This window comes from Lissotriton vulgaris, chromosome 1_1 (assembly GCF_964263255.1).
Source record: "Lissotriton vulgaris chromosome 1_1, aLisVul1.2, whole genome shotgun sequence".
In the NCBI taxonomy this organism is placed as follows: domain Eukaryota; kingdom Metazoa; phylum Chordata; class Amphibia; order Caudata; family Salamandridae; genus Lissotriton; species Lissotriton vulgaris.
The window spans coordinates 881,877,152-882,021,330 of NC_141685.1; the positions used below are offsets into that span (position 1 = coordinate 881,877,152).

The following is a 144,179-nucleotide window of genomic DNA, read 5'->3' on the forward strand; positions in this document are numbered from 1 at the left end:
CATGAAAAGTGTACTACAAAAAGACGGTGGCATAGCATACTTAGGAACGGACTATATGATCCATTCATGGTGGATCTGAAAGAGGACTTGTTAACGGTGGACGCAAATGTATTTGCGTCTTCATGGCTGGCACAGGAGGGAAGTTACCTGTACTTTAAGCTGGTACATGGAGTCGGTGGGGTACGCGTTAGGGAACACATCATGACCAAAATTTAATTTTCCTCAAATGAATCTCCCTAGGCTGGGATTCAACGGAGGTGCGGAGGGGAGCTCCGGAGATGGAAGAGACAGGCGGATGGGGGCTGACGGAAGACAGATGGCGTGGAGCAGCTGCCCTCTGACAAGCGGGGCAGCTGGAGTACCAACGATGTGCCCCGAAGCGGGCACCAAATATGTGCGGGCGGGCCCCACGGGCTCGCACACTAAATGCAGGCTCCCTCTTAACCCCACTCACCCGGGCCTTCGACGCACTAACTCCCTCTCCTCTGCTCTGCTTTGGGGCCGCTCCTGGCCCCCGTAATGCTGAGGGGAGCTCCCCTTCACCAGGGCTCCCCAGGGTCACGACATTGTGGCAGGGGGGAGGGCACCAGCAGTGTGCCTTTGTCAACCCAGCCTTCCTGTCTTCTCTGGTGGGCCGCCGGTTACTCTGGCAGACTCCGAGGCAGCAGGAACCATGCAGGGCTCTCCCTTCACCATGGGTGCCCCACGGATAAATTGAAGCAGCTCTCCTCCAACCAGTGTTATTAGCCAATAAAGTGTAGGCCGAGGGTACATTGGCCAAACTGCACTGCTTCCTACCGCCCGGGGGAAGCGAAAAGGGAGCCCGCGAGGCTCCTCTCTTGTCTCGGCAGGCCCCGCCCACCGTCAGGCTCGGGCTCGTTTTTTTTTTTTCTTCCCTCAATTCTTTTTAAAGATAACCAAAAAATAAAAAGGAAATGGGCCCACTGCAGTGACATCAACTAAATACATTTTGCACACTACAGTTGAGCTCGGACCAGCTCTGAACCACGGTCGGATTTATCAACCGAAAACTCTCTCCAGCTGTATTACACCCACTCTTACGTGCTGAGGCAAAAAATATTGCATTCAATCTCCGGATGAAGCATGAAAGCAGATACTAGGGAAACCACTTGTCCGCCACTTACACGGACCGCCCGTATGTTCTCCCCAATGCTTAACCAATCCGAGCACGCCACAGACAATTCCGACGTGCTTGTTGACTGTGGAGTCCGACAGTGGTTTAGTCCAAGCCGTCCTCCTTTAATTGGGAGGTACTGTTCAGTTTTGAGCACGTCTGGTTCGGTTGGTGGTATTACGGTCAGTTCGCCAAGTACTGGGCAATGACAGCCTCTCTTGGGCCGTACATGTTACGCTGCTGTCGTCTCCCACCACCATGTTTCTCCAAGGTCAAGCAGAAATGCCTCTGAGAAACGCCCAGTCATTTTCCGACTGGGGTGTGTTTTTCTTTCTCTCCTCTTCCCATTGGCTGTAATGTAAAATTCCAGCCAATGGGAAGAGGAGAGAAAGAACCTAAAAAACACACACCTCAATCCTGAAAAGATGGGGCTTAAATGGACAGACACTCCTCTTCTTCAATGGCTGGCCTCCGTTTAGGAAGCCAGCCAATGGAGAAGAGGGGCGGGTTCAAGCCCCACTCTGGAAAACATAAGATCTCGCCAGCGAGACTACGCAAGCGCAGCCTATGCAGGCCGAGAACTAAAAATGCTGCCCCTCTCTTTTACTACCATCACTCTCTCCCCGTCATCACGGTTCAACTTCACTTTTGCTTTTATGCTTTCTGGCTCATCTGAGCTGGAAATCCAGCCAAACGGAGCACAGACTCAGGAGCGCAGGAGACCTAAACATTACCTAATATTGGGAGAGGATGTGGCCTAACTGGCTAGGGCGATCAATCTCAAATCTGGGGAGCCCGGTTCAAGTCTCGGCAATGACGCTCAACATCCTGTGATCGTGGGCAAATCGCTTAATGCCCCCATGCCCACTGTCCCAGTGAGAAATGGAAGTGTCCTTGTATAACTTAACTGATGCTCATGTAAAACGCTCTGATATTGTGCTATATAAATCTCTGGGGAAAAAACGTTGCTATATAATAATTCCATACATGAAAAAACACCACTCGCATGAAAATGAAATATCAGTACAACACAAAACATAGCAGGTATAGAACATTCAACCATCAATTCCTTTGTATGATGCACCTCAGTAATTCATTCCAGCAACACTTTTGCGCGCTGTAAGTCAGGTGCGCTTGCTCGCTCTAGGTCAGGTGCATTTGATTATCGTGACCTCTGGCTCATAAACTGCAGGCTAGCTAAGAGCTTCAATGAATGGCAGGGCGTCTTGTTGCAATTTAAGCCTCACTGTTGCCAATACTGTTCAGAGAACACCATGACTGACAACAAAACCCACTTAACTCCCGCTTTCCTTGCAAGCAAATAAAGCAAACATATGTAATGCTGCAATACCTTCTTCTCCACCAGTTCCAGCACCAGGCGGCTCACTGTGCCGAAGCTGGCCTAATTGGGATGCAGTGTGAAGGATTTCCGGGCAGGGTGGGGTGGTCCTCTCTGTTGCGCAAGCCGCACTGGCCTAGCGCCCACGCCGACTGCCTCCGCTCATACGGGAACGGGAGGAACCGCGGCACTAGCCTAGTCACCCCCTACACAACTGCTCACTTGCCTCGCTTGGTCGCCTTATTCTCCGCACACGCAGCCTCCACTCGTTGAGGCGGGGCTCTCCGACTCCAGGCCTCTAGGTCTTTGGGTCTCCAGGTCTCCGTAGCTTCCGCTGTGGCTCGTCACTTCCGCACTTCCGAAAACTGCCTAGACTCAGAGAGAGACCTGACTGCACATTAAGCTCTTCCAGTTGTTCCCATTTGCAGGGCCCAATGTGATGTAGGTAATGGATGCAGCACCCAGAGAAGAAAATCCCATAAACCAGGTTCCAACTCACTATTTTGACCAACATTTAAATGTGTTTTTTTCTCTTCAAATGCAGAAGAAATGCTACTAGTCTCTGCTGGCTTTATCCGGAATTATTTTTATTTAGTCGCTAGAATTTGCCTTGTTAGTTCCACTGGACATAGGTAGTCTATGTCTGAAACAGCCACACGCCACCTCTGGATCCGTTAGAAGCAATTTAAAACTGGTCACCTGCGATTTCCGATAGGTAACACACAAACAAACAATTCTGATGTGCTTAAAACGAAACTTCCTCAGTGAAAGCATAACACAAAACGAAGATATATTTTGGATCAAAATGAAAAAACTGCCATTAAGGGAAATGTGACAAATGTAAAACTAAAACTTTCAAAAGGCAACATTAATGAGATTGTAAAATCGTAGCTGCCACTCCAGTGTTATTTCACACAACTGGAGCCAAGGGTATTCCCAAACTCGTGTTTTCTGCCACCCTAGGTGGCCGCCTAGTCTTGCCGAATGGTATAAACGGCCCTGGGCGAGCCACATGTGAGAAAAAACTCTGTCAAACGGAGGTTGGTGGAAATTTTGCCAGAACTCCACAGAGTGAATAAAACAATGTCAACCCCCCCGGCGGAGGAGAATTTATCGCCCACCCCTAGTAATAATGCCTTATCATCAGTAAGTACTGCTCTACTACTGTGGCCACAGATATCACAAAGTTTAAGTACCTTATAACTTTAAATATACTTACCATACTTACCTGTAGCACCAAAAAGGACCATCTGCACACCAAAATATATAATCCTGCCAATTTTTTGTCCAAATCTGACTGGCCTTTTGGCCACCATGTCCAATACAAAATATATATGGTAAAATGCATTGGTGGCAAAAAGTATAACTATATATTGAGCTGCGCCATGCACTGCTTATGATGGTGCATCACTTATGACATGTTCTATGACATCATTCATAAATTCACTGATAACATCTCAAATGGCATCAGTGATGACATCACTGATATTATTCAGTGAGTGTGCTCGTTTGTTTTATAGTTTACATAGTAGCGGGTAACTACCATATTACTTTTCTACCTACTTTTGTACAGCTGGGTCCAGCTAATGGGTGTAAGTGTTTATAAAAAACATGTGCCCCTAATGCATCATAGATATGTAGAGGTATTGAAAATGTTATAAATGTTTGCAGTGAAGAGTAACCCTGTGTGCAGTTGACAATTTGTGTCCACTATGTTCCACACAAGTTTTTAGGCTCTGCAGAAAAAGTGTGAACAGGGCAAAGATTCTACATATAACATACTAAGTATTGTAAGCAGTCTTGAGTTATTAGACAGAATCGTCTCAGCATGACAATTCCTACGTGGCGTAGAAGAACTTGTTTTGCTTCAGAAGTTGGGCTATCTGTAAAAATGTCACCATAGTATGAAGGCTACAGGTAGTGTAATCTTTAGCAATTTCAGATGTTCGTTATTTTAGGCAAATTGTGTATTTTTTGTCAAGTGTTGCTTAGAGTGTACACCGTTCTTTTAATACTTTATAGTGTATTTGTCATGAGTTTCACAGTATGCAGTTTCATGAGGGTAAACTCTCTCCATAGAGTACTGTTTACAGTTCCCACTTCTGTCCTCATATCAACTTCAGGTCTCAATGTAGGTTTGGTGACTGTTAAGGGTTTGATACAGATAAAAGAAGTGCTTAGTTTGGAAAATAAAAATAAATGCCAGGGCTCTCGTCAGAAGGTAACTGCAGCTTTCACCACCCATTGTCCCTGCCAGCGCTGCCGGTAATTGTACCAACAAAACTACAAACCATTGCGGTCCTACAAGTGTGACAATTCAGACTATTTTAGACCACGCAAAGCTATGAGAATGGCTTATTCAGAAGGTATTATTTTATATATATATATATATATATATATATTGAATTAATAAACAACTGTGTTTGTGCTTATCTCTAAATTAGTCAAACAGCGCCACCATGTGGCAGACTATAATAAGTGCTGGTGTTAACAATTAAATGCTTGTGCCGAGGACCGGATACCACCTGCTCAAATTAAGTACTCTATAAAAGCTGTCCGCAGTAGGGCATTCATTTTAGAACAGATGTTCAGTATTTTTAGGAACATGGATTTCTCTGAGCAGTTCTATACAGACTGAACATTATATGCAATGAGAGTTTCCTACAAATCTATGGTTGATTGTTAACGTGAACTATGCTACCCGTGAAGTGTATAGTATATGGTCAATGTGGCACATAAAGCTTGCTTTCTACACTTAAGGGAGCTGTTTCTGTGATGTCATTAATGATGCCTCATAGTCTTCGTAGCTATTTTGTACTTACTTTCAGAGCTCTATTGCTAAAACCCATTTATAGAATAATATGAACAAAAGAAGCCTGGATGAAGTCATCACTGATGTCACCAGGGACTTCATCAATGATGACATTTGTAATGTCATCAGTGATGTCATAAATTATGTCTTAGAACATGTTATGGTGTGAGGTCATAAGCAGTGCATGGTGTGGGCGCAAGTTATACTTGGATGTGCTAACTATAACTGGTAATTTCTTTTTTTTTTTTTAGTTCAAAACATTAATTTTGCCACTGACAAATTCCCTGAACTATAACATTATTTTAACATTTGTTTTTTTCAGTGAATTTCTAAGAATTATTTTATATATATATTTTATATCACTCCTAACTAGAAGCCCTGGGGTCCGCATCCCCCAGGGCCTTTTTTCATCAACGGGGAGGGGGACTGCATGGCCCACGCCTTATTAGGCCCTGGGGACTCCATCCCCCAGGGGCTTTCTTATGAACTGGGAGGGGGCTGTGTGGCCCTTTTCCCCAAGCCTTATTGGGCCCAGGGGCTCCCAGCACCATTGTTATAATTAAAGGGGAGAGGGGGCTGCATGGCCCACCTCCCCAAGCCTTATTAGGCCCTGGTGACCCCATTCGTCAGGGCCTTTTTTTTTTTACTAAAAGGGAGGAGGGATGTTTGTCCCCCCTCCCTGAGCCTCATTAGGCCCTGGGGACCCCATCGACCAGGGCCTTTTTTATGATCTGGAGGGGACTGCATGCCCCCCCCCCAAGCCGTATTAGGCCCTGGGGACCTCATCCCCCAGGGCCATTTTTATGACCTGGCAGGGGGGCTGTGTGGCCCCCTCCCCAAGCCTTATTAGGCCCTGGGGACCCCAATCCTCCAAGGCCTTTTTTTGTTAATTAAAGGGAAGGGGGGCTGCGTTGTCCCCCTCCCCAAGCTTTCTTAGGCCCTGGGGACCCCATCCCGCAGTGCCATTAGAAAAGGGGGAGGGGGCTGGGGACCCCACTCCCCGAGCTTTGTTAGGCCCGGGGGACCTGTAGGGAAGTGGGTTTCTGTTGCAGTAACCCCCCCCCCACTTTTTGCCTGACACCTGATGCACTTTTCCTTGGTGTGCCCGGGGCCCTGCCAATTAGGTACCTAGGACCGGTGTTCCTTCCCTAAAAACTACCCTAAATCCTAAACCTAATTGGCATCTCTGGCCACAGGTCAGCCCCTGGTAAATGGTACCCAGGGCACTGTGACCAGGGAAGACCCCTGAGGGCTGCAGGGCTTATTGTGCCACCCTTAGGGGCCTTGTACCCTGACACCCATACACTGCCTTGGCAGGCTGAGTGTCTTGGCACAGAACTAAACAGAGAGTCGACATGGCACACATCCCTATGTGCCATGCCCACAAACACACTTCCCTGGCATACATCAGTAACCCCTCTAGCTGGGTGCCCTATGCTAGTGGTGTGGGCACAGGGGCATGATCCCTGTGCCCCTACAGTACCCAGGGCCATTCCTGGGCACTGTAAGTGCAATGATGCCATTAAGAGTATGTTTTGCTAGGACGTTGTCATTACGAACTCCACAGAACCATAATGGCTACACTGAAGACTGAGAAGTTTGGTATCAAACTTCTCAGCACATTATACCCACACTGATGCCAGTGTGGGATTTAATGTAAAATGCACTACAGAGGGCATTTTAGAGATGCTAGGTCTCTTCTCCCAGGATGGGCAGGGGGAAGCTTCAAAGGCATGCCACCTTTGTGAGCTTCTCCAGGCCACTTGCTGTACTCAACAACTGGCCCCCACCAGTTCTGACCCCCACTCTGGCGTGAAGAGGGGCGGGAAACCCTACGTCAGGTAAGGCGGTGTGCCAGCCTGTGCCAACTCCATCCCTCAGCTGGGAGAGGTGAGGTGAAACACAACTCCGGGCTACTGCCATCTTGAGTAAGGGGAGCCCTACCCACTCACAGCTAGGCTCCTGCCCCCCTCCCACAGGAGAGGAGCAGGTTAGGGGGTGTACCCACCCCAGGACAGGGACCTATTGGTCCCTGCTCTCACCCTACTTGTAACGCCCCTAAATTTAGTATTTCGGGGCACCCTGAACCTTCCTTCCTGAGATCCAGATTCCGAAACTAGAAGAGCAAAGAACAAGAAGACCTGCCATGCAGCTGCTAAAAAGAGGAAGACACCAACTGATTTGGCCTCAGCCCTACCGGCCTGTCGACCCTCAAATCTACTCCTGCTAAACCCCAGCGTCTCCAGTGGTCAGCAACATCAAAAACCCAGGAGGACCTGACTGCCTTGTGACTCTGATTACCTGGGTCTCCCAAGAGCAGTGGTACTGCTCAAAGCAAGTAACAAGCCCTGGCATCAGCCCGAAACCGCGAACTCTGAACACTCAGCACCCACCACGCCTGGCCTGTGCTGGAGTGAATCAAGACCACGAGAACGTCCCCCCGGCGATTGGGACCCGAAGTCCAGTGCCCAAAGACCCCCCTTGACGAACTGGACGACGTCTGCAGACTAAGAATCAGGGACCTTCCTACCTCGACCAGCTGAGGGTAAGGTTTTCCGACGCCAAAAGACACCCCTGCACCCGGCGCCCCACGACCTCCTGTGCCCAACTCCTGGGTGTTCACCCCTCCTCCAGCTTCCCAACTTACCTTGCGAAGTGGTGGTCGCACCTGAAGACTCTCCCGCCCCGAGCCTGCAGCCTTTGTTCACTTTCCAAGATCTCCATTGAGCGCCCGACGGCTCAAAAGCACCCTGCACCCAGCCGCACAAGTGTCCCTGGGAGTGCAACCTCTATCCTATCTCACTTCCCCCCTTGTCCTGAGTAAGTGACCAGGAGCCCAGCTCCCATAGCCTCGTGGCCTGCTAGCCAGCAGTCACCAATCTAGGGCCTTCTGCCTTCCATAGGATAACATTGGGCCTAACTCACTCTGCACCCGGCTGCCCATGGGCCGCTGAGGGTGTAACAACTGTACTTACCTGACCCTGGAAGACACCCGAGTTTTTGCCCAGAACCTTAACTCTGTCAGTCGAGTACTTACTCAAAAGCAGATAACTCACTTTTCTTCCATAGGTGTTGGAAAACGAGGCAGCATCTGTGAGGCCTGCACAAATAACATGACACATGTGTCCTTCACTGGGAACCAAACACCCTAGGGCAGCGCCTGACTCTCAGAGGGTAGCGTTGCAGAGCAGTCTGAGACTTACTCACGGGAGGTGGTGTGAACTAGTAATCTCCATTTGCAGGAGCGCAAAAATAACACTCAATAATTGACTGTCTAGTCTGTACTTTGCTTTATAAGAGTAAGAGTACATTTATTAAACACATACACTACTCAATACTATGCACCAATTTACAAATATGCATAAGCTGTTGGAATTACTTTGTGACATTGCGTAACATCTCCACCCCTCCCGCAGGGGGGTGGGGTCTAGCACCACCACTCCCATGTATGCACATCTTCTTGCCCCCCTCAATGCAATTGGTTGAACATAACCTGGAGCGAGGGCCCTGCGCACTGGCACCATCCCAGTGGCGTCCACCACCATTACCTCAACAAGCATTAAACAGGGGTACTCCTGCCTTGGTGACACATGACCCTGACTGAGCATCTCCTACTGACCATGAAGTATGCACCTCTACATCTTAAGGGCTAACAGTCTGGGTTCTTCACCTAAGTGCAGCAGCAAGAATACATGTTTATTCACACTTTAGAATGACAGTACTCTTCACATTTGGATATCACCTTACACCTGTACTTCACATTACACGTGACCTTCAGTCCCTTTAAAGGAAATAACCATTAGTAAAAGAATTTCTGTGGCAATTACACCTCTTCACCTGCAGGGGATGCCTTCTTCCAGACACCCCCACTCAGTCCTTCACTCCTTGAGGCAATTATGCAAACACCCTCAGCTGAAGAACAAAAGTTCCAGCCCAGAAGGTGATAATTGTGGGCTGAGCCCTTGAGGGGTTATTCCTTTGAAATACTTAGGGTAACGTTTCTCTTTGTGCAGGGGGGAGACTGCGCTTCTCAAGCAGCTCCCCCAGCACCTTTTCACCAATGAGTGTAACACCCCCTCTGGGGGGCCACCAAGCACCAAAACGGCAGGCTTCCAAATGCCTGACAAGGCATTATGGGGCGATTGTGCTCCTCCTTGTGAATATTGTATGAGTGGCTCTTCCGCTGCGCCGGGGAGAGCCGCGCTGATGCCGCCGCGGGAGCCGGCTCCGGTCTTCAGGTCTGCTCGCTCGGCCGGCAGACGGCACTCCCCTCCACCTGCTCCTGCACATCGGGGCACAGGGATGGGGTCCCGGGCACCCAGGGCCATCTTCACGGGGGCGCGACAACGCCTCCCAGCTTGGACCGCCTTCCTTCAGCGGGGGCTAGGGTGGGCTCCTGGTAACCCGTGGCCACCATTCCACACTTGGGGCCCGGGGATGGGATCCCGGGCCCCCAAACATCTTCGGAAGTGGACACACCGGCGCTCCCCCTCACTCATCCACTTCGGGCCCGGGGATAGGGTCTCGGGCCCCTCCTCCTCTGGATGGGGGCGCGCGACGGCACACCCCCATCACATTTGTTTTGGGGGCCAGGGTGGGCTCCTGGCACCTCATGGGGGCATTTTCATGGGGAGAGCGGCAGCGCTCCCCGGCCTCCGTCTTTGGTGGGGGCCAGGGTGGGCTCCTGGCCCCCCTGCAGGGCTTTACTTCTCCTTGGGGGCAGCCCCAGGGACCTGACCACTTGGAGCACTTTCCTTCATCCTCTAGGTCTCCAAGAGGGTGCATTCTGCTGGGCGCGATCTTCACTGGCTCCCTGCGCCCCTCTTCTCCCTGCGCAAAGGCCCCTGCTTCTGCGCACCGGTCCTGGGCTCTACTTCTGGTGCTGTTAGGGGCCTGGGGGGGCAGTCAGGGGTGTCCTCCTTCCAACTGCCCATTGCCAGTCTCCTGCACCTTCCGCTTCAGTAGACTACACCCCAGAGAGAGCTTCTCTTCCTGTGCAAGTACTTTTTAAAAGTTGAGTAGGAGGCTGGCAGGAAGTCTCTGTGTGTCCTATCAAACAGCGACACATCACTTACCTGCCCATGCTCCCTCCTTCTTGTCCAGTCTCTGGGTTTGTTCAAAATGGCGTTGTCCAGTGTCTCTGGCCACATGGCCTCTGAAACCCAACTCCTTCCCCCCTTACTGCCTCCACTGTGGTTCAGCTTGGTGCTTGGCACCCAGCGACAGCAGTTGATGGATTGGTTTGTAGCTCCACCTATCTTTTCTCTTTGGAGGGAAGATCTTTGCTCTGGGAAGAAAGGTCGTTAATCTAACCTGCCAGGGCCAGACCCCAGCCAGGGACTAAGAAAATATGACATTTCTGGACGACCCAAAAGCAGTACAAATATGACTTTGGACTCTGCAGAATACTTATTTTCACGTCCGCTACACAGGACTTTAGTGCGTGTCTGGAATCTGTAGGCCTTGTGGAAGTTACTCTAGCCATGGGTTCTACCTCCCCATAAGGGAATAATGAAGTGAAAGACACAGTAAAACACACTGACTTTCCCTAGCATGTTTCCTTCCAGTGTATAAAGCCTATTCCATATCACCACCCAACTCTGCATATGTCCTGCCACACCAATCACTTTGTAGATGTTCCTGGACTGCGCACGCTAGGAATCTCCCCTGCGCAGCCGCTACCCGTGTGCACACGCATGTACACATGTGTCTGCATGTAACCAGCCCGGTGCCCCATACTCCCGCTGCTGCGCAGCGGCCTAGTCAAGCCAGGTGGACACCAGTAAAATCTCCATGCAGTCTCCTTCATTAGGAGTTCACTGTGGGTGAGACCCAGATTATGAGGCTCCAAAAACTCAACAATTAGGTGCTCAAAAAGCGAAAAATCCAGGCAGCCCCTAGTGTCATAACCACCTTCTACCAATAGGGTAACATGGACTGGTTTCCCTTGAAAACTCTTTTAAGTGTGGAGTTTGGAAACTTTAAAATATTTGTCTAAAATCAGCCGAACCACAAATTCCGATTTACTCACCTGTTATCAGGAGAGATCCCAGTGCTGGATGTTGGTGCCCAGCACTAACCCTGAAAAGTAATTACAACTGTACTTACCGCTAACTCAATTTTCTTCAATAGGAAATCATTGACTGTTTTTCTGTGAAATTTTTTCGAAGTGTCGATTTTTGCAAATTACAAATATTCCTTAAAAATCGTACAAACTACGAAAACTTAATTAAACCAGTTTAAGGTAGATGTCCCAGTGCTGAACCTAGGAGCCCAGTACTGGATTACAAAAGTAACGCAAACATACTTTACCTCCAATCTGAATTTCCTTCTATAGGATAACAATGCCTGTTTTTTGTTGAAAAAGTTTCTAAGTGTTGATTTTGCAAACTTACAAATATTCGTTAAAAATCGCCTGTATAAAAAAAACCACAATTCTTCGACTGTTTACAGGTGGTGACCAGTGATGGATCTAGGATCCATCCCTGAGTTAGAAAGAGTAACCATAACCCCACTTACCTGCTAAGTGAATTTGTTCCATAGGAAATCATTGACTATTTTTCTGTGAAAGCGTCAACTTTTAAAATGCCAAAATATTACTTAAAAATCACTACTGTGACTTAACTGATTTTGCTCAACTGTTTACAGTACCGGGCTCAGAACTGAATCTAGGATCCAGTCCTGCAGTTAGAAAAGTAATCCTGGAAGTAATCTATTACCTTCTTTTAGAAATTCCCATTGAGCTCAATGTGTTATTGGGTTTGAAATTGTGTGGTCTATTGCAACAAACTGTAACTATTGTATTCCAAAAGCCTATTGCCTATTTGCAAAGTATTTAACTAAAGTAACTCATTCTTAGAAAGTATATTTTCATACCTTGTTGGTTCTAAAATAAAACGACTATATCTTTTGATACAAACCAATTGGCCTAGAGTTCAGTTCTTGAGTGTGTGAGACCATTTGCTGACTGAGAGTGTACAACAAATGCTTTACACTGTCCTCTGATACTGCCTTACTGCTCGACCAAGCTACCACTTTAGAGGGTAAGGTTATATCTAAATTTAGCCTCTGCCAAACCTCTGGGGTCTGTGGACTCTGTGCACACTGTACCTATTTGGGAACAGTATATACAGAGCCACTTTCCTACAGGACAACATCCCCCAGGGCTGCTACTATAATTAGAGGGGAGGCGGGGCTGCACAGTTCCCCTCCCCGAGGCTGGTTAGGCCTTGGGGACCCCATCTCCTAGGATCATTACTAAAAACAAGCATTAGAAATGCAATAGGTCTCGCAGCATTAGAGTTAGTGCTTTTAGAATTGTTTATGGGTTTTTTTGTAAATCTTTAGCATGAGGTTGAGGGTGAGTGAGGGTGAGGGGTTGAGGGTGAGGCTGAGGTGTTGAGGGTGAGTGAGGGGTTGAGGGTGAGGGGTTGAGGGTGAGTAAGGGTGAGGGGTTGAGGGTGAGTGAGAGTGAGGGTGAGTGAGGGGTTGAGGGTGAGTGAGGGGTTGAGGGTGAGTGAGGGTGAGGGTGAGGGATTGAGGGTGAGTGAGGGTGAGGGGTTGAGGGTGAGTGAGGGTGAGGGTGAGTGAGGGTGAGGGTGAGTGAGGGTGAGTGAGGGTGATGGGTTGAGGGTGAGTGAGGGTGAGTGAGGGTGAGGGTGAGTGAGGGTGAGTGAGGGTGAGGGTGAGTGAGGGTGAGTGGTTGAGGGTGAGTGAGGGTGAGGGTGAGTGAGGGTGAGTGAGGGTGAGGGGTTGAGGGTGAGTGAGGGGTTGAGGGTGAGTGAGGGTGATAATTCTTAAACTTAATAAAGAATTGGTCAAGCTTGCTATACATTTGCACCTTTATCATGTGCCTTGAAATAAAGCATAATATGAAATGATTAACCAAATAACTTTAGACGTATTACAATGTTACAATTAACATTTAAAACAAAATACATCTCAAAAGAGCTATAAATTTAGAAACAAGTAAACAGCAAAACGTAATAACAGGTACAGTATTTTTGGTAGAGTGTGGATGACAAACCTTAACGCTACAAATAAAGAAAGCTACTCCGTACATTTGTATCAACCAGTAAATAATGAAGCCCTTCGTGAACCTTTGACTTTCGTATTGAACTCCGATCCCTGAAGTGGTGCATAACGCCCCTATCTATTTTGTAGGCAACAAATCAAGTTGTAAACAACTGTAAAGTTTGCTTAGTAAACTTTACACATAAGATCGGATTGCTTGGGGCTAGTAAAGACACCAGAAAAGTCAGTCTAATAAAAATTGGAGTTATGATTAAAACTCATAACGAGAATGTTGACACTTCAAACTAAATGTTTTCAAATTATATTTTTGTATACACAATATTTTCTTACATGTAAACAAAATGCGTTTTGCAATATATAATGTCTTTAAAAAAAAGTTCTTTTGATAAAAATCACAAAGATTTTTCATATTTATTACAGTGTCTAAAATGGTGTACACGATGCTTTCAACACGTAAACACGGCTCTGTTAACCACACCACACATCAAAAGCCCAGACTGTAACAGTTTCGTCTAAACTTTGTGGCGTCGTAACAAACGTGCTATATTTACAATCGCTCCTCGCCTTGCTGGTGAAATAAGTACAATGTATTAATAACAACTGAAAGACTGGGATATCATTCTGTTTCAAATTCACACCGGGACGGACATATACCCTCTATGCACACGACTTCGTTACACAATGCGCACATACGTTTTTTTGGATCGAACACTGCTTCTGCAAATTCCCCGTGCAATGCACAGTTCCCTCTAAACTAGGATTAGCAAATACGTTCCTAAACAGACGAGGCTCAACGGTTTTCGTCACTCAAGACTTGTTTTTTTTCTAATGCAATTCATTAATATGAAAACTATAAAGCACAATATAACAAAACTTTGCGCTTATTCGTTTCTGTCGCGCGGTCACATATATTTTTATTCAGAATTCTTAATTTCCACCGATTAATTCAGAATTTGTTTCTCATTATATATATCTGAAAATGGTTCATGCAAGTGGTATTTATTCACTTAACGCTTACTTTAAAATTATTCTCAACATTGATACGAATTTCGTAAAGAGTAAATAAATTACAATCTTCAAATCTAAAACAAAACTCAATGACATTCAGCAGCCACCTCTAATAAGATTTTTTTTACGGGGGGGGGGGCGACACAAGTATTCCTTGCCAGTATTAACAAACAAAATAAATTTAAATGCAGGTTCGCCAAACAGGGGCGTTTAGAGTTGGCTGAAAGTATGAGGCAAACAAAAATCTTTAATGTGCTTTAGTTCGTATGCGGGTGGGCACGGGGTGCGGGGGCAGGAGTGGCATGATCTGATGGGCAGCTGGCTTAGAAGGGTCATCAAAATCAGAGGGTGGCTGATAGATCAAACGGGCTGCAGTTTCAAAGCCAGGGGTGGGGGTCAGGGCATTTCAAAAGTGCAAAGAGGTCAGGCGGAGGAAGCAACTCGGAAAGCAGCAGCTGGATTGCAGTGACCAGCAGGATGCGGCTATCGCACGGTTCCTTACACACTTGCACTTACACAGCGACTCTGTGGACATGTTTGGGAACTCGCGGCAGGGGCTGCGGAGGGTGGAGCGCGGTGCGTGGCTGGATTCCCTTCGCCATTCTTCACCGCCGCTGTCCGGCAGCGCTGCCTGGCCTCTGCCGGAGCTGAGAGCCCATGGGGATCTGACCGCAGGCAGGCTCTGGCAGCTGCTCCGTAATCTTGCAGAAGTTTCCTACTTGTTGCTGCGACTGCGATAGCTCCTTTACTCGTTTACTATTACGTTGTTTTTAAGGAGGGAAGAGAGGGGAGGGGGGAGGAGAAATGCGAGACGGCGGGAAGGGGGCAGACATGGCGGGGAGGGGGTGGAGCGGGGGAGAGGGTGTGTGTGTGTTGTTAGGAGACGGACGTGCACGCGCACGCGCTTTTAAGGTCAATGCGCATGCGCATAAGCTCAATGCGCATGCGCATTGACCTTAAAAGTCACGGGCACTGCAAGGAATCGCCACGATTCCTTGCAGTGTGGATAAAGAGTGGATAACTCGCAATAGTCTCGCTTGCTCGATGCGCATGCGCATCGACAGGCGAGACCTAATAAAGGGGAGGGGGCCACTTGGTACCCCTCCCTGAGCTTTATTAGGCCCTGGGACCCCATCCCCGAGGGCCTTTTTTATGAATGGGGAGGGGGGTTGTGCGGCCCCCCCTTCCCAACCTTTAATATGTCCAGGGAACCCCATCCTCAGGGCTTTTTTGTTACATTAAAGGAGAGGCAGGCTGCGTAGCTCCCCTCCCGAAGCCTTGCTAGGCCCTGGGGAGTCCTTTCCCCTGGCCATTACAACATTAAAGGAGATTGGTGCTGCATGCCCTCCCTCCCTGAGCCTTCCAAGGCCCTGCCCCATCCCCCAGGGCTTTTTTTATGGGAGGGGGTTGCCTGGCCCCTCTCCCCAAGCGTTGTAAGGCCACAGCAACCCCATCACCCAGAGCCACTGCTTTATATAAAGGGGAGGGGGCAACGTGACCCCCCTCCCAAGCCCTTATCAAACCCGGGAGCCCCATCCCTCAGGACCCTTATCACTTACATGTGGGTGGCCTGGTACCCACCATACTCTCGTTGGGGGCCCACGGTTGGTACCCAAGGCCCCTGTGGTACTAGCCTGCTCCACACATACAGCACCACAGGCAGTACCATGGGGCCTCCACAAGCGCAAGAGATGGACTTGACATTGCCCGACTAACAGATGTCTGGAGGTAGTGTGGTCTCAGACAGGAGACTTTAGTGGTTTGCAATCTGTCTTTCCAGTCACAAGACTGTTCTCAGTTAGTCAAGCCACAACACCATTCAAGCTTCGAGAAGGACTCCACAATACTCTTTATGCACCTATATTGAACTGTTGACATAAACCATGAATGATTTAGAGCATCAGCAGAGTGGACCAACCGCAGACAATGGACATGAATCCACCTGGCATGCGGCTAGAAGGTTTTGGACCCTCTCACACAGGTTAAATTATAAAGGCAAGCAATGATGTCGTTTTTCAGCCAGTGTCATGAGACCAGTGCGTAATTTGTAAAAAATTAAGTGCCAGGGTTCACTGCAGCCTACACCCCCATTGCACCTGATAGTGCAGCCAATGACAGTACCAAAACAGCTACAAACCATTACACTCCTACAAGTGTGACAGTTCAGGCTATTCCATGCCCCCAAAGATAAAGGATTAGAAAGGGTGACATGTATTAGTCATTTTTAACGTAGATTGAATTAGTAAAGAACTGTTGTGCTCACTCTAAATCAAGCACATAGTCCACCATGTGACATACTGCAGAAGTGCCTGTGCTGCCAATTAAGTGCCAGTGCTGAGCACCAGAAACTAACGGCTCAAATTAAGCAATGCATGAGTCCATACTGTAGTGTAGTGTGAGTTTACAATGACTGAACCATTGCGGCTCCTGATGAACTCCATAGAACTGTGACGTAAGCTTTAGAGCGGAGTGAAGTGAAAGCAGGTTTAGAATGCTGAGTTTGTGGTTAACCCGCAGAAGAATAAAGATGTATTCAACTAAGCTCTGTGTGTGGCATACTCATTGGCGAGTACCCAGGCTGGGGAGGATGGTACAACTGATGACGAGATAGGAGATAAGTAACCTGAAGATCAACGGTGTTCTCCCAGAGAGTTTGACGTGGTCCAGCAAACTGCTGTGCGTGCCTATGTCAAAGTGCTGAATCGACGTTTGGAGTATGTGGAGTCAAAGCGCAGGCCCAGTCATTGTAAAGCATTTGACGGTAACGAAAACTTTGCTAAGAAGTCTCCATATAGGTGGCCGAATACCGGCTGGGAAGGCCGCAAAGAGGGGTACTGTGGTACTACACAACTCAAAGCCATACAGCATATGGAGTGATAATGCTACAAGTGGATTCAGACAGGTTTTGAAAGAGCAGCAATTGCAAGATCACGCTGCAAAGAGAAGAACTGCAAGGCAGAGATCAACCAGGTGCCAGGCAGTACAAAGAGACGCTTACAAGCAAAGCAGTACAGATACAAGAAACAGTCATCTGCTTACCAGAGCTGAGTAAAGAGAGTCATCATGCCACAGCACTGGAGTGAGTGACTCCGGGGGAAGACCCCAGGGTTGTTCTTGAGGAGCCATCAATGCTCGAAGTGGCAAGCCACCAAAGCTGCTGCATGGGGCTCAGAACAACTCCAGAGGTCTACAAGGTTCAGAAAGCCAACAGCAGCTATAGCAATCATGAACGTTTTCTTTTCCATTGGAGACCAAGAAAGAGGTCACGTCTCCTGTTGTTATCAAATATGACCCAGAGGCCAGAATGCTGCATGGCCTCAGAGATGGTGTGCATAAACAAGATCGCCAAGCAGCATTGGAAAGAACACTACTCTCCACATCAGTAAGTTTCACCAATGATTATAATGCTGCCGCCTTCTTGCAACCATAATCGCCATTTGATACCGCCAAAACCCTGAATATTGGCGACAGATGGGTTGCTTGGATAGAGACATTTTGTAACCTCATTATTGCGATAGAAGATGCAGATAACAATAAGATCACCAAGTACCTTAAGAATCTTGCAGGAGAAGGTGTAAAATAAATCATAAAGAAAATGCCGCAAGCTGATGAAATGACATACTGTCACATCAAAGCAGCCTTGAATATCAAGTTCAATCTAATGCCGAATGTATATTATGAAAGGTACATCTTCAGTCAAGAATGACAGAAAGCTAGTGGGACTATCGTCCAACTTGTTGAGAGACTGGATACGCTCAAACACTGTAAATTTGATGAGTTTAATGATGAGGAAGATATATGCCTCAGAGTGATTGACGGATGCTTGTCAGGTTCGTTCAGACGACGAATGCTGAGAGAAACTCTTAGTCTATAGTTGTTATGGTTGCCAAAGCAGAAGAACGTGCAGATCAACAAACTGCTGACATGGAGGCTGGAGATGCCCAGAGTGAGTCAGTCATGAACTTGAGAAGTAAGTCAAAGCACAAGGTAGAGGGACCAAAAGGGATTTTTCTTCAGATAAAGAAGTTGTGCTTGAGATGTGGATTTTCTTTGCCACCCAACGATAAATGTCCCACCATTGGGCAGATCTGCAAAGGCAGTGGAAAAGTTGAACCATTTTGTAACGGTCTGCAGGGAGAAGGAAAAAGCGAGTGTGTCACGGTGCAAAGACTAAATGGCCGTCCAAACGTTCCAGAAGCGATGTTGGACACATGGCCACAAGGCCAAGCGACTCCAGCAGACGAGGCAAATCAAAACCAAAGTCGATCTGCATCTAAATCTTCCTCAAACTGTTCTTCAGTATTAATATCAAGTGAAAGTGAAGAAGATAGTTGTGCCATGTCGAAGTTTATCTCAGAGAAACGTATGCATGTTGGACGGGCTGCATGTGAGGAAAAATGTCAGTCCAAGAAAAGTCGACAAGATAAAACACTAAAGCCATTCAAACATTGTCTAAAAATCACACTAAAAGTCAACGGTTGTTCAATACCTTTCATTATCGGCAGTGGTGCATCGATAAACATGATGTCCGATTTAGATCCTGGCCGACGGGCTACTCCGTCACAACTGTGACAGATATCCCGTCCACCAAAATATAAATCTCATTATATCCTATGGGATTTATATTTCGGCTGACATGATATCCATCAGCGCTGTGAGCGAGTAACCCATCCATCAGGATCTAAATCTGGCCCCAAGTTTCTGTATGTCATCAGCTGCTGAGCTGCTTCAAGATGTCATTCGACATATCATACAGCCAGTCATGAATGCTTTTAACTATAGTGATGACATATTGGTTTTTGGGGCTACACAGCAGAATAACGATAAAGCTGTAACGCAAGTGTCTCATTTGCTCGCTAAGCAGGTTTAACTTTGAATGCTGAGTAATGTGAGTTACTTAAGACAAAGTTAAAGTTCTTTGGCCATATCTTTTCTGATGGGGGCATGACACCCGATCCAGCTCAAGTGCAAGCACTATCAATTGCCAGTCCCCCACAAGATGTTTCCATGTTACGTTTATTCCTTGGCATGGACAGCTTTTGTTCTGGATACATACAAGACTTTGTCACTGCCAGTGTGCCATGAACAGATTTGGAAAAAAAGAATGTTTCTTTTCATTGGTCACCTGACTGCAAGCAAAGTTTTCAGAAAATCAAAAAAGCTATTGAGAACGCTACTGAAATGGCATACTTTGATCCAAAGTTTCATACCGAGGTTACCATTAACGCTAGTCCAGTCGGGTTGGTCGCCATACTAGTACTGCCCAGCAAACACCCAAATACTTGAAGACGTATTGTGGCATATGCAAGCAGAAGATTGTCCCAAACCGCATATGCTTATTCACAACTTGAGAAAGAAAGCGTAGCAGTGGTGTGGGCTTGTGAACATTTCCCCGTATTGTTGTATGGGAAGCACTTCACACGTGTGATAGATCATCCAGCATTTTTTACCATCTTTGGCAATCCAGAGGCAAAAATGCCTCCACGCATTGAACGTTGGGGTCTGCAATTGAAAGAATACAACTACACCATTGTGCATTGTCTAGGGAAAGTTAAAAAACCTGCAGACTACTTCTCATTAGTGCCTCTACAATGCCCTGGCAATCATTTCAAGACGGCTGGGCATATGTAAATTTCATTGTGAAACCAAGCACCCCAGCTGTCATTTCGTTGGAACAAATTGTCACTGCCACAAGTGAAGATAGTGACATGCTAAAACTGAAAGACATTATTCTTCATGGTACCAGCACTCTTGACCTCTTGCCAGAAGTTTTAAAATGTCAAAGATGAACTGTCCATTACTTAAGAAGGCATTATTCTAAGAAATTCTAGAGCTGTCATTCCAGAGAGTGTGCGACAACAGATAATTGGAGTGGCCATTGAAGGATATTGTGGGACTGTTACCACCAAACGAGCTCTCTGAGACAGAGTCTGGTTTCCACATCTCAACGAGAGCTGAAAAAGAATTAAAGGCCTGTCATCTATGCAACTCCCTGTCATAGAAAACCACTCAACACCCCTTAAACATGACAGAGTTGTCAACACATGCATGGGAAAGAATTGCTATTTACTTTTTTAGTCCTTTTGACAACTGACATCCCCTAATGGTGATCGTTGATAAATAATCCAGTGTTTCATTGATAGAAGATCTCTCATCTATCACTCAAGAAAGAGTCATCAGGAGATTAGACAACATCTTCGAGACATGGGGTGTGACTGCGATCTTAAAACCTGACAATGGGCCACCTTTCAACATAGAGAGATCAGAGACTTTTTGAGTCATCTAAATGTGATGCATCAGAAGAATATACCTCTTTGGCCACAGGCCAATGGCCTTGTTGAGCGTTTAATGAACACCTTTAAGAAAGCTATTCAGTGTTGTTCCGCTGTTCAGAGATGTAGTCTCTTGTGAGTTTACAATGAGGGATCTCTTGTGGCTCCTGATGGACTCTGTAGAACTGTAACGTAAGCGTTAAAACAGAGTGAAGTGAATGCAGATTTAGAATGTTGAGTTAGCGGTTACACGCAGAAGAATAAAGACATGTTATACTAAGCTCCGTGTGTGAGTAGTCATTGGTGAGTACCCAGGCTGGGGAGAACGCTACACATACATCTTGTGCTGTTCTGCTGATCGACTCTAGAGTCCTATAGGCTCCATTAGTTGCTGCTACCAGGGAGTAGTGGTGAGGCGGGGAGGGGTGTTAAAAAAAAGAAAGAAAAGGGGGAGAAAAAAAAGAACAATAATTAAAACACACTTACCTTCCCTGCAGACAGCTCTCCTCCGTTCTCCTTGTCCACGAGTCGTGCAGGAACAGGAAGCACCCAGGCACCCCTTAGCCAATCACAACGCTGCATTGCAGCGTTGTGATTGGTCATGGCACTCAGATGGGAACTGGGGGCCTGGGCATGTTCCCCATCAGGCTGCGTAATTCAGCCTGGTGGGGAACATGCAAAGTGCGTACGACTGCTTGGCTGGGCCAAGAAGGCTGGCCAAGCAAGCATGCCCGCTTTATAGTGAAAAATAAAATGATAACATTATTCTAGTTTTATTTTTGTAGTGGGGTGAAACTCCTCCGCCTTAGCGGAGGAGCTGCCCCAGATAGGCTCAGTGATATTTTATTTCCACAGGTTGGACTTGTCTTTTTGTTAGGATTTTGGGAGGAATGCAGGGTCCTGCTGGACACTTAGTGATGCAGCCTCACCTTGCAGGCTGCCTTAACACCCACCCCACCCATCATAGGCATCACCAGTCAGGTGACCATCGAATAAAATGGGCCACTTAAGTATCCATACAAGCAGTGTCAGTGTCATAATTTATTTCAGCATGTGGACCTACAGCCCATGACTTTACAGCCATGTGGCAGCCCTAATCACACATTTGGAAGTATAATGTCACTCATACTCTCACTGACACTATAAAAATATCACATTCAAGCAATCTAAAAAGTTGATAGCTATGAAATGCACATAGTAAAGGTCAGAGCTGCTGACTTTGGAACTGGGGGTAGTCAGCTCAACATCCTGTAATTCTGGGAAAATCACAAAATCTCCCTGTGCCCAACAAAAAATCTATGTGTCCTTGTGTAACGTAACTGGTGTTAATGTAAAGCGTTCCAATGCATTGCCTTCGGGTCGAATTCACGCTATATAAAACTGCACACACAAAAACATCCTAGCCTACCCAATCGCCCACTGATATAACAGGTTCCACGTGCCTGCTATGGCTTTGTAAATAAACTGCGCAAAACATGTCTAAAAAACAGAATACCAGCTAAAATACTATGGTTTAGGGGGAAAGTGTGATGAATTCAAAATTTGCAAACATTTGTGACAAGAATTTTCAATTCTATTAAGGACAAGGAGGCGAGGATTATGCTATCTCATTTCTTTAATGAAATGCCCAGCAGCCATAGAAACAAATAAACTACAATACCCAGAAACACATGGGTAACAACCATAGAGTCTGTGGTATATAAAGCCATATAGAGAGTCACACTTCCTCTTTCTTTCGTGAAAGCATATCCAGTAAAGCAGAACAAAGCCAATCCGGAAAGTCAAATAAGGAAAACAGCATCACTAATCCAGGAAGGCCAAGGAACATCCAAAACGCAACAGATTGAAGAAGACTGAAGCCAGAAATCTGCGAAGGAGCAGGTAGGCAGAAACCAGGCAGGCTTGAAAAGTCTTCATTTGGGATCAGATCCTGAAAAGGAACACAAAGCCGTAATACACAAGCTATGCAAAATATTGAGCATGAAAGCAAGGGAGGGTAGAATAAACAAGGTGAATACAAAGAAAATATCATAAGCATAAATGCAGTATATGTATATTCAGAAATGCATACAACAATGGGTGGGATAATCCTCGCCTCCTTGTCCTTAATAGAATTGAAAATTCTTGTCACGAATGTTTGGAAATTTTGAATTCTTTTGCAGGACAGGAGGTTCCGATTATGCTTGTTTAAAGCTGATCCACCACCCCAGAAACAACATTAGCAATAGGTTTAAAGTAAAACATTTTGAAAACAGAGTCAGAAGACCAATCAGCGGCCTTCATAATGTCAAACAAAGTGACCCCCATAGAGAAAGCTTTAGAAACCATAGCTCCTCGAGCTGAATGTGCCCCAAACACAGAAACATCAATTCCAGCCTCCGCCATGAGCCAACGTACCCATCTAGCCAAAGTAGCCGGGGTAACAGGGCGGAAGGGCTTTTGCAAAGCAATCAACAACTGCCCCTGCATATCTGAACGTAAAGAAGCAGTACTTACTTCGTAATCTTTGAGACATTGGACGACACACAGATTGGGACGAGCAGGGAATGCAGGATAAGAAATAACCGCAGTGTTTGTCTTAGTACGCCTAGTGAGTTTAAAGGTGACGCCTTCCGGCGTGAAATGGCGGCCGGCTAAATCCAATGCACGGACATCAGACACCCGCTTGCAAGAGATCAGACACAATAACATGGTTAATTTGGCCGACAGTTGTTTTCGTGACAGCAAAGAATTGATAGGCCAGGCCTCCAGAAAACGGAGCACAACTGACACGTCCCATAACAAGACGTATTTAGGACGCGGGGGATTCGCAAGGCGAATACCCTTGAGCAGTTTAGAAACTAGAGGGTGTTCACCCGCAGGCTTACCGTCCACCGGGAGGTGGCCCGCGGAAATGGCAGAACGAAAATTGTTCACTGTGCGATATACCAAACCAGAAGAAGCCAGGGAAGCCAAAAAATTCCCTATGACAGAGACATCCGCTGAAGCAGGATCACCTTGCCGTTGAACACACCAGTCACACCAACGCTTCCAGGATCCCCTGTAGCGTTTGTGGGTGTTGGAAGACCAGGCATCACTAATGAATTTGGAAGTGTCCGAAGAAAGGCCTGGGACCGACCAGCGTTCCCCGAAATCCGCCACACTAGCAGGAGGAGAGAGCCTGAGAGAATCAGGGGATACGGATTCTGAAGAGGATCTAATAGGAGATTCCACTTCTGGGGAAGAAGGAGCAGCACTGCACAACTCATCTCCAGGAGATCCGGGAACCACGGCTGAGCCCGCCACAGAGGAGCAATCAAGACGATCTCCGAATGGTACCGCTTCGTGTAAGCAAGAACCCTGGGTATCATCATGAAAGGGGGAAAGGCATAACACAGAGTGGATGGCCACTGCTGAAGAAAGGCATCCGTGGAGAGGGCCTCCGGATCGGGTCTCCAACTGAAGAACAGTGGGAGTTGAGAATTGAGACGAGAGGCGAACAGATCTATGTGACATGGGCCCCAAATCCGAAGAAGAGCGCGAAAGGCGCGGGGATGTAACCTCCAATCGCTGAAGTCTTTCAGGTGTCTGAAGTGCCAATCCGCAACCTGATTGTTGCGGCCGGGAAGACATTCTGCAATAACTGTGATCTTTTGTTGCAGACAAAAGTGCCAAAAATCCTTGGCAATCTCCGCCAGAAGCTTCGAGCGAGTACCGCCCAGCTTGTTGACGTAACGGACTGCTGACACGTTGTCCATGCGGAGAAGAATACAGCACTGGGACTGAAGGGGAGAGAAGCATTTGATCGCAAAGGACCCTGCCAGTAGTTCCAGGCAGTTGATGTGCAGGGAAAGCTCCTGGGGAGACCACCGACCCCCCGTCGAGACGGAGCCGCACCGGGCTCCCCAACCCCATTGACTGGCATCCGATTCGATCACCAACTCTGGCGATGTGCCGAACAGGGCTCGACCATTCCAAGCCTCCATGTGGTCCAACCACCACTGCATCTCCCATTTCGCCTCCTATCATAAAGGAATCTGGTCCGAATATCGAAGACCTCTCTGGAGATGACGGATTTTCAGGCGTTGTAACGCCCTGTAATGCAGAGGCGCCGGGAAGATTGCTTGAATGGAAGAGGCCAACAGACCGACGACTCGTGCTAACGACCTCAACGACACAGTTGGTTTGGAAATAACAGAAGTCAGCTCCCTCTTGATATAACGCACCTTTTGAGCGGGTAACAGAAGTTGACAGGTAAGAGAATTGACCTGGAAACCCAAGAAGTCCAACACTTGTGTCGGGACTAAAATAGACTCCTGGACGTTCACAAGGAACCCCAGAGATTGCAAGAGATCGATGGCCCAGTCCAGATGGATCAACAACCGAAATGGGGAGTCCGCTAGAATGAGGATGTCATCCAGATAAATAATCAGTCGAACACCCTGAGCACGTAAAGATTCCACGACTGGCCTCAGAAGTTTCATGAAGCACCAAGGTGCTGATGGCAGGCCGAACGGGAGAACCTTGTACTCGTACCACTTCCCCAGCCATTGAAACTGAAGGAAGCGCCAATGAGGCGGAAATATTGGGACCGACAAGTAAGCGTCCTTTAGGTCTTTCTCGCGCAGAAGATCTCTCAACAGATGGATGCCCTCCATCTTGAAGTGCCTGTAAACTACTCCCCCGTTGAAATCCCTTAGGTTGAGAACCAAGCGGGATCCTCCCCCTTTCTTTTCCACCAGGAAAACCGTGCTGGCGAACCCCTGTGGATGGCGCACGGCATTGATAGAATTCTATTCTGTACCCCTTAACAGTCTCCAACACCCAAGCATCGCTGGAGATTAATCGCCAATTGTCTAGGAAAAACTGTATCCTGCCACCAAGAATCACACTGCATGCAGGAATTAGGCTCACCTGATGTATTGGGATCCTGGTATCCACCATAGGATCCTCCAGAACGACCTTTCTGGTACTGTCCATGCCCTTTTTTGGAAGGATAGAATTTTGATCTCTTGGAGTACCCGGAATCTTGTTGATTTCCTCTGTGGGGCTGGTTTTCCCTTTGGGTGGGTTGACCACGGCCGGACGAACGTCCCCTATTTCGTCCGGCCCTGCCGAAAACCGGATGAAAGGCTCGACGTAATGAGGCTTGAGCCTTGTCCAAACCACTGAACGTGTTCACAAACTTGGTCAGTTCTTTCAAGAACGGCTGGCCGAAGAGTAAACCTTGAGCCTCTGGACCCGCTTCCGAGGTGCAAAGCTCAGCAAGCTTCGGATCAAGCTTCAGAAGAAACGAGCGACGGCGCTCGCTGGAAAGGGCACAATTTGCATTGCCGAGTTGGCAAATGGCCCTCTGAGCCCATTCAATCAATTAATCAGGGTCTACCATCGCTGAGGACTCTTTGGCCACAAATCCAAGGTCCAGGATCTTAGTGAGCGGACCCATGAGATCCAGAACCTTATCCTGGCAAGAGCGCCAAGAGCGGTCCAGACCCTTCTTAGGGTCTTTCGCATACTTGCGAAGGTAGGTGAGCATTGTGGGATCTACCTCAGGGGTGTCTGCGAGGTGATCCGCTAGGTCCGGGCGCGGACATTCGGATCGAAGACGAGCTCGTACATCTTTGTCAAAAGGCTGGCGTATGTGAGTCTGCACATATTCCGCCACAGCTGGGGACGGGAGCCAGGCCAAGGAGTTGGGATGGACAATGTCCGAGGGCTCAAAAGTAAGGACAGGAGGATGCGTGGGTGCATCCACAAAATGTTCTTTGCATACCTTCTTCTTGGGAGGAGGACCCGCATGATCAGAGGAGGAGGAGGAATTCTGGTTGTCCGTATCCGCAGGGGACACAGTAGATGGCGCGCCCACATTGGGTATAGACGTGACAGAATGTAATGATTTAGCCAATCTTTGGAAATCTGAAGAATGCAGATTCTTTGGGGAGGCAGGAGACTTGCGCGAAGCAGGCACCCATCCCTGCTGCTGCGCATTTTGGGTCAAATGCCGCTTCAGAGGCGTAATGGCTCTTACCAAAGCTTTATTGACTGAATGCTGTACCCCTTGATCAAGAGCCTCCACCAGATCATATTCAAAGGACTCAGGGACGTCCTCCTCATCATAATAGTCATCCCTATAATAAGAAGCACTCATGGTTCTCACAGCGTGAGAAAAGTAAAGCCCACTGGATGACAAGAAATCCGATTTGCCAATGGAAAAATTCAGGGGGAGTGTAAAAACCCCGACAGCAAGCCAAATATGCAGAAAAAGCTGCCAAATGTCAATAGAATGTGGAGAGAGGGCTTGTTGTGCACCAAAACACACACTAGGAAGAGCCTATGCAATAATTATACAGCCCAAAGCCTTTCTACAAGCAATGGGCGTCAGAAGGGGTTAACGCGCTGGCCGTGGGCGTTGACGCTGTGAAGAGACGTCTGTCGGCAACCTCTGTGTCTCTGAGGGGAGCTGGAATGAGGAAACGGCATCCGCGCATGCACGGAATACCAGAAGCCAGACGCGTGAGATATGAGCTCGTGCTGCAGCGCGCGAGTCTCAAAAACCCTGTCTCCCGCTCCACCAGGAAATGAAACTGCGCCCGGGCAAAGGAGAGGCAGATCACGCGCTCCCAAGAAACCGAAGGCTCGGCAAAAGCCCGAGCAACACACCGCAGCACCAAAGCAGCGAACGCGGAAAAAACAAAAAGCGGAAAGCGCGTGCAGTACACCAAACACAACAGCGCTGATAGCGCGAAGATAAAGCACGCGACAATAATAATGCAATCAGAAATTCAATATAAGCAGTACATGCAAGGTAAGACAAAAGTACTTAACTGGCTGCGGAGCAGCAAAGAAAGAGGAAATGTGACTCTCTATATGGCTTTATATACCACAGACTCTATGGTTGTTACCCATGTGTTTCTGGGTATTGTAGTTTATTTGTTTCTATGGCTGCTGGGCATTTCATTAAAGAAATGAGATAGCATAATCGGAGCCTCCTGTCCTGCAATAGAATTAGCTCATCCTGGAATTCCTCAACACCTCTTTCTCACCTGCCCCTTCTGTAGGTGCTGACAACAACTTTAATTGTTAGAGATAGGAAGCGCCATGCCGTGACGCAATCCACGTTCTGCCCTGGGCTGCCCCTACCTTTGACTTCGAGCCACCATGTCCATTAAAGAGGCTGAGAAGAGTTGTTAAGATGACTCGGAGGCTTGGTTCCATGCAGCGCAGCAGAGATGCCTTTATTACCATTTTAAAAAGTCGCCAGGCACATAGGCACTCACCTCCCAATGCCTCACAGTTCTTGCAGCTGAAATTAATAACGTCGCTCCACTCAAAAGCAAAAGGATAAGGCCCTCAGCACCTTGGTTCAATAAACCCCTCTATGAGGAAAGGAAGCGCTAAGATTCCTGGAGAAACAATGGAGGCTAGTGCCCTCCACCGACAATTTGGCCATGCTTCGCTCAGCAAGATCCAAGTACCACAAGCACATCTTCCTTGAAAAAGCGGCGCACTTCAAAACACTCCTTGACTCCGCCAAAAATAGACCCAAAAAACTATTCGATCTCATCAAGATTCCCAGCGGCTCTCCCCCAACCTCCAAGGTGGAGGATTCTTCAAAGAGAGCAGAGGATTTCGCTATTTTCTTCAATGAAAAAGTGAAATCACTTGTTGATCAGGTCGCTCATCCTACCCCTCCAGAGGAGCGCAAATCCCTAGCTATTTGGCAGAGCTTTGACCCCATATCTGAAGATGCCCTTCTCAAGTGCATACGCGAAACAAAGCCTTCCAACCATTCTCTTGACCCTATCACCAGTGCCATTGCCATTGACTTCTATACTCATTCCCTTTCCTATTGGACCACTCTGATCAACCTCTCCCTCTGGCAAGGCTCCCTTCCTATCTCCTTCAAAACTGGGCAGGTCACTCCTCTGCTCAAAAAACCCACTGCTGATGCCAATGACCTCAACAACTTCCGCCCCATCACTAACCTTCCCTTTCTTGCGAAGATCCCAGAAAGATGTGTAGCTAAACAACTCTCTTGTCATATCAAGGACAATGATCTTCTTGACAATTGTCAGTCCGGCTTCATCCAAAACTGCAGTTCAACATGAATTGGTTCTGTCGGGTGCGAACAACAATTACTTTGCTAGAAATATATCTTCTTCTATGATTTACAAACCAAAAACAAAATACAAAATTCAGACCCCCTCTGAAAAGAAAACAAATAAGTAGCTCCTTACAATCAATGACAAGAAAGCTTGTGTGTGACTCAATGTTCTCTTTATATATTCATGTCGGTCAAACTTTTGCAAAACAATTTTTCATTTGTATAAACGTGACTGTCAATATCTACAATATAGTGCAAAACACGGTGAAGACAGTGAATGGTGATCATGTGACGAAGACGGTATGTACAAGATTAATAAATTCACAAACAGTCTGTACATATATACATAAAACTAGAAATTCTTGTCCTGCAAAGGCCAAATCACTAACATAAACTTCCTGAACCCTTCTAAATTTCTTTTGAATCGATGGAGTTCTGGAGTTATGGGGCCAATATTGTTTTGCACTATATTGTAGATATTGACAGTCACGTTTATACAAATGAAATTTTTTTTTGCAAAAGTGTGACCGACATGAATATATAAAGAGAACATTGAGTCACACACAAGCTTTCTTGTCATTGATTGTAAGGAGCTACTTATTTGTTTTCTTTTCAGAGGGGGTCTGAATTTTGTATTTTGTTTTTGGTTTGTAAATCATAGAAGAAGATATATTTCTAGCGAAGTAATTGTTGTCCGCACCCGACAGAACCAATTCATGTTGAACTACCACTTACCCAGGTTCTGAGGGGCACAGGGTCAACCCCGTTGTTAATATAAAAAAGTCATCCAAAACTGCAGCACTGAAACAGCCCTACTGCAAGTGGTCGATGATACGCTGAGGATCCTCGATTCAGGGGCGTCCTGTCTTCTAATTCCTCCTGTTCTCCTCCTCACTCTCTCCTCCCCCGGTTCAATCATGGATGGATCAGATGAATCTACTAAACAATAAACCCATCATTGTCGACAGCGCAAAATCCCTCGGTGTCATACTAGACAAAAAACTCAATCTAATTCTCCACATCAATTCCATTGCAAAATCTGCTCGTTTCCAACTGCGCCTTCTTTGGGGAATCCGTCGCTTCTTCCCGGAGCAGGACCTTATAACCCTGGTGCAATCGCTGGTCCTCTCCAGACTTTACTACTGCAATTCTCTACTTACGGGCCTCCCCAAATCCCACTTGTCCCCACTGAAGTCTGTTTTCCATTCAGCAGCTCGTTTCATCTATGGGGCCAAAAGAAGCGATCACATCACACCGATGTTATCCACCCTCCACTGGCTTCCCTTCGAGGCTAGAGCTATCTACAAGACCGCTTGTATCACCCACAAAGCCTTGCACTCTTCCTCTCCTCGCTATCTGGCGAATAAACTGAAACTCTCTGGAGGCTCTAGACCTTCAAGCAATGCGGAGAATCTATTGCTTGAACCTCCCACTTTCAAGAAGGAAAGAACGATGGCCCAATCCTTTTCAGGGAACGCAGTGAGAATCTGGAACTCCTTTCCGCCTCAGCTCCGCACCGCCTCCTCCCAGGCCTTCAAAAGGGACCTCAAGGTTCTCCTCCTCCAGAGACACCTCCAAAAATAACTCACGTCGTCTTTGTTATTTGAAAGAAGACCTACCACTACTGAAAAGTCTACCTTCCATGATCATGGAAGTGCCTTCCTAGTGTGTTCTTGTGGTTGGAGCGTTCGCCTTTTTTACAGTACTATCCATGTACTTGTATTGGGTACCCATTTGTAACATGCACACACCACTTTGACCGTGTGTTACTGCTACCTCTCACGTTTTTACCTTTGATACTTGCACAAGTGCCACCTTTGCCTACGTAACGTTTGTTCTTGTGCCTGAGTGTCTAGCACATTTTGCAGTATTATACCTTAAATTATACTTTGTTTCTCTTGTAACCTGCACACTTGTCACTTTTTCTTTTTTCCTCTTGTGCACTTTTTACTACCTCATGTATTTTTGGTTGCTCACAATTTTTTACTACCTCGTGATTTTTGTTTGCTCACAAGTGTCACTTTTACCCTATGGAACTTAACGTCTGATTTTGTAATCTGTTCTCGTGTAATGTTCTCATCTTGTATCATCTCTTACAATTAAAAATTTGCAAACATTCGTGACAAGAATTTTCAATTCTATTAAGGACACGGAGGCGAGGATTATGCTTTCTCTATTTCTTTACTACTAACAGCAGCCAATAGAAACACAGTAAAGAAACGAAAAAAACTACCACTCCCATGAGCCCTTAGACCAACCATAGAGAGTGCATGCTATATAAGGAACCATAGAGGACAACACTTCCTCTTTCTTTGTCCAGGAACCATAAAAGTCTAAAGTCATTTGAAGAAAAGTACCGCCAACCATCCAGAAAGGAAAAGTCCGAAGGCTGAAGCGCAAGAAATCCAACAGGAAAACAGGCAACCATTCCAAAAGCGCCGAAGGTGCATCAGGAAACACAGCAACTCCAGGATCCAAGGCGTGGAAAACGGTGCCGGCAAGACCAAGAGGACAAATCACTTCTGGTCCGAACCTGAAAGCAAAAACAGAGCCGTAATACACATCCCCAAAAACCTTTGAAGGTCGCATCACATAGAGTGGGGAAAAAATATCAATGCAAAACAACGCATATCATAGTAAAGCCAAGATGCACATGAACAATGCAGTAGAATACCAATGGGTGGGATAATCCTCGCCTCCGTGTCCTTAATAGAATTGAAAATTCTTGTCACAAATGTTTGCAAATTTTTAATTCTATGGCAGGACAGGAGGCTTCAGATTATGCTTGTTCAAAGCTGCTCCACCACAACAGATGCAATATCGACAATGGGTTTGAAATAAAAGGTTTTAAACACTGTATCAGAAGACCAATCAGCTGTTTTCACAATGTCATGTAAACTTACACCAACACGAAAAGCCTTGGAGGCCATGGCACCCCTCGCGGAGTGAGCTCCAAAGATGGAGGTATCAATGCCTGCCTCAGACATAAGCCAGCGTACCCAACGAGCAAGAGTAGCTGACGCCACAGGCTTAAAAGGTTTCAACAAAGCAATCAATAACTGTCCAGACATATCTTGACGAAAAGGAGCAGTACTCACCTCATAATCCTTTAAGCAGCGAACTACACACAATTGTGGGTGATGAGGAAATGCAGGATAAGTGACAGTAGACAGATTAGTCTTGGTACGCCTGGAGACCGTAAAAGTAACCCCTTCCGGAGAAAAAGAACGACCAGCGAGGTCCAACGCACGGACATCTGAAACACGCTTACAAGACACTAAGCACAAAAGCATTGTCAATTTTGCAGACAATTGCTTACGGGACAGAGAAGCGTTGGGAGGCCAAGCCTCCAGAAAACGCAGTACAACAGAGACGTCCCAAAGAGCCACATATTTCGGACATGGCGGTTTAGCCATTCGCACACCACGCAACAATGCAGAGATGAGAGGATGTTCCCCAACAGGCTTACCGTCGACCAAAGCATGGCCCGCAGAGAGAGCGGAACGGAAAGAATTGACGGTCCTGTAAGCAGAACCAGCAGAAGCGACAGAAGCAAGAAAATTAACCACTAGAGAGATATCTGCAGAAGTGGGATCCAGATTCCGTTCAGAACACCAATCACACCACCTACGCCAAGCTGACGCATAACGTTTGCGCGTGTTGGGGGCCCAAGCTTCACTGATGAATCTCTCAGCGTCTCCAGATAAGCCAGGGACTTTCCAGCGTTCCCCGAGAGACGCCACGCTACAAGACGGAGCTGGCCCGACAAGACTAGGGGATGCGGGTGGAGCAGAGGATCCAACAGCAAGTTCCACCTCGCTGGAAGCAGAAATGGTGTCGAGCAACTCATTTCCAGAAGGTCCGGAAACCAAGCTTGAGCTCTCCAAAGAGGAGTGATCAGAACAATCTCCGACAGAAACTGTTTCGTCCTGGCCAAGACTCGCGGGATCATTGCGAACGGGGGAAAGGCATAGCAAAGCTGTGGAGGCCAAGTCTGGAGAAAGGCATCCGTGGCTATGGCCTCCGGATCCGGACGCCAGCTGTAAAACCTGGGTAGCTGAGCATTGAGGCGAGAGGCGAAGAGATCGATCCAGGGACGACCCCACAGGCGAGACAGGGAGCGAAAGACTCGAGGGTGAAGACGCCAGTCGCTGAAGTCCAGGAGATGGCGAGAGTTCCAGTCGGCCACCTGATTTTGGCGACCCGGAAGATACTCTGCAATAAGAGTGATCTTTCTCTGTAGGCAGAAATGCCAGAAGTCCTTCGCAATCTCCGCTAACAACTTCGACCGAGTCCCCCCCAATTTGTTCACATATCGCACCGCCGAGATGTTGTCCATGCGAAGCAAAATGCAACAGCTGGTGGCTTGTGGAGCCAAACTGCGGATCGCAAACGACCCCGCCAGAAGCTCCAGGCAGTTGAAATGAAGGGCTAATTCGTCCTGAGACCAACGGCCGCCCGTCGTCAAGTCCCCGCAACGGGCTCCCCAGCCCCAAAGACTCGCATCCGATTCCAAAACCAGATCCGGAGTCGAGCCGAAAAGGGCTTTCCCGTTCCAAGCCTCCATGTGTTGAAGCCACCACATCATTTCCGACTTCGCATCCTGGGACAGAGGAACCAGATCGGAATACCGAAGACCCTTCTGCAGATGTCTGATTTTGAGGCGCTGCAAGGCCCGATAATGCAGAGGACCCGGAAATATCGCCTGGATGGAAGAAGCCAACAGCCCGACAATCCGAGCGATCGATCGCAACGATACGTTCGGTGCAGACAACAGTGACTTCAACTCCCTCTTGATAGACCTGACCTTCTGAGCAGGTAAAAGAAGTTGGCAAGAGACCGAATCCACAAGGAAACCCAGAAACTCTATCGATTGAGTTGGAAGTAAATGAGATTTCTGCGGATTCACTAGAAAGCCGAGAGACTGAAGCAGATCGACTGTCCAAGACAAATGGGAGCGCAGTTGTAGAGGACACTGAGCCATCAAAAGAATGTCGTCCAGATACACTATAAGTCTCACCCCCCGCGCACGCAAGAACTCCATGACTGGCCGTAGGAGCTTCGTGAAGCACCATGGGGCGGACGAGAGACCGAACGGGAGTACCGTGTATTCGAACCAGTTCCCCAGCCATTGGAACTGCAGAAAACGGCGATGAGGCGGATAGATGGGAATGGACAAGTAGGCGTCCTTCAAATCCAGGCGAACCATCCAGTCGCCTTTGCGTAGAAGATCCCTGAGAAGGTGGATGCCCTCCATCTTGAAGTGACGATAAATCACCCCGTTGTTGAATTCCTTGAGGTTGAGTACAAGGCGAGACCCGCCCCCCTTCTTCTCCACCAGAAACACATTGCTGACGAACCCCTGTGGATGGCGGTTCGTTCGCACTATGGCCCCTTTGAGAAGAAGGGAATCGATTTCTTTGGAGATCACCTCGCGATCTCGTTGGGAAAAAACAAGGGGAGAAGGGACGGGACCCTGAAGAGGAGGATGGTAAAACTCGATGTGGTACCCCTGCACTGTTTGCAATATCCATGCATCGCTGGAGATCGAGCGCCAATTCTCTAGAAAACACTGAATCCTGCCCCCCAAAACAACACTGTCGAAAGGAATCAGGCTCACCTGCAGAGGAGTAATCCTGTCGTCCTCCCTGGTTACCACCGTAGCCTCCTTTGTTGCCCTGGCCTCGACCTTTCCGGGAGGGATAGAAGGTGGACTTGGATCCGGAATAGGACTGCTGCTGCTGCTGGCGCTGTCCGCCTCCACCCTGATGGGACTGCTGGCCACGTTGTTGACCAGAACCTCGGCCGAACGAACGTCCCCCTGAACGTCCGGCCTTGGCAAAAACCGGGCAGAACGCCCTACGCAAAGAAGATTGCGCCTTGTCCAGGCCACTAAAAGTCGCTACAAACTTAGTCAGCTCTTTCAAAAACGGCTGACCAAACAATAGACCCTGAGCCAGAGCACCGGACTCGGAAGTAGCCAGCTCTGACAAACGCGGATCCATTTTGATTAAGATGGAACGGCGACGTTCCGTTGAAAGGGCACAGTTTGCGTTCCCCAAGAGACAGATAGCCCTTTGGGCCCAGCCAAGTAGGACATCGGGATCAATGCCAGACGCCTCCCCTTGGGCTTGGTATGCCAGATCCAGGATTTTTGTCAAAGGACCAAGGACATCCAGTAACTTGTCCTGGCACAGTCGCCAAGAGCGGTCGATACCCTTCTTGGGATCCTTATTAAATTTTTTAAGGTAGGTCAAAATCTGGGATCGACCTCCGGAGTATCCGCTAATTTGTCCGCCAACTCCGGACGAGGGCACTCAGAGCGTAACCGAGCACGCACCTCCTGGTCAAAAGAGTCGCGGATATGCTCTTGAATATAGTCCGCGACCTCTGGGGCTGGGCACCAAACCTTGGAGTTAGGATGGACGATATCAGAGGGCTCAAAGGTCAAGATTGGTGGATGCGGAGAAGCGTCCACAAAATGTTCCTTTCGGGATTTCTTCGCCGGAGAGGGACCAGAGGGACCAGAAGATGATGATGAAGAGGTATCTTCAGTGTCCGGAGCAGGAGCAGACAAGGACCTGGCCAAACGAGCAAAGTCAGACCTATGAGGATTACCAGGAGACTTAGATGAATGCGCAGAGGCAGAGGATGGAATCCAACCCTGTTGCTGAGCATAGTCAGCCAAATGACGCTTCAGAGGCCCAATGGCACGGACCAACGCAGTATTAACAGACTGCTGAACGCCCTGGTCAAGGGCCTCGACCAAATCAAATTCAAAGGATTCCTCCTGCTCCTCCTCATAAAAATACTCCTCAGCATCGACATAGTCTGCCATGATGATGGAATGCAAAGAGGAATGAGGTAGAAACCCAGAAATAACAAAATCTAGAAATACCAAAGTATAACTAGAGGCCCACAGCAAATGTAAATGCAATGAAAAGGTCACAATCAAGTGACTCCGACAGGGGGGGTGACAGCCCCACGCAAGCTATGCAGGCAGAGTCACAACTCGACCCAAGAAACAGAATAAAGTGTGGAGGGACCAGCTTGCGCAAAGAATAACACCCTAGGCACTGCCTCTACAAATTATGCAGCCCAAAACCTTCTGAGAGGTAGAGGGCGTCAGAGGAGCTCTCCGGCAGGCAAAGTGGGCCGAGGCAAAGTTGAAAAACGCGCCGCCTCACAGCGTTCAGCAGCTCCTGTCAAACGGAGCGTCACAAGTGCCACCAATGCGCATGCGCGGTGACGTGCCGTATTGCCGGAAGAGGAGCGGCGCGCGACACGCGCGCGCGACTCCCCGAGCTCCGATCCCGCTCCACCAAGGCAGCAACGCGGGCACAATGCGCCCGCAAATACCAGAGAGGCGAACACGCGCTCTCAAAAGCACAAAAGCGGCGAAAGCACAAACGAGTAAACCTGCACAATAAACGCCGGTGACAGCGCGACGCACAACGCGGCTGTGAAACAAACGCTAGAGCGAAACCGGCATACAGGTAAACAAGCAAGTAAACAGTGCCATGCAATATACAACAAGTAATGAAAAGTCAAAAGCACTTAACTGGCTGCGAAGCAGCAAAGAAAGAGGAAGTGTTGTCCTCTATGGTTCCTTATATAGCATGCACTCTCTATGGTTGGTCTAAGGGCTCATGGGAGTGGTAGTTTTTTTCGTTTCTTTACTGTGTTTCTATTGGCTGCTGTTAGTAGTAAAGAAATAGAGAAAGCATAATCTGAAGCCTCCTGTCCTGCCATAGAATTTTTACTACCTCATGTATTGTTGTTTGCTCACAATTGTCACTTTTAACTTGTGTAACTTAACTTCTGCTTTTGTAATATGTTCTCGTGTAATACTCTCATCATGTAATATTTTTGTTCCTATTGTGAAGCGCTCTGATGCCTTCGGGTAAAGTCCGCGCTATATAAAAATGCATAAATAAAAATAAAATAAATAAATAGATGTGTTCGTGGTCGTGCCCGTAGGGCAGCGATTACTGTTTGTGATCATTTCAACCAATCACAGCGAGACTCTCAGACGGATGCTTGTCTGAGGTTCAGCCAATAGAAGAAGAATAAAAGTGGGCCAATCAGCCTGCGCTGGACCGAAGACGATGGCAAAAAATCTAGGAATACCGGAAAAAACCTCTGTTGTGCTTATTGATGACAGCGAGAACATAGATTAAACTAAAAGGTTCGCCTTAAATTAGGTCAAAATAACGATTATGTGCTAATAAAAAATAAGCACTAAGTAAACAGGCTTATGCAATTAAAAAGAAAATATATTTATTTGAGTCGGGTCTAAAAATTGGTAAATAATAATACTTTACAAACACAATTATGCAATCGTTCCACGAAAAATTAGTGTTGAATAAACGATTTACTTTATTTGTGTGCAGTCCTGGTTGGAATGAAAACCCAGCACCACAGCTAAAAATGTCCGACATGTTTACATGTTTCCCGACAGGTTTTTTATCATGACGTTCTGATCAATTTTGTGATTCTGGGCTGGCTGCTTGCGGTAGCTGGAAAAGCGAAGAGGGGCTGTCAGTCCCTCTGTTGTGCTTTCGGTTTGACAGGAATGTAGAAGGCATGAAGAGAGGTAAGGGATAAGTAACCGAGGTGTGTTCACGCACAAGGAGCGCCCCATAAAATGACTGAAACCTCTCGAGCCAATCCTTTATTTAAATGAGCATGCGAAGTATGTTGATTAAAACGCTGTTCCTGGGTGAAGGTGTCACACATGAGATGGGGGGCACTAAGTTGCTGTGCGCAGCGCCGGTTCGGGCCTCTTCAGTGTGGGACCACAAAGGCTGTAGTGTGAGAGCTCAGCATGGTGTCAGTGAGCATGGAGCTCTGAAGCTATAGTAGTGGAAGCGTACTGCCTTATGTCAGTGAGTGTGAAGTCCCATCGGGTGTAGTAGTTGAAAAGCTTGGTGTCAAAGAATGTGTGACCGTGAGACTGTATTGCCAGGAGAGCTTCATGTGTTGTCTATTTAGTAAATTAAGCATGTTAAAGTTTAAAGAGCCAGTAACATTGGTAAAGACTAGGAGCACTGCAGTTCTGAAAACCGAATACTTACTTGCAGTCTTAACACCCTGCACAATGTCGTTAGATACTCTTTCCCAACCAGCTATGTCCTTGACTCTAATCACATAAATCAGAAATCCACAACATTAGAAAACCAGACCTGAGTTCTATTCATGAGCACCAATTATAGTACTCAAGATCCGATTTTTTATTTAAGGGCCTGGGTGATGAAGTGATCTGCCCAAAATCACAGGGTGTTGAGCAGATGCTGGTACTCAAACATGATTCCCCATCTTTGCAACTCTGGCATCAGGCCATATATGTCTATGCACACACAAGGAATGTAAGTGTGAGGATCAATGTTCCCTCTAATTTTTTTCCTCTCTGTGCGGCAGTGAAGGGTCTCTGTGCGCTGCAGCCATAGCTATGTGCGCCAGGAACCAGACCGCGCGTGTGTGCAGCGCCAGATATCTCTACCAACGTTTGTTTAAAAAACTGAAAAGACAGTGCAATTCCACACATACAGCGCCACGTTAAGGGTCTTAAGGCAGATTTGCAATTTGGATACACACGCCATGACATGAATTGGTTACACAGGCAAGTGCACTTCAGGTTTACAAAAGCACAAGACTCCATTGGTGGTACGATATTAAGATTTTACTAAAGATTCTTAACTGGAGCACTGTTTATTGGTTGGGGACAATTTGAGAGCCTATACAAGACTACATATATCCAATAAGTTGTGGAATTGAATCTTCTTGATGTAGTCTGCAGCATTCATCTTCATTCGGCAACTTCAACTATTACCAAATACTGCAAAATAGTGCTTAATTTGTAAAACAATAAATGCCGGGGCTCAAAGCTTAGCTCAGAAGATGTACGTTGTTTTCTGTCTGTGGCCCTGAAATGAAATGAAAACATAATTTGTAAACTGCGTGGTTACCCGGAGGCATCCCAGCGCTGCGAACATTATCAGGCAGCAGTGACGTTATTCGGAGAAGAGCCCTGGTTTTATTTAGTGAATAGCCAGGTTTTAAGCATCCTACGGAATGTCATGCAATTTGGTTCCTTTCTTAATTGAAGCTTGGCGGCATCTGCATTGCAGTGCGGGTGAGTTGGGCTTCACCTTCGAAGGGTCACCAGTAGGAAAGCGGCTTAGCTGTGGAGGTGCTTCAGGGCGGGAGTGGATTGTGCACCTTACAGGTATTCTGTGTGTGCCTTCAACGCTAGCATACTTGTTAGCACCAGTCCGCTCTGAATGAGGCGCATAGTCCTCGCCAGGAGGTGCAGTGACCGAGTTACATTTGGGTTCAGGATCTATGAAATGAAATGAAATGATTATGCACTTGTATATCGCACGACTACCCGTAGGCATCTCGGCGCTTGTACGAATACCACAGAGGAACCCTTCCTGGCCTTTCCCTGTGAGGAGCCCACGCCTGGGCACCCCCAAGGTGAAGTCAGGCATCCTCAGCGTTGTTGGGGCTGTTGTAGAGATTAAGCAAGCTATTGCCCAGAGGTGCAGAGTGGGACTCGTGATTAGAATAGGCACCAAGGCGAGAATTATCAGGTCCGAGAAAATTGAGCCCGAGACCCGCCGAGGCGGGAATTGAACCCTGGTCCCGGCAAGACTACTGCATCAGGGTCTGCCGCTCTAACCATTGAGCCACACTTCTCTACTCTATCTCGATCTATGCATCCGGCATTACGATCACAGAAGAGCTGGCATATGATCATGAGAAAGAGGTCATAGTAATGTGCTTTAAGGAGCCTTCTTGCAGTTTTCCTCTAGCCATGTTTGGTGCTGTGACCGTCCAGACACTTCCCAGGGGAGTTCCTAGGGTTTTACATTGGGGCCATCTAACTGGTCTTGCGATGCGGGTTCTACTGCCTATTTAGTGCCCACTGCGAGGGGTGATGCATATTTTAGCATAGTTAATAGCCAGGGTGTGTGGATTTGATAACCATCGCATGGAGCGTCTGGAGATTGATTCTAGCGCGTGCGCGGTGGCAAACAGCCTGGGGTAGAAGGTCGCAATCATTGTGTGAAATAAGGTCCATGTGGCAGTCGAGCCCGGCGGGCTGCGGGCACAGTGTTGTATGTTAATAAGTCGCATCCAGGGTGGCGCCAACGGGCTCGAGGGGAGCATGGAGTGATGTTTTATCTTCCCACTTAATGCATTTTAAAGCCTTGTGCTAACACTGTGAGTTCTGCTTTCCTACACTGTTCGAAAACAGGATAAGATTTTTGCAAAACAAAGACGGGCTGCTTGGAAAATAGATACAAGGCATGTGCAATAAAAAAAAGGAGCTGCAAAAGGTATGAATATGGAAAGGTTTCTGGGAAATCTGATGCAAATAACTTATAGCTGTGAAAGTCCTCTTCTTTTTCGTTTGATAACCATTACCAATGTTATGTCCAAATTGTAATTGTAAGGATGAATGTTAAAATGAATGCAACTTGTATGTTTAATTGGCATGCCCTACTAAGACTTTCCTTTCAATCCATGTGTACCAGCTTCCTGGTGTGTGTGTTCTTGCACGACGTGTAATCTCAAATCTGCAATCTATGCAGTGCCAATGCATTGACATAGTCTGAGCCAACACAACGGCAAGATGCACCTCTCTACAGCAGTTCCAGGCACTGCTAAAGAATGCGTGAGCTCTGTGGGCTCACAAAAGCATGCGGACTTGGGAATCTTGTCACTTAAATGCCTCGAAGGAGTAAGCCCTTTCGAAGTAGCATCCATGGTGCCGTATTAGAGGTTCTTGTAAATTGTTCCTCTGCACATCCTGCAATAAATCACTTAGTGTGTGCCGTTTTAACAAAAGGGCACGAGAGGGAGGGTGGGAGGAAAAAAAGCAACAGGACAGCAGTGTATGTATGGCCATGTACTGCTACGGTCTTCAAAACCTTTGGTAACAATGAATTTCACAAAGCAGATGGAGGTCAAAACTGCTAAAATTAAGTTTATGTGGGATGAAACGCATAACTTGCTTAAAAATTGAAAAAGTATCTGCAAAAAATAGTGAAGAAAAACTCAACTATGAAAACAATTTTTAGTAGGAAGTCCTACGTGGAATCCGACCCCATCCCTCAACATGAGCAGAATACAACCATCGCACTTTGTAACGTAAAATGGCTGTGTGCTTCTTACCAGGCACTCAACACCGATTGGGGCTCACCGGGCTTTAGCCCCCCCCCCCCCCCCCCTCGTTTGTGTCAGCCCGGGTTGAGACAGCTTCGCGGGCTGGCGACGTCTAATTGCAGCCGCACCCGAGTACTTAACAGGTCTTTAAAAGACCGTGTACTTGTAAATGAGGCTTTTGTTGTGTTTTCATCCCTTTTTACAGCCGCTCTGGTTACGGCTGGAAGAATGAACCCCCCACCAAATTTTTTTCAACCCATCCCCTAAATTTGGCTCTAGTAGCCCACCTGCGTCTCACACAACTATGCCAGCAATTATACATTTTCGCTTTTCCCACCTGACATCTGGACTTGTGTTTGTGGGCCTGCATGAAACCATCTCTTCAGAAAGCAGCCGGAAACGTCACCTCAAGCCAGCATTTAAGATGACATTCAAGAATTTAAAGGTCTGCCACCCGTCGACCTGGCCCTGCCCAAATCTGATACTGTTTAAAGCTACGACGTATTAGTCCAGTTTCAGTGCCTCTGGCTTACAATGCGCTTACCGTGCCTGAAGCGCATGTTAGCACTACTTACAATTTAAGGCGGCTCGTCGGCGCTAGATAATACCAAATGTATACATAATGCACCGGCTTGTTTAAAACATGACGGAAGCCGAGGTTCAGTGTCAGCCTCTAGCCTGGGGCCGGATGCACTCCACGCCTGACCTCTGACAGCTAAAATGCGGTTTCTGATGCTGGTGCTTTAGGAAAGGCGGCTGCAACGTGCCCGTGCACTTGCTTCATAATACATTTAGCAAAGAAAAGCGATTCCCAAAACCAAGAGCCTTATGGGAGACATTTATCTGCCGCTGCTCCATCATGTTCTTGTCGTCTCCTGCAACCACGAAATTACTGTTTTTCGCGCCGCTCGCGTTTTAAAAGCGGCGGCGCGAACGGTCTCAGGATGTGCGCGCTAAATAATGCACACTGCACGCTTACGGTGACTTATGTGCGCGCGCGTACACGCGCGCAGGTTATTGGGAACAGTGGTGAGGATACTGTTCATGTGGAGAAGTGTGGCTCAGGGGTTAGAGGCGGCAGACCTGGAGCTTGAGTTCGGCCCGGGACCAGGGTTCAATTCCCCGCCTCGGCGGGTCTTGAGCTCAAAATTCCATGGACTCGTTAATTCTCGCTCCGGTGCCTTCTCGACTCACGGGTTCACACTCTGCGACTCTGGGCAATAGCTTGCTTAATCTCCACAACGGCCCCTCGCGGTGGGATGCCTGGCTTTCACCTTGTGGATACCCTGCCAGGGTTATCTCACAGGGGAATACCAGGACGGGTTCCCTAAGCAAGCGCTGAGATGCCCCAGGGTAAGTCATGCGCTATATAAGTTTCATTCATTTCATTTCATTCTTGTGAAGGACACAGGGCCAAGGTGACAATGGCCTAAAAGCTGAGCAACTAATAAAACAGCCAGTCCCTTTTCTATTGCAAAATTATTCTGGCCCTCCAGCGCAGGAGCACCTGAACAGCAGCGAGGGCCCTGCTATTAGTAAATTACTCAGCCCTCCCCAGCCTTCCAGGGTCTCAGTGCTCAACTTCTGTGAGGGGCTACGTGCGGTGGCCAATTGGATGAACCAAAACTGTCTCCAATTGAACACAAAAAAGACAGAGGTGATGGTGGTCGGTAAGCAACCTGGATGGTGGAATGACAACTGGTGGCCCCCCGAGCTAGGAATGATCCCTTCTCCTGCTATGGAGATAAAAAATCTCGGGGTCTGGCTGGACCCTGCACTCAGTTTTACCTGCCAGACTAAGAGGGTGGCTGCCTCCTGTTTTGGCATAATCAGGGGTATCAGACCGGTGCTTAAATTCTTCGATGCCCCTACTAGACAGCTTGTGGTACAGGCCTCTGTACTATCTAGGATAGATTATGCCAGTGCTCTGTTAGCAGGTACGAACAAGGCAGAACATATGCGGCTGCAACGAGTGCAGAATGCCGCCGCAAGAGCGGTATTAGGGCTGCCCAGACGTTGTTCAGTGTCCAGAGCACTGCAAACGCTCCATTGGTTGCCTGTTGCTCGGCAGATCGAGTTCAAGGTGCTCTGCCTGGCTTTTAAAATTCTGAAAGGCACGGCCCCACCTATTCTGATGAACTTACTGACCCCATATGTTCCCTCTCGATCCTTGAGATCGATGGGCCAGAATTTCTCTATTGTCCCACGCTTTCGGCTGAGTAGGATTGGAGGCCGCTCCTTTCGAGTAGTAGCCGCCAAATTATGGAACTCTCTTCCTAGTGAAATTCGAGCTCTGGAAGATTTATTCCAGTTCAGGCGTGTCATCAAAACCCTTCTTTTTAATAAAAATCCCTGATTCTGTTGCATTTTGTGATGTTATGTATACTTTCCTTGGCGCCAGGACCCCCCTTTGCTGGGGCAGCTGTGCGCGGTACAAAAACCATTAACATAACATAACATGTCCTAGCAGGGTAACACAAAAAAGCTGCTATCGCCTTGGTCATGCTACGACAAGACAGTCCACAGATGGTGGTCACAAATGCTTAACTTCTCGGCCTCTGCTGCACAATCTCCTTTAAGGCCTGTAGGAAAGTGGTTAATCATGCAGTAAGGCTATTAAAGCAGTAAAGCTGCTGGGTCATCCATGGTAGCCAGGGGGAGGCTGAGGTGAAGATGTACTCATTCCAAACATCAACTGGCCCCCACAGGGAGACCCATTCTTCCTCTCTTCCTCGCCCACTATGCCCTGAATGAGAAGGGCTGTGGGTGAGGTGTTAAAACAAACACTGTTTCTGGGCTGCGTTGGCCCCAGGGGGCTGAGGTGAAAATGGGTCAAAGGACTGAGCAACACCTGGCCCCTGGGAGGCCGATTCTGGCCACACAATCACCCCTCCCCAGCCCCCCCTCTGCGTGATTGCTGTGCAAGGCAGGGGGTGAAGGAGGCCACAGCTGATAATCGCTGTACTGCCGACCAGCGAGGCTGCTTTCCTTTCTGTCTTTGTCCCAGTGCCCTCTGTGGGCTGTATTTTTATCTCCCCTTTCCCAGTCCACAGAGAGCACTGGAAAGGGTAGAAAAAAACGGCCCACAGAGGGCACTGGGACACCGGCCCTTCGGCCCATGCCCGAGTGCCCGCAGTGCCAATCCGCCCCTGGACCGCAGATAGAGCATAGTTGGGTGTCAGTGAGTGCTGGTCCTAGTTTTTGGAGAACCGAGCTTGGTATACATGAGTTTGCTGCACCCATGAGCCTTTAGTAATGGATAGCTTAGTTTGGTGTTTGTTAGAGCGGAACCATGAGGCTGTAATCCTGGGAGAGCTGAGCTCAGTTAGTGTGCCTAACTTCAAAGAAGCGTAACAGTGAGTTACAGGTTTTTTTTCACAGAGAGGTTCTGAGTTATATCGAATAAACAGCTAGAACGAAGCTCGAGTTGTCTATAATGTCACTCAGAATCCAGAGGTGAAAAACATCCCCATAGTTAATTTCTTACCAATCTATAATTTTATGTTATGTATGGCCCCCAAAATCATCTGTCCCTGCTTTCAACTGCTCTGCAGGGGCAGAGGAGTAATGGGTGGGCCATATATAACATGGCCTCTGTTATGTATCCCTGTCCAAAAGGTAAAACATATAAAAACCTACCTACCATTCTTGACCAACCCCCACCACCTTCACTGCTTTCCTTCCTACTGCTGCAGCTGTGCTTTCTGCTTTCATTCAAAGCAGACAATCACTGGCAGGCTCTCAAAGAGCCATGTCAGCATGGCCTGGATGGATGGCCTTTGTGACATAACAACAGTGAGTAAAAAGTTTTGTTACCAACAGTTGTACATCATAATAGTGAGTTATGACATTTGGAAACTGAAATAAACGATAGTGGCTCTCTATGGGAGCCATACTTAACAAAGAGCACATGCACCTAAAACAAGTCATATGCATTGGTGTTACAAATGTGCTTTTTAGCATTAATTTGTATTAAGTATGAAATAAATGATCCCTCTTTGCTATAGTCACTTACACCCTTTTTCTCCACACACCCTTCAGAAGTCTGTCCATCTTCCCGTTTGACACTTCATCTTCTGCTTCTTTGTTGCTGTCTTTTCACTCTTTCTTAGTGTTCTTTTGTCTCTTCAAATTCACACATACAAACACACATGCTGCATTTTCTTTTTCTTTGGGGCTGTTTATATTGTGACAACTGGGTACCTTCTGCACAAGCTTTTCCGTAGAATCCTAATTTCATTTGGCTCACATTGGACCATCCCTTTGTGCGCTCAGCAAAGTGGCTATAAATTGATGAGCATGTATTGAAGACACCTTAATGACAAAGCATAAGGCCCTGTCTGATAGAGACTTCTAGCAGCAGATTTTTTACCTTAGAATTATCCCCGGGCATCAGACTGGATCTGAAAATTTCTTTCCGCGCCAGTCTGCACAGATCTGGAGAGAGCTATCCCCATTAATTTTTTACCTGACTCTTTTTTGACTGTTGAAGTTTTTTCAGAAGCCTTCTCCTGTTGTGACAGGGATGTCCACAAGTAAAGCTGGCTAGAAGCCCTGCATCGCCTGTCACTGACGGACGTCAGTGATGGACCTGTATCTTGTTTACCTCTGGTACCTCAAGCGCAACCATGACCCGAAGACGTGCATTGACTGCCACGTCATGCACCCCAAGGCTTTGAGAGAGTCCCACATGCTCCTTGCCTCTCAACATGTGACTGTCTCTAGCCTGGTTGAGAGGAAGATTCTGGGATCGGTCACAGAGCCATCGATCTTGGTAAGCACCACAAGAAGAAGAAAAGTAAGAAGTCAAAGAGGTCTTCAACATCACCTCATCCATCAAAGTCATATGATGCTTGGTACCACAGTTGAGCCTGCACATTGGCCAGCTGTGCAACTCCCTGAGTTTCTTGGCCAGCTGTGCAACTCTGAGTTTCTGGGAGTCGGAACGACCCCCGCCCAACTCCGTTAATTTTACGAGTTCATGCACCTCATATTTAATTGACCCATTCCTGCTGGCGTGCCTTCGGGCCCCATGGGTTTGAGAGGGGCCCCTACTGGTTGGCCGCCAGCGGTTCTGCCCGCGGCACCAGTCGGTTCCTTTGGATCCATAGATGGATTAGAACAGGCTCTGGTCATACCACCTCTACCTTACCCAACGCTGGCCCCAATGCTGCCGGCTTTATCCCCATTCTCATCCCCAACTCCAACATGAAGCCAAAGGGGCAAAACCCCACTCTGGTGCCGACCGGAACCTTGCCCTCAGAAGGGAGCCTGAGGCCTATTCCTATGGGCTAGGACTTTGGGAAGATTGAGAGGGGACCCGGGACCCTGAGGAATACCAGCCCCTAAGCCCCAACATAGACTGGTGAGCGGAATTGGCGGAACCCAGTGGACTGGACTCTTGCCCAGATACTGGTATGCGATCTCCTCGTATCATGGCTATGGAGGAGGGAACTTCTTTTTCTATGGTGGTGAGAAGGGCGGCCGAGGTCTTGGACCTTGGCCTGCCCTTGGTGGCAGTTAAGAATAACGTCTTGACAGAGGTGCTTAAGCTGGGAATGACCCCCTCAGAACCGCCTCTCCCATTTAATGGAACCTTTGAAGATGTCCTGCTTGGGATTTGGTCCAGCCTGTGTACAGGGGCTTCTGTGAACAGGACAATTTTCAATCCCCACCAACCCCATGCCCCCCCCCCCCCCCCCCCCCCCAGGAGACCCAAGTTTCTTCACACAACACCCTGGTCCAAGCCTGGACCTCCCTACCACCCCACCAGATAGGGAATCCAAGAGGCTGGACACCTTAGGCAAGAAAATGTTTTCTTCCACCAGCCTGGCAGGACAGTCCGTGAACACAGCGTGACTTTTTGGCCATTGCTCCCAGGCACTGTGGGATTCGGTAGCACAGCTCCTGCCCATGTTCCTGGACAAGGCCCAAGCCATACTCTCCCAAGCTATGGCAGCCAGGAGAGATGGGGCCAAGTTCACGGTCAGATGTGAGCTGGACACAACAGACTCGCTAGGCAGAGCGGTTTCGTTGTCTGTGGCCTTATGGCGTCACACCTGACTGAGCACAACTGCCTTTTCTGGGGCTGTCCAAGCTTTGCGTATAGACATGCCCTTTGATGGCTCCTGTCTGTTCGGAGACAAGGTGGACTCAGCGCTCAAGCTCTTCAAGGATAACAGAGCTACGGCCAGGTTCGGCAGCCATTTCATGTCTCCCTGCCAACCCCAGTCCACCTTTTGCAGCCGTGGAAGGGACTTCAAGCCATGTTCTTACCCTTCCAGCCACCGCAGCACACCAGCTCCCCAGACTCTGCATGGCCAAGGACGCAGTACTCCCAGACCCTGTGGTTTGGGCAGCCAGATATTGGGCCAGTCCAAACCCTCCCTCCCCCACCACATTCAATGAGAGGCAGGATACGCATCACCTGCCTCACTGGAGGTTGATAATGTCAGACCGCTGGGCTCTTCAAATTGTCCAAAGGGGCTACTCCCTCACTTTCGTGACTACCCCTCCACCAATGCCATCCACTTGCGACAGGCTAACGGAAGACAGTCTTTCCTTACTCTGCCAGGAAGTATCAGCTCTCAGCCAAGGGAGCCATAGATAGGGTGCAGATGCCATAAGTTGGTGGTGGTTGTTATTCCTGCTACTTTCTGATACCCAAAATGAACAGAGGGCTTCATCCTATCCTAGACCTGTGCCATCTCAATTTCTTCCTGAAAATGGAGAATTTCAAAATCCTCACACTTGTTTAAGTCCTGTCTGCCCTCCATCTGGGAGACTGGATGGTAGCGCTGGATTTGCCAGAGACGTATTTCTACATTCCCACCCTGCCTGCCCACACGTGTTACCTGTGGTTCAGGGTGGACCTTCGGCACTTCCAGTTTGCCATGCTCCCTTTTGGCCTTACCAGCGTCACTCTGTAGCTCACCAAGATGGTGGCGGTGGTTGCAGCTCCTCTGCGGAGATCAGGGGTGCCAGTTGTCTTCTATCTCAACGACTGGCTGTTGAAGGCGTGCAGACATCTGGTATTTGTCTCTCACCTCCAAACTACGGTGAACTTCCTGGACTCGCTGGGGTTCTCTATCAATGTGCATAAGTCACACCTGATTCCCTCTCAGAGGCTCCCTTTTATCTGAGCTGTTCTGGACACTGTGAGGTTTCAGACTTATCCTCCCAAAAGACGAGTCCAGGATATTCAGGCTATGATACTATGTGTTTCAGCCTCTACGATGGGTTTTTGTGAAACTGACTCTGAGGTTGCTGTGTCTCATGGCCTCCTGCATATTGCTTGTGACACATGCCCATTGGCATATGCAGTCTCTGCTTTGGGACCTGAAGTTCCAGTGAGCGTGGCATCAAGAGAATCTCTCATACATGGTACAGATCTCCGAGGGCACTCCAAATGATCTGCAGTGGTGGTTTATGAACTGCCATTGGGTCAGCGGTAGACCCCTCTCCCTTCCCCAACCAGATCTGAAAACCTGTCTACCCTCTATCAAGGAAAGGCTATTGCCGGTGTTCAGGGACAAAACCACCGCCATGTCGTACTGCAACAAGCAGGGTGGGGTTGGGGGTCGTATACCCTTTTCAAGAGACCCTACGCCTCTGAACAAGGCTTGAACACCGGAGCATATCCCTGGTGGTACAACACCTGGCGGGCTCTCCGTATGCCTGGGTGGACAAACTCAGTCGCAGTTGCCTAGTGGATCACAAATGGGTTCTCCATCTAGAGGTGGCACAAGGTCTCTTTCAAGAGTGGAGTGAACCTTGGTTAGATCTGCCGAAAGCGCGCAATGTCAGCAGTTTTGCGCGCTGAAGTTTCCAAGGCAGCTCTTGCTTGGAGATGCTTTTCATCTCAAGTAGAGCTCTGGCCTCCTGTATGCCTTTCTGCTAGTACCACTCCTGCCAAGAGTTCTCAAGAAGATCAGGAATGATGGGGCCAAAGTAATCCTGGTGGCTCCTGAGTGGGCTTGGAAAGTGAGATATCCCAAGCTGTAGAGCATGACCACTGTTCTTCCGATCTGGCCGCCCGTTCTGGAATATCTTCTGTCACAGCAGCAGGGGAGAGTTCCCAACCCGAACTTGTCAATGCTCTGCCTTCATGCATGGAGATTGAGCGTTGACAGCTTTTGACATTTCCGCTCCAAAATCTGCAATGTTTTCTTGGCAGCCAGACATTCCTCTAACAAGACAGTGTATGCCTTCCGTTGGGCCAAGTTTGTGGCATGGTGTACAGAGAAACAAATTGACCCTCTTACTGAACCCTTTCTCAGGTCCTTCTATTTCTCCTTTCTATTGTTTAACAGGGCTCTGCTTTGGGCACCTTAAAGGGCTATCTTTCTGCCATGTCGGCCTTGCTGCAGTTGACAGATCAGCCTTCCCTGTTCGAATCCCTGTTGTAATCAGGTTTTTGAAAGATCTGCAACTCATGTTTCTGCCTTCACCCATCATCATGCCTCTTCGGGATCTAGTACTCACCTTTCTGATAAGCACTCCCTTTGAGCCACTGCACAACTGTCCTCTCAGGCTCCTTACCATCAAGATGGCCTTTCTAGTGATGAAGAAATCTGGCCGGAATGTGATGGAGCTTTAGACTTTGTCATCCAAGGCTCCATACCTGAACATCTTCCCAGGCAAGTTGGCCCTTCACACTAGAGCTTCTTTCCTGCTGAATATTGTCACTCCATTGGTGCATAGGTCAGTCTATCACCCTGTCTACCTTTTACGCTCCGCCACATCCTTCTAAGGAAGAGGAGCGACTCCACTGACTGGACTGATAAAGAGTGTTGTTCTACTTTGACTAGACAGAAAGATTCCAGGTGGACAACCAACTTTTCGTGGGGTGTTTCGGAATGAAGAAGGGAACCACCATGCAGAAACAGACCATCTCCTGATGGACCGTGCTCTGCATTAAAATCTGCTACATATGGCCAAGAAGAAACTCCCTGAGGGCTTACGTGCTCATTGTACCAGTGTCAAGGTTGTGACCACAGTCCTGGACATCTGCCAGGCAACATTGTGGGCTTCTCTGCCTATGTTCACCAAGCATTACTGCTGCCTGGACAGTCAGGTCTGTCAAGACTGGCATTTTGCTCGCTCAGGCCTGCTGGACATTTTAGTGTGAAATGGTTTCACACACCCACCACCAGGGAAGCATTGCTTCGGTATCTCTTCTAAGATAAGGTATCTGCAGCTAGAAGTCTCTATCTGATGAACAAGTTACTTACCTTTGGTAATACCTTTTCTGGTAGAGATTCTATCTAGCCTCCCAGATGTGCAAATACATTTCTAGCAACACTGCTGTTCCCCTTTCATGGTCCTAGTTTTTCACATCAGTGGTCCGTGTTCTTTGTGGCTTCTCACTTCCGGGATGGAAAGTCGCAAAACGAAACCGACGTCAGTGCGCTGGGGTAGCTCCTATATAGGCACTGTGCACATCCCTTTCTGGCGTGCCCATGTGATACAGAACAACGTCACCTACCTGCTTGCAGTGGTACAGCTTACAAAAAAATTCTGGATCCAGTCTTCCCCTGGGGATAATTCTAAGGTAAGGAATCTGTGGCTTAAAAAGCCTCTCTACCAGATAGGGTTTTACCAAAGGTAATTCGCTTTTTAGCTAGAAACCTTCATTGCGTTTAGCCTCAACACCAGAACTCTTAATGATGCCCTGTCCCAAACACTCATCAACAACCTGACTTCACCTAGACTCGACTCAGTTTGCAGCCTGTGCTACACAAGATTAACGTTGCATGAAAAACAAAACTACAAAAACACATCTGGGAGATGGAAATGCTCCTAGGAAATAGAGAAACATCTACCATACCTTGTGAAGTAGAACATGTGAAATAGACCAGGTTCTCCATCACGGACTTAGATTACTTGCAGGGCTCTTGTGCACATACTTGAGAAAGAAATCAGTGTTTTGCTTGTAAAGTTAAGAACATGAATATAAGGCCCGGTAGGCACCAATTTCAATGTCTGGTTTTAAATTATTATCAGTGCTGGGCCCCACCTCAAGCCCTGGTAGTAAGGGTCGGAGCTCAGTGAGTACTGGACCTGAAGCTATGATACTGGAAGAACTCAACTCAGTGAATGCAGCACCCGTAAGGATGTACTAGTGGTCGGAGCCCAGCTTGGTGTCAGTTAGAGTGGGACTCCGGGCCGGTGCTAGGCATGGCCAGTGTGGGCCGCTGCCCAGGGCCTCGCGCTCAGCAGAGAATCAGGGGGCCTGCTTCACTGTGAAAGACCACTTTTCACAATTAGCCCAAGCGTGGTGTCATTCCGCGGAGTGTAGGGGTGGGGGGAAGGAGCAAACAGAATGGGGCTGGTACAGCTGCTGGGCCACCAATTATGTTGGCTCAGTTTCAGGTGCGAGGCAGCGCCTCTGTTAAATACCTGTTAAGTACCGGCCATTCTAGGTGCCCTTTTTGCCTTTTGTTGCTAGGTGACAGAAGGTTCCTTGTGTTTCCAGGACCAGCCTGACACAGGTAAGGAGAGGTGGGTGAGGGGTGGAGGGAACAGCCAGATCAACTGGCTTTTGTAATCTGTACATCGCACATCGCAAAGATTTCTTTGATGTGAATGCGCATTTAAAATGTATGTAGTACTGCCAGTGCTAGGGCAGTGTGCAAAATGCCTCGTACTGCTTCCAGGCCCAGGGGAGGGGCCCCCCTTTCCTGGGCCTAGAAGTGCTAGAGCCTGCTGTAAGGTCTAGGTGTGGGGGGCTCCCTTCCCCTGGCCTTGTAGCCATTATTCCCTCTTCACTTTCCTTTCATTTATTTGTTCCTCTGTGAAATTGACCAAAAAAGAAAAACACTTAGCTGGAAATGTCTTTTTGGGAAATGTTTCTATTGCAGCAACCTCAAGAATGAGAGAAATAAAAGTTTAAAAATGTGAAAAATAACTAAATAAAACAAGACAGAGTGGGTCGCAAAGTGGCCAGATTGATTTTATTCACACCCAAAACACATTAGCGCCACTTTACAGAGTTTGCCAGAAGCGCTACTTTTATTTTCTCTTCATTCTTTGAACAACATTGTTTTCCCAGGGAACGGAAGTGCACCATTTCTGGAGGTACTGCAATACCTGGTTGATTGGAAAATAAAATATGTACCACTGCTTTGTGTTTACGGATATGGTCTTTTTAAACCATACTGCTTATGCTTTGTAAGGATATAAGTAATGGACATAGAACTGGGTCCCTTCTGGGCCCTGTAGTCATGTCCTTAACTTTTCTGGCAAAAGCATTCACTGATTTCTGAATATTAAGCGCAAAAACATTAAGGTAACCATGTTGTTCCTTCCCACATTTCACATGTTACTTAATCTTGCATTCCCTATGAATGTTTGCTTTTTCCACAATGTTTTTACTTTTTAGGCAGCATATTCCTCTTAATTAATCGTAATTTTGAATTGTGTCACATCAAGGTGTTTATAGTGAGGCATGATTGGGTTGTAGTTGAAGGCAGTGCGAGTTTCTCTCAGTGGGGCAGTATGGTGTTCGGGGGGGGGGTGTGGCACTATCATCAGAGATGACGAATATGGGACTGGGGAACCAGGTTCAGCCATCATGACCAGTCTCCCAGAACACTCTCCTGAGGGAGCACATTCTCTGCTGGACCTTAGAAGGCCAGCTAGACCGTAGAAGCCCTGGTGTCTTAGCACCAGCAGGTAAACCACAGAGGTGGCAAGTATGGGTTAACCTTGATGTCTGTCCACCACAATCCATACTGAAGTTCACCTCCAGTCTTGCAGGCAGGCCTATGAAGCAGCACTCCTAGAGCGTCAGTGACTATGTCACTGAGGTCACAGGACCATTGAGAAGGGCTGGCTCTAGGGCAATGCGAACGGTGCGATCACTCTGGTCACTGACTTCGGGTGGAGACATCATGTTTGCAAGTATATGATGTTTTTAAAAGCACTTGCTGCCTCCTTCCTGGCCTCCAGCAATTTTGGGCAACAATAAAAATGTCATAACTCCAATGATTAATGTTCTTAGTAGAGAGAGATGGATTTTTGTCAAGTGGAAATTTTTACTCCTGAAAAGTAAGCACAGAGGGTTAATGTGCTTGCTGCATAGAACATGTACCATGCCGATAACAAAGTGCACATAATGTAAATAGGCCAGTGGGTTGCTGCTTTTGTCAGTGAGATCCTTTTGCCACTTGCAGTTTATAAGTCAACATTTTTAACAGAACAGTGAGCGATTAACTGTCATAGAGCTGCATGCTAACTGCAAGTTAGAAATTAGAGCATTATGGTTATTTCTCCAGTCTTTGATTATCCTAATGTTCTAAAAAGGTTTAATTTGGATAGAAATCAATTCTGGTTATTAAAGTGAACCCCCAATCATGATATTAAGTTCTAAATTCATGGTTTGTGTTTCTCCAGACCAATCACTATTAAACAATATTGCCTAAATGTATGATTGTCAAGTGACTCCTACACCTTGTAGTACTTTGTCTTATCTAACATTTCCAATACAGTATTTTATATACGTATGATTGATTGTCTCTGTGTAATGTGTGTGATGTAAAGTGGTCTGAGACCCTACACTGGTATCAGTGGAGCTGTAGATCAAATTAAATGCATCTGAGTGAGAGTGTGGTTGCGGAGGCTTGTTGGGCACTGTTGAGGGAATCCGTGGCAGAGGGAGTCATTGTGGGGCACCAACAAACATTGCCGCACAGGGCTTCAACAGCACTATAGCTGGCCTCTACCACTTCCTACTGTTCCAACACTAAATCAAAAACATTGATTTGAAAACCCCTTGAATCTGCAGCATACATCCAAGTCAATGTATGATTTAGTAGTGGTCTCGTGGTTCTAAATATTTTTTTAATTTATGTACAATCTTTATTTGTTTGTAATGGTGTCTTGTATTTTTGTAATATATGTGTTGTGTTTTTGCACTTAACATCATTCTGGTGAGTAAAGAGCCCACACACAAAAAAAGACTGTCCTACGACTCTTAGCATGTGCATATGGGATACTGGTGAGAGGATTTAGGTTAAAATAACTTACTAATTATTAATGTCATACTAAGGTGGCACAATAATGGCACGGAAAGATAACGAAGCCTTTTGAAATTTGCGATTATATCCATGGTGTGAGGGCTTTTGTCTTGTTTAATTTTATATTTTGAATGATCCCACCCCTCATTACCTCAAAAGGATCTCTCCCCTTTATGAGACAGAACTGGAATTTTTATCATGCACTCGTCTGGAAACAATCATGGAATCTGGAAACATTGAGTAAAAAATATCCATCTTTTTGAAACCTGCACCTAGCTTCTCCATCCAATGTGACAAATGGAATCCATTTAGTACAGTGCTCCAATATATGGATTTATTTCACTTGTATATTTACCTTTTTGCCCATGTAACTGATGTCCATGTTAGGTCTCTTCAGTGATGCCAAATAAGATCAATAGTCCTGCGATGTCACTTTCTGTGATGTCACTTCTTGTGATGTTACATGCAAATTAGAGGGCCTCACATCTTCCCTCTCGCTCGGGGCCCCAGAAGTTCTAGGACCAGCCTTGGTGGGACTTATGGCACTATAATACTGGAGAGAGCTCGGATTCATGTCTTTGAGTAAAAGATTCTGAGACATGTCTTTGAGTGTAAGATTCTGCGACTGTAGTACTGGGGAAAGCTCAGGATGGTGTCCAGGGTGCATAAAAATGTAGAAGGGCGATGAGTGCAGCTTGGAATCAGAGAGTGTGAAGCCCATAAGTCTGTAGTACTGAAGTGAGCTCAGGTTGGAGTCTGTGAGTTTGAGGGCTTTGGCTGTTTGTCAGTTAAATCTCCATTCTTTTCACAGCAGATCCTTTACAACTCCATCATGCCTTTCTGTCGAGGCCTTGTGATGTTATTGGTGCCTTTTGCGCTGGCCCCTGTGCGTGCTGACACTTCTCACCGTGATTATTGCATCATTGGGGCAGGTCCATCCGGTCTGCAGGCTGCCTACTTCTTACAGCAATCCCAAAGAGACTACATAGTCTTTGAGCGTGCCAATGTATCCGGAAGCTTCTTCCTACACTACCCACGCCACCGCAAACTCATTAGCATCAACAAACGGCACACAGGCCGCCACAACAGCGAGTTCAACCTGCGCCATGATTGGAACTCTTTGTTGAGCCACGATGAACGGCTACTCTTCACGCGCTACTCCCAGGACTACTTCCCGCACGCTGATGAGATGGTACGCTACCTGCAGGACTTCAGCGCAGGGCTGCGGGTGCGCCACAACACTCATATTACACGTGTGCGTCTACACAAGGACCCAACAGCCTGGAACGGCCATTATTTTGACTTAACAGACCAAGATGAGCAGTACTACAGGTGCAGGTGAGCATGCTGCAGGGGCAGCTTTGTGGTTCCCAGTTGTAAGTGTCTGTCCAGATTTCAGTGTGCTACTGACTATCTCTTTCTGAAGGACTTTCTCCTTGTTCCTTTCTCCGTAGTGTCCTGTTAGTGGCCACAGGCCTTGGAGTTCCCCACCAGGTGCCTTTTCCAGGCTCGGAGTATGCAGAAGGTTACGAGTCCATCTCTGTGGACCCTAAAGACTTTGCTGGGCAGACAGTGCTTATCCTTGGACGTGGGAACGCAGCCTTCGAGACGGCTGACAACATCTTGGGCGCCACCAATTTCTTGCACATGTTGGGGCGCTCAAGGGTGCGACTGTCCTGGGCCACCCACTATGTGGGCGATTTGAGGTAAGCCTAACCTCATCCTGTGCTCCTTTTGCTCTCTCCTCCGAAAATCAATTTTCTCTGTTGTCCGCAGTTCTTTGTACTCTTCTGTTAGGTGTTCTTGCTTCTCTTCCCTGATCATCTGTCTTTTCTGCTCTTCTTTTTTATTCAGCAGTGTATGTTTTTCTCCTAACAAGCCTCTACACAACACTTCTTTCACATCCTTCCTTTTTCCATTCTGCACTCTTTCTTCTGTAGTTTCTGCTTTCTTCATTCACCTACCTCCTCTCTTTTTAGGTCGCGTGACCTATCAATGCGCATGCGCATTGAGAGAAGCGAGACTATAGCGACTTAAACAGACTTTACCCAACTAGTATCCCAACTGGCGATTTGGTGCTGTGCCCGTGCGCTTTTAGGTCAATGTGCAAGCGCATTGACCTAAAATGCACCTGCACATCATCAAATCGCCATCTGTTCCCCAGCAGCACTCCTCCCACACCTTTGAAGTGAAGCTTAGCTTCACTTCAAAGGCCCCTGCTGCTTCACACCCCGCTCGGCCCCCTCCCCTGCCCGCCGTGTCGCATTTCTCCTCCCCCCTCCCCTTCTCTCTCTTCCTTCCGTCTTTTTAAAAAAAAAATTTACCCGCTCCGCCCCCTCCCCTGCCCGCCGTGTCGCATCGTGATGGCAGTTTTGAAAGTAGGGGCAGAAGAGCGCCACAGCTCAAATGTCTGCGGCTTCATGGCACACATACCTGCAAAAGAAGTTTCAAAATACCTTTTCTTAAAATAAATGCTTCTTTTCTGCTTTGGTTCCCGGGTTTAATTATAGACATGATTAAATAAATAACATAATCAATACATAAGTACATTTACGTGGTTCAATATGCCATTTATGGTCCATAATTTATGTGTGATGGGGAGCGGGCGGACAGAGGCTACTGCGTACTGCATTCCTCTATAAATCCTTCTTTATTAGTAATGAGACCAGATGACGTCATGCACGCACAAAAGTCTGTGTGCATTTTAGTGCACGGATACATACCTCGTCATGGACAGCAAGTGCTTAATTAATGGAATTACAATGCAGTACTTATATTTTCTGTTCTGCAAATCAGCGCTTCTGCTAAACGCATTTGCATATCTAAGACGCACATATAATAACAGTAATAAAAGGAACCTACAGACTGTAAAATCTCGGTCTGATGACCTATATTGCTATTAAAAAAATCCGCATGAATTGAATAGACATTCCACACGTTTGGAATGCCCCTGTTTGTGCACCGACGTGCTCATATTTCCGTACGGCTTGCGGCAAGTACTTTAGAAATAATGTGAATTATACGGTGCCCGTAAAACATCTGGACAGATTTTTAAGACGCTTCGATACATATTGATTATATTATAATCACAGCTACTTGTGTGATTCATGGCACGGCCTCCCACCTGCCCGCGCTCTGCCCCCGCCTCACGCCCCCCCCACCCCCACCCCCCCCCGCCGCCTCTTCTTTCACACACCACCAGCCAGCTTTCTTCTGTACCTCCCCTCCACCTTCACTGCATACCTCCAGCGTAGCCGAGCACACTCTGCCCATCTCCCACCGCATTCCCTGTCCCCCTCACAAAGCGCTCATTGTTGTAGCACCGCCCTCTGGGATTGCAAGACCCCCCAAGGGCGCTCCTTGATTGCACCCTTTATCATACGAGCTCAGTGGGGCCGATGTGTCGATGCTAATTATTGGAGCTTTCCAGAATCTTCAGTGTAACAAAACTATAACAGAAAACGCAACCAACATCCAGCTGTAAATATCAGGTAATCAACCCAACAGTACAACTAAAACATTGCCGAAAACCATAACAATACCTTAAATTGCATACCATACAACATAACATAACATAGCTTAGCATAGCATAACATAACGTAACATAACATAGTACAGCATAACAGCATAGCATAACATAACATATTACATAATATTACATAACATAACAGCATAACGTATGATAACATAGCATGGCATAACAGCACCCTCACACATACTACACCCTCACACACACTGCACCCTCACACACACTGCACCCTCACACACTCAGTGCCACATAATTATATGCTACATAATTACACTGCACTGAATGCAACATACACTCCAAACAATACCACTCAGAGCCATATAATTACATGCCACACAATTACACTCTACTGAATACAACATACACTCAACACAATACCACTCAGTGCCGCATTATTAAATGCTACATAATTACACTGCGCTCAACGCAACATACACTCCGAATACCACTCAGTGCCACATAATTACACACCATATAATTACACTCTATTAAATGCAACACACACTCCACACAATACCACATAATTATATGCCACATAATTACAATGCAACATACACTCCAAACAATAACACTCAGTGCCACATAGTTAGACGCCCCACAATTACACTCTACTGAATACAGCATACACTCCTCATAATACCACTCAGTGCCACATAATTAAATGCTACATAATTACACTGTGCTCAACGCAAAATACCCTCCAAATAGCACTCAGTGCCATATAATTACACTGCACTCAATGCAACATACACTACAACACCCACTCAGTACAACATTTTATGCTACGTATTTACACTGCGCTCAACGTAACAAACACTCAAAATACCACTCACTACCACATAATTACACACCACATAATTACACTGCACTCAATGCAACATACACTCCAAATACCAGTCAGTGTCACATAATTACATGCCACATAATTACCCTACACTCAATGCAACATACACTCCAAATACCACTCTGTGCCACATATTTATATGCTATATATTTACACTGCGCTCAACACAACATACACTCCTAATACCACTCAGTGCCTCATAACTACACACCACATAATTACACTATCTATCTATCACCCTCACTCTATCTATCTATTGCCATCACTCTATCTACCGCCCTCACTATACCACTCAACCACCCTCACTCTACCACCCTTACACCCTCACTATACCCAGTTCTCAGCAAAAATGCAATGTATCAATGTTTAAAGCTTTATTACAAAAGTACAAAAAAAATTAATTACACTTTTAATCTTGATTTTTAAAAAATATAACATACGCAACACATAATCTTCTCACAATTTGCTCAACGCAACATACACTCAAAATACCACTCACTACCACATAATTACACACCACATAATTACACTGCACTCAATGCAACATATTTATTTATATTTATTTATTTATTATAAAGTTTTGTATAGCGCGAACAAGACCCGTGGGTATCAGAGCGCTTAACATCGAGGTAGGTTACACATTGACGTTCAAATATCAATTCTCAAAACAAACAGATATACGGTAAAAGACGTTATGGCTAGGTGCCTAAATAAATATATTCCAAACACATGTGCAATTAGTAATAAAAGGTGAGAAAGCCTGGTTTATAACACGGTCCCTATCAGTAGATAAGGTGGGCCTTGCGAGACCCCAATTGCATTAGGACAAGGTGTTGAGATTGCTTCGTTAACCCGGACTCGTTAAGTTCTGCTGCTCAGGAACGGATTGAACCATCTCCCATCTCAGCACATTGCATCACAATACTTCGAAGTAGATTACACGTTAACAGTCAAATATCAGTTCTAACAACCAACATATATAAGGTAAACGAAGCTGTGGCTATGAGGGTGCCTAAATAAGTCTGTTCCAAACACATGTGCAAATAGTAATAAAAGGTGAGAAGGCCTATCTTATGACATGATCCATCAGTAGATAAGGTGAGGTAGAGGTTATATAGTTTGGCTAAGGGAACAGCTATTGAGATTGCTTGATTAACCTGGACTCGTTGCGATCTGTTGCTTAGGAACGAGTTGAACCATCTCCGCACATTATATAACATAACATCAAGGTAGGTTACACATTGTCAGTCAGATATCATTTCAAAACCAGCAATAGAAGGTTAAAGAAGCTGTGGCTATAAGGGGTGCATAAATAAGTATATTCCAAACCCATGTGCAATTAGTAAATAAAAGGTGAGAAAGGCCTAGCTTATAACACGATCCATATCATTAGATAAGGTGAGGTAGAGGTTATATAGTTTGGTTATGAAAACAGCAGTTGGTTCATCCAAGACTGTGGTATCGATCAGAGTACAGCCGAGGCTTGTGAGTGGAGTTAGTCTCTTGACAATGTTTGTTTCCATGGAGAGGGACCACTCTTCAGCAGGGGTAGGGGTCCATACCAGCGCTCCGTCAGCTTCCCTATGCAAGGTATTTACTCATCATATGGCTTTTCAATTCCCGTTTGAAAGTTGCAGTGTTTTGAATCGTCCTAATGCTTGGAGGGAGTGAGTTCCAAACTCTGGGGGCAGTGAATGCTCGATCATAGGTCTTTTTCTTACGAAAAAAGGCCGGCCTCAACAGCATCTCCTTGGCGCTTCTCGTTGATGTGTTTCCTCCTGATAGCTTTATTTTCTTGCTTAGGTATCCTGGCGTGTTATAGTGAACCGCTTTGTGAGTGATACATGCTGTCCTCATTTGAATTCTGGCCTCATAAGGTAGCCAGTTTAGTGCTTTCAGGTGAGGAGATACACTCCAAATACCAGTCAGTGTCACATAATTACATGCCACATAATGACCCTACACTCAATGCAACATACACCCCAAATACCACTCTGTGCCACATATTTATATGCTACATATTTACACTGCGCTCAACCCAACATACACTCCTAATACCACTCAGTGCCTCATAACTACACACCACATAATTACACTATCTATCACCCTCACTCTATCTATCTATTGCCATCACTCTATCTACCGCCCTCACTATACCACTCTACCACCCTCACTCTACCCCCCTCACACCCTCACTATACCCAGTTCTCAGCAAAAATGCAATGTATCAATGTGTAAAGCTTTATTACAAAAGTACAAAAAAAAATAATATTACACTTTTAATCTTGATTTTTAAAAAATATAACATACGCAACACATAATCTTCTCACAATTTTTTTTAATGTAGTGCCATTATACATTACAAAAATTATTATGTAATTAATAATTACATATAAAATGTATAAGCCATTAAGATTTGTCATATCAATACATGTAAGACAGGGGAATACTAAACATCTAGCTTTAATAATGCTATAGGTGTCACATTTGCAAATTCTATAAATATTGGCATTTACAATAACAAAATTAATACATTTGCTATTATAAAAACATAAACATAACTTAAAAAATTATTACATTTACAAGACCAATAGCTCCAACTTTTCTAATGCGAGACCTATTGCATTTCCAATGCTTGTTAACATTTCAGGCCAACTGCTTTTTACTCCTGTCTTCCACTTCCTGCATCCACCCAGTGGTTCTGCTCCAACTAACTATTCCTTCTCTCTGTAACTCATTAACCTATCCAGCTGCTCTGCTCGCTTTTCCCTGTAATTTGTGGGTTTTCTGTGGCCATAATTCCTCAGACTTGTCTGTCCCAGAGGACCTCCCATTAACATATTGGGAGAGAACACACAGCTGAGCTATCGATATCTCTATGCACATACAGATATTTGCAACCTGTGACATCTTACTGTCTCAAGTCAAAATAAGGTAATCATTTTGCTAAGAATGAGGCTGATGTTGCATCTTGAGGTGGGAGAGGATGTGGCCATACGGCTAGAGCGGTCAACCTTGAAGCTGAGGAACTGGTTTCGAGTCTCGGCAATGACTCAACATCCTGTATTTCTGGGCAAATCACTTAATTTCCCTGTGCCTAACAAAAAATGTACTGTGTCCTTGTGTAACGAAATTGGTGCTATGTAAAGCGCTCTGATACCCAATATCTTAGGGTCTAGTTTGCGCTATATATAACTCTAAAAAACAACATTAAAATAAAAATGTCTGGTTTGCAAAGTGCAGGACTCTATTAACACCCTTATCGATATTAAACATGCAATCATTGCAGCAGCCAGAGAAATATACAGGTAGAACTATTTGTTACTAAGTTTGTTCTTTAACCTAGTAAATGACCCCAATAAGCATTGCCTTGTTGCTATACCATCTGGGTCGTCAACTTCTAGTCCTATTAATTTGGCTATTTTTCCCCAGTAGCTCTGTACCACTTTATAGTTCCAGACCAAATCTACAAAACCCGCCTCTGGTTCAGCACAGCACAGGCAGCATGACAGGACTATGAGGTAGATCCTATGTAACCTTTTCAAGGCAGTAAGTCTCAAATTTTTTAGAAGCATGACCCACTTTTTAGAACAACAAACTTTCGCCACCCTAAAATGGGCATGAGGAGGAGTGATTTTTAAATGTAACTAAAGCATCATGTGGTTGTCATTTACAGACAGTAAATTTTCAATTGAAATGGCCACTAGCTGTGCAGAGACATACATTTTTACTGATGAAACTATATAGAATACTTACAATATTATGTGGAAAGCGGGTTTCTGTTCATATTAATCATTTGTGCTTTGCCAAGTAAAGTGTCTTGATTTGTTTTGATCGTATTGAAAACAGTTTCCAGCACACTTTAGATTTTTTTTCAATTGCTCCATTTTTGCTTTCCTAACTGCTAAATGCATACAGTTCATTTACAGGAAATTACATTTTGTGTGTTGCAAAAAAAATGACATCATGCAGCCTTTCCTTTCACATGTCCTGTACTGCAGCAAGATTGTTTCATAATTCAATTTAAAACTCCTCTCTTTGCAGTCAGAGAAAGAAAAGTAAATGCAAATCCCATGTTAAAAGAACAAGCAGCAATTTGTCTGAAGATATAGCCTGACATTTGACCTCTGTGTTTGAAGCATCTGGACATGTGACAAAATAAACACAGAATTTAAAGGCATCTTTATTTATTGCTAGGACTTTCCCGACCTACCAAAAATCAGCTTGTGACCCACAGTTTGGTAAACACTGGTCTAAGTTATAACCTATGCAGGAAGTCAAGTTATAGCAGCTTTAGCCTTGCATTGCAAGATACTTTCATTATGTACTTCAGTATTTTATCCTTGGCCTTTTGGCTGATTTCAGTCCCAATATTGATTGACCGCTTCTGACTCAATTGATCATGGTTCCCTTTGGTTTCATACAATAACTTCACTACTTTTCTACCCTTCCACAGGTGTGGATGATTTGCAATACTGGGCTTGCCTCAGACCCCCATCTTTCTGCTTGCCCCCTTGATATCATCTATGTGCCCCCAACAGCTTACTGTAGCACAGGAAATGGGCACATGGGATCCTGTATGATTAAGTGAGATCCGGATTAGGTGCAGTTTTCCTGCTTAATATACATTTCTAATTGTCTCTATTCAAACCTGTGCCCAGCCTTTGATGCCATTATCAATGATTTTCTATATAATCCTCTGCTGTATTTTGGGAGCATAGGCGACTCCAGATCCACTCCTTTTCAGGTCTTGTCTAAGCAGCACATGCAATGTATGTTCGAGACATGCTTCAACTGCTCTGCGGGCTTTCAGCCCGCCCATCACTTTTCATTCTTTATTTACGTGTCCCTCCGAAAAACTTGGTTATATGTGGATAATGTGTATTTTTTTGTCCCTCCTTTTGGTATCTTGCTCCCTTCCATGGAGCAGGGACCTATTACCTATTACCCTTTCACTTTGCTCCATGTCTGATTGTTTATGTGCACTACTGTTTTTGGTTGGTTAGGTCTCGCCTAACGATGCAGCGCATGCGCTGCTCGCCTTGGCGAGACCTATTGTTGTCAGTTTGGGGGGCGAAGGGGGACAGGAGATGTGCACGTGTACGGCGTCTCTTTTGCTGAGGAGATGTGCACGCGTACCGACAGGTGATGTGCACCTGTACGGCGTCTCTTTTGCTGTGCGGTCCGCGCGCCCCTCGTTCCCTTCCTTCCCTCCCTCCCTATGCGTGCAATAACGTGGTGGTAGAGCTTGGCTTCATGCGCATAGGTTTGTTTACAGGAACCCAAGATGCGGCAGAGGAAGAAAATTCAACACAATAACTGTTCCTCTACGGCAGGCCCTTTACTTCCAGGAACAGTTTGCGCGCATTTTGAGCTGCAAAAGTAAAGTAATTCCTTTTCAGCTTCATTTACCTAATCCCCTGACACTTTAACAACCAGAAAACGGAAGCCCCACAGGGAAACTGAGCACCTTTTATACTAATTACCCATACAGTCGGGGAGACAGGCACCAGCTAGTTACGTCTGACGGTGCGCTATATGGCATTAATGCAAACAAAATAACAAATGATTCCTCGATCGCTTCCTGATTTTCACCCACGGGAGAGGCCATATAACACGTTCCTCCGCCCTGTTTTTTCCTCTGTCGGCGGAGCCAACCGCACACTCCACTGCCTACCGAGGACCCACCCCATCTATTGGACAGCACTGCGACCCGCACTGCGCCCTCCCTGTGTGCCCCCATTTCTACTGGCACATCAGCATATCCCGCCGGCTTCCCCCACATCTCTCTCTCCCCTTAAGCCAGCTGAACGGCACCTCATCCCTCTCAAGACACACCGCCCCCTCCAACGCAACCAACTCCCCTCCCTCACCTCACACAGTGCAGCAGCACTACGCTTGCGTTTTCTCATAAATTTTAACGAAGCTTCCCCTGAGTACCCCACCCTCACGCAGACCATAACTACAGGCACAGGGGAGCAAAGCACCCTCACCGACCCACTCCATTGTTCTCGGAAAAACTCCCTCCTCCTATGCCACCTTGTTTCCCCGCCTTACCCTTGTAATTAGACCCTGCCCCTCCCCAAGCCACAGAAACAAGGGCCCCCATGCCTCTCCACTCTCACCACTCCCAACCCCGCTCCAAAGTCGGCCGCCCCGATACCACAACCCCCCCCTGCCTCCTGCCACCCCTTGCCGTAGTGCCACCCAAAAACCTGGCTCCAGCTGCGCTTCTGCTGCAGCACCCAGGAGAGCACCAGCCCCCACTAGGACCAAGCAAGTCGTGCATACAGTACAGCAGGTGCCCGCCCGCTCAAATACATTGAATGGGAGAGTACAGCATCCACCGAGACCAAACCAATAATTCAAACATTCAAATGCGTGCACTTATCCACATATAACTTCCATGGGAGGACATCAGGACCAAACTAGTCCTGCAAACATTCCGCTCCTGCCCCTCCGAAACATTTCCGTGACCGCGCCATGGATCCTAGCCAGTCCCCTGTTCACCTTATCGAAACATTCATTTTTTCAGAAGACCTCGTTTCCCCCCCCCCCTTCCCCCCCCACCAACCCTGTCACAAGACCAGTTACACACCAGTGGGCAGAGCCTGGCAAAACATACCCTCCTCCCTGAATGGCGCCCAAATCGCCGCCCTGCCATTCTCCGGCACCTGCGCACACCTTGCCACATCGATGACAGCCACCCCACCCACCCCTCCGCCACCCGATCGAGCCCACCCCGTGCAACCCCTTCCCCACCAAAACATTCTTGCACGCTCCTCCACTCCCGCTACCAGATGCCCCACAAGGGTGCGGGGTGAGGACTAGTAGCACTGCGGGACAGGTCTCTGTGCTGCTTGTCCTGTGTGGCCAGCAAGTACATATGTGTTGGCAGTTCCCCCTCGGGGCAGAACACCCTCAAGAGCAGCTGCCCTTGCTCCTTGCGCCCGTCCTCCATGCCTGCATCACCACAGAAAGGGCTCGGGCAGGTCCGTGGCCCATGTGGGGGTGAGCTCACTGATGCAAAGCACAGAGTGCAGTACTCGCCAACTGAGACAGTGGATGGTTGCTTATCAGGTTCACTGTTTACTCTTTGGCACTATAACTTGGCTCATAATCCGCAATTGCTGTGCATAATGTTCGATCGCCTGCCAGCAGCAAAGTGCATCGTGCACAAACACATGGCGGGGGGGCTACTCCTTTAAAGACCGACATTGTGTTTATTTTTTTCTTCTAGTGTCTTCGGTGCCCCTGCTTTCACTACCGTGGTATGCCCCCCGTAACCCCCCCCACCAGCTGTTTTAAAAAACACTCTTGAGAAGGACTTTTTGGGATGTATGCTGTTTCTGTATATATTGACCCAGGTTCTGTCAAGTTACCCAATCTGGTAGAAGTGAATTTATTTTAGAAGCTGTTGTCATTTTTTTAAGTTTTTAGAATGTTTAGTTGTTTGGCATGTGTTTTTTTTCCATCTGGCTTTGTCGATTCCACCCTTTTAAATAACAAACACGTCCTGCTTCCTTGTTTTCTAAGCACACTGCAGGCTCATCTTGTTAGTGCTATATAGAAATGCAAGAACAATTACAGTGCACCACATCCAGCCACAACACTCAAAACAAATACACATGGGTAAAAGACATTGCCATTTACAACGCTAATAGCTCTAACTCTTGCAAATGCGAGACCTATTGCATTGCAAATGTTTGTTTCTGCCTGTCTTGTTGGCAGCATTAATTTTTTTTAATGTATATTTTATAACCGGCTGTATTTTATATATGTGAGGCTTGTAAATAGGTTGCAGCTGCACAGCACTAAATCCGCCGTAACTTTTGGCGCTTGTAAATATGTTTCGGCTGCACAGTGCTAAAACAGTCCGTTACGTTTGCCGCTTGTAAATAGCTTTCAGCTGCATAGTGCCGTAACATTTCCCATTGTATTTTTTTATATCTGTTACTTCTAAATAAGATTTGGCTGCACAGCACGAAAACACGCCCTAACGTTTGCAGCTGTATTTTATATATGTTCACACCGTAATGTTTGCCGCTGTATTTTATATATGTGTTGCTTGTAAATAAGTTTTGGCTGCACAGCGCAAAACACACCATAACATTTGCTGTGGCAGCATCCATTCTGTTTACTTAGTTGAATATTTTACAAACATGCTGTAACGTTTGCTGTGGCAACATCCATTTTGTTAACTTTTTTTCTATATTTTATATTTGGCTGTATTTTTAAATGTGTGGCTTGTTTTGTGTGCCCTCATCGCATCCTGAGGGCTGTGGGGAGTTTGCAGGGGCAACACCTTAGTTTCTAGGAGGTGCGGGGGCCCTCCTGTTGAATTCTTATTCCAAGGCAGGAGTGATCTATGTATTATCTGTCAGGAGCGTGTTTTGTTGAAATGAGATACTCTTCTTTTGTTACCTCAGATGGCTTCTGGTGTGGTGTGCCATGGCTGCTCTAGCGCCGCTATCATCCGCGGCTGCACAGGTGCCCTTTCTTCTCTTCTAACTGTGGCTGCATTGGCGCTGCTTGTTTTCTTCTAACTGAACCTGTTTGGGTGCCACTTGGTCCTAATTCTGCAACTAGACTGCTCAGGGGCCGCTTAGTCCTTATTACTGTAACTCGGGTGCCCCTTGTTAGGTCTCGAGCCTAGCGTTGCAGTGCGCAGCATTGCTCGCGCAGCGAGAGACCTCATGTAGGGGGTTTAAAAAGTGACCTAGGAATCACACACGCTTTCCGTTTCCCCCCGGCCATTGGGCTTTGCGTGCGTCTTTTTAACAAAGACAGCACACAATTGGGCAAAGGCGGGCGCATGTCCCGCCTTTGCTCCGCCCACATCCTATTGGTGTCTGTTACGCGCAGCAGCTGCATCTGGTTGTAATTATAAACGTGTTTATAATTATCGCGCGTTCGCTTTTCTGCTGCACTCGTCCCCGCTCCTATGTGGTGCGCGCGCAGCACTGGTTTTGATTCTGTGCTTGTTAGAGCAGCGATAGCACAGGCATTCGTCAAGACCTACAGGAATATCCAGCAGGTGTCGGAAAGGCTGCAGCTGGTTTTGTCCACCCTTGATGCCAAGGGGCAGCTGGTGTCTTGCGAACTGAAGGGGGCACCAGAGACCGCGAGGGCCTTCATGCTCATGTGCAGAGATGGCAGTCGGGTGAAGGCGGCAGCAGTCACCCAGTACCCAGGGTTGGTGCGTGCAGGAGACACCGAGGGCCAAGGGTGGCAGGGTTCAACGGGCACTCAGGATCCAGGCTTTGAGGGGTTTGCCGGAGCCAGGCTGGCCTGCCAGATCTTCCTCAAGGACAGGGGTACAGGCACCCCCAGAGACCAGCCTCATGACGAGGGAGGGGTGCAGCAGTCCAGGAGGGGCTTCACCTACCCCGGGACCCTCTGGTGCAGGGCTGGGAACAGCACCGAGAAGGACGAGCAACTCGTTAAGAATCCGTATCTGACGGCCTTACAGTGCCTAGAAGTAGGGTAAAGCGCCCACTGCCCAGGATGCTAACCATTCACCCCAGCCCTCTCCAGTCTGTCACTCTCCCCCGCTCTCTCTAAGACCCAGAATCTCTTTTGGCAGAAACCGAGTCTGCGCTGCTTGTAATTTACAGCTGTTTCGTGAGAACGAGATGGGTGTCGCTCATAACTGAAACTGACAAGAATATGAATGACTGACGGGGTTTCATGAGTGACTGGAAACCCTTTAACCCTTCATTGATATGCGGCGTGCTTTTAATGTTACGGTTTGTAAGTTTGCGACTTTTCTTCAACGTATTCTTCTATTATTATTGCCAATAATAACTTTAATATTAAAAATAATTAAATATAAAATGTCTTAACTTAAAACAGTATTTGTCTCTGAGAAGTCCGCTTCCCCTTCTCCCTCTCCTCATCAATTGCCTACTTTTTCCTACCAGAGTCCGTCTCTTTCGGTCTTCCAGAAACAAATGTCTCCCACTCTCTCGGAATCCGGTGCCTCACCCGAGAATGATGTGTCGCGCCCTCACCTCCACTCAAATTGCAGTCTCTCTCCCTCTCTATCTCGCGGTCTCTCTGCACTCTCCGCCCCATCTTAGACCGCGTGTTCATAAACTCCTTATTTCTTTATCGTTCCCGCCCCCACCTCCCCCCAACACGCTCTCTCAGAATCAAGCGTCCCCCTCTTCACTAGATCCCAGAGACTGCACTTCTCTCACAAGCCAATATTCCCCCCTGCCTTCATCCAAAACACAGCCTTCCCTTATCATTTCAGAAACAGTGCCCCTCTCCTCTCATAAAACAGTGACTCACCCTCTTCTTCCCAGATTGCAGCCTCTCCCTCCTCCCCATCACAGTCCAATGTCTTCCACCTCCTTTGATGAACCAATATCACTCGCTCTCCCCTCAAACAGGCCAGGGTCCTCCACTGGACACATTATCCAAGGCCACTCCTCTGAGAGTCCAGTGTCTTTCCCTCTTTCCACAACCCAAGTATCTCCCTCTCCTCTCTGAATTCAGTGTCTCTCGGTCTTCCTTTCAGAAATCAGCGCCCGTGTTTTCACGTAATCTAGTGTCTCTGCCTCTATCTTTCAGAAATCAGTGCCCTGTGTTCTCACGTAATCTAGTGTCTCTGCCTCTATCTTTCAGAAATCAGCGCCCCGTGTTCTTACGTAATCTAGTGTCTGCCTCTATCTTTCAGAAATCAGCGCCCCGTGTTCTCACGTAATCTAGTGTCTCTGCCTCTAACTTTCAGAAATCAGTGCTCTCATAAAAGTTTACTTTCCATTCCGTCTGTAATGCAACTGGTGCAATGCAATAGGTCTCGCATTACTGAATGTTTCAGCTATTGGTGTTGCATTATTATTAGCAATGCCAATAGCTCAAACTTTAATAATGCGAGACCTATTGCATTGCAAATGTTTGTTTTTTCTGCCACTGCTCAGGTGCCACTCACTACCTGGCTGCTCTAATGCCACTTTATACTGGGGCATGGGTTTCTAGCACAGCGGCTGTACTGGCACTGCTTCCGTATTATTACTGTGTCTGCACAGGTCCAGCTAACTCCCGTTCTGCACAAGAGCCACTTGTTTATTATTACTGTGGTTGCACTTTTTTTTATCCATGAACAGTGTTCAAGTCCTGTGAATAATATACTTCTATGGCTGCACATGTGCTTTTTTTTTCATTTTTTACCGTAGCTGCCAAATGTTTTTAATTTTATTTTTTATTGCAGCTTTATCCCCTTCGCTGCTCTGCACATTCCCCTGCTGTGCTGGGGGGAGGGGGGCGCGCGCAGCGCTCCCATGCTCATGACGAGCTCAGCTCGTCATGAGCTACAGTGCTCCTGTGCTCACTACGAGCTGAGCTCGTCACGGCCGCACCCGTTTCTTTAGAACTCTCAGCACAGCAGGGGAATCGAAATTTGCCTAGCTTACGTAACGGTAAGTTTCAATTCTATTAAGGACACGGAGGCGAGGATTATGCTATATCTTCCTTCGCTTTATTAACATAAAGACTCCACAGCAGCTTAGGAAAAGATATAATAAGAACAAAAATGCTTTAAACATAAAGCATTGACGTAATGTTCAACAAAAAATAAACAACAACTCCCAAGAGTCTCTTTGCGTAACAATAGTCCATAGTCCTTTTACGCTGTCCATCATCACTATATAACCGGACTTCTCATCATCTTCCTCCTCTTTCTTCGCGCAGATCACGCTTGAGCCTCATTGGTCCTGCTTAGCACCGTCGTTGCCTGTCAAAAAAGGAACAGCATCAGCGAGGTGGCCCAGGAATGCGACAACAAGGCGAGGAGCAGTCAGTGATTAACACATTATTGACCATGTAAAGGAAAACGCTTTACTTACTGCCATACGGGTGGGTAGAGACACCACTGTGGCCTGGGTGGGATAATCCTCGCCTCCGTGTCCTTAATAGAATTGAAACTTACCGTTACGTAAGCTAGGCAAATTTCGATTCTATGTCAGGACCGGAGGCTTCAGATTATGCTAGTTTAAAGCTTACTTACCACCAACTGAGCCAAATCCACCAACGGCTTAAAATAAAACCTCTTGAAGGTGGAATCCGAGGACCAATCCGCCGCGCGCATTAGGTCCTCCAGAGGAGCACCCACCGAGAATGCCTTAGAGGCCATGGCCCCCCTGGCGGAGTGTGCTCCAAAGAGAGAAGTATTGATGCCTGCTTCTTGCATGACCCATCGCACCCACCGAGCAATAGTAGGGGAGGAGACAGCTTTGTGTGGCTTCCGCAGGGCAATCAACAACTGACGCTCGCCCGGAGGGCGCAGATCCAAGGTCAGGTCCTCATATGCTTTGAGGCATTGCACGACACACAACTTAGGAGTGTCAGTAAAGGCTGGATAAGAAATGGAACGCGACGACGTCTTAGTACGCCGGCCCACGGTAAAAGTAACCCCATCCGGGGAAAAAATGCATGCAGAGACATCCAGCGCGCGCACGTCCGAGACGCGCCTACAAGAAACCAGACATAACAACATGGCTAACTTCGCCGACAGCTCCTTAAGAGACAGATAAGAATTGGCTGGCCACGACAGGAACAAATTCAGAACCAAATTGACGTCCCAAAGGACGGAGTACCTGGGTTCTGGCGGCAGTGCGAGGCGAACAGCCCGCAGAAGCCGGCACACAAAAGGATGTTCCCCTACCGGGTGGCCATCGATGTTATCATGGCCCGCAGAAATCGCCGACCGGATAGCATTGATCGTCCTATACGCTAGACCCTTGTCGGCCAAATGCGCCAGGAAATTCAGCACGGGAACAAGGCCTGCGACCAAGGGATCCAGATCCCTTCGTAAACACCAACGCATCCACTTAAGCCAAGCGGATCTGTAACGCTTCGTCGTACTATCGGCCCATGTTTTGGAGAGCAAGTGCTCAGCCGACCCCGAAAGGCCCGTGAGCGCCCAGCGTCTCCTGAGAGCCTCCATGCCACGAGGCGGAGAGTGTTCTGCACGACGAGAGGGTGAGGTTCCTGATCCGGGTTCGTCAGGAGCAGAGGAAACAGGGGGAGTAGGATTGGAAAATCCCAAGAAAGTTCCAGAAGAACCGGAAACCATACTTGAGACCTCCACAGCGGTGTAACCAACACCAGTTCCGCACCCTGGCGGCGTATTTGAGCCGCCGTTCGCATGATCATGGAGAACGGGGGAAACGCGAACGGCTGTTCCCGACTCCAATCCTGCAAGAACGCGTCCGTGGCCTCCGCTAGAGGGTCCGGCCTCCAGCTGTAAAACCGCAGCAGCTGGTGGTCGAGACGGGACGCAAAGAGGTCCACCGAGAAGGGGCCCCAAAGGGAGTGTAGCCACCGGAAGACTTCCGGATCCAGTTTCCACTGGCTGGCGTCCCTGAGATGTCGAGAGTGCCAATCCGCTACCTGATTGCACTGGCCTGGCAGATACTCCGCCGTCACCGCAATGTGACGAGACAGGCAATAATCCCAGAAGTCCTTCGCTAAATCCGCCAAGGCGCGGGAACGAGGACCTCCTAGGTGGTTCACATACCGAACCGCCGAAATATTGTCCATCCGTAACAGGACACAAGCCTTGACCGAGTCTTTGGTCCAACAGCGAACTGCGAAGGAGCCCGCAAGGAGCTCCAAACAATTGATATGCAATTGTTGTTCTTCTGACGACCAGGCGCCGCCGGTGGAAAATCCCCGCACCGGGCGCCCCAGCCCGACCTGCTGGCGTCGGACTCTATGATCAGGTCCGGAGCCGAACCGAAGATCGCTCGCCCATTCCATGCCTCCATGTGAGACAGCCACCATGACATTTCCTCCTTCACTTCGTCCGTGAGGGGAACCCACTGGTCGTAACACATCCCACGGCGCAGATGCTGCGCCTTCAAGCGTTGCAGAGCCCTGTAGTGCAGCGGGCCCGGGAAAATCGCCTGGATGGAGGACGAGAGAAGGCCCACCACCTTGGCGATATGACGCAGTGACGTACGTTCCCTTGCGATCGTCTGCCGCAGCAGGTGTCGAATCTTCGCGACCTTCCGACCCGGCAGGCTCAAGACCGCCTGTACCGAGTCCACCACGAAACCCAAAAAGGTGATCTGCTGAGTGGGAACCAAAACCGACTTGGAGCCGTTGATGACGAACCCTAGTCTCTGAAGCAGGCCGACAGCTTGACGCAGCTGGCCCGCCAACACCTCCGGGCACTGCCCCATGAGGAGGATGTCGTCTAAGTATACAAGCATCCGGACCCCCTGACTTCTGAGAAACTCCACCACCGGGTGGAGGACCTTCGTGAAGCACCACGGGGCCGAAGAAAGACCGAACGGCAGGGCGGTGAATTCGAACACCTTGTCGTCCCACAGGAATTGTAGGAAGCGACGATGAGGGGGATGGATGGGAACGACCAAGTAGGCATCCTTGAGATCCAGTCGTACCATCCAATCCCGAGGGAGGAGCACGTCTCGAAGGAGGTGGATCCCCTCCATCTTGAAGTGACGGTAGACCAACCACCCATTGAACTCTTTGAGATTGATCACCGGCCTCTTGCCCCCATCCGTCTTGTCCACTAGGAAGACGTTGCTGAGGAACCCATGTGGGTGGCGCGTTGATAGACGGATGGCTCCCTTGCGCAGCAAGTCTGAGACCTCTTCGTCTATCAATCGCGCGTCGGATTCTGAAAAAACCATCGGGCGCGGGGGCCTCGCCTGAGTTGGCTGGTCGTAAAACTCGATATGGAAACCTCTTACAGTTTGCAAAACCCAAGCGTCGGCAGTGAGCAATTCCCACTCCCCGTAAAAGCTTGCCAGCCGCCCCCCAATCGGAACTTGATCCAAGCAAAGTACACTTACCGGGGGCATTTCCTTGTCCGGAGTTCTTCTTGAACCCTCTGCCACCATAGCGCTGTCCCCTCGTGGGGTAGAAGTTGGTGTAGTTGGCTGAGGTCTGGTACTGACCTCTTCCGGAGCCTTGTCCTCGGTTGTTGGTCTGCTGACCACGGCCGATCGCGCGGCCCCTGCCGCGACCGGCCCCTCCAGAAAAACGCTGGTGGAAGACCTTCTTGATGCTGGACTGAGCCTTGTCCAGCGACGTGAACGTATTCACGAACTTTCCCAGCTCGCGGATGAAAGGCTCACCGAAGAGGCCACCCTGAGCCACGGCACCTGCCTGCGACGAGGCCATGTCCCCCAGCTTCGGATCCAGCTTGATAAGGAGCGAACGCCGCCTCTCCGTGGACAGGGCACAGTTGGCGTTGCCCAAAAATACGATCACCCTCTGGGCCCAGTTGGAGAGCACCTCCGGTGAAATGGCGGTGCCATTCGCTCGAGCCTCCTCCGCCATATCGAGGATCTTCGTGGCGGGCCCGACCGCATCCAACAACTTGTCCTGGCAAGCCCGCCAGGACCGGTCGATCCCCTTCCTGGGGTCCTTCATGAATTTCGCCAGGAAGGTGGCCATCTTGGGGTCCAATTCTGGTGTCATGGCCACTTTCCCTTCCAGAGTAGGCCGAGGACATTCCCCACGCAGGCAACCCCTCGCCTCCTTTTCTAGGGGCTTGCGCAGCCTACCCGCGACAAACTTCGCCACCGTCTCCCCCGGGGCCCAGGCCGCGGATCGGGGGTGGACGATCTCGTCCGGGTCCAGCATGCCCGACTCGTCTCGGGGCATCTCCTTCGCTGAAGGTGTCGGAAGCCAAGAACGGGTCGACTCCCCGTCGTCATCCGTGTCCGGAGAGTCGTAGATCGGGGAGGCGGGCGCCGTAGACACGTCGCCCGAAGTGCCAGGGTCCACCAAGGGTGCAGGGGGCACCGCCGTCGCCTTGGCCAGGAAGGCGTCACGAAGCCGCTCGAAAGCGCCCCTGTCCACGCCTTGGGCCTCTGATGAAGGTCCCTCCCCACAAGGTCTCTTCGGAGCGGGTGGCAACCCGCCGGACGTCCCCGGGAGTTCGGGGGACGGAGGCACCTGCGCCGCTGCCAGCTTCGCGCACTCCTCCACGATGCGGGCGGAAGGCGGTCCTCCATGGGCCCTACCACCTCCGTCACGCAACGATAGATGGAGTTGTCCACCGCCTGATAGAACTCATCATCCTGCAGATAGGGGCAGGCTTCCTCATCGTATTCCCCTTCCATCTCGGAACCAAGGGCAAATGCGGGGCACCCAAGAGGGCGGCAACCGAGAAAGTTCTCGAATGTGGGCAGGCCAAGCGGCTGCGATCACGTTTTGGGCCAGCTGACGTGGCAGGTGGGCTGCACCAACCCCCAAGCGCGCAGACCCTCCTCGCCGGGACCGGGTCTACGTACCCCTCAAGCGCGCTAGGCCACACACGGGTAAAGAGGTGCACAGATCTCGCCCGAAGGCGATTCACGCGGTCAGAACCGCTATACAGACCCCAGAGGGCGTCAAAAGTGGGCAAAAGTACAGACCCGGATCACCAGGTGTCAGAGGGGTACGCGAGGATCGGCCCCTGCGCAAGCAGACTCCACGGCGCGGCTCCTCGCACTGCGGAGGCGCGCCGGAGGGTCGGCGAGACGACAGGCCGCCCCCTTGCGGTCTATGTACACACCGCACACAAGTGGGAATAAAGTCGCGTAGGAACGAAGAACGTTCCCGCAACTGGGGACTCTGTAAGGGAATAAACCATGCAAGGAGTCCCCCAAAGATCGTACACAAGACAATCAATCACAATGAAAAGGAAACAAATAGAAAAGCACTTATCTGGCTGCGGGAGCAGCGAAGAAAGAGGAGGAAGATGATGAGAAGTCCGGTTATATAGTGATGATGGACAGCGTAAAAGGACTATGGACTATTGTTACGCAAAGAGACTCTTGGGAGTTGTTGTTTATTTTTTGTTGAACATTACGTCAATGCTTTATGTTTAAAGCATTTTTGTTCTTATTATATCTTTTCCTAAGCTGCTGTGGGGTCTTTATGTTAATAAAGCGAAGGAAGATATAGCATAATCTGAAGCCTCCGGTCCTGACATAGAATTAGCCCAGCGTGCGAGCGTTCTAAAGGCCATGACGAGCTGAGCTCGTCATGAGCACCGGAGCACTGTAGCTCATGACGAGCTCAGCTCGTCATGAGCATGCAAGGTGTTAAATAGTGCAAACACGGCCCAATAGTACTGGAGCGCTTTACATGAGCACAAGTTGCATTACACAAGGACACATTATTTTTTTGTAGGCACAGGGAAAGTAAGTGATTTGCCCAAAATCACAGGATATTGAGCCGACACCGTCATTTAAAAAACACCACAATTAGAAGGGCTTTAGGTTTAGCCACTTTACATGTAATTAATTGTGGAAAACCTTTTAAAATGCAAAATAAACACCTGCGTGATTGTTGCTGCTCCCTCATTGACTCATTGGAAGCAAGAACACTACATTTCCCAGCGTGCATTGGGCTGTCCTTCAGAGCTTGGGGCTTGTTTTATATGCAACCTCAGATGTCCAATATGACTCGCATGATCTCTTATGGGAGTAAATGAGTGATCAACAAATTGTACGTTCTTTCAATTGTTAAAAGTTTTTAATCGCCCTCAGATGATTTTATTTTCATTAATTTGTAATTACTGCCTTAAAGACTAGGAGACCATTTCACCCACCCCTGTTCTAAGCTCAGAAGTAAAATTCAGACACTTTTCCACAGATTATGACTTATACCTGTACTTTGCAATTCCTGCCCCAAGGTTAACTTCACTGAACCACACGAGGCTGCTCTAGCTTCGTGCAAGTTATGTAATATTTCAGATCTAAAGATAGTTGGCATAATTAAACTTCCAGGCGGCTTTGGGCCTGTGAACCAAAGTTCAAAGATTAAATTGCTTCCTGAATAGTTATCCAAGAACAGATCACAATTGGTCTGGTTCTTCGGAGACATCCTGAACTGGAATTTGCCTTTTGTAAATTCAGAGCATAGATTACAGCAGGAGGTGTGTTTAATCTGTCATTTTATTGTGTTAAGCATAACTTTCCCCTTATACTAATTCTTCAGACTGTTTAATACTCTAGTGATGCAGTAGCACACAGAGGGTTATAGTGCTTTTGACTTGCATTGAGGCACTTTTCTTTCTGTCTGTGCTCTAAAAAGCATTGGAATGTGTCCAAAAATATTTCCTAAGGCAAGCATTTATTCCTGAATCGGACTGCATGACCCAGTGTGTAGTAATTGTACAGTTCTTCAATCCCTGGCGGCACAGCACCCAGGATAATATGCTGCATGGATAAACACTTACAAGGTCCAAACGTGAGACCTATTGGCTATGCCAATGCTTGTTGTATACAGCTTCCAACAGTGCTTCACTGTTCTCACCCAACTAGTGTGTGTGTGCCCTGATTGCCAGAGTGGTATAGACATTATTTCCCTCTTCAGTGGACCAGCTGTGATCTATTTTGCTTTAAAAATCAGTGTCTTAGATAACCATATGTCAAACTGCCAAGTAATACCGCTCCAGGCCAGGTCATACAGTTTCAGGTCAGGGACCCTTCAGACCGCCCTTCGCTCTTGGCAACTGTTCGCCCCCACCCATATCAGCCTACCCAATTGGGAGTCTATTTCTCAGGAGATCCTTCTCTCCGTCCTCCCCTCTACATATATCAATCTACCCCCCCTTGCACCTCTCTCTCCTCATCTCTCTTTCCCCCCGATTTCTGTCCCTCTCCCTGCTTTTGATCCTTTCCATGATGAGGGATCCATACATTTCCTCCTCCCATTGATGTATGTGGCTAAAATAGATAAGGACTGCAGTTGTTTCCTCCACAAAATGACGTCTTGCCAGCTGAAGATGTAGGTAATAATCACTGTATCTTCAGGAGCATCTCACTTTCTCATCACTAGGGCGATCAACAATGGCTTGTTGGACACCTACCAGCTGAAGTCTCTCGATGGGCTACTTGAAGGTGACCTTGAGAATCTAGCCCTTGTCAAGGACGCTACAGGTCGCCTGCACGTCAGCCATAAGCGCTACCTGGAGCGGGACCCACAGGCCTTTCCACAGGACGAGCTGGACAACTTTGCTGCCCGTGAGGCCTATGATCGTGTCATCCGCTGCCTGGGCTGGGACTTCGACTTCTCCATTTTTGACAAGTATGTGCCACAGCTGGCCAAGAGTGAAATAAATGCAAGGCTAAAGTCAACACCCATTCTATCTCTGTTATCAAATAATGATTAAAAAATTGTAACTTGAGCCACAGGCCCCAGTAGTTGAAATGATTGAAATGATTTCAGGATTCCTACAATTCACCTAGATAGCTCCCCAAGATTGTTCTTAGTAATTGGGGTCTTAGTACTTTCAAGATAGACTCTAAGCATGGCCTTTCCAGTGTAGGTCTTGGAGGGCCTATTCCATGCAAGGTTGTTAGACTAAATACTCATTGTGTCAATACGTTTCATTCAATATACTTTACTTAGAATTATCTTACAAGGGTAGCCTCAGAATCGGTCAGATAACTGGCCTATGTTGTTTACCCTTGCTCTTATCTGTAGCCAGGTTACATCATCGGTTACCCAAAATACATCAGAAGTTCGACAAAACAACACAGGACGGACATTGTAACTACTCCACGGGCAGACACATAAATTCTTGTTAGGGTGACACCATAAATGACACATTATGTGCAATGACTTTAGCAAGATGACAACTATAGCCACGGAGAAACCGCAGATTTTAGATAAGGTGACATACTTTATTATCCAATCTGCACAGGGAGTGCCTCAGAAGGTCACAGAGAAAATCTGCTGTTCCCAACACGTCTATGCAAGATGACATCGCAAAATGGCCACCATTTACTTTAATCTTCTATTCAGTTAATGTTAACAAGGAAAATACATATTTGTTGAAGGGTTTTCAGGTTATCGCATTCTTACTTTCACATACAAATATCAGCCCAGCTCCCTAACTGTTTCTGTTTCTTTTCTCTCAAAGATACAGCCCAAAAATTAATAATGGATAGTTTTGCAAATTTTTATCAATTATTTTCTGTTTTTTAAAACACTGACTGCTTGGGAAAAGATGTTGGCTTAGTAGTAATGTAAGAGTTTATTAACAAGACAAGCCTCGCCATCACTTTTCAGCACTATACTTCTTCCAGGCGAGCCAGATTCATTTTCGTCTATCCTTATTTCAGAACCATAAGACTGGCATCGGGCACTGGGCGCCGCAAGAAGTACCCCCTGCTCAAGCCCAGCTATGAGGCCCGATCTACAGCTGGTCTCTTCGTACTAGGCACAGCCAGCCACTCTATCGACTTCCGACGATCGGCCGGCGGCTTCATCCATGGCTTCCGCTACACAGGTGAGTACCTTCTGGTACCCAGTAAATGGCAAATGTGTACATAGTAGCTCTTAGAGGGAAACATCCTTTACACCGTAACTGGTACAACGCGGTACCGTTATGACGCAGCTTTAACAACGAAAGTCATTACAACGACTTTCGCTGGAGGGCGCTCTAGGATAGGGGATAGTTTAATTTACTATCCAACACCTTCCCTACTATCCACGGGGACTGGTGTTGGAATAGTAAATTAAACTATTCACTATCAGCGCCCCCCCCCACGCAAGTCGTTGTAACGACTTGCGTTGTTAAAACTGCGTCATAATGGGACGCGTTGTAACGGTACGCGTTGTACCGTAATACATCCGCTCTTAGAAGAGCGACTTGCATCTGCTGGCAGTATAGCAGACTTTGGCCTTTTATAAGTCTAAGTTGACTGCACATCTTTTTCGGGACCTATTGCTTACAACATATATAGAGTGAGCTTTGGGTCAGCCCACTTAAGCCATTAGCTTTTTCATATCAGCCTTGTTCAGCCATTTGCTTTAGGTATTTTCAATCACATCTTAGATCAGCCCCAAGGAGTTTCTTGTTGTCCGTCTAGTTATCATACTGCCTCCTAAGGAGAGCTTGCATTACAAAGAATAGGAGATGTTTTTACATCTTTAAAAAAAACACAGCCATCAGATTTTTTAGTCTCATTCACGTTTTTGTCACCTATACACAGTGTGTACAGAAAGCAACACTTTTCTGTTTTTAGGTCTTGCCTAGATAGGGCTTGGGCTGTCTCTTCAAGACATGCTGTATTCAGTATATTGGCTTTAAGCTCCTCCCATGTGCCAACTATGTTTTTAACAGGCTCCTTTGACTGTCTTTTGTAAATGCTTCTTATTCATTGGTTAGTTTCTTTTGTAGTCCTTCCTTAGTCCCTCCTTTTCTACTATTGTTAACTCCCATAAGTACTACCCCTTTTACATATGACATTACTCAGGATATTTTATTTACTGTTTCACAGCACTCTTTTGTTAATCACTTCTTTGTCGTAGCTGCAATTGCAGGCACAACAGTTACATACTTCCCCAACCCCACTAACCATGACATGTTGTTTTTCTAATTGTTCTTATAATTATTGGTGTGTTTTGTTATGATTTCATTTGCATTAGCATGCGCTATTCCATAAAAGCGTGTGCAAGGCAACATTATTTATATTTTTTTGCTGCATGGCACGCTGCGCTTGATCTTAAAAAGTGGTGGCCATGCGTTTTGTGTATGCTGCTCCCCCAACTCAACGTTTTTTTTTCATCTTAAACAATGGCGGCCGCATGTCTTGAGGCACCGCTCACCAAACTCAACAATTTTTTAATACCATCTTAAGCAATGGTGGCACACCGTACTATATCTTTATTATTGGTGGCTGCACATCTTTTCTTTTTATACGCGTGGCTCGCCCAACTCAACACTTGTGGCTCTATGGCGTCTAGCATGAGCTCTTTATGTAGACTCAGCACCAAATAATAAAAAAATGCTGCGTCCTTTACCACAGCAAGATGACACCATTCTCCTGGGCAGGTTGCACACGCGTCATAGTATTTCTAAACTTGTCCACTGTTGTTAAAACATTTGAAACGCCATTCATTGCCAGCCTGTTCTGCCCAGCAGAGTAAACACAGCAGCCCTTCTCGTGGCAAACCAGCCCCAAATACATATTAACACTTGCACATTGCACACCCGTTGTAGGCGCACTGTTACCGGTTGCTGTTCCATCGCCAAAATCAAAGTCTGGCCTGGCAAGAAGCAAGTAAGATCCAGCCAGTAGAAGGTGAAGCGCAATATGCACTATCGAGCCTGGTAATTTCATGCCCGGCATGTTAATACCAAAACTACTCTTGAAACATTGTTATCACATAATAGAGGGCAGAATTTGTACTAGACGTACTAGTATTTCTGGAACCCCTATATCATGCAACTTGGAACCGTGACATCAGAAGGCTCTGTATTGTGAGCATTTTTTTTTTACATGGGGTCATTCATTAAAAATATGAACTTTTGCACCTCAGTGCATTCTGTGTGTATAACTTCATCAAAGAGATTAAGTTTAACTTAACGTTGAACATGTATGCATCTTATCCCGGATCATATCATTCCACACAACTTTACAATTATATCTTTGTTTTTGGCAGACTGGAAGAAGGCCTCTGGTTACCAAAAGCTATTCAAGGTCCCCTTGTAAAAACAAGCATTTGCAGTGCAATAGGTCTAGTTTTACTGAAAGTTTGAGCTATTGGCATTGCAAATAATAATGCAATACCAATAGCTCACACTTTCACTAATGCAAGACCTATTGCATTGCAAATGTTTGTTATGTCCTGCAGCAGGCATTTTTAAATACGTTTATCAGGGTTTAAGTGTGAGCCCGACTGTAACATAGCCACCTAATTGCTTTCTAATCACATCTTCAATTCCATGCTATCACTGATAAGACAAACACTGTCACCTACCAATATTGACACCAATACCATCCCCAGTACCACACCACGAGTGGTACTGATTTCCACGAAAAACTGGACCGACCCCACTACACCTCCCTGGGAACAGTAATTTTGGAATGGGGAAATAATAGGCTTATTCACAGGACGCCCATAACTTACTACACAAAAATCCTCAAGGGCAATTTTAGCCAAACCAAAATTGAACTAGCAAAAGTATTGACTTATGTGGGAAAAACCTGTTGGGACATGCCATTTGAAATGTAGGATGTATGTTGATGTACCACAACTATTTGAGCATTCAAACATAGTATTTTTGTAGGTCTCGCCTTCCAGATAGCACAGCTGACTGTTGGTGAAAATATCTAGAGCCCGCCCATTGATTAACATTGGTTGGCTTTACTGTCACTCTTATTTGCTTGCGTTTCAGTTAATAACACGTGTGGGCTTTCCTTCCTCTTCTTGTGTCTCTCTCCCCTGAAGCATAGATGCAGTACTTATGTCCTTCCAATGCTTGGTTTTCAAGTACTACTTTTTTCTTCATTGTTAATCACTCCAAAAGAGTGCTTGTGTTTTTCAGCGGTCTTCCACCTGTACTTCTGTTTCTTGACTGCTGGTGGTGTTGCTTTCTCTGTCACCTGTGCGCTTCTCTCCTGCCATGTCCATGTCATGCTCCTGTACGACTCCCCCAAGCGTTGCTTTCTGGCCCATGTGCTCCTCCCCACCCGCTACATGATGTTCTCTCGCCTGTTGCTTCCCCCCAACCCCAACCTCCATGTTGCTTCCCACCTCCCGCACCCTGGGTGTTACCCCACTCTCATCCTTTTCGATTATTCCCTCCACCTGCACCCTACATGTTGTATCACCCTACCCAATTTCCTTTGTGATGCTTACATCCATGTGCATCCTTTGTGATTCTCCCCCTCAAGCGAGACATCAGTGTTATACCATCCTACCCCCCAACCCCCCACCCCAAAGGCCATTTCTGTTGGTTTTGTCAATACTTGTGACATTTATTTTATTTGAAATTGTTTTGTTACAGATTACCCGCTACATTCGCCCTCAAAATAGGCACCCTACCTTAAATAATTATACAATGACCAGTGTGAACTGGAAGCTATGCAGATTGTCCATTATGATACTGGGTTTTTTTTTCACCCAAAGTGCAGAAAATGTTTAACAAAGAGGAAAAAAACAAGCATTGGCATAGCCAATAGGTCTCACCTTTGGGACCTTATGTGTTTAGCCAGAAATTGTGGCTATGTTGTGGAGCATTGTGGCTGCTGTGCATCATGTTAAAAAGTTATAATGAAAGGTGTTAAGAATTTTTTTAACCTTTATACAAACCAAGATGACATTATATACAACTGAACAACCTGATTAAAAAAAGATTTTAACATAAAAATGTCTTGTAGGTTTTTTTTTACTTGAACTGCTGGCAACTTCTTCCTGCCCCTAGTTGCCTTCACTTGGCCTCAGGTTGAGCTCATTTGATGCTGGCCATTTTCTGCAGATAACCTAAGCCTGTTGGAAATAAAGTGCATTGTGACTTGCTTTCCCCCTATCTCTCACAGTGCGAGCCCTACACCATCTGTTGGAGCACCGCTATCATGGGGTCTCCTGGCCCGCGACACAGTACCCCATCACCCAGCTCACCACTGCCATCCTGAGGAGAGTGAACGAGGCGTCCGGCCTGTACCAGATGTTCGGGGTCCTAGGGGACGTGGTACTTCTGAGAGAGTGAGTAACTGCATGCTCTATGCACAAGTGTTTTACACCCTTCGGCACCTGTCTATTGCTTGTGAAGAACCCTTTCCCACCTTTGAGTTGGCTGCAGAGCCCAGCTATCTCACGCCTACCTATAGTCTGCTGTTCCTCTGTGACACCTCTCTATTGTCTGCAGCACCCCCTTTCACCAGTGTATATCATTGCAGCCCCTTTCACACTTGTTTGTTACCTGTGCAGTCTCTTGCACACCTGTTGTTTACACAAAGCGCTTCTCCTGCCCATATCTGCACAGTACCTCTCGCACTTCTTGCTGTATACAACCCTTTTTCACACTCCCCTTTTATCTGCACAATCCCTCTCTCTCTCGCTCTCTCTCTCACTCATACATAATCATCATCTCTCTTTCCAGTCTGTCACCTTTGAAGTCCTTTTTACACCTGTGGGTTACCTATGCAGTCCATCTCTAACAGCAGTGTATTACTTTCACAGCCCCTCTCTTGCACACCTACCTGTCAGTCTCTTCCTGTGCCTGTGTGTCTCTTTCTGTCTCTCCCTCCTCCTCCTATTACCTCAGTCGGACCAATTTCTTACCTTATGTTACCTGCAGAGTCCATCTATCTTGTACGTTTTATCCACACAGTGGCCTTTCATCCCAATCCGTTGCATGCACAGCCCACCTCCCTCCCTCCGTCTCGCTCTCACCAGCATAGTTTCCTTTGATACCTCTCTGTTGCTCGCACAGTCCCTCGCTGCATCCCTCCCCTGCACTGTGTCCCTTTTCAAGCTTCTTTGTTGCCTGCACCGTCTCTCCATCCCTATCACATATCTGTCATGTGCGCCGCCTTTTCTCCATTTATTTGTCACTTGGACAGTCACACTTTCCCACACAATTGTTACCTGTTTAGACCACCTCCTTCCTCATCTACCTGTTACCTGCGAAGTCTTTCTCTCACATATTTTACCTGCACAGTGGCCCTCACACCTGTGTGTTAAACACAAATCCCTCTCTCTGACCTGTTTGTGTTCTAGAACCTCTGCCCATTGCCTTCACAATCCCCCTACCCTCCTTCTCACCTGCCTGGTATCCATCTTACCTGCATGGTTACCCATATTTTACGGCTTCACGGGCAGTCCACCTCAAAAAATTGTTTTCCCAAATGCATTTTTTTATTTTCTCCAGTTAGTAAAAATAATCATGCATACCCCACAACAAAATATCACCTCAGTTGAATTCTAAAGTATTGCCGGCAGAAGCAGCGTGTTTGCCAATGTCCAACAATCACCCCATTATGCTTTGAGGCCATTCACTGAGTCAAGTTGGGGCCTGGGTGTGAGTGTTGGACTAGTCAGTACTATAATATGAGAGCACTATTGAGCTGGTCCAAGGGAAAGTGCAGATTCATGTATGGGTCAACACCTGCTTCCTGCACATTTCCTGTTAAATTTTACAGGGAGGGCGTGGCTAAGATGGCGGCTTAGGTAGACGTGTTCTTCGGAGGCTCCCCGTCCCCGACCTCCATGCCCTACCTAATTTGCTGACCAACCTACAACCGGACCAGGGTGTCGGAGGCCAGAGGTGGGGGGAGCACCCGTGAGGCGGCTGAAGACGTTTGGCGTCCCCTGGGGAGGAGAGCTGACCGGTGAGGCGAGAGAGTCGGCAAGCAAGGTCGCGCTGGGCGGAAAAGCGGCAACCCGACTCCCGCCTTGAGGAGAGGCCGAGGGGGTCCGTGACAACGCTGCCGGACCGGGAGAGGTCACCGGAGCTGCCCAAGACGCCAGCGGTGGTCTGTGGGAGGCGAGGGCCGGATCTGCCCCGAGGGTCCAAGCGGGAGGCCCGTGAAAGGTGACGCCGAGTGACCCGGCAAGAGACAGCAGGAAAGGCCCCGGCTGCAGCCTGGCCGACGGAGGAGGGGAAACACCGGGAAGAGAGCTCAACCCGACTCCCGCCTTGAGGTGAAGCCCAGGGGATCTGCGACGCCACTGCCGCCCCGAGAGGGATCGCCGGAGCTGCCCAGGACGCCTACAGAGGTCCGTGGTAGGCGGGGGCCGGATCTGCCCCGAGGCTCCAGGTGGGCGGCCCAGCCCGTGAAAGGAGGCGCCGGGTGGCCCGGCAAGAGACAGCAGGAAAGGCCCCGGCTGTGGCCTAGCCGACGGAGGAGGGAAGACCCCGGAAAGAGAGAGCAAGTGAGGGCAGCGCCGGCGGATTGGAGGCACTCCTACCCCGGGTTGAGTGCAGGCCAGAGCTCACGTTGACCGGGAGGCCGGGAAAGGACACGCGGAGGCTCCGGCCTGGGTGGAGGAGGGGCCGGGAGGATCGGCGAGGAGAAGGAAGCAGGGCCCCGGCAGGGGCCTAGCAGGTGCAGACGACCCGGCCTCGACCACCGAGTACACTAAGAGCATCGGCCCCTAGGAGCACACTGCCACCAGGAAGAGAGGGCATACACCGGCCTGGCAGGGGAAAGCGGAGGCCCCGGATCTGGTGTCGGGGTACCAGTACTGGTGCCGGAAGGTTCACGACCGCCGTACAACGTGGCATTAAAGCTAGAGGCCGAGGTGAGCAGGCCCTGGAAGGACGCGGGAGATCGGGGGGCACAGTTCGGGCCCCCGGCCGTGACTGCAGTCCACGCCTTGCCGCTGCTGACCGCGACCCCACCCGACCCTACAGCAGGGGATTGGGTTGACATCGCGGGGGGAGCTATAACCGAGGTGGGGAACGGAGGCTGAATATCGCAGGAGGGCCCCCCCCAGAAGAGCCACTGGTCAAGGGAACGGATCTTTGTCGGCGCATTGCGAGACGGGGTCCCCGATCCCTAGGACAGAACAAACGCCTGGAGCCGTGGCGAGACTGGTAGCACCAGGGGTCCACGAGTGATACCAACTGGTCAAGGTGGCAGGGGCAGTACGCCACTGCAGTCAAACTACGCGATCCGGACGCTCTATACTCCTGGCCCCGGTGCTGGCCCGAGCCGAATGATTGGGACCCCAACTAGCGGGCTGAGAGGCCAGGTGGCGGAGGGGCCGACTGGAAGGGAGAAGATGGCTGCCGCCAACCGCAAGGGGAATCGCACCATCACTGACTTGCTGTCGAAGGGGAATTCCAAAGCTGAAAAAAGTCCGGACAAACCGGCTCAAGGACCCCCCCCTAAAGGGACGGACCGCGAAGGAGGAGAAGCCCCGGCGACCAAGGCCTTCATGGAGGCCCTCTTCACCTCCCTTAAGGAGGACATTCAGTCCCTCCGTCAGGAAATGGCGAGGGATTATAAAGAGCTTCGCCGAGATGTTGATGAGCTTGGGGAGCGAGTGGCTGCAAGCGAACTCTCAGGACAAGCCAGAAGCGAGGAGGTGGATTTCCTAAGACAGGAAATTGTCCGGTTTAATGAGCAGCAGACCGATCTCCAGTCCCACACGGAGGACCTCGAAAATCGTTCCAGGCGGAACAACATTCGGGTTCGGAATGTGCCCTCCTCTGCAGAGGGGGGAGATATCGCAAGCTACCTACAAGGCCTTTTCCGGACAATACTTGATGAAGGGGATGACTTTGAGATTCATATTGATAGAGCTCATTGAGTGGGTCCGGCCCGTAGGTCCCAGGGTCCTCCCCCCGACATTCTGGCCTTTCTACCCGATTACCCTCTAAAGGAGCGCATCCTGAAGTCGGCCCGTCTCAAACAGCCTGTTCAGTATCAAGACCAAGCTCTGGAACTTTTCCAAGATCTTTCGGCGATCACGTTACAAAAGAAGAGATCCTTCAAACCAGCAACCACATTTCTCCGCAACGAGGGGGTCCAGTACTCCTGGGGACACCCCTTTCGACTGATCTTCCGATGCAATGGAGCCCTCCACCAATTGCGTTCCCTGAGGGACACTTGCTCATTACTGGGTATACCATTCGAGGAGGCTCTTCGGGGACCCCACCCAAATCTTCTCAAGCGACAAGAGACGGATGGCAGAAGGTTCGACGCGGCCGATCTTCGAAGAAAAACCTCAAGCCTGATCTAAAGACAATGGAACAGGAAAAGGCAGCAGCAATCCAGGAGGTTTCCAAGGACACTGGAGCAGGCTCCTGAGAACTGAAGGGGAGGTCGTAATAAGATAAGTATGGCACTGGGGATGGGGAACGGGGCGGGGGGTCTCGAGCCGTCGAGCCGCCACTGCCACTTATCCCTTGCACGTACTCTTAGACTGCAGGTCCGAACTGGTGTTACAGGGGCCTGAGTCACAGTCCAAAAACTGAGTTTCAAGTTTCATGTTGGGGAATGTTGTTACATTATTCTGTTGGGAGGTGTTAAGGGGGGGAGGGACTAGTGGTGTTGATATGCAGCAACTGTACACCGTGGGTCCTCTACTGGCTGTGGCTCGGGCGGTTGGGGGGGGCTCCGATGGGGGAGCATTGATGGAGTGGAGGTGGGGAACGATCTTGGCAACGAAAATGGGGGAGGTCTGCAATGCGGGCTGGGCAAGGTGGAGGAAGGAGCGCTCCAAGAGGGAGGGCAGGGCATAGGATGGCTACTATAGAGGAGACGACAGGTTTGACCTACAATGCCTATTACGATCGGAACCTGGAATGTTAAGGGGCTTAACTCCCTGCAGAAGCGCCAGAAAATTTGGAGATATGTAATAGATCAGCACTTAGATATTGTAGCACTGCAGGAAACACATCTCCTGAAGTCTGAAGACCACCGCCTTAAGCATAAGAAATACCCCCTTATATATAAAGCCTCTGCATCCACTAAACAGAAAGGGGTAGCGCTGCTCTTCAGTTCTGCCGCTCAGTTCCAGCCTATGTGCACTCAGGGCGACAAAGAGGGGAGATGGCTGATGGTCAAGGGTCGGATGAAGGGCAAGGTATGCACTTTTGTGTCTGTTTATACCCCCAATACTGGCCAAAAGAATTTCTTACTTACACTACTGGGTAAAGTGACGGATTTTGCAGACGGTCCTGTATTCCTCTTGGGAGATTTCAACCTGGTATGGCACCCTACACTGGATAGTACGCACGCTAGACGCTCGGACATGGGCACCTTCCCGGACACTATTCAGACGCTCATTGGGGACATGGGGCTTCTGGACACCTGGCGGTTAGCGCACCCATTCACCCGTGACTATTCTTTCTATTCCCATGTACACCAGACCTACTCAGGACTAGATTACATCTTTTTTAGTCAGTCCTGCAGGGCAACTTACTGGACGCAAAGATTCTCCCCATCTCAGTATCCGATCATGGGATGTACACAATCTGTCTAACCTGGCTTGGTAGCGCCCCGAAACCTGCACGTTGGTACTTCCCAGAAGCTTTAATGAGGGATAAGGAATCGAGTGCGCAGCTGCGGGAGGTTATTAGAGAGTTCTTCTCCTTTAACGACCCAGAGGAGACCTCAGAATACAATACCTGGGACACGTTCAAAGCGGTTTTGAGGGGTAAATACATTGCGCTTAACTCAGCCCTAAATAGACAGCGCGCAAAAGAGAGGGAAGGCTTGGAGCAGGAGCTGACGACTGCCGAGCAGACCCACAAGCAGACACCTACCAGGCAGACGCTTCGCACACTCACGGCACTTAGAGGCAAACTGCGGGCCATCTATAACAATAGGGCAGAGTTCACGCTCCTCAAGCTGCGCAACCTATCTTATACCCAGGGTAACAAGGTAGGGAAGCACCTGGCCAGACAACTGAAGGACAAAAGAGAGAGAGAATATATAGGGGGAATACGAGATAGGTCGGGGACTTTACTCCACAGAGACGAGGACAAGGCAGGCCTCTTCGGGACATTCTATGAATCCTTATACACGGCGGATACTCTTGACACTGAACATCAGCACGCTTTTCTGAGGGACTTACCCGTCCCACAGGTCTCCCCGGAGTGGAATGAAGTCCTCACGGCCCCCATTACCCTGGAAGAAGTCCAATTAGCTATTAAGTCACTGAAGCCCCACAAGGCGCCTGGAACAGACGGGTACACTGCAGTCTTTTATAAGACCTTTGCGTCCGAGGTCGGGCATCACCTGGTCCGACTCTTCAACCGTATGGCCACGGACGGCATTTCCGCGGCCTCAACGGCCGAGGCGGTGATCTCCGTGATCCCCAAACCGGGCAAGGACCCCGCCCACTGTGCCTCCTACAGGCCCATTGCCCTCCTAAACGTAGATGTAAAGCTGTACTCCTCAATTCTGGCCAAAGGACTGTATGACCTTATGCCACTGATCATCCACCCCGATCAGTCCGGCTTCATCAAGGGTCGGCAAACGCATGACAACACCAGGGGTATAGTCCATCTAATAGAAAAGGCCAACAAATTTAAAATTCCTGCAGTGTTAGTCGGCCTTGACGCCGAAAAAGCGTTGGACCGCGTAGATTGGAGTTTCCTGTGGTCCACGCTAACGAGGTTTGGTTTCTCTCCCCAATTTATTACAATGCTTCAGGCCAACTATAGACACCCATGCTCTAAAGTTTCAGTCAATGGGGTGCAGTCAGCCTCCTTTAGCCACTCAAGAGGGACTAGGCAGGGTTGCCCTCTGTCCCCCCTACTCTTCGCCCTCAGTATAGAGCCCCTAGCTATAGCGGTAAGGGAGCATCAAGGGATAGAGGGCCTCCCTTTCTCCGGAGAAGCCCATAAAATCTCTCTTTTCGCGGATGATGTCCTCCTCTCATTATCTAATCCGTTGGGTTCCCTCCCATACTTACAGGAAGTGCTTAACTCCTTTGAAAAAGCGGCAGGTTTCAGGGTCAACCTGGACAAGTCCTACATTCTTAATCTAACCCTTTCACAGGCGGAAGCCTCACAACTCCGAGCGCTCACGCCTTTGGATTGGGCGCCCTCTTCCATACAATACCTAGGGGTCCAGCTGGCTCCCAAGGTCGAGCAACTATATGCAGCCAATTTTCCCGCAATCCTCAACCGCATCCAAAAAGAACTGGTACGATGGAAGCCGCTTTTTCTCTCCTGGCTGGGTCGCATTCATGCAATTAAGATGACCCTCCTACCTAAACTGCTCTATTTATTTCAGGCGCTCCCAATAGAATTGGAGGAGAATTTCTTTAAATGACTAAAATCGATGTTCCTGAAGTTTGTGTGGCAGGGAGGCCGGGCACGCTTCTCCTTTTTCATGCTACGACGACCACAAAGGGAAGGGGGGGCTGGTCTCCCCGATCTTCGCCTATACTATAAAGCAGCCCAACTGCGCATCCTGGTTGAGTGGGCGCAAACGGAATCAGAGAAACACTGGCTCCATATGGACTGCAGCGTAGCAGGCAGGACAATCTGGGACTTGATCTGGCGCGACAGAAAGGACAGACCCCGTAATGCGTACATCAGCACTCCGACTCGCACCACCCTCAAAGTGTGGGACTCTGTAGCAGGAAGGGAGGGCTGGACATCTTTCCCGCCACCACTCACTCCAATTCACTTCACTTCTTCCTTTCCCCCAGCGCTCTGTGAGGGGCCGTTTGCTGCCTGGAGGGCAGGTGGATGTCTCGCACTTACACACCTGTTCCACAAGTATGACCCCCTTACATTTGAGAATTGCAAAAGGGACTATGGGGTGGGAGATCAGGAGCGCTACCACCACGCGCAGCTGCTTCACTGGGCTTTAGGTCCACAGACTAGGGAGGGTGCCACCAGACCCCTTACCAGGTTCGAACTGTTCCTCCTCAAAGCTAAATCCATGAAGGGGGCTATCTCAGCACTGTATAAGTTCCTGCTCTCCACGGAGACCGCCCCGCGGCCGCGCTATATGTCTTGGTGGGAGGGGATGGCTCAGCAAGACCTTAAGGAGGAAGAGTGGACCCACCTGTGGGCTGATATCTTCCGGTTCAACCAATCCACAGCGCTGAGAGAGGCTCATTTGAAAGTAATGGGGGACTGGTACCTATACCCATCTAAACTTGCGAAAATCTTTCCAGGTACATCAGATAGGTGTTGGAGGGGGTGTGGCCTTTTGGGAGACTTCCAACACATATGGTGGGATTGTCCCTCCATTAGGCCGTTCTGGGAAGAGATCCTGGCTCAGATAAAATCCATCTTAGGATACCCGGTCCCGACTACGATGGCAGAAGCTCTGCTTGGCATTAGGGACCCCTTGCTAGAACACCAAACCAGGGCCGATAAAAGAATTATGTGGCTATGTCTGGGGGCTGCCAAATTGGCAGTTGCGAATGCATGGAAGAAGAGAGAGGCGCCAGCGATGTCACTATGGCACTCCCGCCTATGGCAACTGCTCAGCTTAGAGCGCATGTCTGACATATCCCGAGATCCCGAGAAGACTTTAAGAACTTTGAGTACCGCTGGTTTCATTCCTCTCGAAAGGCCTACCATCTGCGGTGTGCCCCTCTACTCTCAGGGCCATGCATCTGTTGCAGATTTAGGGGCCTTGTACGGTTGACACACTACTGTATGGCAACTCCACCACTGGGAGGGGGGTGGGAGAGGGAGTTTGGGGGGAGGGGGGGTGGGAAGGGAAAGTTGAGGGATATGGGTTTGTTCCTATTTGATTCGAGGTAAAATGTCCACTTTTAGGTTTCCTTGAGCTCTGGGGAATCAATACTAGCTAAACGCGCTCGCTGGCAACTGGTTGGGCTTGAGAGCTGGGAGAGCCCATTTTGTTTAAGGATTTTTGTGATGCTCCACTGCTCTCGTTGACTATCCCTTCTGGGTCTAACTGGGACTCAATCCTGTCCAACCCAGAGCAGAACATTATGAACTTATGGCGGACAGTCCAGAGGTGATTCAGGACCTTGGGAAGCATCGACCCTTCCGCTTGCCTATGTTGTATATGATGAACTCAATATTTCGAAGGGCCCCTTGTTGGCGGATTGTGGAACACAATAAAATCTGTTTGATAAAAAAAAATTTTACAGGGGAAGTAACAGTCTTTAGAGACGGTATTCCAGGGAAGTTGTAGTTGTTCACTTTAGCCTGGGTGCTAGAGTGTAATCGACACAGAGCGCCATCTTGAAACAAGTTGTTTTGTAACACAACCCCTGGCGTATCTGACCCTAAGGGCAACCCTTCCCTGGCCACATTGAGCTTAGAGAAGTGCACTGCAAAAACCACAGATACAACACAAGCAAAGTACCTCAAAATAGTGTCTATAAAAGGGGTTGCATTACTATTTCTAATTCTGCAACATTATCTCAGTATTCTGCTTGTTGTATTCAGCTACTAGCTCACCATGGATACACAAGTGTCAAGGAAATAATTTTGGTAATAGTGGCTTCTCCCTGAACCTGGCCACTTTCCTGACCCACTGGATCCAAGTTGATTTCTTTTCCATTTCTGCAACCAATCTGCCTTCTTCCTGCTAGCACCTTGAATATTTTATTCTTTTTATGATCTTAATGTAGGGAGTCCTTGCAGTTTGAATACTTGGAAGAGTACCCATTGGGGGTGCTGCCAGAGCTGGAGGCCATAACCGGGAGAGAAGTGGAGGAAGGCCTGGGGCTCTTCGTCATCACCATGGAGTACGGCAAGAACTTTTCAGGCCCAGAGAAGGATGTCTTTTACTACAATCGAGCCGTGGGGGACGCCCAGGAGGCATGGCAGTCTAACTTCCTGCACCCAGTGGTGTATTACTACAGAGCCCTGCCAACAGGTGAGTGGAAAGAAGAGTGTCTCTGACTGGAGAAGAAATGGAAAAATAGTTTGTCCCTGGGTGGTGCCAAGCTGAGCACGGTCGATCTGCCACTGCTCCTACCAACCTGAGCTCTGTCGCACTGCTGTCACCAGCTGGAAGCCTGTAACAGTACAGTTAGTTCTGTTCCACTGCTGCCACCAAACAGAACTATTTCACACTGCTATCACCAACAAGACGTTTGTCCCATGATCCTGAGTTCTATCCCACAGCTGCCATCAACCTGAGCTGTGCCCCACCGCTTTGGCCAGCTAGAAGTCTGTTCAACCACCCCGAGTTCTATTCTACTGCTGCCGTTAACTTGAGGTATGTCCCACTGCCATGGCTAGAGGTTTATGTCACCACCCTGTGTTCTATCCCACTACTGAAGCCAACTGGACCTCTATCCATCCTTGGCCACCAAAGTAAGCTCTATCCAACACCCTCAGTTTTATTCAGCTTACAAGAGTCCTTAATCTCGGCTGCCGCCAGTCTGAGCTCTGGCCCACAGCCGCCACTGCCTGGAGTTTTATCCCACCACCCTGAGAACTCTGTTGCACTGCTGTCACCAACTTGAGGGCTACCCAAAAGCTACCACCAGTCTGAGCTCTATTTCACCACTGTCACCATCCCAAATTATGTGCCAGCCCTATGGGTTTTGTCCCACCACCCTGTCTTTTACCCCAGCCCCCTGAAATGTCTACCCCACTTTTGACTCCAAACTGACCTTTATCCATCTGCTGCTACTAAACTACGGGCTACTCAACCGCTGCCACCCACCTGAGCTGTATCTAAATGCGATCCCTAACCTACGGTCTATCCCACCACCACCAGACCAGTCCTTCTGCTCCGACCAACTTGAACTCTGTTCAACTGCTGCTAACAATCAGGGGTGTCTCTCTACCCATCACTTTGAGTTCAATATGACTATTGCACACAACTGCTTCAACTGAGCTACTTTCTAACCTTCATCACCACCCTGAGCTCTATCCACAATTGGCATAAATGTGAGTTGCTCCACCACTGCCAAAGGGCTGTGGTTTCTGCCATGATAACCTCTTTCGAAAGCAATCTGTTGTACTGTATCTTATGTATTCTAGTGATGATGCTAGGACTCTAGAATGGTGGTGTCTTGGCAACCGTGTTGAGCCAAGACATTCCTGTTTGAACTTTTGGCAGAGCTGGTTCTCCTGGCTCTGCTATCCATGTAGCCAATAAATAATCAGCTTATTGTGGTAAAGGAAGATGCACAGTCCACTGTGTAAGTTAAGTTCCTTTATTGCAAGTTCCTTCCAAGATAATAAGTACAGAAGTAAAACCCCACCAGGAGCCAGCTGTTAACAGCTCAGCCTGAGTTGACCAACTGCCACAGTCAGGTAGAGAGAGACACTGTGAGCCAGAGAGTGAAGAACTCACAGGGAAGGCGAACATCACAGAAGAGAATCTGCAGGCACCCTGAAACTGGTAATGCTGCGCATGTGGAGGGAATGCACGCAATGTGGTGTCATGGGCGATTTGAAAGTGAGCTACCAAACTGCCACAAAGGCGGGACAACATGTTGAACTGTAAAATCGGTAAAATTAATATGTCCCACCGTGGTTCTAACACGAGTCTGATTTCAGTTTGACCCCACATGCTTGTCCGGACACCACTCGCAGCACACAGTCACTAAAAATAACTTGCCCAAAACAACGTGTGAGCTCCCCAACGGCGCCGACTCTGTGAAGACTCTCCTGAGTCTCCCACGACGCCTACACAAACACTCTCTCGTGTCCCTTGCAACGCTGTGGATGCTCTCCAGAGGCGCTAAACTCTTTCTCCAGTATACGGGCAGACTTTGCCAGATACCGATGTAAGATCCATAACAGAGATAGTGGATGAAATCCTTGACGATTCCCTCACAGAACGAAGGCCATATGAAATAAACACACACCACAGGCCTCAGGGAAGTGTCGCTTGATAAATATTTCATAGGCAGGAGTGGGTGACAGCAGGCATTTTGAAAGCAGTCAGAAAGCAGTGAATAATCACTCATTAATGTAAAGTGACAACAGCTACCAAGGTGTTTTCTGCGCAGACAGTTGATAACATCCAGTAGGCAATCAGTCCTCAAGACTCATTGGTTCACTAGAACACTTCACACGCAGGCTAACAGCAGACATCAAAGTGAAACACACGCCCTGGGGGCAGGCTGTCCAGGTGGAACAGGACACTGGTGGGGTCAGCAGGGCGTTACCTTTAGTCTGAATTTGAAGTCTCTTTAAAATTCTTGATTTCTTAAGTTCCTTCCTTTTACTTGCTTAGTTCCTTAAGTAGTCTTTCTCCTTAGTTCACACGTAGGTTCATCCTTTTGAGAATCGTCGCCAAATTGTGGTAAAGGAAGATGCACAGTCCACTGTGTAAGTTAAGATCCTTTATTGCAAGTTCCTTCCAAGATAATAAGTACAGAAGTAAAACCCCACCAGGAGCCAGCTGTTAACAGCTCAGCCTGAGTTGACCAACTGCCACAGTCAGGTAGAGAGAGACACTGTGAGCCAGAGAGTCACCCAGGCATTCTATGATGTCACAGATGTCATAGTACAGTCTATCTAGTGAAGAACAGTGGACAGGACATTTACTGCACTTATCTTATTGTGTCAGCCTGGTTACTACAAAATTACAATGATGTTGCTTTAAGATACCACAAAGGGGATATCCCTGGGGAGACTGTTGGGAGCAGCGACATTCCTCTTTCTTTTGCCAAACACTTTATACCTTTCTGATATCTTCCCTTCCTGTACAGAGAAACAAATGAAGCTGCGTCCCGAAAACTGGCCCCTCCCTCGCCCGGATGCCATTCACCACATGGTGGAGGACTTTCTGACAGACTGGACAGCACCACTTTCCCACATCCTGCCCCTCCGCCGCTTCCTTGAAAACTGCCTGGACACCGACCTGCGCACCTTCTTTGCAGGTACTATTCCAGCTGGGTGGGGGAATGAACAGTTATAAATAGGTTGGAGTTATGATAAGGGAAAGATGGGTGAGAAAAAGAAAGTTTGGTGTGCCCTATCGCATTGCTCTTAGGGCAGCCTGATGTTACAGTGCGACATATTCCTGGAGTGATGTCAGACTGATGTGAGGTTACTGGTGTTAGGTTTCTGTTTCATATCAGGTTCCTGATCGGGTTCCTTGAGTAATGTCATAGTGTGAGGTTTGTTTCTTGGAATGGCGTCACAGTCTGGTGCCAGTTTACTGTGGTGGTGGCGGTGTGTGATGTCAGGGTGCAGAAGGTGGATAGGTGTCACTGTTAGCACCAGGGTTTTGCAAATATATAAGTCTCTCTCCAAGTTTCTGGAGTTACATTTCGATTAGAGGTCAGCTTCTCAGAGTGATGTCACAGTCTTACGTCTGGTTTGTGGAACGAGGTCACTATTTGAATAAATGGATCAGATAGCGAAAACTATGATATCACTGTAGGAACTTTGTGTTCAGTGAGGAGAGTAATAGTATATGTATGTGATGGGACTTCGTTCCTATCCTTGTAAGATTGCATAAGCCCTGTTGTGCTGCCCGCCAAAGAGTTGACCAGGCAAGGTGCCTGTGGAATGGGGGGAACCCTATACTTGAAAAGTTCCACAAGATTCATTTATTTCGAAACACTGTGCATGCTTATGGGAAAGTTGAATTTGGACTGGAGAACATTAGTATTTGGGTCATAATGTATTTTCTCCACCTTTGCCATCAGAGTCCTGCTTTCTGTTTGCACTGACACGCAGAAAGCAGCCCCCTTTCTGCCAGCTGGGCTATTTGAAGATGCAAGGGCTGCTGGGAAATGAACAGCTCTGGCGCCATGCTGTGGAGGCAGGACTCATGCAGAATTATACAACACCAAGCCCAGAGACTCCACAACACGGTGCACAGTTGTGGGATTGGGTCACAGATCACTCTGCATCCAATCCACGTAACCATGTGAACCAAGAAGATGCAAAGGATGAACTATAATTCTGCCAGCTTGAAAGCAACAAAGGATGTTTGTATCTTTTTCTAGACCGGACTGTCATATTGATGGCTCTGAGGAGACAGGTTGGAGGCACTCAAAGGCTTTCTCTGGTTTATCATACAGATCTGCACATACTGATGGTAAAACATCTTCTGAAACTTCAGGAAGTGCTGGCATTGCCGTTCAATTTAGTCCACTAGTGAGACCTCTCCAAAGTTTTATGCACCCACAGTGGTTACCACTGTAATGCTGTTTACAAACTGTGCTCTGCCAAGTACTGCTAGTCCAACTCCTGTCACCCAAGCTAACTTTCCTCACGTTCCACTCCAGTATCAGCATCCAGAACCCAGAGGAGGCCGACACATAGATCCCACCGCTGCCACCAATGTAAACTGAGACGGACCACCAAGCATGCAAGCTGAAAGCAGCCTAGTATATGGTTTCCACAAAAGATACAAGCATGAGTTTTTCCAGTGAACACGAAGCATGACAGCGTTGGGATTGCACTTCTGACACAGACGTGAGCTGTAGAAAAGACCAAAGATCATGTCTGCACCTGAATCTCACTGCAACTACAAGTGAAAGGTGAGCAATGAACCCAGGACCTGTGGGTACCTGGGTCCCATTGGTACAAACTCCATGAACTCTGACAATGACCACAGATCTGGTCAGCATTCAGGTCTCATTACTGCCACTAGTGTAAGCATGCCAATGACCACACATAGATGCCAATGTTTACACATATTATCATCAACCTAAGTACAATCTGTAGAGCTTTTCTGCTCATCAATGTGAGCTTTGATGGGCCACACAGCTGGTCATACTCTACATCAATGATGTTCCTCAATCAAAACGGCAAAGAACCATAAAGCGGATCGGCCTCTCAATATCGCCAACATGAGCTCTGTGAATGGCTGAGAAGAGAGGAGAGTGATGGTAGATACGGGAAAGGAAGGAGACGAGGGATTGCTGTGGTAAGAGGGACCCTGAGTGAGAACAGGAACTGATAAGACTTAATGTAAAGCCGAGGGTGGAGGGATGTCTGAAGAGAGGAAAGGAGGAAGATCAGGAAGTGTTGAGAGCAAAGGATATAAATGGGGAGAAGGAGCTGCAGGGGAATGATGGGCGAGACAGAGAACAGGGTCTTCAAATCACAGAAGAAAGCACAAAATGCTAGAAAGCAAGAGAGAGTCAAAACATGGTGGCATCAACACCTGGCTAATATAAATATTTGGAAAATAGCAGGTTTCTACTTAAAATATTGTGTGCTATACTTTGTGGGTTTTGAGGAGTCCTTTAGACCGCTCGGTATCATGGTGCTGCAACTCCTGGTGTAGCCTTGATGTTTATGTTATGTGCATATCCTAACTCCAATATCCAGCTTGCCCAAGTGCACACGCTGCTACAGATGCAAGCTTGTGTTTGATAGTTAGGAATCCCCTAATGAGGTCAGGCATGGGGGAATGTTCTGTATCCCTGGATGTTTTAATGTTATGTTATTATTTATTTGTTGAAGCCACGACAGCACTGCATCTTGGCACTGAGAACAGACAAAGGCTAAAAATACATAAAACAATAACATTTCTAAATTACGAAAGAGAAATTCTGCAGCAGACCATGCCTGGCAGCACAGGAAGCGCAATAATATTGTGCTAATATAATGTTCGAGGCATGTGGGCTGCTGAATTCATATCTGTGCATAGATCGCCGCCTAGTGTTAGGTCCGGATGATTGCACATTGTTGTCCTGGAAGAGTCTTCGAAGAATCACGAGATAGGTGGCTCCTCCCCTGGACTACAGTGTGCATGGGCATCCTCTCCATCCTCAGATTGTTTTTTTCTGCCATTGGGTTCGGATGTACTTTCTCGACTCTTGTTCGGAAACTTTGTATTGACTCTTTCCTAAGGCCAAAAGGCCTTCGAAGCGTTGGTATTGTCTCGTTCGGTGCCTGTCTCTTTTCCAGTTCGTCGGAGGCTGCTTCTCGCATTCGACGACAAAGGCCCAGACTACGACGACGATGGATCGGAGCCCGTTTAAACGATGCCCCGTCTGTAATTCGAAATACCCCCACATTGATGTGCACCCAGTGTGCAATAAATGTTTGTCCCCCGAGCACGACGAGGCCAGCTGTATGGCCTGCTCGAAGTTCCGCTCCAAGAAAACGCTTAAACTTCGACGCGCAGCAAGATAGTCAGCGCAAAAGTCGGTGCCCGAGCCGGTCAACATCTTCGAGGCCGGTGACGAAGAAGGCGCCGAAGAAGAAGAAGAAGAAGAAGAGGTTCCTGAAGAGCAGTCGGAACCAGCGTCGGAGCACGACTCCAACTTCGAGGTGGACGAACAGGTTGAAGACTACGTCCACGAAGAAGACGTCGTCGAGGTAGGGGACGACGAAGGGGCCATCGGAGCCGTCGATGACGACTCCAGTGATGAGCCAGGCCCAACCGCAGTAGCGGGGCCTATAACTGACATGTCGCTCCCTATGGCTCAGGTCGAGGCATCACCGAGAGGCCTTAGCCAAGATCTTCCTTTACATTCTATAGCCCCGCGCCCCAGCCAGGCTAAGAATGCATCGAAGGAGCCATCGGTCGATTCTTCAAAACCGAAACCAACGGAGCCAAAATCGAAACCGACACTACTTAATATGGTGGTCGGTTCGACGTCGACGCCAGTCAAGTCAAAGACTATCGACAACCCTTCGGCGTCGAAAGGGGCCGTCGCCTCGAAGACTGGAGCGTCGAAGCAGAGCTCGACCGTCAAACACGTCACCTCGACGCAGTCGACGTCGGCGTCGACGCACAAACATGGCGACAACACCAAAGGCCTCCAGACCAAGAAGGCCGTCGAGCCGAAGATTTCAGCGCTCAAGCCACTGTTGGGCAAACAACTCGAGTCGAAAACAAAGCCGACCCGAAACAGCAAGTGTCGTCGACGCCGAAGGGCCTGCTACACACCGGGAGCTCGAGTCGACGCCATCAAGCAAGCGTCCTACTCAGTCACCGAAGCAGCTCGAATCGACCACTACGACAAGCTCAAAACAAGTCGGCCACCCTCCGATCAAGTTCGGTCTTCCACCAACGGCTCGAGCAAAGCATCTCGAACACCACAGAGGCACCGACAATTCGAAAACGTCGTCGGGGCCTTCGAAGCCCACCCCTGGAGGGGTTGTGTTCCACGAGCCCTCGTACGACAACCAGTCGAAACTCTTCATCGACTCGGAATCGGGCAGGCTAACCATCCATAAGCAGAAGATCGCACCTGAACATCCCTTGGAGGGTTACAAAATTCCTCTTAAACGGAAGAAAGACTCGGCCACCTCACCAGTTCTCTTTGAACATGTTCAGGACTATCAACAACAAATGGCATATTCTCCAGCACAAAGCGAGGAGGACATGGGTGAAGACTACGGTCAAGCGGCCTTCACATATCACGCTGACACTGATCAGGACGAACCTCAACAGTGGTCTGAGGCTGTAGATCACACTGTAGACCCTGATGATCCACAAGCTGCACCGGACGTTCAGTCCTACAGCGTCAAAACATCACCAACTGAGGACACGGCGGCGTTTAACGCTTTGATAGAGAGGGCAGCCCTCAACCATGACGTGGAAATGCACACAGAACATGTGGAAGAAGATTTCTTGTTTGACACTTTCTCCACCTCTGAAATGTCCACTAAGACTTTGCCTATGCTTAAAGGGGTCCTCAAGCATGCTGCGGACATTTTCAAAGAACCCACAAAAGCAAGGGTTATCAACCCATGGATTGAAAAAAATATAGGCCTGCTCCAGTGGACCCTACCTACATCAAAGGCCAGCTCCCATTGGACTCCCTTGTAGTGGCCAATGCCCGCAAGAGGGCCAACTCGCAAACTAGTGGTGACGCTCCTCCTCCGGACAAAGAGTCAAAGATCTTGGAGGCGTCAGGAAAGCGAGTGGCAGCACAGGCTGCTAATATTTGGAGGATTTCAAATACACAGGCCCTGTTGGCTAGATATGACAGGGCTCACTACGATACACTAGAACAGCTGTTGCAACACCTGCCTGATGTTTACAAGGAGGGAGCAGAAATGGTTATACAGGAAGGGAAGTTGGTTTCTAATGCATCCATCAAATGCGCACTGGATGCAGCAGAGACGGCAGCTAGGGCCATCAACACTAGTGTAATGCTAAGACGCCACGCATGGCTCCGCATCTCTGGCTTCAAATCCGAGATTCAAACAACTCTGCTCAACCAGCCGGTTAACCCTGACTTCCTTTTTGGTCCCGAGGTAGACACAACACTCGAAAAAATTAAAAAGGACACTGAGACAGCGAAATCCATGGGGGCTCTGCAATCTCAGCAGTTTCGGGGCAGTTCCTTTCGTCGCTCCGGTAATCGGGGAGCCTCTAGAGGACAGGCTTTACAGCAGGCCCAGTACACCAAAGGGAACACACAATCCACCAATACAAAGAATACCAGGGGTGGATACCGTGGGAACAGCGCCAAAGTCAGAGGCCGTGGCAATAACAACGCCAGATCCTCCGCTCCCAACAAACAGTGACGCCTTGTCACTGCCCCCCGACCATCTAACACCTGTCGGGGGAAGACTCCAGCAGTTCCTGCCAGTCTGGGAAGGCATTACCACGGACAGGTGGGTGAGACAACTTATCCGATACGGCTATTGTCTAGAGCTAACCACCCCCCCCTCTCCCCCCCCCCCCCAACATACCCCCAAGGCACCGTCCTATGTCCGCAGAGCACATGCACTTATTGAAGCAAGAAGTACTCTCCATGCTGCAAAAAGGGGCAATAGAGCTCGTGCCTGCAGAAGAACGAGGTACAGGGGTGTACTCTCTGTACTTCTTAATCCCAAAAAAGGACGGATCCCTGCGGCCCATTCGAGACCTCAGACCCCTCAACCAATACATCCTTTCAGAACACTTTCATATGTTCACCTTACAGCAGGTCCTGCCGTTGCTCAGTCAGGGCGACTTCCTAGCAACCCTGGACCTCAAGGATGCATATTTCCACATTCCCATTCACCCAAGTCACAAGAAATATCTCAGGTTCACCATCAACAATCAGCATTACCAATTCAAGGTCCTGCCTTTCGGGGTCACCACTGCCCCCAGAGTGTTCACCAAGTGCTTAGCGACCGTGGCTACGCACCTTCGGAGACAACACATTCACGTCTATCCCTACCTGGACAACTGGCTCGTTCAAGCCAAGTCAGCCCAGCAGTGTGCCAGCCACATGTCGCGCACAATTCACCTCCTTCACAGTCTAGGGTTCTCACTCAACTACACAAAGTCACACCTGCAGCCCGCCCATGTGCAACAGTACCTAGGGGCAACATTGAACACTCTGACGGTAACAGCCCAGCCGAACTCTACCAGGGTCAACAGCATGCAGCAGCTCATTCGGAGGTTCAGGCCTCAACAATCGCTCCCAGCGCAAGTGTTCATGCAGCTCATCGGTATGATGGCATCCTGCATATTCATAGTCCCGCACGCGAGGCTGCACATGCGTCCCCTTCAAGAATGCTTAGCACGACCGTGGAACCAGGGTCATGGGCATCTAAAAGACCTAGTGTTGGTGACCGGTCGTGCATACAACTCTCTGCATTGGTGGAATCCACAAAACCTTTGCAGGGGACGACCGTTCCAAGAGCCTGTCCCACAGATAGTGCTAACGACGGACGCATCTCTCCAGGGTTGGGGAGCGCATGTCCTCCATTACACGGTGCAGGGACTATGAACAACACAACAGCAGAAGATGCATATCAACCTGTTAGAGCTGATGGCAATCTTCATGGCACTGAAAGCGTTCAAGTTGCACCTGTGCAACAAGGTCGTGTTGATCCGGACGGACAACATGACTGCCATGTATTACATCCAGAAACAGGGAGGCACACACTCCCCGCAGCTATCTCACCTAGCCCAGAGCATGTGGAAGTGGGCCATTCAGAGGAACATCTTCCTCAAGGCGGAGCATCTCCCGGGCGTAGACAACCAGATGGCGGACTTGCTCAGCAGGCACAGTCACCAGATGCACAAGTGGGAAATCCACCCCTCGGTACTCCAGCCATACTTCCAGCAGTGGGGTCATCCAGAGATCGACCTCTTCGCCACAAAAGAGAACGCAAAATGCCAAAGCTTCGCCGCCAGGTTCCCACACCCGCAGTCTCAGGGCAATGCGATATGGATGAACTGGTCAGGCAGATTTGCGTAGCTTTTTCCCCAGCCCCACTCATACAGCTGGTGGCGCGCAAACTGCGACAACACTCCATGACGCTCATCCTGGTTGCTCCAACGTGGGCACGGCAGGCTTGGTACACCACGTTCCTGGAACTTTCAGTGGTGCCTCACCAACGGCTGCGCCTCACTCCCAGCCTCCTCACTCAGAGCCATGAAGACATTCAGCACCCAGATCCGCAACAGTTGAGCCTATCGATTTGGCTCCTGAGGTCATAGAGTTTGGCTACCTCAACTTGCCCCCTGAGTGTATGAACATCATCAAAGAGGCAAGGCGGCCTACAACTAGGGCGTGCTATGCAGCCAAATGGAAGCGTTTTGTCATATACTGTTCCAACAATTACATTAACCCGCTAGATGCGTCCACGCTGAACATTGCAATCTGGCGTATAGTTCCATCAGGATACATTTGGCTGCTATGGCCGCTTATCTTCATAACAGGCAGCACCTTTCACTTTTCAGAGTGCCTGCCATCAAAGCCTTTTTGGAAGGCCTTAAAAGAGTGATCCCTCCCAGACACCCTCCTTCGCCGGTCTGGAATCTAAATATCGTTCTCACCAGGCTCATGGGGCCCCCCTTTGAGCCTCTCCATTCTTGTGAGATACAGTTTCTTACATGGAAAGTAGCTTTTCTAATAGCCATCACATCGCTACGAAGAGTCAGTGAGCTTCAAGCCCTGACAATTCAAGAGCCCTACCTACAAATCCATGCTAACAGGGTAGTGCTGCGCACCAACCCCAAGTTCATGCCGAAGGTCATCTCGCAGTTCCACATTAATCAAAACATAGAACTGCCGGTTTTCTTTCCAAACCCAGATTCAGTAGCAGACAGAGCACTGCACACCTTAGATGTCAAAAGAGCTCTCCTGTATTACATCGACAGGACAAAAGACTTTAGAAAAACTAAACAACTGTTTGTTGCCTTCTCTCCACAACACAAAGGCAACCCTATTTCCAAATCAGGTATAGCCAGATGGATTGTTAAATGCCTACAAATCTGTTATCAAAAGGCTAAACGCACTTTAACAGTTCCCCCAAGAGCGCATTCCACACGCAAGCTAGGGGCATCCATGGCTTTCCTAGGTAACATTCCTCTAGAGGATATATGTAGAGCAGCCACATGGACCACCATACATACATTTACCAAACACTACTGCGTAGATGTACACTCCAAACAGCAAGCTGCTGTAGGACAGGCTGTTCTCAGAACTCTTTCAGACTGCTGCAGCTGGCACGGGCAACCGCAGCTAAGGAGGTAACTGCTATTTATTCTATGCACAGATATGAATTCAGCAGCCCACATGCCTCGAACGGAATATGCTACTTACCAGTATGCATCTGTTCTTGGCATGTAGGGCTGCTGACATTCATATCGCCCACCCTCCTCCCCGGTGCCTGTCGCAGCTGTAGCACTTAGCATGATCATCACTTACTGTATTACACTCCATCTCTGCCACAATGGCGAAAAACAATCTGAGGATGGAGAGGATGCCCATGCGCACTGTAGTCCAGGGGAGGAGCCACCTATCTCGTGATACTTCGAAGACTCTTCCAGGACATCAATGTGCAATCATCAGGACCCAACACTAGGCGGCGATCTATGCACAGATACGAATGTCAGCAGCCCTACATGCCAAGAACAGATGCATACTGGTAAGTAGCATATTCCATATCACACCAACTCAATACTCATTTTGCTGAGGAGATCATTTTGTGCGTAATTTGCATGTATGTATTTAATTGTCTTGATTTTTCAATCATTTATGCTTCCTGTGTTCTGAGCATGCAAACAATCCTCTAGGATATTTTCTTAATCCCCTCTATACTTTTTCCATGATACATATTTCATTACCCCCAGGTCCCTCCTGTCCTTGCCCCATTCATAAACCAAGTGAGATAATCTTATCTCACCAACAGAAAAAAGAACGCAGTAATGCTGGCCCTACCCTACCCCCTCCCACTTGGAGTACATAAACATACCTATCCCAGCATTTATTTCTGTCTACCGACAGCATGGGACAAGTCAGGAGCCGGGAGGCTCTTGGTGTACTTACGTTTCTGCTGCAGGGCGGTGGGGGCATTGCTGGTTTGCGTGTCTCGTTCCCTGCCTGGCTTGCTGAGGCACATGTGGATTCCCTCCTGCTAGGTTCTTGTTGCTGCTGGAGGGGTCTGGCCCCACCTTCTGGGTTTCCAAGCACGTCGGGAGATGTGGCATCTCTTCGCTTCGGCGAGATGGTTTCTAGGAGGAGTCTCCTTCTGGGTTTCGTTGCCTGGCTCCTGACTTGGAGGCAGGCCGGAAGTCAGGCGCTGGTTTGTGGGTCGGTTGCTGAGCGAAACGACTGGCCTGGGTGAGTACTACATAGAGGTTTTAGTGGTCGGATTGGGCTGGATCTGTGCTTCCATGGCCCGATCTTGGAGCCTGCCTGGTTCTCGCCTGTCCTCTGCTGTGGGCCAGTTCGGGCTAATTTTCTTATGGTATTGAACGCATCTGGCTAAGGAATAGTGCCGAATGTCCCCTTGTTCATGTGGTCTTGGATTCCTACAGCCATACTTCCCTCATGCTCCTGAACTTTTCTGTGACTTGCGCAGGGTCAGACCTGGTTAGTAGCTAGTTGGGTGACGCCAGGGACTTCCTAGTGCTGTTGGCGTCTTGCTGTTTAGCAAGACATGGGGAAGCATTTCAGGAAGTGCAAGCATGTGGAGTTCTCCTTGTCTTCCTCTTCTGAGTCTTCTTCCTCTCCTTCTCTGGCACGATCGAAATGCTGCAGGGAGGGTGATGTCTGTAGGATCAAGCGGTTGATTAAGGAAACTTTGCAAGAGATGGGAGTGGGGGCGTTTCAAGGGCTCTTTTCCTGTTTTTTCCTCTCATTCTTCCATTTCTGAGGAGGATTGGATGGGGGTGAGGAGCATAAGGGGAAATACATTGACAAGGAGATGTTGCCGGACTTGCTGAATCTTGCCAAGTCCATCATGGGTTTTCCTATTGATGAGGCGCCCAGCACATCTGGTGGTTCATTGCTGCGCCAGTTTCAGAGTTAAGCTGCTGTGGATGTGCCGGTCCATCCCTACATCCATGAGGTTCTGAAGCGGGATTGAAGGGATCCTGATCGTATCATGCTTCCCAGGCTCATGGCTAAACTTTACCCGCGTCAAAGGACTTGCCGGACTCCGTTCCAATTGATTCTTTTGAGGCTAATCTTGAGGGGCGGACTTCCTTGGCTGAGGATGCTGTGATTAAATATCCGGTGGATAAGAACGTGGATGCTTCCCTTCGGAAGGTGTACTCAGGTTCTCATCTGGCCCTGCGGGCTGGCATTTATGTTACATACTTTGCCCAGTCTCTGATTTTGGATGTCAAGGCCCTGTATCAGTCATTGGATGATACGTCTGACTGTTCTGGGCTCTTGGAGCATATCGAGCAGCAAGTGGAATTCCTCTCTGATGTGTCCTTCGACATGGTGAGGGCTTCTGCCCTTTTTGGGGGAGCTGGTGTGGGGGCCTACCGCAATCTGGTTATGAAGGACTGGAAGACTGATTCTGCTCAATATGCTTCTGCCCGGCGCTTGCCTTTTCATTGGACTATGATGTTTGAGGAGGAGTTGGAGGGCAAATTGCATAGGCTTTTGAAAGAGAAAAAGCACACTTCTTGCTTTAAGCAGCCATCTACTGCAGCTGTTTCTTCAAAGCCTCAGTGCTATTTTTTCTCCCCCTTTCTCTGAGACAGTTTTCAAGGGGTCGTGGGAGGTTCTCTTCTGGTCGGGGTCGGGATAGGAAAGCGAAGTCCCCCTCCAAAACCTCGTTCCTGACTCTATGGCAGTGGATTCTGGATTGTTGGTCTTAGGTCGGCTTCAATACTTTCTCCCGGCCTGGTTGCAGTCCCATTCAGATGTGTGGGTTCTTGACATTGTGCGTCTGGATTATCGCATTGAGTTTTTAGGGCCTCTGACTCCTTGGCCATCCTGTCGGACCAAGTGGGTCGAGCTGTCTCTGGGGATCAAGTCTCTCTTGAAGAAGGGAGCGATGCAGGAAGTTCCTCCTCTGGAGGTGGAGGGTGGGGGTTTAATCCCTGATTTTTCTGGTTCCCAAGGTGACGGGGGTTTCGACAGGTCCTGGAATTAAAAGCCCAGAACAGGTTTGTGATTAATCAGCCCTTTAGGATGGAGACTCTTCAGAGGGTGATTCCGTTAGGTCTCCCAGGCCATTTCTTGTGCACCCTCAATCTCCAGGACGCTTACTATCATGTCCCGGTTCAACCCTGCTCTCGCAGGCTCCTGAGGTTTTGCCTTCGGGCTGTCATTTTCAGTTTCGGGTCCTGCCTTTTGGCCTGAGGTCCGCCCGAGGGTGGTCACCAAGGTGGTTGCGCCGTTGGTAGCTTCACTACTTCTTCAGGGTGTCCTCATCTACCCGTGCCTGGACGATTGGCTGATCCATGCTCCGTCTCGGGAGCTGTTGTTACGTTTTGCATTGCGGGCTAATGGGTTTCTGCGGAACCTTCCAGGTGTCAACTGGAGCCCTCACACAACTTGACTTTCATTGGGGCACGCTTTCACACTGATCTGAATAGGGTGTTCCTGTCTGTCTCTCGGGCGGTGACCTTGGGTTCCCTTGCTCTAGAGTTTTTGATGGGGTTCTCTTTCCTAGTCTGTCTCTGGTTGAGGCTTCTGGGTCTCATGGCTGCGACAGTGTTTATGGTGGCTTGGGTGCGGTTTCATCTCAGGCCTCTGTGGGTGTATCTGTTGGCCCTTTGGAATCCTTTGTCTCACAATTTGGCCCTTCTGGTTCCGGTGTCTCCTTCCATCCTCCCTGCCCTGCGCTGGTGGACGGTGTCTGAGATTCTTTCCCGTGGTCTACCGTTGCAGCCCCCTCCTCCGGTGGTCCAGACGACGGACGCCAGTGCTTTGGGGTGGGGGCGACATTGGAGTCTGGCTTGCTTCTTCAGGGTCGTTGGTCTCTTCCGGTGGGGAGTTGTTCTTCGAATTGACGGGAGTTGACGGCTGTGTCCCGGGCTGTCATGGGATTCCGCAGTCGGTTGTTGGGGCGCAATGTGGTGGTGCGTTCTGACAACATGGTGTTGGTGGCCTACCTGAATCATCAAGGAGGGTCCAGGTCCAAGTCTCTGAATGCGGTGGTGATTCCCTTGTTTTGTTGGGCGGAGGAGTATCTGTTGTCTCTCATGGCTGTTCATATCCGGGGTGTGGACAAAGAGGTGGCGGATAGCCTCAGTCGTTATTTCCCCGCCTTCCAGGAGTTGTCTCTAGCTCCAGAGGCATTTCGGCTAGTGTGCAGGAGGTTTGGTCTTTCCTTTCTCAACCTCTTTGCTTCCTGGCACATTGCTCAACTGCCTCTGTTATGCTTCCGTGTCCGTCAGGAGGGATGTGGGTGGGGATGCTCTGACCATCCCTTGGCCGTCGCACCTGCTGTATGCCTTTCCGCCCCTTGCGTTGATCCCATAGTTTTTAGTTTGCCTGGGGCTGGAGGCCCAGGAAGTGGTGGTTGTGGTGCCGTGTTGGCCTCGTTGATCTTGGTTCCCCACTCTGAGCCTGCTGGTGGTGCTGGGCCCTGGTTTCTCCCATGCTTTTTGTCTCCTCAGTGATCGTCTCTGAGGTTGTCTCTCCCGCAGCTGTGGCTGTCAGTATGGAAGTTGAGAGGCAGGGGTGGCGGCGTCGGGATTTCCCAGAGCATTTAGCCATGGCTGTACAACAGTCTTGTAAACCTTCTACTCTGAAGTCTTATGGGCTGCATTGGGGGAATTTCCGGTGATGGTGTCGGGCTCTGGAATTGTCCCCCCCCTGGACTGCTCTCTGCCTGGGGTGCTCCTATTTCTCTGAGAGGGGTTGGAGAAGCGGCTTTCTATTTCCACTTTGGGGGCTCAGGGGGCCGCTATAAAGGCGTTCCGTTCCCCTTGGGGGAATCTGTCAGATGTGGAGGACTTGGTCTCTCGGTTGTTAAAGAGTTTTCCTTTTGTCCGTCCTGTGGTGTGGCCGTCCTTTCCCTTTTGGGACCTTCCCTTGGTGTTGCGGGCTTTGGTGGCTTCTCCCTTTGAGCTTTTGGCTGAGGTGGACATCAAATTTTTGACGTTGAAGGTGTATTGTTTTGGTGGCCATTATTTCAGCCAGGCACCTTAGGGGTTGGGGGCTCTTGTGGCAGGGGAGCCCTTTTTGTCGTTTTCAGATGATGGGGTGGTCCTCCTGTTGAAGTCCTCTTTTGTCCCCAAGGTGCCTTTTCAGTTCCATCTTTCCCAGGAATTGGTGTTGCCTACTTTGAGCGCTGCTCCGGTGTCTGGCTATGACCTTCCTTGGTCCTTGCTTGATATCTGCCGGGCTTTGCGTATCTATCTTGATCGCACGCTCCAGACTCCCTGTTTTTGTCTTTTGGGTTTCCTCATGTGGGGGAAAGGCTTCTTCTTCCATTGTGCACTGGCTAAAGCAGGTCATTATGTTGGCGTACTCCCTTTCGGGTTCCCCTCCTCCAGAGTGTGTGCAGGGGCGTTCTTCTCTGGTTGTGGCGGCCTCCTAGGCTGAGGTTCAGGGGGTGGTTCCCTGTCGGAAATTTGTAGGGCGGCTACTTGGGTGTCCTCTAATACTTTTGTGAGGCATTATCAGATCGGGAATTTGCTGGGGGATGATGCTAATTTTGGTTTGGGTGCTGCAGGCTTTGTGACTTCTTGATTTTCTGTGTCAGTAAATCACTGGGTTTTGCTGACTGCCTTGTGTCCTGGTGGTGTGTTATAATGAATGCTTGTTGTTGCTTGGGTATTCTCACTTTGTTTATGAATGGGACCAGGACAGGAGGGACATAGGGGTAATTGTCCTCGTCCCATACATTACTACCCTCCCTCCCGGATTTGCCGGCTTCATCAAGGGCTTAGTAGTTCAGAGGGAATGCTCGGCTAGGTATGTTTATGTACTCCCAGTGAGAGGATGAGAGGTAGGGCCAGCATTCCTTTGTTATATTTTCCAGTTGGTGAGATAGGATCACTTGGCTTGTGAATGGGAAGAGGACAACGGGACCAGGAGTAATGAAGATTACCGGTATGTAATAGGGCATACATAGCAACACCGAAGAATAGATTTTTTAAAGTAAAAAAAACAATAGAGAACATAGCAGTTTGGGCCTTGCAAGGGGAAGGAAAGTGCAACTCAAATACCAAAACAGTACAAGTGCTCCAAAGCAGAAATATTGGCTTTGAGCTTCTTCAAGTTTATACATCTAAATTGTCTTAGAGAGAGAGAGAGAGAGGGAGAGACACTCACACTTGTGTACACACACTTTTTTCAATATTGTCCTTTCAAATTTGACTCCTTTCAGTGCACTGTCCTGTTACCCAATTTGTAACAATGTTAAGAGCACCCTCCATTCGAATTGTCCGGTTGGATAAACTGGACTGGTATTTGACTAATGCATTTACCTTGATTTAAAACAGATTATTCTTGTATATTATAGTCAGAGCTACTACCGCAATTGTCACATAATTTATCTTCTGCATAACTTGCAGATTTTAACAAAAATATTTCGTTTCTAACTCACATAGAATGGCAAGTTACTAAATCACTGCCACATGTGTTTTTGTGCAATGGCAGTCCATTTGCTGTATTTAGGTGTTAAACTGATATTCAAAAGGTGAAACCTTTGCCCAGACAGTGTTAGCATGCATACAAATGACAAAATAGTGATGTGATAGTGCCACAAAATGTGCCATATTACACCGCAAAAAGTTTGATTCTCTTGCTGCATAATTTGGCCCTTTCCTGCCCCATAATGCCAGTGGCCTTGATTATGATACAACAACAATGTTGAAATGCATACAAAGCTTCATTACGCTGAAATTCTTGCATTACCTTAAAAAAAATAAGCCTGTTCACAATCCTTATATAAATGATTTAGATTTGTACACTTGACGTGTTCAGTACATTCCTCTCTGGTTTAAATTTAGAATGTAATCTACGCCAGGGATGTTTGAAGACCATTTCTAATTTGTGCAGATGCATTTTTGCTGTTTTATTTTTGCCCATTAAAGTGTCATGCAACAGATGATTTCACATTCTTCATATGCATGTCACAATCTCACCTTGTGTGGTACCTCTTACATTTGTTGTGCTAAGTGGACTTTTGGACAGATAAATACCATAATCACTATCGCTTGGGAAAGAATATTAAAGAATAATATCGCTCCCGGTCAGTGGGTGAAGCACTGCAGACCCTGCATGGTATTATGGAATGGGATCACAAATGTCACAAAAATGTCCGATTGTATTTGGGTCTTAGCAGCCATTGAACATCTTGTACATCAAAAAATGTCTGCTGTTACAGATATATCACTTAAATTGTTTTCTCACGTGTGCAAATGCATCTTTTACTAATTACGCCATCCAATGATATAAACGCATCTGTTTTGGTAACACCAACAAATGAAAATAACACAAGTGTTTCTTTGATATCAATGCACATTTTAGACGTCTAAGACAATTTCATTTCTGTCTCTGAAATCTATCAAAAGCTTTAGTTAATATTTTCATTGTTTAAGCCCAATGGCTTAATTTTAGAAGCATTTACAAACTATGGGGCTCATTATAATGTCGGGCGAAAGCCTCCTCCCAACAATCAGAATCTCCTCAACCGTGTCGGAGCCCTTCCGACTGACTCGGTCGGTTTATAATCAGCCCGCCCAATTACAATGTTCGCGGTCGGAAGTAAACCCCTTGGTCATTCTGAATCGGTTCCGACTGGCTCTCTGAATATTTGTATTGGTTGGAACCGTATCTTGCACCCCTACGGAGAGCATTTCCGTCATCGGGATTACTATGTCGATTTCATACAGCCTTTCTGTGTCGGCCTGTCCGACATAAAAAGGCAGTCGGAAAGTGACTTTGAGGCCCCTAGTAGGTCCCCTTTATCCTGCGGCCTCCAGTTGGGGGCCGAGGGGGTACCTAAAGTACCCCTTGCAAAACCCTGCACTGTGTGGCAGGCACCATGTAGTGCCCGCGACAGGGTACTGCGTTTTACACACACCATTTCCCCATAGGAGCCCGTGTTACGGCCGGTTGTCGGGCAAAACAAAAGCTCCCATAGAAAACAATGGAAATCCAACTGAACAGTGTTCAGTTGCATCGTAATGCGGAGGGCGGAACCGCCGACCACAAATCGGTCGGTGTCAGGCGGATGCTTTCCGCCTGACATCGTATTGAGCCCATATGTTTGAAAAATATTTTTCTTTGAAAATGTCTTGAGCTTAATACCTGCCTGAGTGTCAACCCCATTTTCAAGCTCACTGGATATAAATTCTTTGATGACCCACCATTCTTATCAGTCTGTTTGTTTTTCCACAAAATATTTTTACTAACCATAAACCAGACACCTTCTAATGCTGCAGTTACTAACCGTAAAATAAAAGTATGCAAATCTACTATGTGATCTGATCTGAACAGAAATAAATCAACATAAGCAGCGGATACAATCTCTAAATTACAAACTCACAAATCATAAACAGAAGCTGTACATAGCAGACTATTCAATGCATAAACAAGTAGAGACTTGCATATCTATCAAACCATTATATATATATAAAAATTAGACTTATTTTAGGGGTTTTTTATATTTAAAAAAACCGGACGATCGGGAAGAACAAAGCCAAATGCCACTGCAGTAATGCAAGTTTAAAATAAATATGTATTGCCGTTAGAGAGAAATGGTAGATGTGTTAAAAAAGCAATGCTTACCAAAAATGCCACAAAGATATAACAGTACAACAATTCAGACAGAACCCGGAACATATACTCAACAGAGACTGATCATGCAGCGAATGGTCTATTAAGGCATCCAGTACTACTTGCTACCATAATCTACCAATGTGTGTCCATTTTCAGAGGAAATAAGAAAGCAGTTTGATACAGTCCCCAGGTCACCAAAAAACGAACTTAAAACTAACATAACCGGAGGAGCCAAGCGGGCATCCGAAATGGCTGCATAGCCGCTCGGCTCCGTGAGCCCTTTCGCCCAACACGACGATCCTGCTACATATCCTGACTCATGACGGCATATTTCGATGAAAGAAAGAAACAGAACACCTACCATCTACATCTGGAGCTCCTCCGTGCCGCCGATCCTGAAAATTGTCCCCGGCCATTCCGCGGCCTGCGCGATGCCGAGACCGGGGCGTTGACTAGGCGTGGCCTCCGGCAACAGACGCGGCTCCGACGGCCATTGATGGCGGCTGGGAACTCGCCTGTGGGGGCCGATGACCTGAAAGACCGTTGCCCGCAGTAACATCCTGAGCCGCTTGACGGGGACCTGTGAGGGGCTGTGTGGTGGCGTGGAATCGGAGGGGGCACTTGCCTTCCGCCCCTCCTCCCCAGGCTGTGCCGCCTGAATATAGCCAAGGATCGCCCCTGACATTGGCGGGCAGCCCCGGGGCCCGGCGGGACTTTAGCCTTTTGGTGGCTCTCCCTTCTGGACCCTGCCCCACAGTTCGTTTGCCCTGGGGATACTTCTGCGGTGCCTCCACGATGAGGCCTGGTCTTTGACTGTGGTGCCGAAGGGCGTGACCGCTTGGTTCAAAATGGCGGCTGGTGCCCTTCTTCACGGTTCGCATCCAGGTTGGGAGATTGCTCCAGAGATGGAGCCGGACTGCAAGACAGAGTTTATGCCATGGGACGTGTTGGCTGCCCTGATGGATCTGCACGAAAACATTGGCCGCCTTGTTTGTGATCTGGGTGCAAGGCTGGACGCTATTGTTGTTTCGTCACCTATGGGGGCTGCGGTCCTGTCTCAGGAGTCGGCCGATACACTTGCGGCTGTCCCCACGGAGGAGGTTCTGGACCCTCGTGTGCACCTTGAGCCGTTTGGAAGTCAGGTCCCTGTGCCCGTGCGGACCGTTTTGACTGCTTGTCTGTCTGCATCCTTGGGACACGTACTTTGCTGGTGGATGGGGACGGAGCACTGTTCTACTCCTTGTATTGGCCGGGACGCATCGAGGTGGTGGCCGGGCTGTTTGTCTCTCCTCTCCTGGAAGCTGTTATCTATTACCAGCCTTGCAATGTTTCTGACACCGGAGTTGCTGTCCCCTGCTCTTCGCTATCTATTTTTGTATGGATTCATATTATCGCACTGTCTGATGGCTTCGCCACGTCTGGGCCCCTTCATTCTGCTCGGACCCTTGGGACTTAGTTTCATGTTGGTTAATGAGAGACCTCCCGGTGGGACTACTGCAAGACAAGGTCAGGGATGAAGTGGCCTCCATTCTAAATGTTCCATCGCTGACGAATGATTCAGCGGGTGTTCTTGTGGATGTTTCATTGCTCTAGCGTTTGGGATTTGATGTACTTTTTATGGTGTCGATGCCTTTATGGGACTACATGGTGTGTGAGATGCGGAGCGGGGCCGGGCGGCGTGATGAGGGCCCTCCTCCTGCCTATTCACTTCTTTTATTTCCTTTCCTTTTCCCTATCCTTCTATATTTCGGGGTCTATTAGGGCGACAGGCACGCGGCTAGGGGGTAGGCCATGGCCTTCTGCGGGTGTGCAGGGTGGGGGGTTGTGGGATGGGTGATAGCTTAGTATTTGTTTCTATGGCCCTTTAGTCTTTCCTTTCTTTTCATGTCGTTGTCGTCCATGTCCTTGTGGGGTGTTTGAGGTTGAAGGGCGGGGTTTGGGCCCGTTGATGATGGGATCGTGCTTTTACCTCTCCTGGTTTATATAATTTCCTTCCTGGTGCCCCCCTCTGTGTTGTTATTGATTCAAATATCCTGATTTGTTCACTGCCACGAGACTGGGCGCAACCGTATGTTTCTTTCTCTTTGTTTGTTTCTTCTTTCCTCCTTATTTGAAAATGAACCTCTCACGTTCTGATTCCAAACTATCGTGCCTACTTCCGAATCATGTGCTGTTGTTATATTATCCTGGGATTCGTATTGCTTTACTTATACCACTTGCTTGCAAAGTTTTGGATTTGTTTAGCGGCCGGCCGTGATGGTTGTAGGCCCATAACTGTAACTATGGTTGCTGCAAATAAAGGTTTACCAAAAAAATAATAATAATAAATAAATAAATAAAACTAACATAACCACCATACTAACCGCACCCATTGACAAAACCGAATCAGACTCCAAACTGTGACTGAAACATTTGGAAAGTCATCCCCAGGTCTATTAAAAGGTGATGTGATGACTTACTAATGGCAGGCGCTGCGGTATACACGTACTAATCAACAATTATAATAACAATATAAAATGGATAAAATAAACACTCATGCATGCACATTATTGAAATTACCAGACATACAATAACATTTCTTTTTTGTTTTAAATACTTTCAGCTTTTGAGAGTACAATGCCTACAATCCAGTCTTCTGTTGAACATTTAACACTCTCCTTTTTCGGAAATACAGTACTGCATGGAAATACTTGGATAGAACACACTGCCTTTTGTTGTAGCTTTGTTGGGACACATTACAGAAGAATTATAACTGGAGCAGTTCTGTGAATGTTCTACTCTTTGCTTACCACAATTAACTTATTTCCTATAAATAACTGTAAGGATTAATAAATACCAGTGTTATTTTTGTGGGCATGTCAAAAAATTGTCTGTACGCCCAGGCATTGGGGGATAAAATACATCTTCCCATAAAGCTTAGCACCTATAGCTCAGGTGCTGTAAGATTCCTGCATCTAGTTATTGGCCAGATTCCTTCATCTGGTTCTTGGCAGGGCTCTTGGCCACTCCTGGCGCAGTCACACCTTCCAATGGGGCTTCAGAGAGTCACAGAATCCCAGGAAAGGGAGGGCAACGTTGGTTCACGTTCTATGGATCAATGTCATCTATACAGTATACACTCACTTAAAATGAATAAAAACAGGAATTATTTATAAACCTCATCCACATAAATTCAAAACATTGAAATGTATAAACACTGACAATCAGACATCCCCGCAGTAGGCGCCTGTTTGAACAATCCTCAGAAAGGAATGTCTGAAAACTTCCTTACATTAAACGCACACAAAAAGAGAATGATCCTCACACTTTCCCAGAGGCTTGGATTGCATCACTCAGTACTGGATACAGTGAAACCTTACATTTTCTCTCCTTCACTCTCCTATAGTAAATTTCTCTCCGTAAATTACCTTAGCTGCACACCTGACCCCAACCAAACTTTCATGCCATTGATCAAAATGTGGCTAAATCTACTCATTTCTGTCTTCACTCAAAATGTCAACCAAACTTTCATGCCATTGATCAAAATGTGGCTAAATCTATTAATTTCTGTCTTCACTCAAAATGTTAAATATCTCTCTGGAAACTTCTGGAAAATAGCAGTCCATCGCCTCATTTCTAGATTGGACTTCGCGGATGCCAATCGGTCCTTGTGTCACTCAAATCAATATTTCCCTCGGCTACAACACTGATCTCCATTTTAGGGACATTTGCTCATATTACCCCCATATTCCATGATCTCCAGTGGATCACATGAATCACAAAAATCACTTTCAAACTTTTGTGCCTTGCATGGAAAGCTATTCACCAAAACCATCCTCTTTTTAGACTGAGCTATTACCCAACTGTGGTGGACAAAATGTGATCAGAAGGAGAAACTCCACTTTGAGGTTTACTTGTTGTGCTTATTTGACTGTGACTATGTTAATTAAGTTATATGTAAAGCACTCTAATGCCAGCTGGTGCAGGAGTGGTAAAAAAGATGTTGAGTATTATAAAATAACTAAATTCACATAATTCGCATTATCCTGAAAATCTGGCAAGCATTTGTGCCTCATGGGCTATCTTTCGACACCCTTTGTCTCACATAAGTTCCTTACACTACTACACTCTGGTTCTGCCGGACTCTCACTGACTGATGCAACAACCGAAGCTAAAGTGACTGTTTCTGACATCTTCTCAACCTAGATACTTTACTGATGTACTTTGTTGGTGTTTTTTTTATTGTTGTCTTTTATTTTAACTTTGCTTGTGTTTTTTCCTTTTGCTCGTATGTAAATAAAATATTTATTTTTGATTTTTAAAAATTCAGTTTCTGCTGGGTATTATTGTACAGTGCATCCAATCAAAAAAGCAAACCATCAAAATGTGCAACAGTGATTTTTTATTTTGGTCTGTCCACCCCAGAGTTATAGGGTCGACAAGCCTTTGGTGCAAAATGTGTGACAACCTAACCTCGTTTCACTGTTTTGTCAGGCCAAGCAAGTTATCTAGTGCAAGACACTTGTGTCAAGTGTCTACTGAAGAGATATGTACTATATTATGATGTGTTGCTTACTAGCTGAGTGCCAGACTCTGCCTGTGGAAGGGGTATACACCAGGCTAGTGGAACTTACTGCTAATAGAGCACCAAATTATGCGTTAGGGCAAAGTTATGCTGCATGAAAAGGAAATTATGTGTCATAATGCAGCACATTCTTTAACAGTATTATTTTGCTACTTTGTCATTTTAATATATATATATATATATATATTCTATATTACTATTATAAAGAGAGAGCTGTAAAGCTTTGAGGCGGGTAAACTCAAGAAGTACAGCACCAATCATAACACACAATACACCATTTTAAAAGGTAGGTTCAGCATATGGACATAGGCTATACATGGTGACACCATATACATCAGAAAGGTAAAAGAACATAGGGGGGTAAAGTAGTCCCTTCTGGGCTTTCGAAAGTACAGTGGGCGTGTCGTGGACATCATTGTGTACTACATTGCCACGTACGATCAATCGTCAGCAATGTGGGTGTATCGTGCACGTCAAATATAGCCTAGGCGTCATTGTGATATAGCCGTCTAAATGGCCGCTGTTAGACCTAGGGTTATTCTAGACAACAAGTGGGTAACGTGTGCAAAGTGCTAAGGCTGCTCCAAGGAATATGCGTGTAAAGCTTGCGTAACCTTTCAGGAACTCAGAGCCCATCCATACCAAAAATGACACTACACCTTCTTTTTAGAAAAATAAGGTTCGTACTTTATAAAAATAGATTTTGTTCTCTTTGCTTTGTTAGTTCATTCGTTACATCAGTACATCACCTTTTTAAATTAATGCAGATCAAAACACTTATTACCCTTCACATTAATAAAGTGAACAATCTTTCCTCTTTGCAGTTCAATCAGGTGAAAACATACAATTAATTCTTCTTGACCTTGTTCTTAAATAAGGCAATACAATACCAGAGTAAGAGGTTCTCTCAAGACTGGGATTTCCTGAAGGATAACCACTTGATACTTTACCCCTACGCGTGCAGGGTCAAGCGCTCTTATTATTCTTGGTATACAATACTTCAATAGTTCATACTGTTGCCTCACTGGAAGAGAATGAGTAAAATTACCATCACACTTTAGTTTATTCCTGTTGACATTCCCTCATTCTAGTAGGGCGACTTGGCAGGGCCAGTATACACTTATGCTGTAATAAGGGATACTGCTACTCCTCCTTCTCTTGAACCGAAAGACCCAGCTCCCTAAGACTGGTACTTTTTAAACTGAGCCCCCCACTCTCTCTCCTCCAACACCTCCTCTTACAATTCGGTAATCCCCTGTCACTAGTTCCAGTGAAGACAGTACTTAAGTTTCTTGAGGCAGTTTTTAGTTCAGGCGGGAGGAATAATGCTGCTAACGTTTACTCCCCTCAGAGTTCTGAAGACACTCTGGGAAGCGCTGTCTCTTTAAGCGCCGCCTTCGCCCTCCACCCGATAAAGACCCAGCTTACTTTAACTCCGCTGGTGTCTGTCAGAGCTGAAGAGATTCGGCATCCCCTCAGAGTCTGGCGGTGGTCGAGCAGCGCTCCTCTTCCTTGGCTCAGATGCACCGGCGGTACCTCTTTCCGCTGCGTTCCCAAGGCGCTGCTCCTCCCTCACTGCTGACGCCGGGGGTCACCTCCGGAAGTTCCGCTCTCGCTGGTGTCGATCCGCCGGTCTCCTTGGTGACGCCGCGGGTCGGCTCCTCCCACCGGGAACACCTCCGGAAGCCTCTTCCCTGCTCCGCTCCCGCTGGAGCCGGTCTGCCAAGCTCCCCTTCGTCACCGCACGAACGCTCCTTACGCCGGGGGTCACTGGAGACCCTGCTCTTCACTCCGCTTGGTGAGTGTTCGATCACGCACCCAAAGCCGGCTTCGAAGCTGGAGGGCCGGCTCCACAGCCGATGAAGGGGGGGGTTCTGGAGACTTTGAAGGGACGGCAGTCCTCACTAAATAGTCTTCCTCCCACTGCCAACCTTCAGAGAGGGTTTTCTGTGCACAAGTCTTGTGGTGAGAATTAACAATTTTGGACACAAAGGTTAATCAGGCTTCTGCCAGGTCAGGGTTTGGTCATCACCAGAGGGGTAGTGTCAGAACAGGTGATTGCCGGCCCACGAGTCGATCGTCCACTTGTAGAGCACCGTCCTCCTCTCAGTGTTGCCTCTCTCCTTCCCTGGTCACAGGTTTCTCTTCACAAAATGGCCGTGCTGGCCACTGGCCTTTTATAGGTGAGGTCCAGCCGGTGGGAAGGTTCTGGTGAGTTCTGGAACCTTCCTAATGTAAGTCAATGGGACAGCTCCTTTAGGGTGGCAGTTGTGACAGTTGGTGACCACCATTTTAGGTCCCATGTATCTGTCTAATTTTTCATGAGGGTAACTAGGCCTCAGGGAGGTAAGGTAAAACATCCTACCCAAGGAACACCTAGCCCCTCAGACATTGCTGACAACAAAAAAAATTCCAGGTGGACACAAAAGAAAAAGATGAAAATAGGGAGAGGCTAAAGGGGACAAAATAAATCATTTCAGTGAAGGGACCCTCAGAATCAGACAGGTCTCACAGCCGCCAAATACAAATGAAGCGCCGCCGCTTTATGCACAACTTTACACATATAAACGTGTACAAAAGAACATAACACACACAATTCATGCCCAACGTTATTATTATGGCTCAGTCAATATCGAAATGTCCGCGTCTGAACATTACCATAAAAAGGGGCGTGGCTAACAACAGCAAACGCCTAACAACACACCTTCTTCATGATTGCACGCCTCATGATTGCACGCCTCAGCGTACGCAAGGAAGTGACACAAAACACAGAGGCGGATTGCGGAAACATTGAGGGTCCGCACGGCCGACAACATTTCACTGTTTACGGGCAAAATTCCTTTTCTAATCCTAACGGCTCCATCAGACTCCAAAAAGAAGGCACGCACAGTACGGACAAAAACAAGAGCACATACGGACAACTCTGAGCCGCTGTAACAGGCACTCGAACACGCATGCACAACAAAGGTAAGAAACTTACGGACAACACTGAGGCGCTCGAACAGCCACAACAAAACGCAGATTGACGCCACACAAATACTGCAACATATAATTCAGCTACCACACACAACTAATGTACTACATACACGCCAAACCTGCAGGGACTCAAAACACACCTCCTCATTCATTGCAGCTATCGACCCACAAACAAAAAAATTACACGCAAACAACAACCCACAGACAAGGACATACAAAGACAGGAAACGCACAGCAAATAAAAGCAAACATCGATGAACAGTTATATGCTGCACTCTCTAGGACTGGCAATGTACTTAAGCAATTTATTGTACCACCAGATTCACATGAAACTACTAATGTTGTTTACCGGGAAATCTTGCAATAATTACAACTTGCCTAACACATTACACACATACTTTTTCAACCCCGGACAACGTCGGGACGGGCTGCTAGTATATATTCTTCATGCTTTAGGAATGGCCTACTATCTCCAGAAACTCAAAATCGTAACTCTGATTCTAGTATTGCTCCAGAAACTAATATCCAGTTTCAATTACGCACGAACACGAATAGATGTATATTGTTACATCAGGAAACTGAAACTTAAAAAATTATTTGCCCTAAAATCACTGAAAGATGCAAGTGACACCATTGACATTGAAGATGAGGACACCGCGGCAAGCCTGGCTGCTTCAGACATTCCAAATTTGCTTTTAGTACATGATCTTGCTGGCGAATCTGATGTATTATCCAGCGCTGGTGAGAATGTCGATCTAGCAACACAGGAGCGTCTAAGGAAAACTAATCATGTCCAAGAGGGTGCTGGGATCAGCCCCTTTAAGCCCAAATCTAGTTTTGTTCCACTTATGCCTAAGGACAGTATTGATGTTTTCCATGTTCTGGTTGTTAAGGATTTGAAAAAATTAAATCATACTGTTCACAAAAATAGAAAGGAAAAGATTCTAATTTTGAAGAGAAAGGCTTATAATGATATGGTCAAGAAACTTGAAAGAAATCCGGATGTGAATATTAAAAAATCTGACAAGGGGGGCAATCTTGTATTGTGGCCTAGAAAAGATTATATAGCAGAAGCACAACGACAGCTGAATGATATAAACTGCTATATAAAATCTAATTTTAAGGAGTATGACAAAGCCAAAAGTGTATTGCAGAAACTACTAGCACTATGGAAGAGACAGGGCCTTATCTCGATGGAGGAACACAAATTTATGTTTAATGAGTTCCCGGTACTACCAATTTTATATCTGATACCGAAAATTCATAAGAATGTTTTCCCAATTCCAGGGAGACCGATTATATCGGCCATCAACAGTCATGGGGAACATGTAGGCCAGTATATAGATTTTTTCTTGCAGAGCTTGGTAACAGGGTTGCCAAGCTATGTAAAAGACACTGGCGATTTCCTACAGAAACTAAATGAATTACAATGGTAAAATGATGTGCTTCTTATCACTCTTGATATAGAGGCATTATATACGAGCATAGACCACCGACAAGGCATGGCTTCGGTTAAACATTTCTTGGAGACCAAATCTAGTACCCTATATGAACACAATAAAGTTGTGTTAGAACTCATCCAATGGTGCCTAGACAACAATTACTTCCTGTTTGATAAAGATATATACAGACAGGTAAGAGGAGTGGCGATGGGGGCCTGCCTCTCCCCCAGTTACGCATGCTGGTAAGTGGAGCAGGTCCTCAAAACCGCCTTTCAGGCAGAATATCAGGCACATGTTATGTCGTATCTACGATACATAGATGATGTGTTCATCTTTTGGAAAGGGAGTGAAGAGGAGGCGCTTAGCTTCATAAATAAGATTAATAATAACATTTACAACTTAAAATTCACCTCCCATATCCACAAAAGTGAAATAGAATTCCTCGACGTTAAGGTATTTGTTAAGAACAATAACATTGAAAGCACCCTTTATAGGAAACCAACCTCTGGAAATATCACCCTACATGCGACCAGCTCTCATCCAAAACATCTCATTGCTAGCATCCCTTATGGAGAAATCCTAAGGTTAAAACGTATATGCAGCAGTGAAGAAGAATTTAACAAATGTCAAGATGAGCTGGTTGGCTGACTTAAAGCAAGGGGATATTCACAAAAAATCCTGCAAGACGCGATGAATAAGGCTAAGACGAGATCTAGAATCAGCCTATTTGACCCCAAAGTAAATACTTCACCGGTCCCTAATATTGTGACCACCTCTAAGACTAGTAACACTCCTAGACTGATTACTACGTATAATAGGGAGGAACAACAGATAAGGACAATATTGAATAAACATTGGCCAATTGTACTGACTGACAATGTCCTTCGTGACAGAATAGTGGAAAAACCCATTATTACGTTCAGGAGGAGCAGCACTATAGGCTCTGTTCTAGATCGGACATCCCCAGAAGTTAAGCAGGTTACCACGTGGTTAACACCCAAGAAAGGTTTCAAAAAGTGCACCACGTTTCGTGCCTGTAAATTTGGATGCAATATGACTACATACTCCACACCATTTAGTCCAACACCTATATCAATTCAGGGAACCTTTAACTGCAAAACCGAGTATGCTGTATATGTCCTGACGTGCACCTGTGGGCTTAGCTACGTTGGTAGCACAAAGCTACAGGTGCACGTCAGGATCTTGCAGCATATTAGGGCCATTCTCCACAGTGATGCAGCATACCCTGTGGCGAGGCATTTTAAGAGAGTTCATGGCAATAACATCAACTGCCTGTCTTATTATGTATTAGATGCTGTGGCTAAGCAAAGACGAGGTGGCAACAGGGAGCGCCAACTTCGGCAGTTAGAAAGAAAGTATATTCTTGAGCTTGATTGCAAATGGCCGAGCCGTTTGAATACAACAGAGGACATGCGTAATTTTTTATGAAACATATAGAGGCGCTGTTGTCCAAGGTTTTCTGTATACAGTACATTGTTTCATGTAAATATTAGACTGAGTAGCGGTAAGGGTGAATTGTATCAATTTCCTGGTTATATGGATTACACAATACTGTTCTCTCTTTCCCTCTGATTTGATTTTTAATTAACTTAATTATTGTATGGTTAGATATTTTAGATATTGGTGGCTTTTATCAATTGTATGCCGGTTTTAGACAATAGATGTGTCCATGACCTATTGGTAGTTTTAAGCAATACACCAATATCTGAAAGGTTGGAAAATCAAATTATGAATTGAACACGTTATCTATACCAGCACTTTATATTTATATATATGCACTTTTTTGCACATTTCACACTGACTTTTGTATCTACTAAAAAATTATTGACTAAAAATCGTAAAAAACAAATTGTTTTGCACAAATGACACGTAGGTCGTCATCTCTTGAGACAGTAGAAATGTAGGCAGTCTTGGATTTATCCAATGAGAATTTTATGATAATCAGTGTTTATTTTTTTTATATATATATAAATACTATTACATTTATGCAGTTTACATGTTTTACAATTTTAATAACATGTGTATATATATATATATATATATATATATATATATATATATATATAAAGTGTGTCATATGCTGCTATCCTGCCTATTAAGTATGGAACCACAAAACAATTTTCGTGGTACAAAAAGTCTGTTGTCTATACCTATCACAATGTGACCTATGATGTCAGACAAGGGGAGTGGTTGTTTTTACTTTAAATGGTTGATGGCGTTTTCTCCATTTTTTACACGTGAACAAGGGCTTACGGGCTTGAAACGCGTTGTGTGTTTGGGTCTCTCTAATAAACAGGATTTCTGCCCAGAAGAAACTACAGAGTTCTGTGTCTCCTTCCTCGCCTAAAACCGCCATGTGTGGTATTGGGAAGTGGCTCGAGTTTCCAGGATATACATATATATATATTATTTTCAAGTACATTGAATGTTAAAAGCCGATAGCAAATATTATTACAATTTGTAATATGTTGCAAGTCATGTCTGTTTACACCATAAGGCCCACTGGGGCAATACTCCAACCAAATTATCTTATTTTATCTTATTTTGTATTGCTTCTTGAAACAGGCTTAACTATGCAGAGTGAAGCGATGCCCACTGGGGCGAAACACTTTTCACGAGTATTATTTGCACTGGTATTTCTTTACGTTTAAATGTTTTATCAAAATTGCATATATTTCACGGAACTTCACTGTTTAAGATTGCTTAAAATTAACATTGGAGTCTTTTCACTGTTTCTATTGATTGAAGGCGGAACTAGTCTCTTTCACTTTAAATGCAACATTGTAGAGCGGGGAGAACCGGGAGACCTGTGGGAAGTTAACCATCGGCTCTCTTGTGTGCGTAAGGGGAAGCGGAGGACGAAAAGAAGCCCTAAGAAGCTGGTGGGCTTCTCGGTGTCCATTAAAGTGCATTATAAGACACAGAAAGAAGCGTGTTAATCATAATGGCAACGGAGAGAGTAAATAGACGCAAAGAGGCAGCTACTATGCTGTTCACAAAAACTACAACAGACACACGAGCTCGTGAAGGAGCTCAGCTGGTAACAGTTACACCAGATGAAAAAAGGAAACTTTGGGACGCTTTATGGAAAGCTTCCAAGAAAGAACAATCGAAAGGCTGGGAAGCCATGGCATTAAGACAATATGTGGAAGTTGGAAGGGTACCAAGAGGTCTCAGAATCTATACTATCCCCACTTTCCAGAACCCAGATCCAGAAATTATAAGCGAGTGGAGGGGAAATAACGAGGAATGTTCTGCGAATATGCGAAGGATCCTCATAAAATATGCTGAGAAAGAGTGTGATAAGCTCAATGAGGAAATTGAAGAAATAATGGGGAAGTTAAAAGACCTCTGCAGTACCGACGAACTGGAACTTGAGCTTAATAAAATGAATAAAAGATTGTCCAAGATTGAAGAAGAAATCAAGCAAAAAAAGTTAACAAAATTTGAACGTGATGAAGCAGATTACAAGAATGGTCAAATATTGACATTCAGCAAGAAATTTGACCACCTTAGAAAGGGAAACTCGAGTAGTTCACCGGCAATAGTAGTCACGGTTCCAACCGAAGAAACAACAGGAGCGCAAGAAGGTATCAGCAATGTGCCGGCCTCTACAAGTGGATCAGTTGACCCCAAGGACACAGAAGGGGTAAAAGAAAGATTTTTAAAGGAGATCACGCTCATGGCAAAGGGGAGAGCTCAAAACATCCAGGCTGGAAGCGAAAGCCCAAGACCAAATCGTAGGCGAGGAGGCAGAGGACGAGGTCAATCCACCCCCAGCACAGGAGAAAACCCAATGGGAATGCAAACAAGGGGAAAAACGGCGAGGAAATAAACGACACGTCGACAGTGGTAAATCGCTCCAATTATTTATTATCTGATACTGAGCTCGATGTTCTCTCTAAAGGATTGTCCTTCTGTCCTTCGGCCAATTTTAATTACACTGAATCTCAAATTGACCTTTTCCATTTCACTACAAAATTAAAACTTAAGAAGTGGTTTGAAACACACAAGAATAGATTGAACAGTCTCTCTTGTTCCAACCAATCTCAATGTGCATGACATCGAGACACTCCAAACTGTACAAGAACTTGATAATCAAGGGGAGGCTATTAATGATCCCTTCCTTAATCTGATAAACACCGACATTGACATTGAAATGATGAGTGACAGTGGCTTCAAGCCAAAATCAATATTTTTGCCACAAGTAAATTGTGATGTCATAAACTGCTTTGAAAGAGGAATGATACAAGAACTCAAAAAGTTGGATTCTATGAAATACAGAAGTAGACAGAATCTAAACAAAGCACAAAGAGATGCCATTGTAACATTGGAGGAACACAGAGACCTTGTAATCAAAAAAGCTGACAAGGGGGGTAATGTGGTGGTTTGGCCACTACATATGTATAAAGAGGAAGGCTTAAAACAATTGAATGATGTTACTAAGTACAGTATGGCAAGTAAATCCGAGTATGATGAGTCAAATAGAATGATTTTTGACAAACTGAAACTGTGGAGGGAGCAGGAATTATTGGAGCACAATGAATACATGTATTTGTATTGTAAGGACCCAAAAATTCCTGCACTATACCTCCTGCCCAAAATACATTAAAATGCCACTAGACCACCAGGTAGACCGATAGTGTCATCCAGGGGTAGCACATTAGAAAATGTATCTAAATATGTAGATTATTTCCTACAGCCATATGTGCAGAACCTACCGGGCTACAAACCTATTCATCAAGTAGATGGAAATACCGTTGGTGACGCCCTTATTTCACATTTCATCCTGTGGATATTGAACCCCATAACCAGAAGCCCCTCTCCTATATCAAATATAACATTACTCCTAAAGGATGTGTCATTATGCCTAAACCAGCCTCTTGGCTTTTTCAAAGGATCATCACATCATTATATAAGGAAGCCTATAGGCTTGTACAGCATCAATATATATAAGACTTGCTTATTGGCTTTGTCAAGAGGTTACATAATTAATAAAATGATAAACACATTAAGTTTTATTATTAAGACCAACAAAATCAATAACCAGGAGGGAGAATGGAATCCTGATAGAACCTACCTGCTGTTGCTGTAAGTTGAGGGACTAACATGAAAGACAGTACTTACCTCCTACCTGGGTGGCTCCAGGCTATACTCCCATATGAAGACCTTGCTGTCTGAATTCAACATTTAGGTGATAAGTTGTTAAAAGGGCCTGCATGAAGATGCAGCAGGACTCTAATGGCATTTGGGAGGAGGAGGCCTCTTCTAAAAAGGAAGGTGGTTCTATAACCATGGAGGACTAGTTTGGGACCACTCGCCCTCAGATCCACTGGCAAGGGCTGTGAGCGGAAGCTGCTGGACAGAAAGAGCCCAGTAAGGAGGGTGGGCAAAGTCTGGAAAGACAAGGTGCCTGCTGAGAGGAGTTAGCAACCAGGTATGGTTCTAAGCATGAGGGTGTTGCTATTGAAACAGTGTTATAAGCACATCACTGTGGAGACCGTGCAAAATCTCCTTTACCGGGAAATGACCAATGGAGCATCAGGCAGTTATACATTCACCAGTGGTGGTCACATAAGAAGAAGCATTGTTATGTGGCAGTAGGATTTACCAATTAAGGTGAATGTGGCCCAGACCAGTCTATGCTTTTAGAGTCATTTGTGCCCTGTTGGTGTTAGTGTACTGTGACGGTTAGACATTGCTGAATTTGATGTCAAGAGTCACAAGTCCTGGGCTCATATGTCACTCACAAGCCCAGCCACTGCTCTCGCGAGAGGCACATCTCTGCCTGCATCGCTAGAGGCGTGTGTGCTGTGTGGCAGTCAAGAATCCTGGTGAGCGCATGAGGCCTGATCGAGTTTGAGGAGGACAGCACTTTGTCTCTAATAGTACTTAGAGGCATTCCTCTTATTTTATTACGTCCAGCACAGAGTGACCAGAGGAAGCGATGCAGCTCCTGCTAGGGTTAAATTGGGACTTTCTTCTCCCACGAGTCTGTCGTCACTGGAGCAAGAAGGCATGGTGTTTGGGGGCATAGCAGCTCAACTTGCTTGCGAGAAAGCTTCAACAATGTCCAGACCTGGATGTTGGAGTGGGGGTGCTTGTTATGTAGACGTGAACATTGTGAAAGAGGGTAGTAAGCTGATGTTTTCATTTTCATTTATAAACTTTATTCGATCTTTTATATAGAGATCATAAAATGACATAAAATCACTTACAAAACAGTTAAAATATAACCAGTCACAATACTTTCAGCGGATGCTTTATTGGGACCGGTCTGGAGACATCGAAGGAAGATTACCAAAGGCCTACTGGTTAATTTGCGCCTAAAAGTCATGGGAAGTCGAAAAAGTGCCAGCCTGACATTTGTCCAATTGCGATGTTAAAATAGGACATGCTGTTGGTTAATCAGTGGAGTTATTTAGTATTCATGGAGTTTATATTATTGTATTTGCCTCTTTTAAGAAATGCTCCTAGTTTCCCATTAACTGTGAGGTTAATTAGGTTGGGGAACGGTTTTTTGTTGGTGATTCTTGCATATTGACCGGTGCCATATACACCCTATTGATGATGCATTTGTTGAGTTGGTGCGTTTCCTTGTAAGTTGGCTTCTGTTGTTTGGGTACTCGTTTGTTAATGCAGTGGTGTACTGAATGTTTAGTACTGCAAGACAGGTTGGGAAGTTTATATTAACTACCCATAGGTTGTTTTGAGAGAAGTACAAGAGCCTTTACGTTCAACTCCATATGTTTTGGTATTATGGAGCAAGTTAGTATTGTGGGAAACTACAAAGGACAGGGTTTAAGCGTATGCGGTATGCGATGGCGCCTGCTGCAGGTGTGCGTTAGTATGTAGTTACAATGAATATATGACAGTACCACAGGTGGGAGCTAACCCTAAACCCCTGAAAATAGACACACGGTCAGCAAAGTAACAATGAGCCTGTGCACACGTTCATGGTGTAAAGAGAGCAATCTCTGTATCAAAATTTCACATACATTGGTGTGACAATGTTATCACAGTAGATTACACAAGAAGAACATTCAGGAGTATGAATTGTTCTTTTTTTTCTGAACGATTGCACATCCAAAACGTGTTTCGTCTGGGGAATACCCCAAGACTTCTTCAGGGCTGAAAGGATGTACAATAAGACAAAATAAGACCCTTAAACCCGATGGGTAATAGGTGCATTTATACAAGGCGACTGGTGACATGGTGAATAAGCACCCCCAGTGACAAAACCTGTGTTTACAAGATCCAATGGATCCACTTTCAAAGTCTTCAATCCCTAGTGAGTATGTCTGTGGTACTGGTAAGCATACGTATTATTTCATGATTACAGGAACAGAAAAAATGCTGGTGCCAATAAAATACATCCGTGTGCAGGATCATGGTGACAACAACTGGAGGGAGAGAGTGACAAAGAGGCAAACGGGGAAGGAAGTGAAAGGAAAGAAAAGAAAGGGATGGTTCTTGCGGATGCGCTGCGAGGATAGGACAGACCCAGTAGGTCAAGGAAGAGGGGTAAGGGTGGGGAGTAAGAAGCAGAAGGGGGGCTCAGGTGCGAGGAGGGTGTAGCGTTCTAATCTAGGATCCTGATCGATACTGTGACCTTATGCCCCTATTCAGCTATAAATCCATTTATTCCCTATATTGGCATAACCGATCAAATGCAATATTCAGAAACTCATCTCTGGCCTCACACGAACAGAGCCACATTTCAGAATAGCTTTCTCTGCCACTTCCTTTGCAACGAATTAGTGCAATGACATAGCAGAAGTCACTATCTGAGATTCCTAGATTAACACTCCGAGTTCTTCAACAAGATAAAAACTCAGCAAACCTGGAAATCCCCGCTTGCTGTGTTTTGATTAGTAATAGAACTCTAATGAGCACTGATAGACGATCACTTCCTAGTGACATCTTTATTGACGTCTTATGTCCAGCAAACTTACGTCAACCAAGGCACCTTTCAGGTATAAATACTACCAACGTTGCCTTAAGCAATGTTCTGTTGCCCGTCACCTGAAGCTGCTGTTATGTTGATGATATCATAGCTGCAATCGCTACTGCTATCGCTGCTAACTAGCGAACGATGGTGTGGTGAACTTAGGAGCTGAACAGCCGTCCCCTGCAAGAGCCTAGCAGATGCAAGCTGCCCGCGGACGCTGGCCCTCCTCCTCCTCCTCCTCGACGCGCTGAGATGAGACGCTGTCTTTCTCCTGCAGAGAAATCCAGCTCCGGCGTTTCTAGTCTACCCTTGCGGGTGACTGGGATAACGAGCCCTGAGGGAGATACCAGACCTCCATCATTCTATTCCAGAGGTATGGTGTTGACTAAACCCTTAGAGAGAATTCTTGAAGCAAACCTTGGCAAAACCAACTTAACTTAAAGCTACTTACTTACTCCCCTCCCAAGTATTAGGCTTAGGTCAGGTACACTGGGGTAGGCGTAGTTAGAAGCACCAGTTGAGTATTGTAGCCTAATGTATATATGAATGTATATATGTTTTATTCATTTTAAACCATTGTATGGCTAAGAAACCATATCAATGCTTTTACAGTATTATTTCGCAATACTTATCTTACTGTACGTACTTTTTATAATAACAAGTCTTGCAATTGTGGCAATTCATTTCTCTTGTACGAGAAGAAAGACTGTTCAATAAATGTTACCCTTTATTGACAACGCCCGTCTCTCTATTCTCTACATATTGTGAAAGTAATCTGCACCAACCTGACTGAGTAAAATAACTGTCTATTGTTTCACACGACCCTAGAGATTGACTCTTGATCTGAGGAGCAAAGTTGTCATGTTGCACGGTTGTTGGAAAACTGAATCCCTTCTTGGCTGTGCCAGGGAAGCTGATCACTTCCTATTCAGTCAAGAAAGTTTCCAGTGACCTCTGAGCTAGTTGGTAACAACCCCAATTAAGTTTAGCATAGTCAGTAGAGGCCTGGAAGATCCGCACTTCTACGTCGATACTACTGTTTATGTTATTCCAATGCGCAGAGCCTATTGGGAAAATAGGAACTACACTACATGGCGCCCAACGTTTGGTAAGGCGATAAACTAACGCAAGACGTTAGAGTAACTCAGTCGTGCATTTTTCACACAGACCCCTTTCTCCCGTAAATACTCCAATAGACGTCTGAAGTGGGTGAAAGGTTAAAATCCGCCCGAACTCAGTAGGAAGAGATTCCTATGTAAAGCTCTGGTTTATTCAACGTTGAAGGATACAGTGTTCCAAAATATTGTGCACCTAATCTTTGTCTCCTTGGAGACCTACTCTGCAAAGCCTGCATTTATAAAATGTCAGACAGTGAAGAAGAAAGGGAAGCAGCTAGGCTGGCAACCCTATTAATAGAGGAAGACACGAGTCTCCTACAGACTGAACCGGATGCAATTATCATCCCGGTACATTTAAGAAAATCTATAACGTTAAAACTTATAGAAAACGGACTGACACCACAAGGTGGTACAGTAATTTTCGTGATAGGGGCACACGAATATCGGCAGACAGAGGTATTCTATTCATGGATAAACTTTCCAGCGGCAAACGCTAGAACAAAAGAGTTTCACTATTACAAAATAGAGAAACCACCGGAAGAGTACGCTCCTTTCGAGGAGACTGAAATCCCACTAAAATTCCAAGAGCACCTGCTCTGGTTTAATGGCGCCCTAAAACATAATGATCATATTACCAGGCTCGGTCCACTAGGTAGACCAGGAGCAACGTGGCCGGTTCTAGCCAGCTACACACCACATCCGGACATTGCAAAAATGTCTAGAGAAGAGCTGTTAGTACAGCTAAAAACACTTATAAAAATACATAGGCAATTAGTCCAATATGTAATGCGGACTGCAACAGTCCAAACAGCTGTTAATGTACCACAGCTGACCCCTCATCAGGGGAACACTAATAAAATTACACCACAGAACATACAGTCATGTCTTGGTAAAACACCCGTAAAACGGGAACAAATTACTTTGTGGTTAGCACAAAAAATCCCTCAAATAGAGGCAGTATTTCCGGATACTACCCCTATCGAGAAACACAGAATCTTGACAATCTGCCTTCCTATGGGAATCGCACCACACGTGGAGGACTGCGACACTTGGGGTACAGTCTTTGCTTCCATTTACACAAAAACACATGGTGTTCCGTCTATGGCGGTAATACCGGATGTGCTAAAACAGATTCAAAATGAATACGGTCCAGAGCCCGCTTTAACTCTTGGTATGAAATTACTGAAAGACTTCAAGCAGGTCTCTGCTATATTATTAGCCAATATAAAGGGAGAAGCAGCATCTGTGGCGATCCGCCAGAAGTTGAAGGAAACAGATATAACAGATCAGCCAATTGAGCTTGACAAAATCATAGAGAAATGCTATGAAGAATTAGGTAGAGACAGCTTGGGTGGAAAACCAGTTAAGCCCCAACTGCTCGAAAATCCTGAAAAATTATTTATTAAAAATAATTCAAACATTCCTAAAAAGAGCTGGGATGGAAATAAACAGTCCAGTCCCAAAGAAAAAGTTTTCCGGTCCAGAGGAAGGTCTCCTCGACGGAGGGAAAGAACTCCGACTCGAGAACACCAGTCTCCCCAGAGGGAGCCCTCTGAGAAAAGATATAACCTTAGAAATAGGGATAATTTGAAAAAACCCGATAGATATCAAAGTATTGATACACATCCCTCTCAATCTTTTTCGCAGAAATCGGAAAGAAGAGGACGGTCAGACCCAGGAGAGCACACCAAGTCCAAAGACAAGGAACCTGCTCAGAGTAAAAAATCTCAATTTCCAAAAAAGAAGGTAGCCAGTATTAGAGTAATCAACCATGCCGAAGAATACTGAGGACACAGTTGAAAAACGGGGAGTGGGCACAGACAATGCTAGACAGTGCTGCAGAAATCCGTATAGCCCGCAAGATCTTGATGAGTCATCTGGAGACAGTGGACACGAATGAATACATTCAGGTTGAAACTGCCGATACCAGACTTAGCGAGCCCCATAAAATATACGAAATAACATTGCGTATAGAGGGTGATAAGACTAGGAAAATAAAGGGTCTATTTTGGGATAAACTCTCAAAAGGCTATGATATTCTGTTAGCTGAAAAAGATTGGCCCCCAGAGTTTGTCAGGGAGTGCCCTCGTGGCGAAGAAATGATTATGCCTGCCTTCTCGAATCACATTCCGATTCACAAAAAATATACTTATGCAAGGAAATGGGCAGTAGCCCAGGCACCGTCATTATATAAAAATCATGTAGGATGGGATGAGGACCCTCCTCCCCACAATATCCAGTTAAAAAGTGAACCAACTGCCCAACGGCAGTATTTCATTAAGCAAGAAGCTAAAAAACAAGTCAGGGAGATCTTAGATCAACTTGAATACCAGGGGGTGATTGAAACATGCACCTCTCAAATGAACAATCCTTTGTTTCCTGTCTCCAAGCCAGACAATTCATATGGTCTAGTTTTGGACTACAGACACCTTAATGCATGTTGCAAAACATTTGCAGTACAAAACTCGCATAGTGCAGCCCTAATGAATAACATAGTTAGGAAAAAATATAAAACGACATTAGACATATCTAATGGTTTCTTTTGTCAAAACATTGCACCAGAAAGCAGATACTTAACCGCTTTCTCAGCATTTGGGTCGCAGAAAAATTTCTGTCGACTCCCACAGGGGTTCAAGAACAGCCCAGGACTATTCTCAGCTAGGGTAACAGAGTTACTACAAATGTATGATGATGAGGCATTATCTTACGTAGATGATATCTATCTCACAGACGACGACTTGGATACTCACTTGAAAAGAGTGAACACCATTATACTTGGGTTCGCAGCAGAGGGTTACAAATTCAACTTTAAAAAGTCTCGAATTGCCCATCTGACAGTATTATTTTTAGGATATGAATTATCAAGTGAAGGAAAAAGCCTAGCGGACAACTTCTTAGAGAAGTGCGCAGTACTCCAAGCTCCAAAAACGCTGAAGAATTTACAATCCATACTAGGTTTTCTGAATTTCGGAAGAACTTACATTATAAATTACGCAGAGAGGGTTAAACCACTCTACGAACTAATAAAACCTGATTTTAAACAAATCATTTGGACTCAAAAACACACAGAAATTTTGAGATCACTGCAAACAGACATGTTAGCTGAAACAAAATTAGATACACGTGACAACACACGCGATCTTGTAATCCTAGTCATCCCAGGAAGATGCGGATTCACGTGCCTGACCTCTAATGAGGGAGAAAAGGTACCAATTTCAATTAAATCTCACTTGTACACACAAGCAGAAAAAACATTCAGTCACACAGAAAGAACTGTGAAAGCAGTGCAAATTGCATTAGCAAATGAACGAGAACTAGCACACGACAAACGGATTAATATCCTCACAGCGGAATCCGCCTTCGAGGCGCTATTCAGCCCAGTAAACCTGCCTACAGTGTCACTGGATCCGAAATGGATACAGTGTGTAGATTCTCTAGGAGCAGAAGGGACGTGAAATACTATTTCGCCCCGCAATTCGAAGAACTGAATGATTTAGAATATGAAGAAGAATATCCTCTGCCAATCAAACTTCTGCCTCTCCCACAGTACGCCTGTATAATCTATACAGATAGATTTGTACAACATTTCAACGTAGAGAGCAAATCCTACGATGCAGCCTGTGCGATTATTAAAGGTCGTTGGCTGTGCGGTAAATTCAGACCGAAAGTAACAAAAACTGAATCAGTAAGAAACTGTTCGGCTCAGAGAGCTGAAATCAGGTCTTTAAAGATGGCGCTTGAAAATGCAGAACGTGAATTCCGGACACTAATCGTGTGCGATTCTCATTTTTGCGTCAACTCTTACAATAATAAACTGCAGAGTTGGATTGAAAACGATTACAAAGATGACACAGGTGCCACAATAAAGCATAAATTGCTCTGGAAACAGGTAGCTCTTTTACAGAAAGAACTACAAAAGACTCACGTGATACACGCACAGAGTCTTCAACGTGATGGCGTTCACGTTGCAGGGAATTCATTGGCTAATACAGCCACAGCGGAAGCAACTAAACCGGCTTCCGTAGCCACAAAAAAGCGTACAGAAAAATACATAGACGGGGAAACCATGCTTGCAGTAAAAACGACCGTAAAAGGCGACTGTGCAGCACTGCCCGTGAACTATCCACCCAATTATGCATACGTAATCGATGCAAACTCCGTTCCTTTTGCTCGAATCCCTGGAGTGGGGGATTGGGTAATTCCAAACACGAACCGGAGAATATTATTAATAGCAGACGCACACATGGGTGAAGGTCCAAGGCACATTCAGATGAGGGAATCTCTGACTGAATTGCAATCAGTATACTGGTGGCCGGGGATGAGCGTGCAACATCAGATATATGTAAAGAACTGTCCGGACTGTGACAGGGATCGCAGTAATGAACCGGTCCTGCCTGTTGCACAGTTACCATTTATAGACAGGGTAATGATGTCCGCAAGCCATTCAGCGTCCTATTAATCAGTTAAGACTAAAAAACACTTAAAAAATGTGGCCTCGGGGGGGTGGCTAGCAGCCAAGCATGGCGGCCGCATAGTGTGAGAGCTCCCGAGGGCACTGCAGCCTTTCAACAAATCCGTCACATCTATCCGCCACCAAGCGCGCCTGAAGCGGCGGCGTTCGAGTCCGGGACACAAGCGGTGTCACCGGTCCAAGTTTCGAGACAATCGGAGCACCGGAGCCTGAGCTGCATCGTGTGGCGAGTTGGGGCCTACAACCAGGGGTGAAGCACCGGCCTCGCGTGAAATCCGGACCCCGGCGGAAGTGCGGCAGAGCCGGCCGGAAAAGTGATCGCGCCCCGGTGCATGTCGGAAAGATCAGACCAAGCCTACAGCTACTGGCGGAGTCCTCCGGTGGCAATCGGGCTGCCACGAACACCAAGCAGGACCTGAACAGTACGAAGGTCAGTGCAACCCCGGCCTGGGCCGCGCGGAACGGGGACAACACCCTACAACGACCCCCCCAAAGAGAACATAGCTGGCGCAGCAACACTACAGGGGGCAATGGCGGTCGCCGCACAGGAGCGAGGGAGCAGTGGGCCCGCACGGTGAGCCAGAACAGGAGCCAGGTGGACGGTGCCCCGGGGGGACGACGCAACACCGGACATACACGCGGGACCACAGGGGGAACCCCCAGGCCCGCTACCAGCAGCGTCGACACAACAGAAGTACCCCAACACGCGACGGCCGGTCCAGTGCACGAGACACGGTGCAGTGTAGAACAGCGAGGGGGGGAACACAGTGCCCGCTCCATCCCGGAGAGAGGCTACCGAGGGCAAAGACACGATACGCATCAGCGGCTCCTAGGCTCTCACACCAACATCCAGTGAGACCCACTGCTACCTGGCTGATTCCGCCTATCAGAGACTTCAATCGACCCACAGGCAGCGGTCACCTGGGGCATATCTCTGGCACTCGCAGGCCCCAGCACCATGGCGGGAAAAGGCCTCAGGAGCGGATCCACGCAAGCCAAACTGGATAAATTCGCATATGGACACCAAGGGCAACAGCAAACTACAGGGCGACCCTCCACAGGCCATGCCCAGGAAGCAGAAAAGTCGACGAAAATTACACTAGAGGACATCATGAAAACGCTCTCAGAAGTTAAAACCACAGTGGGCGCCATCTCCTCAGAAGTATCTCTGCTGCGAGCGGACTTTCACAAAATGGCGGAGAGGGTGTCGCAGGTGGAAGTGGTCACGAAATCGCTCGTAGAAGACACCTCAGAGCTCCAATTGGCCATGGAAAAGATGCAAAAAGTCACCAAACTCCTGCATGACAAGCTGGACGACCAGGAAGGGCGTTCACGCCGTAACAACGTACGTATCCTTGGGCTTCCAGAGACGGAGGGGAAGGGGGCCATGGACCTCTATGTTGAAGACCTCATCAAGAACAAGCTCCAGCCCAAGGGCCTGTCGCACTTCTTTTCGGTGGAGAGGGCGCACAGATTCCCGGGGGGCCCACCCAAGACGGGGGCGGCTCCGAGACCGGTGCTAGCCCGGCTCTTCAACTTCAGGGACAGGGACGCAATATTGCAGGCGGCGAGGAATTCACCACCAGTGCGGATTCAAAATGCCACCTTAGCGTTCTTCCCGGACTACACGGCAGAGGTGGCCAGGCGACGCAAGTCCTTCACGGAGGTTAAGAAAGCACTGCGCGACAGAGAACTGCCGTATTCCATGATGTTCCCAGCTAAACTGCGGATAGTGGCCGAGGGGAAGACCTGGTTTTTTGACACGCCAGAGGTGGCTCAAGAATGGCTGGAGGGCTGGCGACCAGCGGGGCGACGGCACCGCTCACAGCAAGACCAGCAGCGACACCGTGCTGACCAGACACCGCCCAGTCAGTCCTCCCACCGACCACACCAGGGAGGCGAAACAGAAATAGAATCGGACCTTGAGAGAGATCCACTGGACTCTGGACAAGTGGCTCCGGTGTAACATTTAACTGCTTTATTTTTCAAGACTGTGTGGGCCGCGAGACCGTGGCTCGGACGTAGCTGAGTAGGGTGGGCACAGGCAGTGCCCGGAGGGGACTCACCAACCCTACGAGCAAGTAAGATGTATAGGGGAGGGCTGAAGCACTCTGCACAGTTGGGGAAGCGGGCGGGAGTTTGTCCGTGGAGCAGGGTAGCAGGGAGGGGGGATGGGTTTGAAGTTTATTTGTTGAAATGTTTACTCTTGTTTGTAGTCATCGTTCACCATCTACACAGCAGTATCACCCTGACATTAGCACGTCTCCTACACAGCACGACACTAGTCGACGCATGGGCTATGCCGCAGCACACGTTGTGTGCAAGACTCCTTCATCAGCCTAATGGCCAGGCCACCTAATCACACGCCCGCCGAGGGCCCCTCCACGGCCGGGAAGATTCCCCCACTGCGCATACTGACATGGAATGTCCGGGGCCTGGGTGACAAAATCAAGAGAGGCTTGGTCCTTCAGGCCGTAAAGCGGCAAAACCCGGATGTGGTCCTCCTACAGGAAACCCACCTCACGGGATCCACCTGCAAAGCCCTAGACAGACGTGGGTACACAATGGTAGTCCACGCCGACTTCACTACTGGCTCCAGGGGTACGGGCATACTGGTGAGAAGATCTTCCCCCCTTATGGTATCCAGCCACGTGGCAGACGACCAGGGTCGCTATGCCGCAATCCACGGCCAGTGGGAGGGCAGGGCCCTGAATGTGATTTCAGTATATATTCCCCCAGCCCTACACTCGGTGGCCTTACCAGCACTAGGCAAATTCCTTCTTGGTCTCCCTGATGGCGACATGATTGTCGGGGGGGACTTTAACGCAGTCATGGATCCACTTAAGGACACTTTTCCCACCAGAACCAGACCGCGAGGTACTACACCACTGTCAGACTTTGCGGAAGCCCTAGGCCTTGTAGACCTCGGGCGGGAACTACACACAGAGGCCACCCACTACACTTACTACTCAGCGGTACATAACAGCTTATCTCGTATAGACTACTTCATGACACTGGGTTTGGGACTGGTTATGGTGGAAAGGGTGGACACACTACCCAGGGGGGTCTCGGATCACTCTCCAATCGTCCTATCGCTGACCACCGGAGGGAAACGGAATGCCCGACTATACCCAATCTACCCCAATTTCCTGAAAATCCCCAAGATTCGAAAGAAACTCAAACTGGCGACGTCACTGTATTTTGCTGAGAACACGGGCACAGTAGAGTCGCCCTCCATCCTATGGGAGGCGTACAAAACTGTCCTCAGGGGGGCGGCCATTGCGGCGATTACGGGACACAAACGGGACTCACGGAAGGAACTCACGGACCTGGAACTTGCACTGGATACGGCCAATAACGCTCATATGACAGACCCCTCCCCGACCGCGACACACACACTCATGCTCCGGCAACAACAATACCTAGCCCACCTCAAAACGACAGAGAAGGGATACATCGCGAACACAGGGGGAACCCCCAGGCCCGCTACCAGCAGCGTCGACACAACAGAAGTACCCCAACACGCGACGGCCGGTCCAGTGCACGAGACACGGTGCAGTGTAGAACAGCGAGGGGGGGAACACAGTGCCCGCTCCATCCCGGAGAGAGGCTACCGAGGGCAAAGACACGATACGCATCAGCGGCTCCTAGGCTCTCACACCAACATCCAGTGAGACCCACTGCTACCTGGCTGATTCCGCCTATCAGAGACTTCAATCGACCCACAGGCAGCGGTCACCTGGGGCATATCTCTGGCACTCGCAGGCCCCAGCACCATGGCGGGAAAAGGCCTCAGGAGCGGATCCACGCAAGCCAAACTGGATAAATTCGCATATGGACACCAAGGGCAACAGCAAACTACAGGGCGACCCTCCACAGGCCATGCCCAGGAAGCAGAAAAGTCGACGAAAATTACACTAGAGGACATCATGAAAACGCTCTCAGAAGTTAAAACCACAGTGGGCGCCATCTCCTCAGAAGTATCTCTGCTGCGAGCGGACTTTCACAAAATGGCGGAGAGGGTGTCGCAGGTGGAAGTGGTCACGAAATCGCTCGAAGAAGACACCTCAGAGCTCCAATTGGCCATGGAAAAGATGCAAAAAGTCACCAAACTCCTGCATGACAAGCTGGACGACCAGGAAGGGCGTTCACGCCGTAACAACGTACGTATCCTTGGGCTTCCAGAGACGGAGGGGAAGGGGACCATGGACCTCTATGTTGAAGACCTCATCAAGAACAAGCTCCAGCCCAAGGGCCTGTCGCACTTCTTTTCGGTGGAGAGGGCGCACAGAGTCCCGGGGGGCCCACCCAAGACGGGGGCGGCTCCGAGACCGGTGCTAGCCCGGCTCTTCAACTTCAGGGACAGGGACGCAATATTGCAGGCGGCGAGGAATTCACCACCAGTGCGGATTCAAAATGCCACCTTAGCGTTCTTCCCGGACTACACGGCAGAGGTGGCCAGGCGACGCAAGTCCTTCACGGAGGTTAAGAAAGCACTGCGCGACAGAGAACTGCCGTATTCCATGATGTTCCCAGCTAAACTGCGGATAGTGGCCGAGGGGAAGACCTGGTTTTTTGACACGCCAGAGGTGGCTCAAGAATGGCTGGAGGGCTGGCGACCAGCGGGGCGACGGCACCGCTCACAGCAAGACCAGCAGCGACACCGTGCTGACCAGACACCGCCCAGTCAGTCCTCCCACCGACCACACCAGGGAGGCGAAACAGAAATAGAATCGGACCTTGAGAGAGATCCACTGGACTCTGGACAAGTGGCTCCGGTGTAACATTTAACTGCTTTATTTTTCAAGACTGTGTGGGCCGCGAGACCGTGGCTCGGACGTAGCTGAGTAGGGTGGGCACAGGCAGTGCCCGGAGGGGACTCACCAACCCTACGAGCAAGTAAGATGTATAGGGGAGGGCTGAAGCACTCTGCACAGTTGGGGAAGCGGGCGGGAGTTTGTCCGTGGAGCAGGGTAGCAGGGAGGGGGGATGGGTTTGAAGTTTATTTGTTGAAATGTTTACTCTTGTTTGTAGTCATCGTTCACCATCTACACAGCAGTATCACCCTGACATTAGCACGTCTCCTACACAGCACGACACTAGTCGACGCATGGGCTATGCCGCAGCACACGTTGTGTGCAAGACTCCTTCATCAGCCTAATGGCCAGGCCACCTAATCACACGCCCGCCGAGGGCCCCTCCACGGCCGGGAAGATTCCCCCACTGCGCATACTGACATGGAATGTCCGGGGCCTGGGTGACAAAATCAAGAGAGGCTTGGTCCTTCAGGCCGTAAAGCGGCAAAACCCGGATGTGGTCCTCCTACAGGAAACCCACCTCACGGGATCCACCTGCAAAGCCCTAGACAGACGTGGGTACACAATGGTAGTCCACGCCGACTTCACTACTGGCTCCAGGGGTACGGGCATACTGGTGAGAAGATCTTCCCCCCTTATGGTATCCAGCCACGTGGCAGACGACCAGGGTCGCTATGCCGCAATCCACGGCCAGTGGGAGGGCAGGGCCCTGAATGTGATTTCAGTATATATTCCCCCAGCCCTACACTCGGTGGCCTTACCAGCACTAGGCAAATTCCTTCTTGGTCTCCCTGATGGCGACATGATTGTCGGGGGGGACTTTAACGCAGTCATGGATCCACTTAAGGACACTTTTCCCACCAGAACCAGACCGCGAGGTACTACACCACTGTCAGACTTTGCGGAAGCCCTAGGCCTTGTAGACCTCGGGCGGGAACTACACACAGAGGCCACCCACTACACTTACTACTCAGCGGTACATAACAGCTTATCTCGTATAGACTACTTCATGACACTGGGTTTGGGACTGGTTATGGTGGAAAGGGTGGACACACTACCCAGGGGGGTCTCGGATCACTCTCCAATCGTCCTATCGCTGACCACCGGAGGGAAACGGAATGCCCGACTATACCCAATCTACCCCAATTTCCTGAAAATCCCCAAGATTCGAAAGAAACTCAAACTGGCGACGTCACTGTATTTTGCTGAGAACACGGGCACAGTAGAGTCGCCCTCCATCCTATGGGAGGCGTACAAAACTGTCCTCAGGGGGGCGGCCATTGCGGCGATTACGGGACACAAACGGGACTCACGGAAGGAACTCACGGACCTGGAACTTGCACTGGATACGGCCAATAACGCTCATATGACAGACCCCTCCCCGACCGCGACACACACACTCATGCTCCGGCAACAACAATACCTAGCCCACCTCAAAACGACAGAGAAGGGATACATCGCGAACACAGGGGGAACCCCCAGGCCCGCTACCAGCAGCGTCGACACAACAGAAGTACCCCAACACGCGACGGCCGGTCCAGTGCACGAGACACGGTGCAGTGTAGAACAGCGAGGGGGGGAACACAGTGCCCGCTCCATCCCGGAGAGAGGCTACCGAGGGCAAAGACACGATACGCATCAGCGGCTCCTAGGCTCTCACACCAACATCCAGTGAGACCCACTGCTACCTGGCTGATTCCGCCTATCAGAGACTTCAATCGACCCACAGGCAGCGGTCACCTGGGGCATATCTCTGGCACTCGCAGGCCCCAGCACCATGGCGGGAAAAGGCCTCAGGAGCGGATCCACGCAAGCCAAACTGGATAAATTCGCATATGGACACCAAGGGCAACAGCAAACTACAGGGCGACCCTCCACAGGCCATGCCCAGGAAGCAGAAAAGTCGACGAAAATTACACTAGAGGACATCATGAAAACGCTCTCAGAAGTTAAAACCACAGTGGGCGCCATCTCCTCAGAAGTATCTCTGCTGCGAGCGGACTTTCACAAAATGGCGGAGAGGGTGTCGCAGGTGGAAGTGGTCACGAAATCGCTCGAAGAAGACACCTCAGAGCTCCAATTGGCCATGGAAAAGATGCAAAAAGTCACCAAACTCCTGCATGACAAGCTGGACGACCAGGAAGGGCGTTCACGCCGTAACAACGTACGTATCCTTGGGCTTCCAGAGACGGAGGGGAAGGGGACCATGGACCTCTATGTTGAAGACCTCATCAAGAACAAGCTCCAGCCCAAGGGCCTGTCGCACTTCTTTTCGGTGGAGAGGGCGCACAGAGTCCCGGGGGGCCCACCCAAGACGGGGGCGGCTCCGAGACCGGTGCTAGCCCGGCTCTTCAACTTCAGGGACAGGGACGCAATATTGCAGGCGGCGAGGAATTCACCACCAGTGCGGATTCAAAATGCCACCTTAGCGTTCTTCCCGGACTACACGGCAGAGGTGGCCAGGCGACGCAAGTCCTTCACGGAGGTTAAGAAAGCACTGCGCGACAGAGAACTGCCGTATTCCATGATGTTCCCAGCTAAACTGCGGATAGTGGCCGAGGGGAAGACCTGGTTTTTTGACACGCCAGAGGTGGCTCAAGAATGGCTGGAGGGCTGGCGACCAGCGGGGCGACGGCACCGCTCACAGCAAGACCAGCAGCGACACCGTGCTGACCAGACACCGCCCAGTCAGTCCTCCCACCGACCACACCAGGGAGGCGAAACAGAAATAGAATCGGACCTTGAGAGAGATCCACTGGACTCTGGACAAGTGGCTCCGGTGTAACATTTAACTGCTTTATTTTTCAAGACTGTGTGGGCCGCGAGACCGTGGCTCGGACGTAGCTGAGTAGGGTGGGCACAGGCAGTGCCCGGAGGGGACTCACCAACCCTACGAGCAAGTAAGATGTATAGGGGAGGGCTGAAGCACTCTGCACAGTTGGGGAAGCGGGCGGGAGTTTGTCCGTGGAGCAGGGTAGCAGGGAGGGGGGATGGGTTTGAAGTTTATTTGTTGAAATGTTTACTCTTGTTTGTAGTCATCGTTCACCATCTACACAGCAGTATCACCCTGACATTAGCACGTCTCCTACACAGCACGACACTAGTCGACGCATGGGCTATGCCGCAGCACACGTTGTGTGCAAGACTCCTTCATCAGCCTAATGGCCAGGCCACCTAATCACACGCCCGCCGAGGGCCCCTCCACGGCCGGGAAGATTCCCCCACTGCGCATACTGACATGGAATGTCCGGGGCCTGGGTGACAAAATCAAGAGAGGCTTGGTCCTTCAGGCCGTAAAGCGGCAAAACCCGGATGTGGTCCTCCTACAGGAAACCCACCTCACGGGATCCACCTGCAAAGCCCTAGACAGACGTGGGTACACAATGGTAGTCCACGCCGACTTCACTACTGGCTCCAGGGGTACGGGCATACTGGTGAGAAGATCTTCCCCCCTTATGGTATCCAGCCACGTGGCAGACGACTAGGGTCGCTATGCCGCAATCCACGGCCAGTGGGAGGGCAGGGCCCTGAATGTGATTTCAGTATATATTCCCCCAGCCCTACACTCGGTGGCCTTACCAGCACTAGGCAAATTCCTTCTTGGTCTCCCTGATGGCGACATGATTGTCGGGGGGGACTTTAACGCAGTCATGGATCCACTTAAGGACACTTTTCCCACCAGAACCAGACCGCGAGGTACTACACCACTGTCAGACTTTGCGGAAGCCCTAGGCCTTGTAGACCTCGGGCGGGAACTACACACAGAGGCCACCCACTACACTTACTACTCAGCGGTACATAACAGCTTATCTCGTATAGACTACTTCATGACACTGGGTTTGGGACTGGATATGGTGGAAAGGGTGAACACACTACCCAGGGGGGTCTCGGATCACTCTCCAATCGTCCTATCGCTGACCACCGGAGGGAAACGGAATGCCCGACTATACCCAATCTACCCCAATTTCCTGAAAATCCCCAAGATTCGAAAGAAACTCAAACTGGCGACGTCACTGTATTTTGCTGAGAACACGGGCACAGTAGAGTCGTCCTCCATCCTATGGGAGGCGTACAAAACTGTCCTCAGGGGGGCGGCCATTGCGGCGATTACGGGACACAAACGGGACTCACGGAAGGAACTCACGGACCTGGAACTTGCACTGGATACGGCCAATAACGCTCATTTGACAGACCCCTCCCCGACCGCGACACACACACTCATGCTCCGGCAACAACAATACCTAGCCCACCTCAAAACGACAGAGAAGGGATACATCGCGAACACAGGGGGAACCCCCAGGCCCGCTACCAGCAGCGTCGACACAACAGAAGTACCCCAACACGCGACGGCCGGTCCAGTGCACGAGACACGGTGCAGTGTAGAACAGCGAGGGGGGGAACACAGTGCCCGCTCCATCCCGGAGAGAGGCTACCGAGGGCAAAGACACGATACGCATCAGCGGCTCCTAGGCTCTCACACCAACATCCAGTGAGACCCACTGCTACCTGGCTGATTCCGCCTATCAGAGACTTCAATCGACCCACAGGCAGCGGTCACCTGGGGCATATCTCTGGCACTCGC

At 47.8% G+C, this 144,179-nt stretch overlaps 1 protein-coding gene and 1 long non-coding RNA gene across 2 annotated transcripts; one reads left to right on the plus strand and one right to left on the minus strand.

Annotated features, from left to right (window-relative positions):
• Positions 1–37,185: 37,185 nt before the first annotated feature.
• On the plus strand, positions 37,186–97,054 carry FOXRED2 (FAD dependent oxidoreductase domain containing 2). The gene is made up of 9 exons (XM_086958538.1): positions 37,186–37,279; positions 54,688–55,214; positions 55,331–55,582; positions 77,063–77,311; positions 78,352–78,518; positions 82,558–82,723; positions 92,051–92,298; positions 95,099–95,269; positions 96,044–97,054. Exons 2-9 carry the CDS (start codon positions 54,709–54,711, stop codon positions 96,298–96,300), a joined length of 2,016 nt encoding a protein of 671 aa, XP_086814664.1. The 5' UTR covers positions 37,186–37,279; positions 54,688–54,708; the 3' UTR covers positions 96,301–97,054.
• A 13,732-nt stretch (positions 97,055–110,786) lies between these two features.
• On the minus strand, positions 110,787–116,541 carry LOC147748089 (uncharacterized). Its single transcript, XR_015308572.1, has 3 exons — positions 115,794–116,541; positions 114,580–115,723; positions 110,787–112,450 (listed from the first exon to the last, which is right to left on the minus strand). It is a non-coding gene; the product is annotated as an uncharacterized LOC147748089 (long non-coding RNA).
• Positions 116,542–144,179: the final 27,638 nt, after the last annotated feature.

Excerpts from the sequence above, each read along its gene's own strand:
- FOXRED2 (XM_086958538.1), top strand. The coding sequence starts at position 54,709 with ATGCCTTTCTGTCGAGGCCTTGTGATGTTATTGGTGCCTTTTGCGCTG. Across the intron at positions 78,519-82,557 it reads CCATGGCTTCCGCTACACAG|TGCGAGCCCTACACCATCTG; the intron begins GTGAGTACCTTC and ends TATCTCTCACAG. Across the intron at positions 95,270-96,043 it reads CCTGCGCACCTTCTTTGCAG|AGTCCTGCTTTCTGTTTGCA; the intron begins GTACTATTCCAG and ends CTTTGCCATCAG.